Genomic DNA, 144,179 nt, shown 5'->3' with positions numbered 1-144,179 from the left:
CATTAAACATATGGAACTAGACTTACCAGAACTGGTCGAGCTGGAGGCATGCGGAATTACCATACCAGTGCGAGGAACACTCATCAATGTCATATCGGCATACGCCAGACCTAAAAGCCTTAACACACAAGTCATTGAAACGGTACTAAGCCTAAATCGAAACACGATCCTAGGAGGAGACCTAAATTCGAAACACGCCAGCTGGGGCTGCCTCAGACTTAACTCAGAAGGCACAAAGCTGTACAACCACATGCTATCCCAGGACTATGTGGTAACAGCCCCCAGTGAACCCACGTTCCTAGCGCTAAACGAACAGGTCGATGACATACTAGACATAGCCCTACTGCGACATATTCCTCAAAGACACAGCATAAAAGATATAAACGACCTAGGGTCGAGGTATCAACCAGTGATATTTACACTGGAAGCGAACCCAGAGGAATATGAGAATAACCCTAAGCGCCGACTCAACTATAAAGCAGCCAAATGGGGTAAATTCGAAAGAAAACTCGATTCACTCCTACGAGGGACCGAGGACATACAAATAGTAAACCCAGCCCAAACGGATGAATCGTTAAAAACACTCATAAATGCGATCCAGGCAGCCACAACAGCGAGCATCCCGGTAGACAAACCTAAACAATACACTAACATCGAAATACCGGCCCACATTAAAGACCTAATACGCAGACGCAACCAACACAAGCGCAACTGGGCCCGATACCACCGCGATGAAGACAGGATACGTAAAAACGAACTCAGAACTGAAATCGAAACCGAACTAATGGAATACAGGTCGCGGATCTGGAATAACAAACTGAATACGTTCGACACAAATACCAGACCGGTGTGGAACTTAGCGAGCTATTTCACGCGAGAACCACACGTGATCCCAACAATTAACGGACCTAACGGACCAGTATACGAAAACCGAGATAAAGCCGAGGTGATAGCTGACTCACTGAAAACGGCCGTTACGCCCAATGAAGAACCGTCAGATCCCGCCTTCATTAGACAAACAGAGGCCAAGGTAGCGGAATTCCTAGCAAACGCACCTAAGCCCGAGGTTTAGAAGACTAATATCCACGAAATTAAATGGATAATAGATCACCTTAACCCGAAGAAGGCACCCGCCCCAGATGAGATTCAGAACATAATACTCAAAAAGCTAACTCCGAAAGCCCTCGCACTACTCACTAAAATATACAATGCAATGTTACAATTGCAGTATTATCTGGAACAGTGGAAAAAGGCGAGAATCCTTGTATTCGGCAAACCAGGCAAGGACAAATCTAACCCTAATAATTACAGGCTCATCAGCCTCCTGGACGCCCTGAGCAAAGTATTCGAGAAAATACTGCTGAAAAGGTTAATAGCACATATTAAGGAAAAAGGCATCATTCGAAATGAACAATTCGGTTTTAGGAACGGCCACTCCGCCCCGCAACTGCTTACCCGGGTCATAGAACAAGCGACCATCGGACTAAACAAGCGGAGGGACATAGGCACGGTATTCCTTGATATCCAGAAGGCATTCGATAAAGTCTGGCACAAAGGACTTTTAGCGAAATTAATAGACCTCGAATTCCACCCAGGGTACATAAGATTAATTAAATCATACCTGGAAGGCCGAGAGTTCCAAGTAGATATTCACAAACACACTGTCAAGCACGCGACCGATCAGGGCGGGCGTAGCCCAGGGGTCACTATTAGGCCCAATCCTGTTCATCCTATTTACGAATGACATGCCGACAGCGGAACTCACTACCACGCACCTCTATGCGGATGACACTGCTATCACAGTACAGCACCCTCAGGTAGCATGCACCCGAAAGAGACTACAAGTAGCACTGCGAACCCTCGAGCCCTGGCTAACCAAATGGCAAATGTCAAGCTGTGCTGTTCACTAGGAAGAACGGACGCACACATAGGCCAGCCAATATCAAACCGCTCAAACTATTTAATCAAGATATAGCATGGCACGACAAGGTCAAATATCTAGGAGTAGTACTAGAGAGAAAACTAACCATGCTATATTACATTAGAGACATCCAGCGGAAAACACACGCACGACTGTCACAGCTCTATCCTATACTGAATAAAAGATCCAGTATTAACAAGAGAGTAGCAATCAACATGTACAAGGCCCTAATTAGGCCAATATTAACGTACGCAGCCCCCGCCTGGGTCTACACTGCTATGACGAACCTGGATAAGCTGGAACTAATACAAAACAAATGCATTCGAGCAGCGGCTAGACTCCCGTATGACACACCAAGACGCCACCTGCAAAAGTCAGCTCGATAAGGAAATACATACGAAAACAATCACTCCGAATGTACACGAAATCATGGGGTAATAAGATCAACCCACTAGTCAGTGGAATAGGACGCTACGACGTCAATCTATACAGCAAATACACCACGCCGAAGCACATTATGTTCAGCCACAGGGTAAGGAGGCCGGGAGTCCAAAAACGCCCCCGTCTCCTAAGCTGACACCAACTCACTAAACCGCTCCACTTAATACTACGCACGCACACCACACTGCAAACACCTGTATATATGTACATGCCTATCTATGTCTCCTATCTTATGTTACAGGGAATCAAGCGAGGGAGGATTGAGGGAAGAAATACAGCCTTAATAAGAGACGACCCAATCCACCTCCGCCTCCCGCCAGTGACAAGGGAGTGGACAGAAAACCACCCTGCAGCTAATACTTAATGATAATTTACTAAATTTACAGGGCATGAGAGCGGAAGAGCGGCCCGCACTCTACCGAGAAACGTGTAAATGCATATATGATAATGATGTATGTATGTGTGTATATATGTATGTATATATGTATATATATAGTTGCAGAGACAAGTGTGTGCCACCAACACCGCAAAGAAGGGACGTCAACAGACGAGAAGAAGAAGCCCCTTACCCCAAGTAAGGCTTGGCTATACTCCCCTTCTCCTTAAAGGAGACTTGGTAGCAGGGACCGCTGGCTGCTGGACCAAGGGACTAACCTGTGGCCCAAAGCCCAGACGCCAGCGGACCCGAGCCGCACCAGGCAGTGACAAGAAGGACTGATTCACCATAATAACTGACAAAAGCTAGGAAAATGGTTATGATTGCATGACACATACTACTAACTAACACAACCTCTGGACTTTTCCAGCCCACATCCTTGCATGTGCTATCAAAAGATGTCAGGTTTTACATGTAGGCTCTTTCTCTTTTCTGCCTATGTGGTTTTTCCCTGACCCTTCAATACTGTTGGGAGATCAGAAGAATGCACATGCCCGGTGAGGCATGGGGCGAAGGGGTTTTCACCAGCAGAGCCAGTGACGCAGTGGTTACCATAGCAACTCCACTACTATCCAGGCGACATTATATTATCTTCTACTGGCAACTCTTCGTTTTTGTCAGTTGTAATCCAGCGAACTGCAAAGTGTGAGTCAATATTTTCGTGTAGCAGATACGAGCAGATAAGAGCAGACCTGTCTGGGCAGAACAGGAAGTTCGTGCTTGCAGGTCACATTCCTCATTCTTGCATTCTTCTCATCTCTACACAGTACCACACCTAACACCACCCAACCTATACAAACTCGTCTGGTAACATGTCTAACATGGAAACAGGCAGATACTCCTTGTATCATTTCCCACTCTTCCCAACTATCTCTTTCTACTTAGAACTAATAGCATGTCGGAGGCAATGTAGATTGAGTCGATTGCCACGACGGGGGAGCGGGCTACGAGGGCCCCCCGTATTAAAAAAAAAATAGTGGACACGGGGACCTGACGCGCACGATAGTAGGTTCTGGTGCTCGTGTTTAGTTTAGTTTCGTACTTTGACCTAACGCTAACGAAGTGGCTGCGTCACCTTCTCCGGTCTCTACACTCCAAAAACATCAATTTGCCTATTGTCTTTGGAGATGAACCTGACACCTAGAAACTCATGTTTGTCATCTTCAACTTTTCAGTAGCTTACAAATTCCTGATCAGAGCCCCAACCCTACCCATCTCATTTGATTCGACTCAATATGAAGAATGTGTACCTTTTCATTGTGATTTGACTCTCAGCAATGTGTATCTCACAAATCATCAAGACAACTCAACAGGCGTGTGTAATACGGTTGAACGTTCTCTCCATAGCAACTCAAGCAATAATGCCCCTTCTCAACATTACTGATAATGACGAACAAAGAGACGACTATAAAACCAGTTAAAGAAATAGAAGACTCGACATTTTCCTTTATGAGTGGTGGTGGTGATTATTGTTTTAAGAGGAAATACAACTAGGCAATCATCCTCTATTAACACTAATCAGAGGGGGAACTTGCAAACTGAAGGTATCGCCCAAAGAAAAAGAAAGGCCACGAAGGACGTGAAAATGAAATGCTGTAATACCGTCGGGGTCGGAAAAGAACAAGATTTGACCTAGGGTGGTCGGATAGGATAGTTGAAAGTGAGGAGCGTGGTACAAGTAAGTGGAAGCAATGATAGGACACAGCTAAGGGCCCTGTGGTCTCGAACCCACGCTCCAAATTTCAGAGCTCCTGCAGCCCCGATTAGTCGCCTCTTATGACATGCAGGGGATACAGAGGATGTTCTTCTACCGCCTCCACCCACAATGGGGGGGGGGGGGCGGATAGAACCTTTTAGAAAGGAATAAATGAATAAATAGATACTTCAAAATTTACGATGGCATTGTAACCACTAAAGGAGAACAATAAAACTTTGATTTCCACCTATTCAATACATTAGAAGCAATTATAAAATTAGGATCTCATCCTTAATTTATTGCTTAATTGTTAAAATATAGGACATGTTTCGTTCATATTTTGAACATCTTCAGCTATAAATATTTTTACAAGGTTAAACGGTAACATTATACTATTCTAGAACTTACACTTATGGTTTGCCGTTAACAAACTTATCCATAATAAACTTTTTTAAAAACCTCTTAAATATAAAGCATTTATATATTACGTCGTCTTATTAAAAACAATATGACTATTTGTTGAGTTTGAAACTTTAAAACCTTATCCTAATACTTAAAATACAATGCCATTAGTTAGTTTCTGTATAAATACATTTACACTCTGTTAAAATTGCTGAATGTCTTAAAATTATTTTGATAGTCTCTTGAAATGCACAGTAACCACTTTCCGTCCGGCTCTATGGCTCAATGGTTAATGTGCTGGCCTTTGGTCCAAAGGGTCCCGGGTACGATCTTCGGTCGGGTCGGGGATTTATCTTTCATTAGTTAATCCCTATGGTTCGGGGGCTGGGTGTTTGTGTCATCTTAAGTGGGCCCCCCTTCCTCGTAGAGGTGCAGGTTGCCTACAGGGTGTCAACTCGAGACCTCTCCGCATGTCACACGCCCCTTTCTGACCTACAAAGGGGTGATGAAATATTGGTGGTGGTGGTGGAAAGTACGACTGGATAGCAAGACTCTCTTAATTCTAATCGAAACAGAAAGTGTTCCAACTTCGACCCTTGGGGAATAAGGGTATCAGCCGAGGGAGGAGGCCGAGTAAGTTAGCTGTGCGGTTAGGGTTGCGCAGTTGTAAGCTTGCATTCAGGAGACACTGGGTTCGAATTCCACCGTCTGCAGCCCTCAAGATGGTTTTCTGTGGTTTCCCATTTTCACACCAGGCAAATGCTCGGGCTGTACCTTAAGTAATGCCACGACAGCTACCTTCCCAGTCCTATCTCTCTCCCATCCTTCCGTCACCGGAAACCTGCGAACTGTTAGTGCGACCTTAAACAAGTAGCAAAAAATATGAGAGAGAAAGAAACAAAGTTCACCAGAGAAGTTAAAAACAGTCTATGGCCCCAATGATGAGATCAGCCACATTCTCCTCTAAGGTCAGAGAAATCCAAGCACTCAGTAAAGATCCAGAAATGGGATCCACAGGAACACACTGGGTGGTCTTCTCTCCTTAGGTAAAAGGGCGTAAGAGGGCGTAGAATTTTCCAACAACAATCCTCAACTTGCATTAAAATAAGGCCTACCTACGTGAAAAACGTAAAGCGATCTTCACTTGTGGGGGATTCAGACTCCAGGATTGTACAGCACTCATATCCCTAGTACCGTGCACACATCAACATAACTACTTGGTAATGAAGCTACCTCTTTCGTAATCTGGTCAGCTAATTCATCCCCTCCTGTGCCACGTGGTTAAAAGCCATGTGTAGGTAGTCATCATTATCATACAATCTGGCTAGGAGGCTGTGGATCGGTTGCACCAACGGGTACTGGACAAACGCCAGAAAACTCAAAAAGTCGGCACCCTCGAGAAACTGATGTCGTTCGCGAACTTGTGCAAAGAGTGGCTCGACTGGACAGTCCATGACTGGAAATGAGTGATTTGGAGTAATGAATCACGCTATACCCTGTGCAATCCGATGGAAGAGTTTGGGTAGTGTTATGCTGTGGGGACGTTTCTCGTGCTTAGGGTGTTGTCCCCTTATTGTGCTTAAGAAACAACTTTAAATGCGGAAGGATATGAACACGTTTTAAACCATTGTGTAGAGGAGCATTTCGCGGGCGATGATTGTTCACATCAGCATGGCAATGCACCTGTCATAAAGCTGCATCTGTGAGGCAAAGGTTTGTGGACAATAACATTCCTCTAATGGACTGACCTGCCCAGAGTCCCGACCTGAGGCCAATGGAACATCTTAGGAATGACTTCGCTCCAGGCCCCAGCGTCCAACATCACGACCTTCTACGGTTTCGGCTCTTGTGGACGGACGGGCTGCCATTCCTCCACAGTGATTCAGACACCGCGGCAGAGTTAAGACGCAGGGTGGACGCGCCACATATAGGGAACGTGGCATGGGTAAAGTCTAAAGAGGTGTCCTGATACTTTTATGTGTACCTCCATTAAAGTACAATGATGGAAAAACTCGAACTACCATTGAAATTAAACGTGACTGCAAGGTTGGTCAAAACTGTGAGTTGTTATACAATAGCTTAAAAGAGGGAATGCAAATTAAAAAAGTAACACGTGCCGATCAATATAACGTGAGTTACATCATAAAATAACGAAACTAGAGATGTAATAATGTGTGTAAGAGGTCACTTCATTCTTCAGTTCACTGGAGATCTCTGGAATAATCCGTACTTCCAAGGACTGAAGTGGTTAAATGAAGGAAAATTACAGTGCCTTGTTTTTTAGAGAAAAAAAGACGACGGAACTTGGAGAAAAACTGTAATTTTAATGAGTTATTTAAATGAGGCTTTCAAAAGAAGATGAAGTACAGGAATTAAAAACATCACTTTTAATTGTTGAACTTTGAACTTAATTATTCGAACATGCTAAAGGACAATATGTAATGAAAATAAGATATTCTTAGTAACTTAAGAGACTTGATGCAATCAGGACTTGTTTAAGAAATTAAAAATGGAAAGGGAATTATAAACTAATTGGTACCGCAAGCATGGGCATTTTCTTTGTCGGAACGATCAATCAATCAATCAATCAATCAATCAATACTGATCTGCATTTAGGGCAGTCGCCCAGGTGGCAGATTCCCTATCTGTTGCTTTCCTAGCCTAAATGATTTCAAAGAAATTGGAAATTTATTGAACATCTCCCTTGGTAAGTTATTCCAATCCCTAACTTCCCTTCCTATAAATGAATATTTGCCCCAGTTTGTCCTCTTGAATTCCAACTTTGACTTCATATTGTGATCTTTCCTACTTTTATAAACGCCTTTCAAACTTATTCGTCTACTAATGTCATTCCACGCCATCTCTCCGCTGACAGCTCGGAACATATCACTTAGTCGAGCAGCTCTTCTTCTTTCTCTCAATTCTTCCCAACGCAAACATTGCAACATTTTTGTAACGCTACTCTTTTGTCGGAAATCACCCAGAACAAATCGAGCTGCTTTTCATTGGATTTTTTCCAGTTCTTGAATCAGGTAATCTTGGTGAGGGTCCCATACACTGGAACCATACTCTAGTTGGGGTCTTACCACAGACTTATATGCACTCTCCTTTACATCCTTACTACAACCCCTAAACACCCTCATAACCATGTGCAGAGATCTGTACCCTTTATCTACAATCCCATTTATGTGATTACCCCAATGAATATCCTTCCTTATATTAACACCTAGATACTTACAATGATCCCCAAAAGGAACTTTCACCCCATCAACGCAGTAATTAAAACTGAGAGGACTTTTCCTATTTGTGAAACTCACAACCTGACTTTTAACCCCGTTTATCAGCATACCATTGCCTGCTGTCCATCTCACAACATTTTCGAGGTCACGTTGCAGTTGCTCACAATCTTGTAACATTTATCACTCTATAGAGAATAACATCATCCGCAAAAAGCCTTATCTCTGATTCTACTTCTTTGCACATATCATTGATATATATAAGAAAACATAAATGTCCAATAATACTGCCTTGAGGAATTCCCCTCTTAATTATTACAGGGTCAGATAAAGCTTCGCCTACTCTAATTCTCTGAGATCTATTTTCTAGAAATATAGCAACCCATTCAGTCACTCTTTTGTCTAGTCCAATTGCACTCATTTTTGCCAGTAGTCTCCCATGATCCACCCTATCAAATGCTTTAGACAGGTCGATCGCGATACAGTCCATTTGACCTCCTGAATCCAAGATATCTGCTATATCTTGCTGGAATCCTACAAGTTGAGCTTCAGTGGAATAACCTTTCCTAAAACCGAACTGCCTTCTATCGAACCAGTTATTAATTTCACAAACATGTCTAATATAATCAGAAAGAATGCCTTCACAAAGCTTACATACAATGCATGTCAAACTTACTGGCCTGTAATTTTCAGCTTTATGTCTATCACCCTTTCCTTTATACACAGGGGCTACTATAGCAACTCTCCATTCATCTGGTATAGCTCCTCCGACCAAACAATAATCATATAAGTACTTCAGAAATGGTACTATATCCCAACCCATTGTCTTTAGTATATCCCCAGAAATCTGATCAATTCCAGCCGCTTTTCTAGTTTTCAACTTTTGTATCTTATTGTAAATGTCATTGTTATCATATGTAAATTTTATTACTTCTTTGGCCTTAGTCTCCTCCTCTATCTCGACATCATCCTTGTAACCAACAATTTTTACATACTGCTGGCTGAATACTTCTGCCTTTTGAAGATCCTCACATACACACTCCCCTTGTTCATTAATTATTCCTAGAATGTCCTTCTTGGAACCTGTTTCTGTCTTAAAATACCGATACATACCCTTCCATTTGTCGCTAAAATTTGTATGACTGCCTGTTATGCTTGCCATCATGTTATCCTTAGCTGCCTTCTTTGCTAGATTCAATTTTCTAGTAAGTTCCTTCAATTTCTCCTTACTTCCACAACCATTCCTATTTCTTTCCAGTCTACACCTCCTTCTTAGTCTCTTTATTTCTCTATTATAATAAGGTGGGTCTTTACCATTCCTTACCACCCTTAAAGATACAAACCTGTTTTCGCATTCCTCATCAATTTCTTTAAACCCATCCCAGGGTCTGTTTACATTTTTATTTACCGTTTTCCACCGATCATAGTTACTTTTTAGAAACTGCCTCATGCCTGCTTTATCACCCATATGGTACTGCCTAACAGTCCTACTTTTAAGATCTTCCTTTCTATCACATTTATTTTTGACTACGACAAAAACAGCTTCATGATCACTAATACCATCTATTACTTCAGTTTCCCTATAGAGCTCATCTGGTTTTATCAGCACGACATCCAGGATATTTTCCCTCTGGTTGGTTCCATCACTTTCTGAATTAGCTGTCCTTCCCATATTAACTTATTTGCCATTTGTTGGTCATGCTTCCTGTCGTTCGCATTTCCTTCCCAATTGACATCTGTCAAATTCAGATCTCCCGCTACAATCACATTTCTTTCCATGTCGTTTCCCACATAGCTGACTACCCTATCAAATAATTCCGAATCCGCGTCAGTGCTACCCTTTCCCGATCTGTACACTCCAAATATATCAAGTTGCCTATTATCTTTAGAAATGAGCCTTACACCAAGAATTTCATGTGTCTCATTTTTAACTTTTTCGTAGCTTACAAATTCTTCTTTCACCAGAATGAACACTCCCCCTCCCACCATTCCTATCCTATCTCTACGATACACACTCCAGTGCCTTGAGAAAATTTCTGCATCCATTATATCATTTCCCAGCCACGATTCAACTCCTATTACAATATCTGGTAAATATATATCTATTAAATTAATTCTATTCCTTTCTTTACAATACTTCTACAGTTCAACACTAACAATTTTATGTCATCCCTACTTGATTTCCGGTTCCCTGTTCCCTTATCACCGCTCCCTAGGCCATCCCGTTTCCCTGAATGTACCTCCCTATTACCCTTCCAAACAAATTTCCTAACTTTCTCTTTGTATCTTTCTTGTCAACGCCCCAATGGGCCGGTGCAGCGCGGCAGTGCTGAGAGCTAAGCTCTCGGAAAGACACTAAGGCATCGGACTCCCCTGAACTGTGAAGACTTTTCATTGGTCATGTATGTTGTGTAGTACAGAAATGAAACCACACTTATATGAATGGTGAACAAGTAATTAAATATAGAGCAATGCAGTTGTTTAGAAATGTAATAACCTTCGAAAAACAGGCTAATGGCAAAACTTGAGTTAACTTTACTCCTACGTACTACGTACACGCCGTACTATAAGTAGCGCGCCAAGCCCATCAGCTGATGGATTATGGCGACTAAACGAATGTTATGAGTTGTATTTAATGAATGTAATACACAGTAATTGTGAGAGTTCTATGGATAATATTGTGACTGTTGAAAGACAGACCTTTATTGCTAAGTATATTGCATGATTCTTCTCTAAATTTATCACATCCGGATTTACATAAACATTTCTTACTGAGATACGTAATGAGACATAGTTTAGGTTAGGTATGTTATTTTCGTGTGGTGAGTAATGTAAATCAAGGAACGTAATGCTTCCTGTGGAATTTGTTCATTGAATCGATGCTGTATTGTACATCTTTGTGGGAATAAATTTTCTCAATATTAAAAAAGTTGTGTGCATCACGACGAATATCCAATTATACAAGTGACCATACACACTATACACCAATTTCCTCATTTCTTTTGAAAGAGTACAGGAGAAACTTATGAAAGACGAAAATCTTAACCGAAAATGTAACTATTATGAAGAATACAGGAGTATGTTTCACTCATTTTTCCGAGCTGAGGGTGAGTTCTACTTTTGACTTTCTTCTCGTTATGTAGATTTATGGCAGTGTGTTTTATTGTTGATGAAGTACAATCCTAAAAGCAACATAGATGATCAGTAACTAAGTGAGCCTACATTTGTGTTATTTATTTGGTTAGGTAATATTGAGAACGTGCAATAAAAGCGGAATCTAGTCCAAAATGTAGAATTAAATGCAGTTTATAAAACCCAATCTTCTACTAAATGAGTTTGGTAGTGTTATATATACACTTTAAATAATTTAAATTAAACTGTTGCTAGTAGACAATATTTAGGTATTACAAGCAATGCAATTCCCTGAAGGATAGTGCCAGGAGTTCGAAGGAAAGGAACCAGGAAAGTATTTATGATTATTTAGAGGTATTGTGGCAAAGCCTTATTTTTTTATTGTGTACGTTCGTTGTCTCCATATTTGTGTTAATGCACAATCATTAGGATTTGTTGGGTACATGGACGAGTAATGCAATCCTTATGATTTGACCACTTTGATCACATTTTAAGTCTACTTCTCCTAAAATTGCATCAAATGATTACAGTAATAACTGATCTCACCTTTTCTATTAATACAACATTTGAGAATATTTCTTAAGTACAAGGCACTTGCATTGCGCGGATCGGACGGAGGAAACAGTAGGCCTCTTTGCGTGACGCACGGCCAACTCGAAGTTCTATCAAGATGGCCGTGCGTGACGTCATCCGAGCTACAGTACTGCCTGTACATCACGAAGGCAGTGCTCCCTAAGGAGTGCTCTTACTCTTACACGCCTTTTATTCTTTGAAAAGTGGGTCTATATTCATAGACTTGTAGCAAATGGCCATGATTACGTCTGTCAACACATGTTCAATGATAGAAACACCTCCAGCATCACTGGTATGTTAAAATATTCTGACAACACAACATTTAAACTTCCTGGACTGCTTGTAAAATGACACACACACTAAGAGTATATGGCACTACATCGACTATCTCTTTTCAAGTTTGTATCAGAATAAGAAATTACCTCGGTAGATGAGTTGAACACCACACCTCCACTCCAGATAGGAGACATATTACTTGTGATATGTTTTATGACCGATCCTTCATTAGTCATTGTGGTAAACGGGACAGATCGCTAATTGAAATCTGCAACATGTAACTCAAAATGTGACGTTATGCAGCTCCATATTCAGTATTTCAACCCCTCAGTGAAATGGCCATTACCATAGAAATAAACATACTTATTGTTGGTTTGTGATTGTTCTCTATAACGCTTGTTGATCGTCAGTAGGCTATGCACATTTTTCGTTTTAGGCAGATAACAATACAGCTTTCAGAGCCTCTGTGAAAGAAGATAGCTCCGTGATCTCTCACCTAGAAAGCGTTAACGACTCGGCCGTGAGCTTCATTTGGCGGTAGTTTTTTTTTTTTTTTTGCTACGGGCTTTACGTCGCACCGACACAGATAGGTCTTATGGCGACGATGGGATAGGAAAGGCCTAGGAGTTGGAAGGAAGCGGCCGTGGCCTTAATTAAGGTACAGCCCCAGCATTTGCCTGGTGTGAAAATGGGAAACCACGGAAAACCATTTTCAGGGCTGCCGATAGTGGGATTCGAACCTACTATCTCCCGGATGCAAGCTCACAGCCGCGCGCCTCTACACGCACGGCCAACTCGCCCGGTGGCGGTAGTTTTAAGAGCAAGTACAACTGGGTGATCTTCCTCTGTTAACGCTAAATGAGGAGAAAATGGGACATGAAAGGCGTGAAAAAAAAACGACTGCTAATCAACGAAGGCTACAAACTGGTGGGAAGTTCGGACAGGCTATGTTGAACGTGAGGAGTCTGATGTGAGTGAGTCACCCATGATCATGGCAGCCAGGTGGCTGATAATAATAATAATAGTAATAATAATAATAATAATAATATTGGTTATACGTCCCACTAACTACTGTTTTGGTTTTTCGGAGACGCCGGAATTTTTTCCCGCAGGAATTCTTTTACGTGCCAGTAAATCTACCGACACGAGGCTGACGTATTTGAGCACCTTCAAATACCACCGGTCTGAACCAGGATCGAACCTGCCACGTTGGGGTCAGAAGGCCAGCGCTTCAACCGTCTGAGCCACTCAGTCCGGAATAAATAATAATAATAATAATAATAATAATAATAATAATAATAATCTGGTCAATACTGACTGTTTATATACCAGCTAATACCCTTCGATGAGCTACATTCTGGAGAAACTGGAGGTCATAGAAAAGAGAAGTCTTAGGAAAACCATGGACACAGTCCAGACTGAAGACGGCTGAAAACTTCGGAGCAACAAAGAAGTCTGCCAGAATGCCCTCGGAGACCGTGAGGAAAAGGGGGTCAACATTTCTGGCACCTATACAGATCGGACAAAACAGACGTTGGCTTTGACAAAGAAGATCGGATAAACATTGAAAGGTCCAACATCCTGGAGATCCAAATGTTGGCAAGGAGTGCGTTTTGGAGAAGACTACAAAATATGGAAGTGTTTCAAGTCGAATAAATTACAATGTTATTCAGATCAGAACCTCTTCATATAAGAGCCACCAAATAATACACTATTTTAATCATCATCTAACTTATCGCACCTTCCTTCGCACCATGACAGTGACACCCAAAATATTTCCTGAAACTAGAGCGAGGATCAGCCGTTGTTTTACGTACGGTACAAACAACTTCAAAACTTACGCCGAAATGTTAAATTGACGTAGCGACAAAGAATCTACTAGCAAGGCTCAGTGGGGCCGTACATAATTCTCCATATTTGCACTGCTTGAACGGACGGAAAACACTTAGGATTGTGATGCGCGGGGATATTTCCCTGTAGAGGCCTCAGTATTGGGAATATAACCTGTGTTGACAAATGTCAAGAGATGAGGAAAAGGGTATTTCGCAAGGGGTTTGTTCAATAGGGGGCAGGAACGTGATAACCGAGATAACAGGGGCCACGGCGAGAAACAGTTGCAAGCTTACAACATCGTATCAGCTTTTGCACATCGGTTCCAGGAAACAACTATATCCTAGGAAACCTGGGGTTGTACCGTGGTTGAGAGATGTGCTGTGTTTAAGTTGCAGTGTTGGGAAGACTGTGACAGGATTGTGAGCTGCACGTTAGTTCCGCATTTTGTGCCATATAAGTAACTTTTTTTTAAAGATGGACCGTTTCATCATATCATCATCATCGTCATCATCATCATCATCTCCTTCTTCCTTCATACTTACTACATCTTCTGTTTCAGTACATCCACCCATATGTGTCCTCTCTCTTCCACATCTGATCTTACAGTCTTTATCCAGCGTTTTCTTGGTCTTCCCTACTTTCGAACCTAAAACAAGTTTTATCATAAATAAACCAAAACTATGTGCATACTCCGTAAGTTATGAAGAAAGTTTTTATTATTCTAACAGTAGCAAGACAGATCGCGGATGTGTGACTAAGTAGGTAGGCCTATATACACCAGTGTACAAAAGCTAAGCATAAGTTACAAGAAAGCAGGGCAACAGGAAATAGATCGCAAATCACACGACATATGCACCCACCAACCTTACGTGTTCGCTCTGTATAGGAAAGGAGTGTTTCCTGCTTTGACTAGCGGCGTAACCGCAAGGTAAACACATCCAATGCCTGTGCCCCATATTCCCTCAGTCGTGTTTGCCCTGTTATAGTGTGCGGAGTGTAGCCTCGTGGTGAACGTGACAATATAATGGCACAATGACGCCATTCGGAGCCCGTTTTACTCGGTAGAATACTCGGACGCCTGGAAGCAGGGCAGACACAAACCGAAGTCGCCGTATCCTTGAATGTGCCACAAAGTGTCATTTCCAGGCTTTGGAGACGAGAGATATTAGTCGTAGGCCAGTACCACGTCGACCAAGGGTAACCACCTCACAGCAGTACCGATATCTGGCCTTAACAGCCCGACGAAATTGGACTGCACCTGCAAGACAATTGTCGGCAGAGTTTGCAACCGTCTCAGGAGGTGCCGTTTCCCGGCAAACTGTATACCGGAGGCTCAGAACAGCAGGGCTGTTTGCTCGACGTCCAGCGGTGTGCGTCCCACTCACTCCAGCACAGAGACGGGCTCGTTTACTGTGGAGCCGTCAACATCGAAACTGGACCATGAATGAATGGAGGCATGTGTTCTTCACAAATGAATCCCGCTTCAGTTTGTAGAACGATTTCCGTCGCACATTAATCTGGAGAGAACCGGGTAGCCGATACAACCACAGGATCATCGTGCAACGGGACCAGTATGGTGGTGGTGGCGTCATGGTGTGGAGCGGCATCATGTTGAATGTCCGTACGGACTTGCACACCTTCATGGGTGGTCTGAAGAACACTGTTAACGGTCGGAGATACAGGGATGAGGTACTGAGACCACATGTTCGACTCTTCGAAGGTACGGTTGGTCCAGACTTCATCTTAATGGACGATAATGCCCGACCGCACTGCGCTTCTCTGGTGGATCCATTTCTGGCTGGGGAAGACTTTCATCGCATGGACTGGCCAGCGAGGTCTGCGGATCTGAATCCTATAGAACATGCGTGGGATTCATTGGGGAGCCTCTGCCAAGGAGCCTCCAAGACCCAATTGCCATTTCGGAGGAATCGGATCGACTGCCACAAGAGACCATCTGACAGAGAGCATGCCACGTCGCTGCGAAGCATGTGTGGCCGTTAGGGGTAACCATACACACTATTAACAGCATATTTTGTTATGGAGGACATTGCCAAGTTTTGTTAGTTGTTGTCAAAGGTGTACCTTAACTATCAGAACCTTTCTGACAATGGTGGTTTTTTTTGCTTTTTTTTTTTTTTTTTTTTTTGTGAAGTTGTGTGACATATGGTATGTGAGTCAGCTTCCGTGTGTTCAGCAATCCGTCTGACATTCCTATCAGGTGGTATGGCCTCGTTTAGTGATTATGCTTAACTTTTGGACACTAGTGTATTTTGTCAAATGCCCGGGGACTGATTGGAACCTCAAATGGCACCATCAAAATTGCGGGTAACTATTTTGTTATTATCGGGCGTGATAACTCAGTTCCAATGGTTCTATATTCTCATCAAGATGGAAGAGGCTTGAATTGCAGTCGATACATCAAACATTTTTAAAATGGGAAGTTACGTTCTATTGTTCGGATTCTACTTAAAACACTAGATCCCGTCCCTTGTCTTTCTTTAGTACTTTTGAGCCATAACCGCATCATTTCTGGTGGTGTATTTTGAGTATCCAATCATTCATCGGACTTACCTTGTTCGTTAAATGGTGAGTGGATGCAGTGGCGTACCCACAAAATAATTTCAGTGGGTGGAGTATACTGTAAGTCCAGGCCAGTAGCGTGGATACAACTTTTCCTTGGAAGGGGCTGTGAAAATAATTTTTGATTTAGTATTTGCTTTACGTCGCACCGCACGTCTTATGGCGACGATGGGAAAGGAAAAGACTAGGAGTGGGAAGGAGGCGGCCATAGCCTTAATTAAAGTACAGCCCCAACAAATGCTTGCTGTGAAAATGGAAAACTACGGAAAACTATCTTTAGGGCTGCCAACAGTGGGGTTCAAACCCACTTTCTCCCGGATGCAAGCTCACAGCTGTGCGCCCCTAACCGCCAATCAATCAATCAATCAATCAATCAATCAATCAATCAATCAATCAATCAATCAATTAATCAATCAATAATTATCTGCATTTAGGGCAGTCGCCCAGGTGGCAGATTCCCTATCTGTTGCTTTCCTAGCCTAAATGATTTCAAAGAAATTGGAAATTTATTGAACATCTCCCTTGGTAAGTTATTCCAATCCCTAACTCCCCTTCCTATAAATGAATATTTGCCCCAGTTTGTCCTCTTGAATTCCAACTTTATCTTCTTATTGTGATCTTTCCTACTTTTATAAACGCCACTCAAACTTATTCGTCTACTAATGTCATTCAACGCCACCTCTCCACTGACAGCTCGGAACATACCACTTAGTCGAGCAGCTCTTCTTCTTTCTCTCAATTCTTCCCAACGCAAACATTGCAACATTTTTGTAACGCTACTCTTTTGTCGGAAATCACCCAGAACAAATCGAGCTGCTTTTCTTTGGATTTTTTCCAGTTCTTGAATCAGGTAATCCTGGTGAGGGTCCCATACACTGGAACCATACTCTAGTTGGGGTCTTACCAGAGACTTATATGCACTCTCCTTTACATCCTTACTACAACCCCTAAACACCCTCATAACCATGTGCAGAGATCTGTACCCTTTTTTTACAATCCCATTTATGTGATTACCCCAATGAAGATCTTTCCTTATATTAACACCTAGATACTTACAATGATCCCCAAAAGGAACTTTCACCCCATCAACGCAGTAATTAAAACTGAGAGGACTTTTCCTATTTGTGAAACTCACAACCTGACTTTTAACCCCGTTTATCAACATACCATTGCCTGCTGTCCATCTCACAACATTTTCGAGGTCACGTTGCAGTTGCTCACAATCTTGTAACTTATTTATCACTCTATAGAGAATAACATCATTCGCAAGTGCATATGAAAAAAAAGCCGGTCGTACAGAGTGCGGTGACGGATCTTCAGCAGATTTTGCTGGTTTTCATTGTTAGCATGCAATTATATCCAACAATTGAGATCATAGCTTCCGTACTCTTAACATAAATCTGCTGCATTATTGAAATTGTTCGTAAAATTGATAATATCTTTCTTTGTTTGTGGGGAAGTTGAATCTTCATTTAATTTGTCTTCTTAAGAAAAGGAACCACTTTTGTACTACGCCCCGTGAAGGTGCCTGACTACCTTCCAGGTCGTGGATATTTCGATTACGGGAGACTCGAGGCCAACTCCACTGCACCCACAAACTGGGCGGTATCTTCCCCATCCCATGCCTTTCTTAACTCTGTCAGTGCCGGGAATCGAATGCAGCTTCCCTTAGGTCAAATTCTAAAATAAGGAGGCCTAAAAGTAAACAGCCGGCCCCGCGGTGTAGGGGTAGCGTGCCTGCCTCCTACCGGAGGCCCCGGGTTCCATTCCCGGCCAGGTCAGAGATTTTTACCTCGATCTGAGGGCTGGTTCGAGGTACACTCAGCCCACGTGCTTATAACTGAGGAGCTGTCTGACGGTGAGATGGCAGCCCCGGTCTAGAAAGCCAAGAATAACTGCGGAGAGGCTTCCTCGTGTTGACCACACGACACCTCGTAATCTGCAGTCCTTCGGGCTGAACAGCGGTCGCTAGGCAGGCGATGGCCCCTCAGGGCTGTAATACCATGGAGTTTAGTTTGGAAAAGTAAACAGAGAAGGAAGCAACATTCTTGCAAGGCTCTTTACCTTCCAGCTAGTTCTTCCGTCTGGTCTCGTGCATTTAGGACAGTTGGAAAACATACGCTTTAATAATAATGTTCCTCATAGAATATAAAATACTAAATGCATTTATTTATAACAATAATCACAAACGCCTCCTTTCCATGTGACTCAGTTGGTTGAGTCGCTGTCCTTCTGAGTCCGAGTTCGCAGGTTCAAATCCCGGCTTGGGTCGGTAGTCCTTAAACGGTGATGAAATGGCAACAGCTACATGTCGCTGGTTTCTGGCGGGTTAATAAAAGTTATGAATATTAGCGTCACAAAAATGTAACTTTATACCACTATATTCTGTATCCCAGGCTTGCGAGGGAAACTAATAGGACAAGGTAACCCTGCCTAGCATAAATGTTGTGACGTGTATTTTTCTTTACCAACTAACAAAATATCTATGACAATACCCCTTACATTCTATATAGATGTTGTGTTTTTCTATCACCGCATTATTTGTATCAAAATGTCACTTCTTTATATCTTATCACATGAGCATTATTATAATAAAATTACCGCATTTATTGTCCGACTCGTTGGCTGAATTGTCAGCTAATTGGCCTTCGATTCAGAGGGTCCCGAGTTCGATTCCCGGTCAGGTTGGGGATTTTAACCTTCATAGGTTAATTCCAATAGCCCGGGGGCTGTGTATTTGTGCTGTCCCCAACATTTCTGCAAAACACACACCACACATAACGCTATCTCCACCACAATAACACGCAGTTACCTACACATGGCACATGCCACCCACCCTCATCGGAGTGTTTACCTTACAAGGGCTGCACTCGGCTAGAAATAGCCACACGAAATGATTATTACAGTATTAATTCTAAACCACAATATTGCATCTTTACTCAAACTGTTTATTCTTGCATTCATTTCTCTTGTACTCTGAATATATCAAACGCTGCAGTTATGTTGGGATGGGAATAACAGAGGTTGGCGGTGGAGGGGGGATTCCAAGGAGTCCAGACACCCAAGGAGTTTTAACTAATGTTTTATAAAGGCTTTTATAAATAATGTATGTTATTAGGTATTAGCTTCCGGATCCGCACAAATTCATCACTCTTACTTGGATCCAAGGACACTCATTTCCTTTTTAGGTATTCTAGGCCACCTAAACTCTGGAAGTTTGGACACCTATCAAAATAAAATTCTGGACCAATAACTACCTTAATGCTTAATCCTGGCTGCGCTACTGCAGTGATTGCTGTATGAGGTCAGGAGTGCTCAACTTAATTTGCGGGCGAGCCACATTATTCCCTCCCCCTCCTCCTCGTCCTTCCCAAACACACATAGATCTAGACACCAAGGACGCCCATAAGATAGTTTGTAGGGGGGAGGGGAAGACCTTGGGGTATGTAGTATTTTTAATATTTTGGAAGATGAATGGCGACTTATATTCCACAGTAGAATACCACCCAAAGTATCTCTTACCATTTCTGCGTAACACCGACTTTTAAATCATGTTCTTGAAGGAAAAACACCAGACTACATTCGATTTTTTCTTTCACACAGAGCTAGGAGGGGGGGGGGGAGGGCGTCCCCCGGGCATGGGCGCTCTTGTGCACGTATACTTATTTCGCTAATAGAGTGTACACGTATCATTCACGTAAATCTCTGGTAAAACATAAAACCATTTTTGTTTAAAGGAGGTGATTGTACGCACCGAAGCGGTAAGGAGACGCAGAGCGTGTACGATTACCCCTCTAGACACCTTCACACCTGTCTTGCCATGTTATAACCGATGAAGGCAAAATGGAAATCATGTGTGTATAACAGAATATTGCATTTCGCATTCAGAAACCTGAAGACTTTCGAGAAAAAAATGGACAGTTTAGTACGTACAGTACCTTAATATAAATTCAACTCTTTTGATGTAAGATGATGTTAAAAAACGAATATTTCTGCACAGCACGTGAAACATAACGCAACTCAGGCTGACACTCGGCTCGCATAAACGTTATGGTGACTCCCCATTAGTTTGAAGCAGATTACAGAATGCTTGTTGCCAGGGGAGCGAATTTGTAGGGGAACGGTCCATTACCCGACACGTCCCATTGCTCCTCTCTCCCCTAAAGGTAGTTAGCGGGGCGTAAAGCCAATTACATTATTATTATTATTATTATTATTATTATTATTATTATTATTATTATTATTATTATTATTATTATTATTATTATTATTATTATTATTATTATTATTATTATTATTATTCTCAGAAAGACTGGCCTTGTGGTTTCCCTAACTGAAGTAAACAAAGGCCATTAGAAAATCGTCAGTAGGGAAGTAGCGATTAAAAGCAATGTTATCATATGAAATACTCGATCAAATGAAACATGGAGTTTGCAACGCATTCTTTCGTAAATCTAGCTAAAGAAGTGTGAAATATTCCCGCAACTGTCAAAGACCCACCTTGAAAAGTCAATCGTTGTGGGTAATCCAGCGGTGTTAGTTCTTGCACCAACTGATACAGATAAGGGTGCAACAATTGTTGGTCCTTCCACACCCTCCACATCTTCATATGAGAAGCGCCAGCATTCCTCGCGGCAGACCTCGTACATGTTGATGGATTTTCTTTATTATTTCTTCTAAAGCAGCCTCTTCAAACCCTGAGTTCCGTACCTATGGCGCTCTGCCAGTGTCGAGGATCTGAGGCACGTAGTTGCCTGTCAATGGAAACCAAGGTTGAATTATGAGATTGGCGGTGATTAGGGTGCCGGACGCCATGAATCCGAGCGGCTTCTCTCCTGCTGTCATTTGTTGCCCCATAGGCTAGCTGCATATCAACAATTTCATCGTTGGCTTACCGAAACGGAGCCATTCTCACTAATTTCTGCCGCAGACTTAGTAGCCATTGTGTGCAGAAGGACAAAAAAAAAAAAAACCGCTGCCTACTGGGGCTGGGAAGCTACTGAGCGAAATGAACGAGGAACTTCTGCATTCGCAATGAGCATTACCTCTGTCTCCGTCTATCATACACCTCACTTCCCCTTCCTTCCCTTACCTCCTCTGAAGCATAGCAGCGGGCAGCAGCTTGCGCTCTGGCACAGAAAATGCAACGAGTTCATCAATTTGAATCGCGCCCGAAAGTAACAAAGCAACTTAATTTTCTCGAAACGAACAATTTTCTCTGCCAATCTGACTGAGCCATCGTTCTTTACTTTAAATGAAGAAATCCTCGAGGTTTTTGTCGGTGTATTTAAGTTACCCTCTATGTAAATATTCGCCACTCTTAAAAATGTATCGTATCCAAGAAAAGAACACGTTGAAAGAAATTATCATGATTTTAAATCATGAGGGGAATAACTCTGCAGCAGTAACTTCTCCTGCAGAGAGAGCAATGAAAGGAATGATAAGCTTAAGAAACATAGGCTACTTGCCCAAATTGTTTCTGTGAGGTTATCTTACCTGAATGTAATTTACTATAAATAATCTTGCAATCGATTGCTTGTGAAGTTATCTTCCCTTGATATAATTTACCATAAATAAACCTTGCAGTGTTTGGTTAGTAAGATTGTCGATTCCAGTGCACGCTTTTGATGCTTTTTGATAGATGTAAGAAGTCGAGCACCTTCCTTAGATTTCATTATCCAATAATGAATGCATGTCGTAATAACATGCAAAGGCACATATATAATATAAACATTTTCCATAAATAAGTAACAATGCAGTACGGGCAGAATGCAAACAGTACCATCGTGAAGTCAAGAATAACATTTGAGCAATATGGTACTGTTAGGTCAGGTTAATCATGAAAGTAAAAATAATGATGAAATTTCGCCTAATTTATAGCATGTTAGAAACTTGTTATCACTTACCACATAAACAATAATAAAATAATTTACCCCACCAATTTAGCAACTCTTGTGACGATTGCTGCTATACGTCTTCCTATATTTTCAGTCCCTCGTTCATGCTAATGATTGTTTCCTGAAATAAGCTTTGTAGAGGAAATTACTTTCGTTTTTCGAGGCATTCTTAATATTTTTTCTTGTTTCTTGGACACCTTAAAGAAAGTTTAAGTACAAACTTTACGAAATAATAATACTAACGGCGTGTGGCCTCCCAAGAGGCCTGGTGCAGGTCTTTCGAACTGACGCCGTATCGGCGACCTGCGCGTCTGTGAGGATGGGGCCCTACCTATGATGAATTCTGTAATGAAGACAGCACATGCACCCAACCCCCGAGCCATCGGAATTAACCAATGAAGGTTAAAATACCCAACCCGGCCGAGAATCAAACGCGGGACCCTCTGGACCAAAGGAAAGCACGCTAACAATTTAGCCATAATAATAATAATAATAATAATAATAATAATAACACCAAGATACGTCACTATGAAACAGTTCTGAAGCCAGTAGTTCTATATGCAGCCGAAACCCTGTCTCTAAATTCCAACAAAGGGCTCCTTGAAGAACTGGAGAAAAGAGAACGCAAAATTGTGAGAGGAATCTTGGGATCAAAGTACAGAAATGGAATCCATCAAAAGAGATCCAACAAGGAAGTCTACAGCAAAATAGAGAAAATTACCGACACAATCGAAAAAGACGGGCACGATTTTACGGTCATCTGAAAAGAATGGACGGAAGAAAGTTAATTAAAGAAATCTTTCACTTTTTGATTCAAACCCCAAAACCACAATTCCCTGGTTTAGAAATACCAAAGACGACCTGCAAATGCTACATATCTCAGCTGAAGACGCCCTTAACAGAGATCTCTTCCGCAAGAAAATATTGACGAACGGGCTAAACCGAGACGAGCAACCGAAGAGAAGACACGGTGCCCCTTGGACAGAGGAGCGTAAGCAGGCCCACTCACAAAGAATGAGGGAAATTTGGGCTCTAAAGAAGGCCAAGTTCAGTGTCAAATGCAACAAGACTTAACGTGGTCCTTGATAGCCCCAGGGAATTATATAATAATAATAATAATAATAATAATAATAATAATAATAATAATAATAATAATAATAATAATAATAATAATAATAATAAACGCATGGCCTCAGCTACCGTGTGCAGACATTTCAATTTGACGCTATCTGGCTGTGTGCTCGTCAATTTAGACGTTCCGTTTTACTCTAGACCCACTAGATGGCAGACCGAGTAAACCGAAACTCTCTTGGGCGTCTATGGCTGAGATTTAATTAATTTTATGGATAAATACCAAATATGTCACCAGAGATCTTTTACATGCCGACATCGAACGACATGGAGTGTCGAATGGACTTTTTTCCGCCCTTGAAAAATCCGACTACCTCTGCCGGGTTTGAACCCGCTATCTTGGGATCCAGAGGCCGTCACTCTACCACTGATCCACAGAGGCAGTTAATTTAGCCATGGTGCCGGACGACGAAATAATAACACCACTGCTTCCTAAAAGTAATTCTTCACCCTACTCGACCTAGATTAATACATTATTCGAACATGTCTCGATTCTTTTTATCTAGTGTTATCCTAACATCCCCCGGAAGCCCGGGTTCGATTCCCGGCTCTGCCACGAAATTTAAAAAATGGTACGAGGGCTGGAACGGGGTCCACTTAGCCTCGGGAGGTCAATTGAGCAGAGGGGGTTCAATTCCCGCCTCGACCATCCTCAAAGTGGTTTTCCGTGGTTTCCCACTTCTCCTCCAGGCAAATGCCAGGATGGTACGTAACTTAAAGTCACGGACGCATTTCCCTCTTCCTTGCCTATCCCTTCCAGTCTTCCCATGCCCCCACAAGGCCACTGTTCAACATAGCAGGTGAGCCCGCCTGGGCGAGGTACTGGTCCTTCTCTCCAGTTGTATCACCCGGCCCAAAGTCTCACGCTTCAGGACACTGACCTTGAGGCGGTAGACGTTGGATCCATCGCAGTGGACCGAGGAAAAAACGAACGGTGTAGGGTAAACGGATTAAGAAGAAGATTATCCTGACATATTTACACTCTTGAAGAAAAATAAAATATTAAACAATGTACCATTCTGTTAATTATGAGAATGGATATTTAACGCTGATATAATATTGCGCACAGGACGCTAACTGCAAAGGCGTGATGCTATACTAAACGCGGGAACTGAAGGTGATTCCCGAGGCAAGGCATGGTCATGTGTGACGGAGAAGGAATCTATGAGGAAGAAAGAAAGAGAGATGGGATTCTGTCTGGGGGAGAGACCTGCCATCTTAACAGAGATTTTCAGCGCGAGCAGACAGGCTCACCACATTACGGAAATTGAGTCGTAATTCCTATATTTGAAGGTTTCCCAGGAAAATAAAAGGATGTAAATAATTGCCAGAATTTTATGAAGCCATAGGTACATCAAAGTCTATTAATATATAATCGAACAAATAACTACGTGGGAGGCCGACTACCGTGAGAAAATATTTTGAGGCCACATGCCAATCTCAAGTTGTCTCCCGGGACTTCCCAGGGCGTCGCGTGGGTTCCTGCATTCTATAAGAGCTGAGAAAGGTGGAAGGAGGTATTCAGTCCATGATAAGATCGCTGTCCGTGTGCGTCGCGGCTCTGCTGATATTTGTGCCAGAAACCTTTGTCTAAGACAAAGATTGTGACTAATAAGTGTTGTGGCGATAACTTGATTCAGTAGATTCGAGATTTATAAACTTCCCGGTAGCAATTTAAGTGTATGACAATATGTAGACGTTTGCAGTGAGACCGCGAGTGTTTAATTATTTGACGCAAAGAGTGCTGCATGTGTAGACTTTCATTATAAGGCGATGAGAGGGAAGTGGCGACGAGCGAAAGAAGTACCAATAACAATAAGCTAGGATAGTTGGTATTATTCCGGTCAGACGTAGAAGACTAGATTAATGGAGCAGGAATAGTAAAGTCAGTTTCAAGATTACAGATATCCCATACTGATTCCCATGTCAAAAGGGAATAAATAGATCGGGAGGTGGTGTGCTGTGAATAAACTAGATATTTCATCTGAGTGAAGAGCGGTGAGGTGTGCAGGAGACGGGTGTTACGAACTGCCGTCCACTACCCCCAAGAAGACGACCAACGGGCCACCCAGACGGAAGGAGACGTCATGAACGTGATACACCGGAAGACTGGACCTAGGGGATCGATCCGGGACAACTCTGCCGCCATAACTGCTTAAGCAATCGCAGTCAGCCCGGACGGAGAGGAAGAGGTCTCCAAGATGATAGATAAGTGGACCATAACTAATATATATGTGTGTAGGGTCGGGGGTTGTTATGCAGAAATACGGTGATTAATTTGTAAATATAGTAGGGAATATGATTACGGCCCATTAGGCCATTTTTTGAGGTATTTTCTTTATATATTCTAGGGTAAGGCATATACATTTTATTTTATTTTATAGAAAGCAAGGATTAAGGTAGCTTAGGTGATAGTGTTGCTGTGTACATAGTCGTAGGGAAGCTTAATTACGAGCTTAGATCATTGTTTCTTAGTGCCTGGCATCAGACGATATCTGCTTGTAATTATGGGTTATTTATGATAGTGTACTATTTCTCTATATTGGGAAGGGAATCTGTCTGCATAATGTAGAGCACGCATGCTGCCTGGATTTAATTGTTTACTTCATGTATGTATTGAGTTTGATCAACTGTGAGTGTAATGAAGCTACACCGTAGGCTATGTCACGAATATCTGCGACCCCTCACACTCTGCCAAGTAAGGGTCTGAACCCTAGACTTGAGGGTTAGCAGGAACACGTCGCATGGGCTGACGGCGAGGTTGATGTGAATAACGGAATGTTATACTTCATTTGTTATAATCGAGACCCACGGCCGTTTGTCACGAGTGTTGGACAGTTAAAAAAATGTATGTGATTCCTCACTCATTATATGGCTATTTTCGTCATGTGTAGAAGAGGGTAGGAGCCGTGGCGAAGGGCTCTGCCTGCTTGGAAACTAAGCTATGTTTTTATTTTTTTTTGTGGTGAGGGTGTGTTTCACGGACGAGTCTTGGAGGTCATTTCCCCCAGCCTGCACGGCAGGGAGGCTCGCCGCCATTTTTAAAGAGTGGTGTGAGGAATTCTTTCTTGCGGGCGAGACAAGCTGCGACGGCAGCTGCGAGACCTTTCTTTCTTTCTTTCTTTCTTTCTTTCTTTCTTTCTTTCTTTCTTTATTTATTTTTTTGTTAATTGAGGTGTCTTAGGTAGGAACTGGGCACTAAGGAAACTAGCTTAATCAGTACATTTTGTAAATATAACGTTTGTTTAATGGACCTAGGTTCGCATCCATAAAATATATTTCATGCGAGATTGGTAAAGATATGCCTGTAGTCGTAGATTCAAACTTGCTATTTTGTTGTGTGCATTTCCCAAATATGTGTGGGGACCTTTTAGTGGCTTTATTTCTGCAGGACAATTTCTCACCCTGGCATCATATATTTCATTGATAGGTACAGCGATGCTGTTTGTTTCTTTGGTTCACTCATCGTCTCCCGCACGACATCAACCAGCTATTGTATATTTTTTTAATGTTTATCTTTGGATTTATAGATGTGAGCCTTTGGGGCATTCATTTTAGCACTATTAGTGCAATCAATTGTAAAAAAAAAAGGAAAAAGAAAAAATATTGATTTAAGAATACACAACTTACGCTCAAAATGTTAGTAAATGCGTTTGTGTTCCTCATTTCGTAAGCATACGTATAGTACATTTTTTATCTCCTTACTCTCGTCACAAGAACCCAGTAAACGACCTTTCCTGCCGACTGCAGTTGAGCTAGCGCATTCATCAAATAACAGGTAAGAAGGTAAGATAGATTATGCAGTGTGGTTTATGCCCTATAGGGTATAACAGTTCCATTGCGATTTGCACCAGTAGTGACTTCCACGTACAACATAAAAGTAGGCAGTGATTTTTCAACGCAACTCACGGAAGGTGATGCCAACATGCAAGCTGAAATTTAAGTACTAGATGTTGTATTGCAAGCAGGATTCTTACACTGCATGGTTGGCGACGCAGAACAACTCACAATTAGAAAAACAAAAATCTTAAACCAAACCTATAAATCACTACCCTTGGTATCAATAGGGGAGAAAGAGTTGTGTTGCTTCCTTAGTGACCACGGTTACATAGCACCTATCCTATAAAAGGGGAATGCCTCAAGGTGTGAAATAGCAGGTGCATGCGTTTCCGGTTTCACTAAGAGATGGCGCCAGCGAATAGTACGCAGCGTATGAATTTGACACGTACGTCAGTTTGCTCGGCTGACATTAACCTACCAACACACGTAAGTTGAGTCCGCCAAACACTAGCGTCTGTGTTGTATCGTTCAGTGATCATGTCGACGTTTGTGTCTGAAAAAGAACATTCGCGGCACGCATTGCTTTTCTTATTTAATCACAAGAAAAAAGCTGTGGAAAGTCATCGTTTGCTGGTAGAAACATATCGTGAACACGCTCCATCGATTAGAACATGTGAGACATGGTTTCGACAATTTAAATGTGGTGATTTCAATGTGAAAGACAACGAGCGCTCTGTAAACCACAAACGTGTGAAGACGAGTAATTGCAGGCGTTACTGGATGATGATCCAACTCAAACTCAACAGCAGTTGGCACAAGCATTAATTGTGTCACAAGAAACAATCAGCAGACGTCTACTAGTTATGGGGAAGATTAGAAGACATGACAAAGTGATTTTGTTACACGACAAGTCTCACACAGCAAAACCAATTAAAGATACATTGAAATCGCTTGGATGGGACATCCTTCCGCACCCGTCGTACTGGCGCCATCTGACTATCACCTCTTCGCATCAATGGGGCACGCGCTCGCAGAGTAGCACTTCAGCAATGTCGAGGAAGTTGGAAAATGGCTCGACGAATTGTTTGCCGCAAACAAAAACAAAAAAACAAAAAAACAAAAAAACAAGTAGTTTTTCCAGCATGGCATTCATAACTTACCTGAAAGATGGGTGAAGTGTGTAACAACCGATGGCCAATATTTTGAATAAACAAAAAATGAACTTCCCTCGAAAATTACGTGTTTTCTTCACCACAAAAATCGGTAAAAACTTAAGCATACACCGGGTGATACCGCGTAGTTAAAATTAGGAGATACTCCGCCGAGTTCTTCTGTGATTAAGCAGTCCAATCTGGTATCGGTATGTTCGCATGTGCTTGGTGAATCCTCGAGCTCCTAGCTGTTAGCTCACAGCTGTAGGTCTGTAGTGTGCTTTGTGCATCACGCGTTCGTTCGGTAAGGAGTGTGTGATTGGTGCTGTAGTTGAGTCATGGAATGCCACCTACAAAATCATCTCAGTCAGCATTGGAACGCAAATACTAAAAGGAGTTTGGTAGTAATATTTTCAGTGAGGACGGCAAAGTCTTATTTTGTCTGGCGTGTGAAGATGTTTTTGTAAAAAAAAAAAAAAAAGATATTGTGATACAACACGGTATAAGTAGAGTGTTAAGAATAATTTTAAATCACCAATTAATTACACGTGATGTAGGTGAATAATTGAGTTCAAGTGGTACATTTTTCAAAACATTCTGTTTAGCATTAGAGAGTTCCGACATTCCATTGTGGAAATTAAATAAAGGGCAGCTTCTGCATTTTCTAGAAACATACGCAAACAGAAGGGTGCCGGACGAATGCACATTGGGCAAACTTTTTCACAGTGTATTTTTAAATATTCGGGAAGAAGTGAAGCACGAAAACATATGGGTTTCTATTGATGAAATCCATCCAGACAGATGAAGCACTGGAATCAAGTAACAACTTCGAAAATAAGATCTATTTCTCATATATCCTTCATACAACATAATATCACTTAAGAAATATAATCAAAATACAAGTTATAATACCAATTACGCACTGTAATACGGAAAATAATTCAGTTCTAATGTAACGTTATTTACTATAGTATAACACAGTATACTCCTATTAATTGTGTATGTTCGACTATTAACATATTTATTATTTCACTGTAAGAACAACAAATTCTTACTGCTGCCCCCCTCATTCTCAGTATTGGCATAGCAATATGGCAACCGGGGTACAAAACGAAAGTTGCTTTTCACTCGCATCACCTGCTGACAGGCTATTGCCCAATACTCTACACCGAGGGTGAATATTCCTTTGACCGTACCCTACCGCTGTCTGATGATGGATGAAAGAACTGCAGAACAGACAGATGATGCATGCTTTTTTTTGCTATTTGCTTTACGTCGCACCGACACAGATAGTCTTATGGCGACGATGGGATAGGAAAGGCCTACGAATGGGAAGGAAGCGGCCCAGTACACGCCACTGGTGAAACCACAGATGCGTCAGGAAAGTGCACGTGTAGTGCTCTATTTCTTTTTCATATACAAATGACCGAGCTCGATAGCTGTAGTCTCTTAAGTGCGGCCAGTATCCAGTATTCGGGAGATAGTAGGTTCGAACCCCACTGTCGGCAGCCCTGAAAATGGTTTTTCCGTGGTTTCCCAGTTTCACACCAGACAAATGCTGGGGATGCGCCTTAATTAAGGCCGCGGCCGCTTCCTTTCCAGTCCTATCCCTTTCCTAAACCCATCGTCGCCATAAGACCTATCTGTGTTGGTGCGACGTAAAGCAACTAATAAAAAATGCAAGTGCTTTGCTGGCGAGACCTAAGTGCACTATGACGTCTGGTGTGGGCTAGAGCACATTTGTTACTTTCGTTGACCTGTCTCAGTCTTATCCTTGACTTTGACGATATGAAAGTGACTGCGGTATGAGCGATGCTATAGATCATTCCGTGTTAAGCAAACAGTATTGTTCTTATGGACCTACAGGGAGTGAACACACGCCCTCTTAGACTCTCATAATTCATCGTGATCAAGGAATATTATAATGTACTTTATATTGTATTATGAAAGAATTAAAATGGATGAGGCACGTGTTTGCCCATGAGTTGGTAAAATAACTACGTAGGTCAAGTCATAAGTCATGGCAACTATTTTTTCCCCCTTGCAAACAGGAGATAGCACGGAAAATCTAAGATATGCATTTGGAAACGTACGGTATGTACTTGCGTATGATGCCACTAGATGGTGTATGTAAACAACAGTGTGGGTCTAAGCATGCCCCCAAGTTCAGTGTGTGAGTGAGAGCGTCACAAAATGGAAGTCAACAAGCAGGAGCAACGATCGTATATCAAAATAGCAGTTCTCCGCGGCAGAAATGCACGCCAATGCCATGCTAGTCAAGAAGCCATTACGTGGACAACGACTTGCTAACAAAGAGGACATCGTAACAGCATTTCGGAGAGAGGTGTAACACGTTAGCGATACACATGCAGCGAATGATATTCAGCGCCTGCCCCACCGCTGGCAACGCACAGTGGAAACCTTGGGTGATTATTTCGAAGGTCTGTAACCAGTGGAGACCTGTCCTTTGTACGTAGTCTTGCGTATTCGCTGTCTGTACCATAATAAAACAATGTTTACCGATGGCCTGTGTTCTGTCACTTTCCTACGAGAATCTGGTGAAGTCAGAATTTGTCTTCAGGCACTATGCATAAGTACATGCCCTCTATTTCCAAATGCATATCTTAGATTTTCCGTGTTGTCTCCTGTTCGCGAGAGAAAAAAATAGTTGCCATGACTTATGACTCGATCCTCGTACTTAACATTCTCTAGTTCATAAATACATTCTCAGGGAGGAAGCACAGTGGCGAAAACAACCATCGCTTTGTTTCCTTCCTTCATTTTCCTTCTGTGTTGCTCTGGTATATGTTACACGTAATCCGTTACGCTATGAATCGCCGGCAGCGTTTCACTGTTGAAGAGAAGTCATCTATTTATTTGTGTGTGTGTTCTAATATTCGTGTACTGTACAGCAGTTGTTACTGAAGATTTTGATGCTGTGGTGTGCAGCGATACTTCACGGCAGGACGTGTACTGATACAGAAATTCGCTGTGAATTGTATATGTGCTTGGTTTTGTTATTTCGGCATTTAGCTTTTGTTTCTTAAGCAGATTTTACTTTGGCCACATTTTTACCACTTCTTCACAAGCGCATTTCATTGTTACCATTCTTTTCGTGGGGCGATATGACGGCACAGTAGTACCCGGAGATTCCTGGACAAATTTATTAAATGCAATTAACTACATCCCCCCCACTCCGAGCCTATAAAATTATCTGTCTATTTTCTCCCAGTTTGCATTGAACTTCAATACTGAGGTTTTGTATGTGCATTAGTTTACCCTTGTTGCTGGAAAAACCTAAATAAGCTCCCCCTCCCCCGCCCTACAACCCCCGTAGCCTAGATTTCAAAAAAATAATTTGCGGCTTTCTTTCTACCTCCTTTTATTTTGAAAATTAACTGCCGTACTGAATTTCACCAATATATATGCCACAGTTTTCTCGTGATGCTGTTGATCAGAGCTGTTCGATATGGCAACACCGTTATCACAAGATAAGATTAACATTAACATTGAATAGTCTATAGTAATAGCATTCCTTATGCGGTCAGTTCCTGCTATGAATGATGTGAAAATGTCACTCATAGGGTTGGTTGGTGCATGCAGTTCAGTGGGCTTGGCAGAAGGATACGTAACAGCAGCTTCTGGCTCAATGAGGAAAGGAATGGGAAACTATCTCTCACTCCTCATTTCCCTAGTACGCCTCTTCAGTGACGCCTAGGTCATCTATGGCAGCTGATGGTGGAGCTGTTGAGGATCAAACCAGCCTTAGGGCTGAGGACTAAAACATACATACATACATACATACATACATACATACATACATACATACATACATACATACATACATACATACATACATACATACATACATACATACACAAATACTTGACCGAATAAATCATTCCACTGTTGTACATTTTTTTTTTTCTATGACTTGTTGCATTTCTTATGGCTAGAAGAAGTATGGTATATTACAATGCATTGTTATTTTCCACTTATGCTGCTTCCTAATATTGTTAAAGAAAGAGCTGATTTAAAAGTTATTTTCTCTAATTTAGTTCACCTGGTCTTCCTTGCTATTTTTTTGCTATTTGTTTTACGTCGCACCGACACAGATAGGTCTTATGGCGACGAAGAGATAGGAAAGGCCTAAGAGTGGGAAGGAAGCGGCCGTGGGCTTAATTAAGGTACAGCCCCAGCATTTGCCTGGTGTGAAAATGTGAAACCACGGAACACAATTTTCAGGGCTGCAGACAGTGAGGTTCGAACCCACTATCTCCCGGATGCAAGCTCACAGCCGCGCGCCCCTAACCACACGACCAACTCGCCGGTGGTCTTCCTTGCTCACGGTTTACATCGTGTCGCTGAAACTGTTAAAAGTCAATATAAAGACGTGGATTTTCTTGTCTCCAGCATGAGAATGTATTTGTAAAGGTACCGAATGGAATTCAAACATTTCTTTAACCAATCAATCATACTGATCTGCATTTAGGGCAGTCGCCCAAGTGGCAGATTCCTTATCTGTTGTTTTCCTAGCCTTTTTCTTAAATGATTGCAAAGAAACTGGAAATTCGTTGAACATCTCCCTTGGTAAGTTATTCCAAATCCCTAACTTCCCTTCCTATAAACGAATTCCAAATTTATCTTCATATTGTGATTTTTCCTACAACCACTCAAACTTATTCGTCTACTAATGTCATTCCACGCCATCTCTCCACTGACAGCTCGGAATATAACTTAGCCTTGCAGCTCGTCTCCTTTCTCCAAAGTCTTCCCCGCCCAAACCTTTGCAACATTTTTGTAACGCTACTCTTTTGTCGGAAATCACTCAGAACAAATCGAGCTATTTTTCTTTGGATTTTTTCTTTAATCAAGTAATTCTGGTGAGGGTCCCATGCACTGGAACTATACTATAGTTGGGGTCTTACCAGAGACTTATATGCCCTCTCCTTTACATCCTTACTACAAAATACCCTCATAACCATGTGCATAAATCTGTATCCTTTATTTACAACCCCATTTATGTGATTACTCCAATGAAGATATTTCCTTATACCTAGGTATTAACACCTAGGTACTTACAATGATCCCCGAAAGGAACTTTCACTCCATCAATGCAGCAGTCCTTCTAAAATTGTATTTACCTCTTCAGCCAGTATTTACTCAGTGGAGTTCGTGGTTATAGGCTCTGTCATAATACGCGGAAACATTTCAGTCAAGTGAAAACATTTTTGTATTTCTTAAATACAGAAGAATCAGCCAGCATTGCCACAGCCTAGGAATGTTTTGCCATAGTCGGGTACTTGGAACATTCACTTTCTCTGATAGACAAACTATCAGCAACATTGTCTTCAGAGACACATAGTGCAGCTAAAATTGCGTTCGGCAACCTCAGTAAGATATTATCGAAAAAAATCTGTTATATAACAATGTGTCAAAATTCTAAAATTTTTGTGAAGAAAGAAGAAACAGATATTAAAGAGGAATTCACCGAAGAAAATTCTCAGAATGACCTTCCTTGTGTACTGTAACAGCAATCACAAAAGCATTGCAGTCTAATGTCATTATTGACTACAATGACTGGTAGAGTAGAAAATTCTCTTAGATAAATTTACGGTTTACCGCCTTCAACCTCAGCCACGCAACCGCAACAATGACTTTTCTCAAGGAAAGTATTCAATGAAACATAATTTAGCAGATTTTCGTGTATTTCTTATTCGTTATTTTGGTGATTCTTTTCCCCATTTTTGTGCATATTTGCTTTCTTATTTTATTGTTTGATTGTGCTTAGAAATCCTGGTTTTACTTATCAGTATACAAGAAAATACTCACAGCTGTGAGGTTGCATTCGGGAGACAGTGGGTTCTAAGCGCACAGTCGGCAGCCCTGAAGATGGTTTCCGTAGTTTCCCATTTTCAGACCAGGCAAATGTTCGGGCTGTACCTTAATTAAGGCCATGGCCGCTTCCTTCCTACTCCTATACCATCGTCACCATAATACCGATCTATGTCGGTACGATGTAAAAATAAGCAAACTTTATTGTTATGCGGTACGAGGAGCATTCCTGCAATATTGCATTTAATGCCATTATTGACGAATCACCATCGGTAGCCCGGAAAATAATTTTCAGTGCGTTGCATTTTTAAGTGTGAAAAATGTCACGATCGTTACCTTTCCATTCCTACATCTTCTCTATCCCAGCGTCATGGAAACTCTTCTGTAGTCTATTAGTGTGATAGTATACAGAAAATAAGAAATATATCATAACAACAAATCGTTACCGAGTGGAAAAAAGACAGCCTCAACAAAAGATCTGAAATCGTCTTGCGGAAGGCACTTACAATAGATGAAAGCATAGAAATATTAAGTTCTATAAAATAACGTGTGCAGTTTTACATAAAACATAAGAGAACGTGATTGTTTTGGTTCTTTTTCGATTTAGCGGACTGAGATATCACAGTCAACATCCCTGTGTACATTACCAGTATGTATCCAATAACACGTTGAATTGTAGTGTTTGTTATTTTGTAACCGACTGAGACGAACACAGCCGTGATCTCAAGATTTAAATAAATTTCCATTTAAACATCTACCAGGAAATGCAATGGAAAACATTTTCAAGGGTGCCGGCGGTGGGATTCGAACCTGTCTCTTGAGTACTTACCCACCACAAAAGTGTTCTGTCTAAGGCTACACTGGAGAAAGCGTTATTTGTAAATACTGTCAAGACAAAGACAAAGACACCTCTGTACAGGCCGTGAAGGCCCTTGGAGGGCCATTGTTAACCGCGGCACGTGATGGGGTAGAGTGGTTAGCTCTACGCCCCCAGGTATTAACCTGGTACTCATTTCTGGTGTAGGCTGAGTGCACCTCCGGAAGTGGAAATCTCGTCTCTTAAATTTTACGACTTCCTGACGGGGATTCGAATCCACGTCCTTCCGGGCGAACCGAGCACGCCTTTACCGCCTCGGCCAGGCAGCCCCTTGTTAATACTGTACAAGAGTAAATTCTAATGTAATTTTCACTCATGGTAACACTCTTGAGTATATTTAGTAATATACTTCTTTAATTTTCTCAGTTTAGTGGGATTGGCACTTGAAGTTATTTGGCACAGTTTTACTACTGGATGCCTTTCTTGATGCCAACTCTCTGTGGAGGGATGCATTGCGTGTTTCTGTGGTGGTTGGTAGGGTGTTGTGTTTTACGTGCCGTAGATGTAGAGAAGTGTATTAAGACGGACACAATAATCCAGTCTCCGAGCCAGAGAAGTTAATTAAACCGTACGCAGTTAAAATTCTTGACCCGGTCGCGAATTGAACCCGAGGCCCTCTGAACGAAAGGCCAGTACGATGAACATTCGGTCAATTTAGTACCATATTCAGTAACAATTAATTAAAGGTGTCCGGCTCCATGGCTAAATGGTTAGCGTGCTGGCCTTAGGTCACAGGGGTCCCGGGTTCGATTCCCGGCAGGGTCGCGAATTTTAACCATAACTGGTTAATTCCCCTGGCACAGGGACTGAGTGTATGTGTGGTCTTCATCATCATTGTATCCCCATCACGACGCGCAGGTCCTACGGAAGTCACATCAAAAGACCTGCACCTGGCGAGTCGAAGTCCTCGGATACATCCCGGCACTAAAAGCCGTACGCCATTTCATTTCATTTCATTTCATTTCATTTCACCAACTACTTATACGGTTTTCGGAGACGCTGAGCTGCCGCATATTCCCGCAAGGGTTCTTTTACGTACCAGTAAATCTAATGACGCGCGGTTGACGTAAGTTATTCGAGCACCTTGAAATACCACCGGGTCCGCCCCTGTGGTGTAGTGGTTAGTGTGATTAGCTGCCACCCCCGGAGGCCCGAGTTCGATTCCCGGCTCTGCCACGAAATTTGAAAAGTGGTACGAGGGCTGGAACGGGGTTCACTCAGCCTCGGGAGGCCAACTGAGTAGAGGTGGGTTCGATTCCCACCTCAGCCATCCTGGAAGTGTTTTTCCGTGGTTTCCCACTTCTCCTCCAGGCAAATGTCGGGATGGTACCTAACTTAAGGCCACGGCCGCTTCCTTCCCTCTTCCTTGTCTATCCCTTTCAATCTTCCCATCCCCACAAGGCCCCTGTTCAGCATAGCAGGTGAGGCCACCTGGGTGTGGTACTGGTCATCCTCCCCAGTTGTATCCCCCGACCCAGAGTTTGAAACTTACCCTCCAGGGTTGGCGTATCCCTCGGACTCAGCGAGGGATCCCACCTCTACCGCATCAAGGGCAGTGTCCTGGAGCGTGAGACCTCGGGTCGGGGATACAATTGGGAGGAGGACCAGTACATCGCCCAGGCGCGCTCACCTGCTATGCTGAACAGGGGTCTTTTGGTGGTGTGGGAAGATGGGATAGGCAGGGAAGAAAGTGGTACCATCTCAGCATTTGCTTGGATTAGAAGTGGGGGGAAACCACGGAAGAAATACTTCGAGGATGGCTGAGGTGGGAATCGAACACCCTCTACTCAGTTGACCTCGTATCACGTTTCGAATTTCGTGGCAGAGCCAGGAATCGAACCCGGGCCTCCAGGGGTGGCAGCTAATCACACTAACCAGTACATCGCAGAGGCGGACGTGTATTATTTTCGGGTAACATTTACTTTTCTCAAACACAGATGTCTGCAAGGAGTTGTTTCATTGGACTAATTGAGAAGGAAATTCACGTGTACACACAAATACAGTATACGGACAAGCAGCTCCCAGTCAGCTAGTGCTCTTTACAGACCACGCGGATCGGCTGATGTACTTCGTACACTTTCAAAACAAGAACGTCTTTTTAGTTCTACCGAAGGCCGCCAGAGTTCCTATTATCGAATTGTCTCCGCACGGACTGCGCCAGCCGCTTGTTCCAATCGCTTCAGTTGCTTGTTTGGTTCTCTCAGCGTTGGGTGTTGGGATGTTCTTATTATTTTGTATAACATTTAATGTTTGTTCGGTTTTTGAAGTGAAGTTGTGATTATTTTTAAGGTTTATGTCTGCGTAACATTTAGTTTTGTGTAATTTCTTATTGGTAAGTATGACACTAATGTTTGTTTCTCATACTATCAAGTCGAGTGTTTGACAGAACTGTCTTGTGAACACAAATGCTGAGCGTTCCCTTTTGAGCTGTCAGTTTAGGATGTTTTTAACGAAATCATGTATGAAAAGTTCGAGGGATTGAAGGTAACTAGGTAACTATGAGTTTAGTCTTTATGGAGGAACAAATTATTTTGACTTTCATTGCGTATAAATTAATATTCTGTGCTATTGGTTATGTCTTGTAAAATTAAGCACATTATTTCGTTCTTGGAGGTCTTTGCACATAATTATTTCCTTTTGCCTATCATATTGAGCCCCAAGGTTTCATGAAAAATATACTAGAATATAGTGTTCCTCTTTTCCTAAATCCACTAAATTGGTTAATAAATATTTATGGTGTCTTTACGGAAATTCTTAATTTCCTATTCAAAGAACGGTAGGATTCTGCCCATTTCGGCCAGCATGATTAAATGGAACAATAAATCTCACAATTCAGTGCTTTTAAATTTAAAGAATGCTCAGAAGTATTTGTTTAGTTTCCCTTCATGAAGAATTTTAAATTTATATGAAAAAATGCTAATAGGCATAAGCCTAGTAGTTTTTCTGCTTTTAGTATCATACAACATCTAGGCTTGTTTCTGTTATCAGCATGCCTGATAATTTGTTACAATATAAAGCAGGGAAAAGGTTTTTTGTAACAATTTACACTTTCTATTGTTATTATTGTCTAATTGGTGAAAATTTCTTAAATCTTATGGATGTTGCTGATGGTTATGCCAGGTCGTTGCCTGAATACTATTGAAGGTTGACTCTTCTATATATTAAACCTTAGAGATGCTAGTTAAGATTTATCCAGTTATATTTTTTAAATTGTATTTCCTACAAGCCAAATAATTTCTATCCTTGGAGAGCTGTGTATTGAAACCTATTCATTGTGTCAGTCATCGATGTGAAGTATTAATTCGACTGCTGTTGTTTTGTCTTGATCTAATAAAAATCCACAGCAGTTTTGAAATTACATGTTCCACTTCATAAGGTCTCTTTGTTGACACATGCATCTCTGATTATTAATCATCTGAGCTTTAGGCTACATGTTGTCATTTCATTGCTGCATCAGTCATAATTAATTTATGTTTAAGATATATGTGCAATACCATGGAAAATAAGTCATTTTATCATATCTGCTCCTTTGACAGTTGTCAGGTTGCAGATTTAATGTCATGTTCCATGATCATACAGGATTAGACTCACAAGAGAAGCCTGTCATAGCTATGGCAGCTAGGTCTACCTGACATTTTTTAAAATTTACTGGGCTGCGTTTAGTACATATCTTGAAATTATTTCTCTTCGTTGCTGCACACTGTAGCCTGTTGTGATTTTTTACCAGTTCTGGTTTTATGACTATACTCTGTTTATTTTTTCACGAAAGTCTATAATATTTTTACTTTTGACTGAAAAGTGTTAGGTGCATTTCTCCTTTTGTAGAATTTTAATTGTGATTATTGTAAGTGTATGGGTCATATGGTTATATAAGTAACAATTTATGAATGTTGACATCTTACCCATCATAACTAGTTTGCTGAGGAGGAATACAGGAGATGAAAACTTTGTTTTTTAAGATCAATTTAATACTAAATGGTCCTCATTTGTTTTTGTTTTTTTTCCTATTCTCACCCTTTATACCATATAATATTTAATTTTATTTGGCTTTCTCAGTTAAAATTCATTTTACACACAATTAAATCAGTACTTTGGTACTTTGAGTGGTAGCTAATAAAAGGTTTAAAATTTATTTTCTTCATGAAAGTACTGTATATAGACATAACTTTAAACTATTACTAGTCTGAGTGGAAGGTTCTAAAGTTTCTGCTCTGTATCCTGTAAGCATAAAATATAGGCTACTGTATAATCATTAGGGTTAATGTGCCCAGATATTTAGGCCTAGATACTTTATGTTTATATATTTAATTATCCATACAATAAATTCTCCTTTTAAGGCATGTTTTTGTTTGTTTCAGGTTGTGCTCATGGATAGGCCTATATGTGATTAAGAGATTGATTACTTTTGTGCCAAATACATTCTGTAAAGATTTTTTGAAGATGTTGGAAGTGTTAGTAGTGGTTTATAAAGTCTATCCCAATATATAGAAATTTTAACAGACATGCATTTTATATCTGCTTTGTTTGTCAAGTGAATGTTGTGTTTGGAAAGAAAAGTTTCCCAGGTGTGTGTGCGTGTGAAAAAACTCAATGTCATTGGTGAGTGCCTTGACTGCTGCACTGGTGGATGGTGACAATGCTGGGACCTCGTGGCCTGCCGTCGTCATGGATAACTACTCAACAACAGTGACAGCACCTGCTCAGGTCGCCAGCGAAGATGATCCGGGCAGGATGCATGGCCATTCAGATGATTGGCCCAATGGAACCTCTCACAATGTGTCCTTACTCTCATCTGTGTTTGGAGTATCATACTGCAGTCAGTGGGGTCCTGTGAACCATGTGTACTTCCAACTGGCCAACACTTTCTTCTTCTTATCATACTTAGCCCCCAATGGCATGTATGGAATTCTGTACCTGCGGTGCACACTTCTTGTGGGCTGTGCATTCTTTGCTCTTTGGGGTTGGACTGTCTTGTGCTCCTTTGATGCCTTTCTGTGGAATGCTGCCTTTGTAGGCATCAACTTTATCCATGTGTGCGTTCTTCTCTACTACTTGCGGCCTGTCAAGTTCACAAGAGAGGTGGAAGAGGTGAGTAGAGTTTTCAGTCAACATGTAGCAATGATTCTTCTGCACTAAGAAATTAACATACTAATATTTTCCTATCGAGTTATTAAAAAATGTTGATATACTGTCACATGTGCATGAATAATGAAAACCCGTCAGTATGAGAAATATACCACGAGGCATTGGAACTACATGTCAGAGAGCTGTTAGGTTTGAGTTGCATGTGCAGTCTTTATAGGCTATTAGTGGCAGAACAGTTAATTGATAATAAATTTTTTAAATGTTCTAAAATTGTGTGTTAGGCTACATCTTATTGATGTAGAGACAGGTTTGGTCTTGACATAGGCCTATGTAGTAGGGTCTGCTGGAGTAATTTGACCATCGGCTATTTCCGCCCATCTCCCTTTTCATCCTTACTAAGTCTATCAATAATTTTAAGTTAAGTATTCCTGCAACATAGAACATAACAAGATCCATACAAAAAACATTTTGTTTATATCTTATACATTTTAAGGGTAAAAGCAAGATATTTGTGATGTCCATAATAGTGTGGGAACTGTAATTATTTAAATCTGACATTACAGAAGTGTCAGCATAAGGTGCTGGTCAAGTATTTGCCTGGAGTGAATGTCAGTGATATTTAAAATTGCCTTTGGAACAGGTTTCATTTTTTTCCACTCCTGTCAGCATCTCTCATCAAAGGCAGAACATTAGCAAGGAACCTAGGATCACACACAAAGATTAAAACAATACACTAATATAGACAGATAAGTTAAAAGACAAAGGGCCGTTTGTATCCTCGTATAATTAATAGGTCATGAATGCTAACACAAACAGGTGGAAGAGCAGAAAAGAGACACTAGGACACAGAGGAAAGTACAAAAAAATGGGAATGAGCTCCTCAATTTCACACACTGTTTTGTTTTTATAGCTAGGCTCTCATAATCAGTCCTAGTTCTTCCATACAAGCTCTCTTCTTTTTGTGACTTTCTCATTATCCTATACTTCCCATATCGAGGGTAAATAATTAATTCGTATGAGTGACTCGCTTCAACAAGTATGGAAGTACACCACACTGATGAAGCTGGGAAACAGAAATGAGTTTATTTGGGAGAACTGGGATTTATGCAATTACAGTATGGTTACCCAATATTTGAATGTTAGGTCAGATTTAGAGAAAGGTTTTCTTCACATACAACTAAGTTTTGGAAAAAATGCATATTGGTGATAGTTTCAAGTTAATTTTCACAATGTCCAATTGGCTTCAAATACTTGGTGCTGGGAGGTGTTGAAGGATATATGAAAGTGTCCATAGTCTGAAAATGGATTTATTAACTTATGTTATTTCTAATTAATGGTCTAGATGGCAATTGTAATCAGGGAAAGTTCTTACAAGGTATCCTGTTCATCAACAAATTTCAGATATAGAACATTCACAATTATACCTTCCTAGGTATGCCATGCCGTTCTCAATTTGATCAATGCACTCTAATATAAAAGTAACAGTAGAATAATGTGGAGTAGCATCAGTACTTTGTTCACTTATCCTTTTATCATCATTTTCCCTTTGTCCAGCTTGAGTCAGATTGAGGCAGTGATAGTACTTTCCACATTTCTCTCATTCCACCATTCTTCTGTAATTCTGTTCCATTCCCAGGCTCCTTCTTCATCTTATACTGTTCTTGACCAATTCTATCTTGCTCTCTTTTCCTTAAACTGACCTCCATCATCCTTAATTCGCTGTACATCTCCAAAACATCTCATTCTATCTCCTCAATTCTACCATTTTCTACTCCGGTTTCCTTCCTGGCATCTTTATTTTACTAGTGGTTTAAGATTGCACCGACACATTGAAGGATTTTGGTGAAGCCCAGTAACACTCCTAAACCATTCTGTTCTAATTTGAGTCTGGACACAGCTAAAGCATTTACCATACCAGTAGAATTTCAATAGTTTGTTGAACCCCACTGTCGTCAGCCCTGAAGATTGTTTTCCGTGGTTTCCCATTTTCACACCAGGCAAATGCTGGGGCTGTATCTTAATTAAAGTCGCGGCTGCTTCCTTCCTGGACTCCTAGCCCTTTCCTATCGCATCATTGCTAGAAGACCTATCTGTGTTGGTGCAATGTAAAAAGTCTATGGTTTGTTTGGCAACTCCCTTTCTTATTATTGAATCAATCATTCAGTCATTCATTACTGATCTGCATTTAGGGCTGTTGCCCAGGTGGCACATTCTGTATCAATTTTTTATACCTACTTTTTCTTAAATCATTTCAAATAAGCTGGAAACTTCTTGAACATCTCCCTTGGTAAATTATTCCAATCCGTAATTCCTCTTCCTGGAAATGAATATTTACCTCAGTTTGTCCTTTTGAATTCCAACTTTATATTATGATCTTTCCTACTTTAAAAAACTCTATTCAGGTTTATGTAAGTTATCTATTAATGCTATTCCATGCCATCTCTCCACTGATAGCTCAGAGCATACCTCTTAGCCATTAGCAGCTCATCTGCTTACTTCCAGGAGTTTCCAGCAAAAAAAAGAAAGAAAAAAAACAACAGTTTGAACACTGTTGTACAATTAAACTGACGTGTAATAGTTTTATTCTTAAACACTTCAAAATCTAGGTCTACTTCAACATTTAATTTCTGATGTATGATTATTTAATTAAAAGTATCTGTTTTTGTTTCTTCTATTATCCCTAGAAGATTGGAATATTGAATTTTGGTGCAACCTGTAGTTCTTCTGTAAGAAAATAATGCAGCAGGTTTAGGCATGTAACTGATAAAGTATTTCATTTTTATTAATTCAACTTAAATACTCTGTTATTAATAATAATAATAATAATATTGGTTTACATCCCTCTAACTACTTTTATGGTTTTCAGGGATAAATACTACTGTTAAACCCTTATATTTATGAAGCTGAAGGGTTTATTGTAGATAATTATTGGTCAGAATATTCATTTCCTATTCTGGAGTTTAGACATTAGAGATCTTGCTTGCCCAGAACTTCTGGTGAGATAGAGCATTTATAGTGTGCTATGTCTTGGTATGGGCTAGAACAAGTGTTTTATGTTTATTGACTTGTCAGTCTCATCCTTGGCTTTGACACTATGAAGGAGACTAGCAATACTATTCCTTCCTTCAGACGGTTGAGGCACTTGTCTTCTGACCCCAACTTGGCAGGTTCAGTCCTGGCTCAGTTTGTTGGTATTTAAAAGTGTTAAAGTACATCAGCCTCGTGTTGGTAGATTTATTGACACGTAAAAGAACTCCTGCGGGATTCAATTCTAGCACCTCGGCGTCTCTATAAACCTTTAAAAAAGTAGTTAGTGGGACGTAAAAACAATTACAATTAAAATTTTATACTATTCCTTATGCACCCAATGCCTAAATGGTATGATGGTGTCACATGCGTTTAATTAGTATGTATATCTCGGTAGCCTTGGCAAACTGTGTGACAGCTCCTTCTGACTCAGGTGGTGGTGGTGGTGGTGGTGGTAGTGGTGGTAGTAGTAGTGATTCTTGTTTCAAGGTAACCATCCCCTTCTCCTTCTGACTCAGAAAAGCTACATGAAACTACGGTACCTTTTTTCCCTAGTAGCTCTATTTATGATGCATAAGCTACCTGTGACAGCTGATGTTTGAGTTATGGATGACTCAACCAGCTTTTACCAGGCGAGTTGGTGGGTTTGCTGGCAGTCCTACAGATGGTTTTCTGTGGTTTCCCATTTTCACACTAAGCAACTGTTGGGGCTGTACCTTAATCAAGGCCATGTTTGTTTCTTTCCCAGTCATAGCCCTTTCCTGCCCAGCCATCACCAAGAAACCTATACGAGTTGGTGCTATGTAAACCACACCAGCAAAGAAACAAAACTCGACCAGGTTATGGGTTGACGACTCAACATAAATAAATAGGCTATATGTATGTATGTATGTATGTTTAGTCCTCAGCCCGAAGGCTGGTTGGATCCTCAACAGCTCCACCATCAGCTGTCATAGATGGCCTAGGCGTCACTGAAGAGGTGTACTAGGGAAATGAGTGATGTAGTTTCCCGTTGCTTTCCTCACCGAGCCAGAATTTGCTATTACATATGAGTCTGCCAAGCCCACTGAAATGCATGCACCAACCAACCCTATGAGCAATATTTTCACAACATTCATAGCAGGGACTGGCTGCAGAAGAAATGGCATTAATAGCATCACTCACACCTCAGTCACTTTCATTTTGTCAAACATACATGTTATCGGCACACTTTATCTTGGTGCATTTGTGTACGGGGGTGAGGAGTAAGGAGGGAGCTGTCCCCATTCCGATAGTGCTGCCAACTGAATGAAAATGAAATCTGAATTGAATCGAGAATATGATCGATCGATATGAAGTTGCTAAACCATTATTATCTTAAGCCAACAACTATGTCACATACACATTATATAACATTTCTCGATGCGAATCGTGTTCCTAGCATGAATTCTATAGTTTGGCTTTGCTGTGTAAACAACAACAGTATTAGTACGTACAGTGTACGCCAGATGTCGCACAACGATACTTAAGCGATTCATAGTTTGTGTTTCAAAGGTTGCCAGTACGAATCTCGAAGATTGCCGAGGTCGACCGATTCAGCACTAGGGTGTAAATGCACCAAGATAAAGTGTGCCGATAATACATACATTATCATTATAAACTGTTATGCCTTTCAGCGTTCAGTCTGCAAGCCTCTGTGAATGTACTAAAGGTCGCCACAATCCTCTTATCTTTAAATCGTTAGAAACTGAGTCTAACCATCGTCGCCTTGGTCTACCTCTACTTCTCGTACCCTCCATAACAGAGTCCATTATTCTCCTAGGTAACCTATCCTCCATTCGCCGCGCATGACCCCACCACCGAAGCCAGTTTATGCGTACAGCTTCATCCATCGAGTTCATTCCTAAATTAGCCTTTATCTCCTCATTCCGAGTACTCTCCTGCCATTGTTCCCACCTGTTTGTACCAGCAATCATTCTCGCTACTTTCATGTCTGTTACTTCTAACTTATGAATAAGATAACCTGAGTCCATCCAGCTTTCGCTCCCGTAAAGCAAAGTTAGTCTCAAAACGGACCGATGTAAAGATAGTTTCGTCTGGGAGCTGACCTCCTCCTTACAGAATACTGTTGATCGCAACTGCGAGCTCACTGCATTAGCTTTACTACACCTTGGTTCAATCTCACTTACTAAATTACCATCCTGGGAGAACACACAACCTGAATACTTGATATTATCGACCTGTTCTAGTTTTGTATCAAATCTGACATTCAATTATTTTGGCTTTTCCTATCCCATCGTCGCCATAAGACCTGTCTGTGTCGGTGCGGCGTAAAGCCACTAGCAAAAAACAAAACGCTTGTGGAATTGCTACAATGAGACAGGCCAGTTTACAAGGAGGGTTAGACAAGGTCGTGGACGCATGACAACCCCACAGGATGACCGATATCTGACCATCTGTGCGTTGCGGCGTCGTTCAGCAACTGCCAGAAAACTGCAACAAGACCTCAGGAGGGCCACTGGAGTCACGGTGTCTGACCAGACAGTAAGGAAATGGTTGAGAGGAGTGTCCTTAGACCCAGACGTCCTGTTTGAGTGCCCCGTTTACGCAGCAGTTCGCCTTCTGTTTGCCCATACCCACGTCAACTGGCGACTTCGCCAATGGAGACCTGTGTTGTTCACAGACGAGTCCAGGTGCCCCCTGACACAGCGTGATGGACGTCAACGTATATGGAGATGCCGTAAGCAGTATATGCCAAATGTTGTCCAGGAAGGCGACCGATTCGGGCAAGGTTCTTTGATGGTATGGGGTGGCATCATTATTGATGGCCGTACGGATCTTGTCCGTGGTAATCTTAGCGTTGCGGGGTACATCGAACGAATACTGCTACAGCATGTGTTGGTTGCTGCATACAGTGTTGGCCCTAAATTCGTACTCTGCACGACAATGCCAAGGCTCATGTAGCGCGCATCACCAGAGCTGTCTTGCGAGAACTGGACATTCAAGATATGGAATGGCCAGCAGTGAGTTCCGACTTTAATCTCATCGAGCGTGTGTGGGCGTCCTGTTCCACCACAGACTCTCCAAGACCTCGACCAGGCTCTCATTGAAGATTTGGACCTGATACCGCAACGTGACCTCCGTCGACTTATACGGAGCATGCCACGTAGGTGCCAAGCTGTGATAAATGTTCTTGAATGGTATGCACCATACTGAAGCTCTCCAACTGGGATAAAATTCCCCCCTGGAGGACTGTTATCACTTTGTTTTCGTCCCTACTTGGACATTTCAGTGTGTGTTCTGAAAATGAACGCGAATCCATCGATGTCTTTTTGTATACTTCATCGGTAAAGAATGAAGGTTTAAATAGTAGTTAGTATACCTGGGTGTGAGGTATTGTTTTGTGGAGCATGGCATACGTTCAAAAAAATGTTCCCCTAATTTTTTGAACCGTGTGTTTTCAAGGAATGTGGGAGCTTGTACGTTACGGTAGAGAAATTGATCGGCAATATTAAAGGGAAGTAAGTTAGGCCTTACGTTCGGAATGGAAAGATATTCACGACAGTGAGTTCGTGTGCAGCCGTTATTTGTACAGATCGCTATCAGAAGGGATTTTGTATTTCTTTTCACATGTGAGTAGATCACTGTTATAAAATGACTTTCAATTACCATAATCGTGAACTAGTTATGTTATATGGAGGTTGATTCAGAGAACGTATGAATATCAAATATAGAATGTTTAGGCTTCTTCTTCTTTGCCATGTTCCAATTCATCGTAGTTAACTGTTAAGAACTTTTTTTTTTTTTTTGCTATTTGCTTTACGTCACACCGACACAGATAGGTCTTACGGCGTCGATGGGATAGGAAAGGCCTAGGAGAAGGAAGGAAGCTGCCGTGACAGGTACAGCCCCAGCATTTGCCTGGTGTGAAAATGGGAATCCGTGTGTAAACATAAATACACTGTAAAGTGAGAATTTTAAACCCAGAATTTCATGAAGAAAGTAAACGGCGATCTGTTGGGTAGAGAGGAGATCATGTGTTATTTTCAGTAGGGAAGTAAGCAGATGACTTCCTAAAATGTGTAAGAAGGTTTTCTAGTCTGCTTAAGATATTTCTTAGTTCTCACTTTGCCTCCAATAACGTTTTATTGCTAGGTTGAGGCCATCAAGTAGGCTGAGGGTATATTTTTCTAAACATTAGTTTCGTGGAACTCATTTTATAACATAAGAAAATCGAAATATTCCAGACCTTTGCAGCGCTCGTTTCTTCACCTTTGGCAAATGGATATTATATGTTTGAAATGGAAATAAAACATTAATGAAACGGAGGGAAAGGTTTTTAAATTCCTTAATTTTCGAAATATGCCTTTTCACGTTAGTGTTACTATCTTCACGTGTTCGTTTCGTACTCTTCATGCCTCTTACTGGATGTCTGCCCCTCTCTCTCTCTCTCTCTCTTCAGGAACCTTCGTTTAGTGCTGCAAATTCTGGGCTGGTAAGGAAAAAGTTCATATTTTGTATTGGCTATAGCTGCTTTTCCGGACTAAAGTGCACCCACAAGTTATCTTGGTCAGATGCTATCAGATTAGGGTGTAGCAGTGCGAGGTTCGAATGTATGTGCTGGTAACTGTCATCCTGAAAGCGATGCATCCTGATTCTGTAAATTCACGGGAGTATAATGAACGGATCACAGTGCACTATTATTATTATTATTATTTTATTAGCGTATGGTAACGTACACAAAACATTACAAAGATTAAATATACACTTAAATATTAAATATGCACTTAATGCCAGTGACAGTCGGAAAATCGAATAATACCTCATTGTCCAGAACATATTTAACATAACAGTGTAGAACACTCTGATACCAATTTTAAACTGAGTGACATTTTCTTTTGACACATTGGTCATTTAAAGATTTTTGAGGGAGTTTGTGAGGTGGTTCAGTTTTTAAGCTTCTTGAATTAATACAATTCTTAAACCAAGACTGACTCACACGATGATGCGTTATAATGATCTCTTGATACATTCCTTGGCACTCCGAAAGAAACGTACGGTATTCAGTATGTAAGTATTCACTCAATATAGATAGTTAATATAATAAATATTTTGTTCCAAGAGAGTTGTATAAAATATTTAGTTAAGAAATATGTACCGTTTCCTTCCCACTTTGTCCAGCTTGTCGTTTCCTAGTATCATGTTCTGAAATTAGGCGTTGAAATACACTTGTAAACTCCACTTCCCTCAAGCATTTTCTTCAATAGAGACTTTTTTGAAGCATGTTGTGGATTGAATACCAACACAGCCCCTTGAAGATGTGTTATTCACTCAGGATTTTTTTCTAAAAACTAAAAGTCATGGCCAACTTGTTGAAACTTAAGAATGGAGATTGCTGCCAAGTGGGTCAGAAGTGGTGTGGTAAGGTTTGAAAAGGATAGTGGAAATCAGCAACAGGATGAGCGTACGAGTCAGATGACAAACAAGGACATAGCTCCTTAAAAAGTAGCAGACTGCTGTTTATGGACACTGTTAGCTTTCCGTATATCCCCTATAGTCACATTTGAAATTAGGATATATACTCCGGCAGCTGTAGCGTGTGAACTCCTTTTTTGTGTGTGTTAACATGAGACGTCGGATTTGTTAGTCTGCCAAATCTCAGAAGTTCCTTACTTTAATCATGACTCATTCCCTTTGTAGTTGAAGCATGCTGTACGTTAGGAATGAAAAGCCTATGTTGGACGGTTCAGTCGAAGGTCAGAGCAACTTTATGCAGCTATCGTTAGTGGTGAATTAATCTGCTTGTTCCTAACGAATAACGAATGAAAATATGTGCTAAGTATGGGTAAAGAATGCCATCAAAGACTCCTTTGATCTAACAAACTGTATACTTTCGTTATTAAGAAGCTAACAAGGAGTGATCAGGAGAGGTCGTATAAGAAATGTAAGACGCAGGAGCTTGGGGCAAGGAGACTCTAGCCTGTAAAATTGATGAGCTAATTTGATTTGAAATTGAACAATGAATTTAGTCGGTATTTTTTTCAAAATTTTGCGACATTTTCGCATACTATAGAGATCATATTAAATTTATAAGTATCCGCCGCCATGGTCTAGACTTTAGGTAATAGATTCTCATTTAGTCCACTAGGTTCGATTCCCGACTCTGCTACAGATATAGGTAACAGGTATAGAATTTCATTTGTGGCCATCCTGCTGAAGTTTCTCCCTCTAAATTTTCAGATAAATACTTGTATGTATGTGTAGACACCATATGAATCGTGTGTAGTAATGATTATTTCGCATTTATGTATGTTGGATTTCGCGAAACGGGACCTACTTCTCGCGTTTTTTAAAAAGTAGAACGTGCCCTATCGCGTGAATTTTGTTTTAATAATTTTTACAAAATTATTCGTAAAAAGGTTCATTAGTGTGATTTGTGAATTATCTGTGAAAAGTGGATGTATAAGTAGCAACAATACGGTAATCATTCAGTATAGATCATTATAGTCCTAATTAACGTTAGTAGATTTTATGATAAATTAGGTTATAATTACGATTACGCCCTTGTATTCATTCTTTGTGAATGATAACATAGCACATGTTAACAATAGAACTCTCTTTCTCTAGTCGTCTCCGGTCATTGTAATCAAATTGTACTTTGAAAGAAAGACCCGCTGTACGTCAACGGATAAACATGGAACGCAAACGGATTTTAACACAGCATTTCGTCGTTGCCTCTCGAAATATCGTTGTGTGACAGTGTGGGGAGAAATACTGACCCCCAGTACATGTATCACTGAAAACAAAAAGTCGTTGATATCGTCCAAGCAGTACAGAACCGTAGATGACAGAACCTTTCTGGTGAGAGTTCTAAGCTCTCAGAGATGACGATGCTTTTTCAACTAACTGAAAGTGATGTTGTCTATGTAAACAGCTGATGTCTTAAAGCAGACATAGATCCCTTCAAAGTAGACAGGACTACAGTCTGTGTTGAGGACGAGTGTAGCTCGGACCGTTGACAGAAAAGGACGAATCTTTTCTGGTGCCGTTCCCCTGGCTTCAGTCACCTCGTTCACTGGACGTACGACTGGTGTTCACAGGTGGCGCTAAGATTGCAGAGAATTTTAGATGCTCGTTCGTTTTTGATGTTGTCAGCTCACTATCCAGTGTCCTCCTACCTACTCTGTGAACCATGCTACCTTGCAGCAGTGGGGCAGTGAAGCAGGTAGCCGACCCGTAGCTGCAACTACGGCGGATGAGTACTTGTCGAGAAATCATACTAACGAATATTGTTTATCAGAAGGGAGGTAGCAGCCTTTCAGAAGTTGCAAAGGTGGTAGTCTGGATGATTGACTGAGGTGGCATTGTAATAATACTCAACATGGCTTAGCTGTGTTGATACTGCTACACGGCTGAAAGCAATGGCGAACTATAGACGTAACTAATTCTCGAGGACTTGCAGCCCTCTCTGAATGAATGAATGATGTACTGATGGTGGCTTCCTTCCGGGTAGAATATTCCGGAGGTAAAATAGTTACCCATTCAGATCTCATCACACGGGAGGAGGCCATAATCAGAAAGATGAATGACATGGAATGTAGAAGTGTGAATCTTTGTGGTAGGTTAGAGAACCTGAAAAGGGAAATGAATAGACTAAAGTTAGATATAGTTGTATAAGTGAAGTACTTTGGCATGAAGAGCGGGATATTTGGTCAGGCGACTACAGAATTATCAACACAAAATTACACAGGGGAAATGCAGGAGTTGGTTTAATAATGCATAAGAATATAGGGCAGCGAGTAAGCTGTTATGACCAGCATAGTGACAGGATTATTGTTGTCAAGATAGACACAAAGCCAATACCCGTCACAATAGTACAGGCCTGTATGCCTGGTAGTTCAGCGAATGATGAAGAAATCAAAAGCATATGTGAAAAGAGAGCAGATTTAAGACAATGTGTAAAAGGAGATGAGAATCTACTTGTGATGCGAGACCTGGAATGCCAAGGCGGAGAAGGTAATGTAGTAGGAGAATTCGGACTGGGACAAAGGAATGAAAAATGAAGTCGGCTGGTAGAATTCTGCATTGATCATAATTTAGTCCTATACTTGGTTCAAACACCATACACGACGCCTGTATACGTGGAGACACTGGGAGACAGTTCAGAATCACTGATGTTTTTCAATTGCAAGACCTGTCCATGAGCAGACATGAACTCTGACCACAACTTGGTCATGAAGTACCATCTGAAGCTGAAGAAATTGAAGAAAGGAAGGAATGCAGTGAAGATGGAATGTAGACACGTTGAAGGAAAAGGGAGGGATTATTTCAAGTAGCATATTGCACGAGGTTTAAATGAAAAGAGTGAAGGAAACAATAGATGAAGAGTGGGCAGTCGTCAAGAATGAGATCAAGAGGGCTGCTGAAGAAAGGTTAGGAAGTAGGACAAGATCACGTTAGAATCAGTGGATAACTCAGGAGATACCAGACCTGATTGACGAGTGACTAAATGAAGCGGGCTGAAAAGAATACAGGCGATTAAAGTATGAGGTAGATACAAAGTGCAGGACAGCTAAGGAACGATGGCTGAAAATTGTATGGTTGTAGGAAAGGTAGATTCTGCATATAAAAATCCAAGGAAATCTTTGGAGAAAAGAAAGCTAGTTGTATGAATGTTACAGGCTCAGATGGAAAACTACGATTACTATTAGGGAAAGACGACATGGCAGGAACATATTCAACAATTGTATCAAGGGAAAGAAATAGATGATACCATTGTAGAACAAGAACTGGTTGTTATTGCCGATGAAATGGGAGACCCACTTCTGAAGTCACAATTTTACAGAGCTTTGAGATACCTAAAGAGGAACAAAGCATCTGTAATTGATGACATATCCTCAGAATGACTGACTGCCTCAGGAGAAACCGGCAAGGCCAAGTTATTCCATTTAGTGTGTAAGATGTATGATACTGAGGAAATGCCATCTGACGACATAGAATGTTATGCCTATTCCCAAGAAAGCGGGTGCTGACAAGTATGATAACTTTCGCACGATTAGTATCTCACTCCTGCAAAATTTTAACTCGTATTATTTCAGAAGGTCCGCCTCTGTGGTGTAGTGGTTAGCGTGATTAGCTGCCACCCCCGGAGGTCTGGGTTCGATTCCCGGCTCTGCCACAAAATTTGAAAAGTGGTACGAGGGCTGGAACGAGGTCCACTCAGCCTCGGGAGGTCAATTGAGTAGAGGTGGGTTCGATTCCCACCTCAGCCATCCTGGAAGTGGTTTTCCGTGGTTTCCCACTTCTCCTCCAGGCGAATGCCGGGATGGTACCTAACTTAAGGCCACGGCCGCTTCCTTCCCTCTTCCTTGCCTATCCCTTCCAATCTTCCCATCCCTCCACAAGGCCCCTGTTCAGCATAGCAGGTGAGGCCGCCTGGGCGAGGTACTGGTCATTCTCCGCAGTTGTATCCCCCGACCAAGAGTCTGAAGCTCCAGGACACTGCCCTTGAGGCGGTAGAGGTGGGATCCCTCGCTGAGTCCGAGGGAAAAGCCGAACCTGGAGGGTAAACTGATGATGATGATTATTTCAGAAGAATGGAAAGACAAGATGAACCTGAGTTGGGAGAAGATCAGTTTGGCTTCAGAAAGAACACGCGAAAAATTCTGACTTTGGGCCCGATGTACTAGGAGATTTGCTGATATTATATTAGTCTGCAAAAAATCTGGAGGAACTACTGAATGTTATGGACACTCTTGGAGAAGAAGTACACGATGGAAATAACATCCATAACAGATGTAATGGAGTGTAATCGAACGAAGTGATGCATGGAATATTAGATTAGTAAATTAAGTCATGAAAGAAGTAGATGGATATTGTTACTTGGGTAGTAGAATGAGCAATGATGGCAGAAGTAAGGACGACATAAAGTGCAGACTGGCACCATTGGACGAGAACAAAAGATGGTGTGATAGGGCACATCTTGAGACACCCAGGACTTGTTCAGTTAGTTTTGGAAGGAAGAACGGAAGGGATATACCAAGCATGAATATGACGAACAGATTAGAGTTGATGTAGGATGCAGTCTTCACATAGAAATGAAAAGTTTAGCACATGGTAGGGTGGCATGGAAGCTGCATCAAACAAGTCTATTGACTGATGACCCAAACCAGAACACAATCACCTAGTGTCCGTAGCGTACAGGCAGGGGAGCTTTTCACCGTACTTAACATTTTGTGTTGAGACACGAAGGAGACCACTTTCTCATGTGCATCAACTCCTTAAGCTCTTTTCAGTCTGTAGTACATCATGTCTGCAACCCTCGCCGGTACTACAGATCCATGACATACTAGACATGTTACGTGACGCTGGGAACGAACTAGCAGATCAGACTGCAAAAGGGGGCAGATGCCCTTCGATGTTAGGCCCCTTAAAACAACAATCATCATCATCATCAGACTGCAAAATAACGGGTATGACTACCACCAGATCCGTGAGCGTACCTGCTTACTAGGATGTAATTGCTCTCGGGTACGCCGAGTAATCCTGGCGTCGTGGGAGTCCGAAAGACTAGCTGTCCGAACTCCCAACAAGCTGAGGGCAATTACAAAATGCAATGTGACACTTCTCTTTCCGATCTTAATGAGGGCTGTAGTTTTATGCAAGTTGAGGATGGGTCGTGGAAAGTGTACGCACTTGTACCTGCTTAAGAGGGAAGACCCCTGAAGTTTCATGCGGAGCCTTTTTCCACCGTGGTCCATGTTCTGAATACGTGAATATCGCTGTCTTGCGTCGAAACCGTAACCAGCCGGAAACACTCGATCTCATAATAGCTGATGACGAGAGTACTGTCCGGCTCCATGGCTAAATGGTTAGCGTGCTGGCCTTTGGTCACATGAGTCCCGGGTTCGATTCCCGGTAGGGTCGGAAATTTTAACCACCATTGGTTAATTTCTCTGGCACCGGGACTGGTGTATGTGTCGATTTCATCCTCATCATGACGCGCAGGTCGCCTATGGGAGTCAAATCGAAAGACATGCACCTAGCGAGCTGAACATGTCCTCGTACACTCCCGGCACTAAAAGCCATACGCCATTTCATTTACGAGAGTACTGCTGATCTCGTCATTTGCTTCACGGGTGAGAGGAGGGCCGTCAAGTTCTTCTAGATGTGATGTGTGCTGTATTCAATGAAACGCTTTCCCTTTTGATTATTTTTGTTGCTGTTTAAAATTAATGTAATTTTGTTTATTTTCTTAATATTCATTAAATGCATATCTCATGTTTATTTTTCTTTACGTTAAGTTTAAGAGAGGCTGTTAAATACATTGTCTTTTCCTTAAAACAACAATTGCTACTACAGGTATTCTTCAGTATTCTCCAATCTACCGGACGAGTTGGCCGTGCGGTTAGGGTCACGCTACTGTGAGCTTGCATCCGCGAGATAGAAGCCCTACTGTCGGCAGCCCTGAAGATGGTATTCCGTGGTTTCCAATTGTCACAACAGGCAAATGCTGGAACTGTACCTTAATGCCACGGCCGCTTCCTTCTCACTTCTAGACCTTTCCTATCGCACCGTCGCCATAAAACCTATGTGTTGGTGCGACATACAGCCAATTATTTAAAAAAATCCCCGATCCATACTCCCGATGGTAGAAGAGGGTGGTTGGCCCATGAATCTTCTGATTATCGTAATTGACGTCACTCGGTTGTTTGGGTCTGGATTTGAACCTGATTTTTTTCCTTCACAACGTTGTGCCCAACTAAGCCTCTACTCCAGGCCCTGATTATTATTATTATTATTATTATTATTATTATTATTATTATTATTATTATTTTTGCTAGTTGCTTTACGTCGCACCGACACAGATAGGTCTTATGGCGACGATGGGACAGGGAAGGGCTAGGAGTGGGAAGGAAGCGGCCGTGGCCTTAATTAAGGATCAGCCCCAGCATTTGCCTGGTGTGAAAATGGGAAACCACGGAAAACCATTTTCAGGGCTGCCGACAGTGGGGATTCGTACCTACTATCTCCCGAATACTGGATACTGGCCGCACTTAAGCGACTGCAGCTATCGAGCTCATTATTATTATTATTATTATTATTATTATTATTATTATTATTATTATTATTGTACGTTTTCTGGAATTTATGCTATTGCTTTGTTGGGATTTGATAGCCCCAGGTGTAGTAATAAGTGCGATGATGAACATAGTTGGAAGAAGACTGCTACTTACTGTTGGGTATTGACGAATAAAGAATGAATAGGTTACATTCGAGTTAGCATGAAGATTAATTTCGTGACTGCATATTCTCCCAAACATTTATATTACAACACTAGCAAGATACCCGTGCTTCGCTACGGTAATATACTGAAATTTATAATTGAATGCTTATCGTTTTATATACAACCCGCCGATATTCGTGATCTGACTCGTTTACTGAGAGATTACGGCAATGTTCCTCCCATTTTTCAATCTTTCTTTCCAGCAATCGATTTCGTATTTCCCGGGCTAGGTCCAGGTATTCCACCCGGTCAGTTGGGTTCCTAAATCTTAGCCATGCTTTCCTATAAGCATTTTTAATGTGGATCAAATCCTTGAGGAGATCCGGCGTGGTGTCCTCTTATTTGCCTTGGCGGTACTCAACCGGCGGCCGGACTGCAATCGTAGTCATTACCCGTCCAGGACCCGTTTCCAGCACGGTCCGCACATGTTGACGACGGTCCAGAATATTATTATTATTATTATTATTATTATTATTATTAGGGTGGTTGAAATTAATTGAATTTAGGTATTATTATTATTATTATTATTATTATTATTATTATTATTATTATTATTATTATTATTATTATTGATGTTCTGGACCCCACAGCAATATGCAAGACCACTACTTGGCGGTAAAATACATCTGCTGCCATTGTCATTGCTAACAATGTGACCAGCACCATTGTTGCGCGTAGGCAAGTGTGCGGAATTTCTGGCGATACGAATGACATACCTCCATGTATTATTGACCTTATTATAGAGGTGAACAATTTGACGGCCAATCTCATTCCTATCGTTTATTTCAAATGTGTTTAAATTTTTATTTATATGCCAGAAGAACCTACTCTAATCTAAGAACGTTCTACGAAGGAAAATTTGGCTGTTGAAAAATAACCCAGGAAAGATTAAAAATGATCGGTTTATGATCAGAATAAGTACATCGCAAGTCTACAGCCTGTTTCCTATCATTCGACAGGATCAGTGATGGAATGAATAAAGCCCCATCTAGCGGCGACAATAGGAATTGTGCCGGCTGCCGAAGCTCCCCTCTGCAGCAATGATCGATGTGACAAATGAAATTAAATATTGGACAGTGTTGCTTGAATGAATGATGACAGGGAAAGCCGGAGTATCCGGAGAAAAACCTGTCCCGCCTCCATTTTGTCCAGCACGAATGTCACATGGAGTGACCGGGATTTGAAACACGGAACCCAGCTGTGAGAGGCCGGCGCGCTGCCGCCTGAGCAACGGAGGCTCCTTATAAGTACATTACGAACAGTAAAATCAATTGCTCTCACCTCCTTTTACACCCCACCGCCGTTAAGTTTATTTACCCCCACCCTCCAAAAAATTAAAAGAAGGCGTGTTTCTTTACGTTTAAAGGAGATTCCAAATACCAATGTTCACGGTTATTACCTTCAGTTTTGAGATATAAGTATCCCCTTAAAAATAATTCACGTTTTAAAATTCCTTCCACACTCCCCCCCCCCCACTCCGTCACAAAGTGATATTAAAGCAAAAAATACTTGTTACTTTAATAGTAAAGGATCTTCTAAATACCAATTATCACCACTCTAACCTCTTCAGTTTTTGATTTATGTGTCCTCATGAAAGGAATTCAACTCCTTTTCACTCCCGCCCCCCCCCCAAGATTGTTTTCCCCCCAAGACGCGCTTTTCTTTGTTTTTAAAGGAGATCAAAATACCAATTTTCACGTCTGTAACAACTTTAGTTTTTATTAGATGTATGTATTCTCATACAATTAAGTCAATTTTTTCTATCCTTTAACACTCCAAATCCCCTTCATTGGATTTTCCGAGAATACGTGTTTGTTTACTTTGAAAGCAGATTCCAAAAATAAAATTTCACGTGTGTAACATATTCATTTTTGAGATATCAGTAGCCTAATTAAAAGAATTCAACACCATTTTCAGTCACTTGTACCCCCAACCCCACCCCCCACTACCCAACTTGTATTTGCGAAAACTAAAAATACACTTTTATTTATTTTTAATAGGATAAAAAATGACCATTTTTCACTTCTGTACATGTTAAGTTTTTTGAGATATACTGTAGAAATTCTCATTTTAAAATTTCACCCCATTTTAGTTCCCCTTAAGTGGAGTTTCAAAAGACAAATCACCTATGTTTCTTTACACTTACAGGAGATTCCAAATACCCATTATTTACGTCTGTAACATTTTACGCTTCTCAGATATTCTTTAGATATGGTCTTTCAAAAAATTCACCCCAATTTGCCACTCCTGTTTAACCGCCATTAATTGAATTTTCCAAAAGCAAAAATATACGTGTTTCTATATTTTTAAAGTAGATCCCAAATACCAATTTTCAGGTCTGTAATATCTTCAGGTTCTGAAATATAAGTAGCCTCATTAAAGGCATTCAACCTATTTTTCACCCTTTTTCACCCTTCCTATTAGGATTTTCCGAAAACAAAAAAGTACGTGTTTCTTTATTTTTAAAGGAGATTTCTAAATACCAAATTTTACATCTATAAACTTTAAACGTTTTGAGATATAGATACACTCATTTTAAAAATTGAATCTCCCTTTTCACGCCCCATTATTTGGATTTTCCCAAAGCGAAAAAATACCTGTTTCTTTATTTTTAAAGTAGATCCCAAATACCAATTTTCAGGTCTGTAATATATTCAGTTTCTAAGATATAAGTATTCTCTTTAAAGGCATTCAACCCATTTTTCACCCCTTTTCACCCCTCCTATTGGGATTTTTCGAAAACAAAAAAATACGTATTCCTTTATTTTTAATGAAGATTCTAAATACCAATTTTTACATCTCTAAACTTTAAAACTTTTGAGATATAGATGCACTCATTTTAAAAATTCACCCCCCTTTTCACCCTCGCATTAATTGGATTTTCCAAAAACAAAAAAATATGTGTTTCTTTATTTTTGAAAGCGATCAAAAGTACCAATTTTGAGGACTGTGATATCTTCAGTTTCTGAGATATATGTATTCTCTTTAAAGGCATTCAACATATTTTTCACCCCTCTTCACCCCTTCTATTGGGATTTTCCGAAAACAAAAAAAATACGTGTTCCTTTATTTTTAATGAAGATTCTAAATGTCAATTTTTACATCTCTAAACTTTAAAACTTTTGAGATATAGATGCACTCATTTTAAAAATTCACCCCCCCTTTCACCCTCCCATTAATTGGATTTTCCAAAAAGAAAAAAATATGTGTTTCTTTATTTTTCACAGCGATCAAAAGTACCAATTTTGAGGTCTGTAATATCTTCAGTTTCTGAGATATAAGTAGCGTATCCGGATTAAAGGCATTCAACCCCTTTTTCACCCTTTTTCACCCCTCCTATTGGGATTATCTGAAAACAAAAAAATACATGTTTCCTTATTTTTAAAGAAGATTCTAAATACCAATTTTCACATCTGTAAACTTTTAAAGTGTTGAGATATAGACACACTCTTTTTTAAATTTCACCCCCCTTTTCACCCCCTTAGCGACGGAATATCCAAAAATCCTCTCTTAGCGAGCACCTACATCTTAATATGAATATATCCCCAAAATTTCATTTCTTTATGTCCAGTAGTTTTGGCTCGGCGATGATGAATCAGTCAGTCAGTCAGTCAGTCAGGACAAGCTACTTTATATATATAGATTTAATTAAATTCTCCCCGATATGTATGAAGTACTGTGATAGTACACGAACAGCGGAGGGATTAATTATTCATTTAGTACAATGTGCGGAGGTATAATAAAATTATCAAGTGTTTTACACAATTACGAATCAGCAGAGGCATGTTTAACGTACTGTTTCCGTTTAAATAACGGTAAATGTAACTATTGGCCAATTATCCCTGCTGTTTAATTATTTTTGTGATAATTGCTGGTACTTGACACTTTGGTCATCATAGTTTTCGAGCTATTCGATCTGTACTTGGAGGCGCTAATGGTAATTTGGAGTTCGCAGCCGCTAATAAAGTTATCTTTCTTAATTTGTCTGAACCACCTTAATTGCCGACCTGTCGAATACAGGTTCAGTAGTTCATAATAAATTACGCGGGATTTATCTCGTCCTTGGTGACTTCACACAAGATTTTATTAGGGTATGTATGGTGATTCCATTGAAATCTGCTACGGGTTACTCATCGTTGAAGGTCGTTCTTCTATCGGTGTTTCCATAACACTGGGCTTCTCTGCGAGAGAGATGAAGCTCATGTCCACGACCACAATTCTGGGCGCCGCTTGTTAACCTAGTAATGAAATAATAATGCTATTGCTTTTACGTCTCACTAACTACTTTTACGGTTTTGGGGGTCGCTGGGGTGCCGGAATTTTGTCTCTTGCAGGAGATGATTATTTGCCGGTAAATCTACCGCAAGAGGCTGGCGTATTTGAACACCTTCAAATGCCACCTGACTGAGCCTGAATCGAACTCGCCAATTTAGGGTCAGAAGACCAGGTGTTTTCTGTTTGAGCCACTCAGAACGTAATACTATGTCTGGGAAACTGACAGATTTGTCTCTACTCAAATAAGTGTTATGGGATCCAGCTTCGTGTTTATGTGATTCCTGGGCAATATAAGTATATTGAACTGAAGGGCAGCGTATGTTATGAGACATGTAATTATGAAAGTTGTAGACAGGCGACTAGGGATTTAATTAGTGAAGCTCGAATACGTTCTGCGCCTCTATTAATCCCAGTATGAACGTTCTTGTTTAGCAGGACATGCATATTCATACATATATTATTATTCCTCTTGTTCACTGAGCTTGCAGATCTCTAACTGAAATGATTTAAGCTATTTACCCGGGCCCGAGTTCGAAGATTTCTAAAAATGTGTGCATTGGGAAGAAGCATTACATAACTGTTAGTGACTTCGCCGATCATGATATTGTTTGTAATCTCTACTTAAGGTGAACTCTCAGTCGCTAGCACTCTGGTTCTGTTTCACTGGTTCTCGGGATTTGTATGCATTTTCAGTCTACATTTTGCTAGCAGTTTTTCACTAATGACAGAACAAATAGAAACTGATAATGTGACAACTCGCTGAATCACATGTTAACAGGCAGGATGTGAATGTATTTGTTTCCAGTATATACAATACCTGTTCCTGGTCTGTGTATGCACCTCCTGTTGTAAGGTACATATTCTTCGTACCTGTGCTCGTTTTACGGGTTCATTCGGGGTACTCACAATGAATTTATAGTGGCGCTCACGATTCGTACTGTCTTCTAGCCCGTAAATACATATCTCGTTATATTACTTCGGGTTAGGGAGAGGGACCGATGTATAACAGAATTGTACTAAACGCGGCGGGTTGCATAAAACAAAGTCGCAAGGTGCCGGTGAACCACCCGGAATATTAGAGTAAACGCTACCAGTTGTGTGTTCATTTACAGTACATACTCACCTACACGTTACAGTATTGTCATTTAAGTCAGAAGCCATGAGCATGAAAGTACCAGAGTACTGAATGAACTTATCTACCCTTTCTTAAAAAAATAATTCTAGTTTCGGAATTTATACGATGAATTAATTTTCCTGAACAACCCTTGCTTCTGTTTTTTTTCTCTCTATACTGTACACCACTTATTTAAATACACGGACAATCATTCTGCGACAGATAAGGTGACTATCACTAAATCACAGACCAACTGACCAATTTATGATCCACGAACCTGCTACGCAGGCGTAGTAGGGGGAGAGGCGATACTCCCACGTGGCGCGTCCCAGGTGGCGGATAGGGGGGTCCTAACCGGCTTGCCGGCGGACTTGAGGGAAATAAAATACCTCTCGCGGACCAAACACACACCCCCTGTGGGTGGGGGAGGCTGACGAATAATACACCCACGGTATCCCCTGCCTGTCGTGAGAGGCGACTAAAAGGGGCGACCAAGGGTTGATTGTATTAGAACCATGAAACTACTTGTGATTAGTACCACCACGCGGAGAACACCAAAGGTTGGTTTTACTTGTGCGTAGTACCATTGCATTGGGTACGAAATTGGTTTGTGATTAGTAGCACACAGGAGCACCGTGCGGTCGGCTTTTGCAGTACCTGTGATTAGTACCACCATATGAGCAGGACCATGGGATGATAGCTACCATGGTTCTGCCTTGCCTATGATTAGTACCCACTATATGAGGAACACCACGGGATAGGAAGAGGTCCCTGTGGTTATTACTCCTATGTGATGAACACCATAGGTTTGCGTTGCCTGTAAATGGCGCCGCAAAGTGAGAAAAACATAGGTCTGTATTCTATGTCGCATTTCATAAGCTCTGAGTAGTACAATAGTGTGTGGAATACCGCAAGTCTCTGCTACTTTTGATTAGTACCGCAACAGAACAAATACCATGGTTCTAATTTGCTAGCGATCAGTACTGTTATGAGGGGCCGATAACTTCGATTTAGGACGCCCTGTTGACTGCACGCATAATCGATTGTGTTATGCTATAGCAGTAGTCCCTTGGTCAGTAATACTATTTTGTCACGTCAGTTTATGTGAATGTGAGACCTTGCGGGTCGCATCCACTGATTGTTTTAAATTCGTGTCCATCCATTCATTCTTCGTTCTCACGCATTTGAATTCTGGTCAGTGGAGAATTTTAGACTTTTAATATGTCATTCCATTTCGTCTCATTTCGTACCATTAGGGGCCGATGACCTAGATGTTAGGCCCCTTTAAACAACAATCATCATCATCAATTTATGATCACTCAGCATGTACAAGTGCAAAACTAGAAATAGCATCTTTGAGCTATTTACATCAAATAGAATGGTAGGAGAAGTTGACAAGTTTGCTTTCTTGCAGATGTTAGATACTCAAAGCTTGTCCCAGAAACACTCAACTCTTTTCTCTACGCATTCACCAACAGAATATCCGCAGATCGGACTTGACATTCGCGACTGTTGGCCGCATACACCAAATGAAGTGTGTTCAGTCGGTAACATCAATACCTGATCACTTGGTAGGAAAATAAAACTTGGGTTAATAACGTTTTATAGGCAAATAGGTTCCATAATGTCCAAAGATAGGAAATGATAATCTACAAAAGGAAATTACACTTTTAAACGTATTGTATTTTTGACCAATTTACTTATGCTTGACAACATCATTTCGTGACTGTTTCTTGGCAGATAAAAGTGTTAAGTAGCGAAATCGAATTTAAAAAGATGTTTGCTTCTCTTACGACGACATTAGCGAAAGTTTCGTAGCCCTTTCGAGCACAAATGCCGCCGCTAAATTCTAACAGCTGTCCCACACATTTTCCCAAAATCTAAAATATTTATCCTGAAACATGGTTGTAAAAAATCTCTATCAACGCCAGTCAACCAGATCAAATGTTATTTCCAGTCATGATTATCGATACTACGTTGTAGCGATGGTGATATTTATGTGGTAGCCTGTAGAGTGTTACTACCTTTATTGTTAAATATTGCGCAGCCTATAAACTTAACGTCTCGTTTTTAGATTGTACCTAAATCATTGCAACTGAATTTGATATGCAGTAAGTTTCGTACTTAATTATTTGAAACATCATTTAGTTCAACTAGTCACATAAACGTGTAGGTTATTGATAAAGATACTGATGGATCAGTTTCTGAAGTTAATACTAATTGTAAAATATTTCGTACGCATTTTCACCGATTTCTTTCGCAACAAAGAGCATTGTATCTTATTTTTTATCACATACACATCGTAAATTAATGCAGTATATAATCCTGAAATGCCTTTGCTGGCAGGACCTAGTGTTTACAGTGCACTATGTCTTCTGGTATGGGCTAGAACAATCTTGTTACTTTCATTGATCTGTCTCAGCTTTATCCTTGGCTTTGACAAAATGAAAGTGACTGAGGTATGAGTGATGCTGGTAATGCCATTCCTTCTGCAGCCAGTCCCTGCTATGAATGGTGTGAAAATATTGCTCATAGGGTCGGCTGGTGCATGCATTTCAGTGGGCTTGGCAGACTGATATGTAACAGCAACTTCTGGCTCAGTGAGGAAAGCAACGGGAAACTACCTCACTCCTCATTTCCCTAGTACGCCTCTTCAGTGATGCCTAGGCCATCTATGACAGCTGATGGCGGAGCTGTTGAGGATCCAACTAGCCTTCGGGCTGAGGACTAAACATACATACATACATACATAATCCTGAAATAGCACACTAATGAATACTCTGTTTTAAACATGAAATTTCGAATTAAATAACTTCACATCTTATTTAAAGAAACGTGTACACAGCCAGCTGTGCCCCAGTTAGCTACATTAGAGCGGCATAGTGAGGGAACCCAAATTATTAACCACCACTAGTCTTCACACTACTATTTATTTATTTATTTATTTATTTACTTAGCATATGGCGTTTAGTGCCGAGGTTGTCCGAGGACATGTTCAGCTCGCCTGGTGCAGGTAGTCCTGTTTGTCGCCTATGGGCAACCTGAGCGTCTGGGTGTAAGATTATGTCGCTATTTAATTTTTATTCATCCTGCAGTGTATATTTTAACCATGATGAAGTTGACGCGAGAGCATTAAATCATGATAAACCTGAAAATGCTATATGTCTCACTGGTTAGAACGGCAATAATTTAGTTGCAGTCCTTGATAATAGCTTTATTATAGTCTGTCTTAAACAGTTCTTCAGTATTAACCGAAGAAGTCTGTTTTGCTTTAAGAAAATAAGTTATTTCTTTCTCTAACACATGGGTTACGTACTGATGTACAGTATATTTTAAATTTCATATTTTTATCTGTAGCCTATTTCATCAAGTTATCTCCCTGTGAAATGATTACAGGACACACTCATCTTTGACCTGGGTGTTCGAATATTGGTTACTCCGTCGGTGTGAGCTCAAGAGTGTGTCCGATGCCAAAGTTATCCCATCAGACAGCATCGCGCCTTAGCACAGACTTCTAGTCTTGGATCGTCGCCTTAACCTTATGCCGACACCACGACCGAAAACAACAGGACCATGTATCAAATGGTGGAAACTACCTAACCACAAGGAAGATCTAGCAGATACCCTTCTCATTGCACCATATTCAGATACAGGCCAGCCAGTTAATGTTTTGGGAAGACATCACCGAACGTATACGTGGTGCAGCATCTAATATCCTGGGGTCAACAAAAGCAGGCAAACCGTACGTAGATAGACATGGTGGCGGGATGACGAGGTGCAGGCTATGATAAGAGAGAAGCATGGCTACAAAATTTGGCGGTACACTGGCGTTGATGGCGACCTCAAATAGTAACTTATAGGAGAGTGAAGATTGAGGGCAAGAAAGCTGCAGCTATAGCTAAAGCTGCTCATTTTAAGGATCTGTATGAGCGTGTGGATACGCAAGAATGAGAAAAAGGTATTTACCGACTGGCTAGATCACGTCATCGCCTACGCCAAGATTTTGGCCATGCAATGTATATCAAGGATGAAGCGAACAACGCACTCCGGAAACCTAATGCATTTCTGGAACGCAGGAACGGGCAGTTGTCCAAGATCTGCAAGGAAGAATTCCCGCATCCTTCAATACACAGAGCAACATCAATCTCATGAGCTGTCCCTCTTATGACTTCTTTGGAAGTTCAGGAGGTCATGCAGAAAATGAAGCCTAGCAAGGCCACTGGACCTGACTATATTCAAGCTGAAACATGGAAAATGCTTGGACAACAAGGTGCTGAGTTCATTGCAACCTTGTTCAACCAGTTTATCATAGAAGTGCTACCGTCGTCCGGGTCAACAAGCATTACTGTGCCTGTTAGAAGGGGGCAAGGGTGACGTCAATGATTGTGCAAATCATAGGCCTATTCACCTACTGTCACGCCATGAAGCTCTTCGAACGCATAATGGATCAGCGCCTACGGAGTATTTTGTCAGCGTCACTTCGAACTAGTGTGGATTTGTGAAAAGGCTGTGGAAAGGTTGATTCCAGTCATTCAGCTCGGTTGCGTATGGAAAGACCCCGGGAAAAGACAAACAGGGCACTCCACATTGCCTTCCTGGATCTGGAAAATTCCTTTGACCGCGTTCCTTATGAAGTGATTTGGCATGGACGGAGATCACACGGCGTCCCTGAAGAGTATATCTTTTGTATACATTTGCTCTCTAAAAGCTCTACCAGCGCCGTCCGATGCTCTGCCATTCTCCATTCGGGTAGGTGTCCACCAGGGATCGGCCCTGTCACCTCTTCTCTTCATTTTGTGTATGGATACAGTCACCTTCGATTTACAATCATCGGGCGAGTTGGCCGTGTATTTAGGGGTGCGCAGGACTGGTGTGAGCTTGCATCGGGAGATAGTGAGTTTGATCCCCGCTGTCGGCAGCCCTGGAAAAGGTTTTCCGTGGTTTCCAATTTTCACATCAGGCAAATTCTGGGGCTGTACCTTAGGGCCACGGCTGCTTCCTTTCCACTCCTAGGCCTTTCATATATCGTCGCCATATGGCCTATCTGTGTCGGTGCGACGACGTAAAGCAAATTGTAATAAAAGCATACAGTTTCACCGCCGTGGTCACTCCTGTATACTGACTGTCCTGCTGGTTGCTGAGGAGCGTCAGCAGATTCAAGAGTAGGTTCAGAAATGGTGTAGAAGACTAACAGCACACGGGACTTCGACTGAACACCAAGAAAACTTGAGTACTTGGAGTGCGCTCCGCACGCGAATGGAACCATTCCGATAGATGGCCAAGATCTCAATAAAGTAGAACAGTTTAAGTATCTTGGTTCTTTGGTCAACTCTGAGTGTGACACTATTCCAGACGCCCGTGCACGAGTAAATGCGGCCTGGGTGAAGTGGCGGCAAACTACTGGTGGTCTCTGCGATCGTGGGTTACCAATCCACCTGAAGTCCAAGGTTTACAGGCATGTTGTTCGCCCCGTCGCTCTGTATGGCTCTGAATACTGGCCAGCAACTGTCAAGCACGAACAAGCACTTCATGTCATGGAGATGCGCATGCTTCGCTGGTCACTTGGCCTGGCCCAGCTAGATCAAATCACAAACATCGAAATCCGGAAAATCATTGGTGTTGATACGTGAGACTCGACTTCGGTGATAATGGCCACGCAGTGCGTAGAAAAGATACATCTATTGTACAGACGGCACTTCGCATCACGCCATCTGGAAATAGGTTACGTGGTCGGCCCAAAAAATCCTGGCTTGATCACCTTCAAGAAGACATGCGCTATGTCCAATCTTGTTCCAAACGAAGCGCTTAATAGAACCAAATGGAGGTTAGCTTGCAAAACAGCGAACCCTGCTCCATTGCGGGACAAACCCTAAGATGATCTTGCACCTGGGTGTAATATGACGTCTCACTTTTCATAGTGATAACAAATATCTAAAGGAATCCGGTCCCAAGCTGCGCTTTGCCTGTACAATTAAGGTAAGATGCTGCGTTGAATATGTGAGATCTATCTATTCTTTGAATTACAACTGTTTTTTAGAAGTTTCTCATGTATCTTCATTGGACACCATGTTGGCCATCATGTTGCAGAGGTGTACTACGTCTTAAACATCGTGCATACTTTCGGAAAGTGAACTAGCGGAGATTTCACTGACGATCAAACTTACACTCGCCCGTATTTACCTGCAGACTAGCTTGGAGACGAGGCGGCATTCGGTGAGATACTAGTGTAAGGAGTACCATTATTTTATTTTTTCAATCATTGAGCGTGGTACATATTTGTGTTACTGAGGAGAGCAGAACTTGGTTCCATGTTTGCTATAATAAATCACATGAAACTTGAGACCGTAGTATCAAAGATGCTAAGGCAGCAATGCCTATTGTCTGTAGTGTCTCAGAGCCGATGCTGAAACTCGGATATTCTCTTCGTAACATGTTCTCTCTTACTTCTTTATGTAATTATACAAGTAATATATTTGTTGGTTATAACATTCAAGGAACCGTTAAAAAGTTTGGCACGAGCGAATAAAATAATCTTAACGATCTCGAAAGACGTAAGAATATGAGAAGCAGCAAACGATAATGGAGCTACTCAGTTTCGCAATTCTTCATTGCCTATTTTTCTCATTTATTCTGTAAAGATTTTTCTTTTTGTAGACATAAGTTTTTGGGCTTTTGCCGTATCAGAAAACACGCGGCAAAGTTCTCTGCTTAATGTAAATAATTTCACGTTGTTTTCTGACACGGCAAAAGCTTATCGTCATGCCTACAGTTACGAGCGTGCAAGCATCTATCTAAATATGCATTTTCTCTCTCGGTGAATGTCAAATAGGAAATGAGAATGAAAAAGAAGAGCTACTTGCACTTTGAATTGAACACAATTAGGGTGGAAGTAATGTCGTTATTACAATTTACCGAAACTGACACCCTTCAAGGCGGAACACTTTTTTTTTTTTCAAATCTCAGATTAATCTTTTGTGTAAATCATACTGGCCAAAGAACTTCCACCTTTCCAGGAATACGCACTGTTATAGCTCCTTCACTTCTACTGTAAGAGATAAAGGGAAAAAGAGAGAGAGAGAGATCTTTCTGTTCTGGGAAGCGGTGGATTTTCACTGGGTATCTTGAAATACCCGTAAAAGTATAAATTGCGAGAACCGCTCGAAATAATGCGTTCCATTAATCGTATTTTCAATTTATATAGGCCTGTAGTTGGTGTGCTATTTGATTTAACGTGTAGTTCATACTTGATACCTACTTTAGTAGATTTCACTAGTCTTAGTTTAGATACTATGAAATAGCTATCTTACCTATCTTCGACAAATCGGCAATTTAGGCTAATTCGAACTCAAATAACGTAATGGCGTTAATATTCTCATATGAATGCAACGAGGCTGTTTCCAACTAAAATAAGGCAATGATGTCACCATTCTTGTTGGAATATAATTAACCAAGTCTAATGTGGCGATTAAATGTAATACTGTCGTATGAAATGATCGACCAAATGAAAATTGACAAAGATTCACGATTTTCATGGAGAGTTCGGTACTGCGTTTGCGATCTGCCAATGCTAAGTTCCAGTGCTGAAAAGACCTAGCCATAGCCACGGTTAAGGTTGCTATGCGGACTTAAATATTTCCATTCTTATTTATCATTGGACTAATCGCATAGTGCGTGTAAGATCGCAGCGTTTATTGATAGGTCCGGTACTACCGGAGATATTTGAGAATTAATTTTTAGACCTCCCTCTAAATTAAGTTTTCAACCGACGTGAATGTAGTACTGTATTTATATTGTAATGCCTTCTCCCCTTAACCGTGAATATCGATTTTCATTAAATCCTTTTGAGCCATTTGCTCGTGATGCGCATGTAGTATTTTTTAATGCTATTTGTTCGGGGTGTCGACCTATAGAGATCTTTTGCCCCTACTTGCACCATATGATATGAACCTGCGTGTAATTGGAATTGCGGAAGTTTAGTGTGTTGAATGCGAGGAAAGGAACTTAAGGACGACACAAACAGCCAGTCCCCAGGCCAGGGATATTAATCGTTTACAATTTAAAAAACCCTGACCTGACCGGGAATCGAACCCGGGGCCGCCGGGTGACAGGCGGACGCGGTGCACCCGACACCGCGGGGTCGGACAGCATGTAGTATTACTTTCTCTAATGGAGCATGCTGTTAATAAATTATTTTTTAAAATACATACACGCATACATGACGGAAATCTAAAAACTGCACTTCCTTCTTACTCTGGATATGACTGACACACAAGTGTCAAGCGTCTAAAAATTCTGACCAAAGTTACTGGCACAACTCTTACGTTATTCTTATGGATAATTTGGATGGCGATTTTGAGTGAGAGAGGCCTCTTGACTTTACAAAACGAACACCAATTAAATGAACACGGTGCCTCGCGAGAGACAGTTTAAAATTCTTTTTTGAATATACTATAATTCCCTTTTAATCAGCGCAAACAACATGCGGAGCTCGTCTACTGATTTCTGAATGGCGATAGTGGGTGTTTAATTGCGTTGTTCTTTTTGAACTGGCGTACACTTCTGATTAATGACCTTCTAGTGAGCTGAATGGTGAAGTAAGGTTTGGCGGAATTAGCTGGAACTGTTCCAGATTGTGATTGGTTACTACAAAGTCACTGCTAGCCATATGCTTCCTGTAATCCGAAGGGTCTTTATTTGCAGGATTTTACAAAATACAGTCTGTCTGTTCGTTGGTCACCTAATGGTGTCAGTTTTATCGTCTAATATTTCGAAATGGATAGCTCTTTCTGACATGGCCGATGACATGAAAATAGCAGTCTGAGACTGCAGACTCGCACTACTTATAATATCGTCCTTATACTAAGAATAAATTAATAACTTAAGACAATGAGAAGCATATTACTGTACGAGATCTTTTATATGTTGGTTTCATTATTCTCCTCGTCGGCATCTTGAAATTTTTAATAAGAGGTTTAATACGTCATCTCCCCCTATTTCTTTGCCCAAGTCCACCTATTGAAGTTTTTTCAGCGAGTTATACTCATGTCTTTCCAGCCTTTCTGCGTCACATTTACCTAAAGCCCAAAACGGCATTATATTTCACATAGATGAATTTGAATATTTGTATTAAAATTTAGTTTTCAAAAAAAGGAATTTTTGTAGGGCTGAGAATTTATCTCTATAATAGAACTGTCTTGCGCACATTGTCCTTGTCATTCACATTGGTAATCTTTCTTTGACTCCCAGAAGATACTGGAACATTGTTGGAAACTGATTGGCCTCATTGCATATACGGAACAGAGTGTGTGTCCGTCCAAGCTTCAAATGTAAATCTTTCACATGCCGTAAAGTCAAGCGTCTGTGTTCTTTATACGGCAGAATAATAAACACAAAAAATTGTTGTGGAGCTTGACTTCGCAATATTTGGCCTTTCGAAATACCACTAGCACTAGTTAACAAAGGACGCTGCGTAGAAGAGGCAGAATCTATATGCATTCTCTATCGCTTTTATTTAATTTTAGGGGTCTCTTATTGCTTTCTCTTCTTGTTCAGGTATTTCTGCTAAACTCTCAACTCATGGGGATTATTCCATTTATTTTAAGTGGTATTTTTGTTCCACTTTTCTCTTCGTATTCATGAACTATTGAATTAAAGATAATCTACCTAGCTAGTAGGATGTAGCAACCCCTTTCGCATTGATGACGGCTGCGATGCGGCTTGGCATGAACTCTACAAGACACCGGAAGCGATGGGGAGCCATACTGTTCCATGATCGCTGCACAGCCTCCCATAATCCACGAAGATTTGTTGGAGCATCCTAGATGTGCTCAACGGGATTGAGATCGGGGCTCCTCGTGGGCCAGACAAGCATCTTTTTATCCACGGAGTACTCGTCGAACCTGCCAGCCACAATTCGGGAGCGATGGCTGGAGCATTGTTTTGCTGTAGATACAGGCCGCCTGCAGGGTGCTGGAGGCAAACAAAGGGGTGAACATGATCTGCCAGCAGGTTCCTAGAACGTTCGCCGGTGAGGGGCGTTGTCAGATTACCAGGGATCCCGTTTCAACCCATGTGATCAGTCCCTATACGAGAATACCACCACCACCGGCCTGGACTATACTCTGGTGACAAGAGGGATCCATTGCCTTGTATTGTTGACGCACTTGTACCTGCCATCGGCGTGTACCAGCTGGTACCTCGACTTATCTGCCCACTGGACCGACCTGTTTCGATGTTTCAAGCATCCAGTGGCGGTTTTCCTTCGCCCGTATGAGTCATCGTGCCTGGTGACGGGTGTTGAGCAGAGGTGCCGTCGTGGGACGCGTGCTTCAGTGGACCTACCTCATGGCGAGAAGATGGTTCTGGATTGTGTGGCTGCTCACACCTCATTGTCTAACATTAAATTGACTAGTGATCTGTTACATTAGCCCGTTTCTCCGTTCTTACGATCCGAATTAGCTGACGGCGACCCGTGTCATCGTGTCGCACACCACGACATTTGACCCTGGCGGTGGTGATTTTCCCGAATCTACGGACTAGAGGTACACTCTTGATAAGGTGGCCCTTGGAAAGCCCAGTGCCTACACGACTTCAGAGGAGTGGCCAGTATGTCTGGGGCCGACAATCTGGCCGCGATCACATGCTCTGAGGCTTCGTGTCTTACCCATCCTGACAACTGCGACCTGTCCCTCATACAGCCCGTATGAGGTTTTTAATTTTGTGTGTGTACGAGTTGTTTTGCATCGCACCGACACAGATACAGTAGGTCTTATGGCGACGATGGGATAGGAAGGGCTATGAGTGGGAAAGAAGCGGCCGTGGCGTTAATTAAGGTACTGCCCAGAATTTGCCTGGTGTGAAAATGGGAAACCATGGAAAACTCAACTTCCGAATGCAAGATCACAGCTGCGCGCCCCTAACCGCACGGCCAACTCGCTCGGTCGTACGATGTCGGATGTCCTCGCTGTTTCAAGCCATGCCTTCTTATTATATTCGCCGGACCGAGCACAGCGCCATTTCTCCACTACGGTAGATATCTCCAGTGCAGTTGCCCATGATTGTACTGCCTTTATCTTTTCGAAGATGAGGCGAATAATGCGAGAGAAACCTGCCTGACAAAGATAGCGACTGTAGATGTGTTTAGGGTCAAATAGGCTTCTGATATGGGTTACATAGAATAAACGTGCCAGCAATACGAATATGGTGTTACACAATAATACACGGAGACATTTGAAAGGTTTTTCATTGAAAGCTATTTATTATAATTATGCTATTCGGTCGTATATTCACGCATGGTATTGTATAAATTCCTCGCGGGTATACTTTTCTCAGAAATAATTGAACCTATAGATATGTTTGTTGTGGCTATCCACAGGGTTTGTATATACATGGGAAACATGAATTATGTTTTGATAATAAAGCTGGAAAAAAGTATTAAATCCACATCTATTGTTTTTTCGTACAGCAGCTTAGGGCAATTAATTTCAAATACCAATACGCGAGTGATACCTATTCTAGTAGCACTTTTTCAGCGCATTGACTACGGCAGCATGCATAACCGGCATGATACAAGCCGTGGCGAGCACCAGTGCTGTGCAGATTTGCTAAGGACAAACGACTACTCATTTGGAAGCTACTGATTTCTTCATCTTTAGGTGCCGATGACCTAGATGTTAAACCCCTTTTAACAGCAAGCATCATCGTCGTTATCCTTAGAATCCTAATTATTGCTATTTATGAGTAAACTTCGTCCCACAGCAGCGTACGCAGGGTTTTGTTTGGGGGAGGGTCGTTATTAACAAAATTATTTACAGTTGACGTCACCGGTATTTTAAATGCTGTGTATTATTATTATTATTATTATTATTATTATTACCGTATATCATTTTAGTACATTTATTTTAGTTCGAATAGAACATATTTATAAATACCAGAATAAAATCATCTAAATGTATTATTTCACAACCTTGGGCTACAATTTTTAAACAGATTTTAATATTGTTTCATTTTGTATAAGAAAAATTCTTGTGCCATTGCCACATGGCATTATTACGTTTAACTTCACACTATAATACTATATAGGCTAAGTTAGTCAACGACTATTTGTATACGATAGTATGGTTGATGACGCTTTCATACCTAACATCGGCGTGTTCCAACTGGTACCTTGACTCATCTGTCCAGTCGACTTTTCTCCATTCCTTTACATAATAGGAAATCCATGGAAGCTAGAAAATATATTTAAATAAATGTAATTAACTTCTACACAATATGTTACTACGAAACTTACCAAGGTTGAAGAATGAAACTGGCATGAGATTCCACACACTATGAAGTTTCTATTTTAAATATGAACTGCCAAATGCGCAGAACGTTAAACGAACGTTCCACGACAACATCTGAACTCGGATCAATTGGTGAATACCGCAAGACAATGTACACTATTTCACACCTGCTCTGCAGAACTGTCAAAACAATGTTTCGCAACAAGTAAATTTGTATGATATCGGCCTTATTTTATTAAAAGTTCGGCATTATTATTGTACATTCTAAAGTGGGAATGCCGTTTCTGGCGAGACCTAGTGTTTACAGTGCACTATGTTTTCTGGTGTGGGCTAGAACAAATTTCTTACTTTCATTCATCTGTCTCATCCTTGGCTTTGACAACATGAATGTGACCGAGATATGAGCGATGCTAGTAATATCATTTCTTCTGAAACCAGTCCCTGTCATGAACGGTGTGAAAATGTTGCTCATCGGGTCGATTGGTGTGGGCATTTCAGTTGGCTTGGCAGACTGAGATGTAATAGCAACTTCTGACTCAGTGAGGAAAGCAGCGGGAAACTACCTCACCCGTCATTTCCCTACTATGCCTCTTCTCTGACGCCTGGGCCAACTATGACGGCTGATGGCGGAGCTGTTGAGGTCCAAACCAGCCTCCGGGCTGAGCACTCAACATACATTTTTTTTTTTTTTTTTTTTGCTAGTTGCTTTACGTCGCACCGACACAGATACGTATTATGGCGACGATGGGACAGGAAAGGGCTAGGAATGGGAAGGAAGCGGCCGTGGCCTTCCTCTCCTAGCCCTTTCCTGTCCCATCGTCGCCATAATACGTATCGGTGTCGGGGCGTCGTAAAGCAACTTGTAAAAGAACCGAAAAGAACTGAAAATAGAGAAGAAAAAGGTTAATTTTCAGGAGATTCCAGTCACAAGAGGACAGTTTGAACAAGGGAAACGATGGTTCACAAGTGCTTCCTTTTAAAATACCTATGTTATTACAGCCAATTCTGACACCTGCATTTATTCTCAAAGGAACCATGAAAGTACATAATTCAGAAAATAATTAAGTTAATGAAACATCCTACGGTACAATGAAACGGCATTACCCTAAACTTTACATTCTAGGATACGATGGTATCTCCGTCGGCCACTAGATGTTTCTAGGCGTTGCATGATGTTCACGTTGTAGTAGCCTACCGTATGATTGCCCCAGCTGCCTTAAGCCAGGTGCGAACCTCAGCTGATGATCAGAACAAGACAGTTTTGTAGGCACCTGCGAACACTTTTTATTATAATAGACTTGCCGCTGATTGGGCGCAGAGAAAACAGTGGTTGCAACCCTAAGCAGAGAAGTCTAAGGGGAGTCAACTCCTAACCGTTACAACCCTTTTGGGAAAAAGGTTCCAACTCAGGCTTCTAGGCGACAACCCCAAACAGAAAAGAGATACGTACAGGTAGGCTACAGAACTGCTAACTTGGAGTCCAACGTTTCGCCACAAAATGTACTAATGCCAGATGGTTAAAGTGTTGCCTAACTCCAGGGAGAGACCCTCTTAACGTCACAATAATACATATAATTATTAATTATCAATAATTATTATTAATTGGTTCATAAATCAATGTCTGGACGTAAAGATATTAAAGTGAAGTCAAATTGTTGATCACTAATTTGTTTAGAATCAAACCTTCATAAATGGTGGTTTAAATGAGCAAAAACGCGAATCCTTAATGCACTTATTGTCCACCAACTCTCACCTTGATGTCTGGGGTTCGATTGTGTTGGGTACCTTGTTAGTGCGAAGGAGTGTGTTGGGAAGGATCGCGTGACTCAGGCGAGGAGAGGGTTGAACCTCTAGTATCTGACTGTCTTTGGTTCGGGTAATTTTGAATTAATTGCTGTATTTAATTCTGAATTTAGTGATCATTTTGCAAACTGTGATATTTACATTGCACGAAATAAATTGTATTTTGTAAGGTACTCTCTTGATATTAAATATTCAGATATTTGGCTCTTCCAAATTAAGATATTCTTCCCCTCCCATCCTTAAAACTATTCACCACTAGCTGCTGATAATTTTGAACATAACTTAATAATTGAATGTACTTTTTGCCCACCAACTCTCATTTCTGTGTCTGGGGGGTCGTTTGGGTATGGTGCCTTGTTAATGCGAAGGCGTGTGTTCGAAGGAATCACGTGACTCAGGCGAGGAGAGGGTTGAACAGAACGGGGACTCCTGCATCTTACTGTCTTTGGTTGGCTTCGGGTTATTTTGAATTAATAATCTGTATTTAATTGATTTTTGGTAAATCTTGGTGTGTGATAGCTGTCATTGTATATTTATTGTATGTTAGCTTTTCTGGAGTAGAATTCGAACTCCTGTGGACGGGAATTATGACTCAATACTCATGGTTCGGCAGTGGTTTAGTTTTAAGTGCGGTGGACTATCATGGGAGCTTGAATAATTCTAGCCTTCGTTGGGAATTCTTTTTCTTTCAAGTAATGTTTTCTGAAACTTGTTTTACAATATCAAGGACGTTAATCACATCATTATTCGGTACCCTTTCTTGGGATTATGAATGAAAATTAAAATAGACCTAAGTGTGAGTCCAGTATCGGAGCTTTTACCATAGTTCTGTTCTATTTCAGTTCAATCCCTCCAGCCGTTTATGCACGAATCTATTGCAATGAAACATCACAGACAGGTGACAGACTGCAGTTTTATTTTAATAGATTAACGCTTGGCTTGCGAGTTCAGGCTGACGCGTTTCGTTTTAGGGGGATGATTATGGAACAAAATCTCGATGCAGGAGGTTAGCTTTTTGAAGTGCCACGTGCATGCTAAATAATCCACTTTTCAGGGCAAAATCCAGAACTCGCATCTTCTCTCTGTAGTATGTCCAGGACTTTAAGTACATAATCATTCGACGGCCATGTTGTGAATAATCTTCGTAAAAAAAAAAAAATAAAAAAAAAAAAAAAAAGTAGGCCCTATGTATTAAATATAGCTCTTTCTCCCTGTTAAAGCTTACAGCCTCTTAAAAAAAATACAATGTATATATTATTTGAAATATTGTCATTAAGTAAATTCTTCTGCTACGTTTGGTATTGAGGTTAATCCTAGGATATACTGTATTAACATGGCCTGCGCTCTGGCTGTGATTAATCTGTATTCATCCTCTGCTTTATGTATTCATAGCACATACATTTGAGTTCAGCTATTCAACGAAAATGCGTTTTGTAAATCCTTTCTCTTCCTTCTCCACTACTGGAGGAGACCGACCAGACGCAGTTGTGTTCTATTTTCCTATTTGGTAGGAAATAACTACGTTTCAAACTCCATTCAGAACTTTCTCTCTACGTGGACTGTTGTCAGGTTGGTTATTAGATGGTTTATCTTTGCTCGTCAGCCGTGGCATAAATAATAAATGGCGCAGTGTTAGAGGGTGTACATTTTACGACACCTGTTATTAAGTTGATTAGTCAGGTGGGAGGATAGGCCTACGTAGATTTCGATCGTTGTCGGAAATATAATGGAAATTAAATACAATTGCTGGAAATAGATTCTCAAGAAATTAGTATTTTGTAATGTATAGTTCTTATTTATAGAGTCTGATATACGTATAAAAATAATTTTTTTAAAAACCAGAATTAATTGGTTAACGTGGAAGATTTTTCTTGGACATTTATGTTGTGTTCGTAGTATTTTTAATGATAAAAATACGTTCAAATATCAGAGTACCACAATTACTGTGTCGTGCGTCGTGAAGGCAATGTTAAAAAAATGGAATGCCCATTGACTATAGCAATTTTCGAATTGTCATATGTACTAATTGAAACACAGTCCAAAAATTAAATTATTCTACTCCTGGATTCTACAGCTAGTGTAGGACCTTGGCCCCCGTATAATTTCAGAGCAATCATGTATTCTGTAGCTCTTGTACACCCGTACTATCCAGGTCCTGTTCAATGTCATCCTGTCACCTTATTCTCGGTCTTTCCCTCGAACGGCGCCGTCCTTGTTTTTCATTGAAGATCTACACAGTTCTTTCTTCTGACATCTTCACATGGTGAAGCTGTCTGTTACTCTCGATCACCATTCAGCTCTGCACGAGTCCTATTTCTTAAATTACACCATTCTATTGAGCGAAGTTCTCAACATCTTCCTGTCTCATCTCCTTAGAACCCCATACGGGCGGGGGACGCAGACGAAGAATACACCTACGGTATCCTCTGCCTGTCGTAAGAAGCAACTAAAAGGGGCGGCCAAGGGATGATTGATTTAGAACCATGAAACCACTTGTGTGATTAGTACCATGATGCGGGGGACATCATGGGTCGCCTTTACTTGCGAGTAGTACCACTATGTTAGGTACACGATAGGTTTGTGATCAGTAGCAGCAGAGAGTGGTTCACTGTGGGTTTACAGTACATGTGATTAGTACCACTATATGCGGAACACCACGGGCTTACGTTGCGTGTGATTAGTGCCATGATGTGAGAAGCACCACAGGTCTGGTCGTTGCCTATATGAGTGACATCGTAGTCCGACTCGTTGGCTGAACGGTCAGCGTACCGGCCTTCGGTTCAGAGGGTCCCGGGTTAGATTCCCGGTCGGGTCGGGGATTTTATCCTTAATTGGTTAATTCCTACGCCACGGGGGCTGGGTGTATGTGTTGTCTTGATCATCATTTCATCCTCATCACGACGCGCAGATCGCCTACGGGCGTCAAATAGAAAGACCTGCACCTGGCGAGCCGAACCCGTTCTGGGATATCCCGGCACTAAAAGCCATACGACATTTCATTTTTCAGTGACATCGTAGGTTTGCGTTGCCTGTGATTACTACCCACTATGTGAGGGACACCTTGGATTTGCGTTGCCTATGAGTGGCGCCGTTACCTGTGCGACGTACAATACTTGCGGGTAGTACCATAATGTGTGGAACACCGGGAGTTTACGCTGCTTTTGATTAGTACCGTAACGTGGGAAATACCATAGTTCTACTTTATTAGCGATACGTACCATTATGTGGGGCCGTTGATCTGGATTTTGTACCACTTTAGGCAACACGCATCGTCGATTCAGGATTATGCTTTGGAAGCAGTCCCCTGGTCAGTAATACTGTTGTTTTTTGATAGTTTCTGGGAAGTGTGGGGCATTGCGGGTTGGATCCACTGATTGTTTTAAGTTCATAATCATTGTTCATCGTCGTCTTTTTGAATTCTAGTCAGTGGATCGATTTTGGAATGATTTTTAATTTTCAGTATTGTGAGTTGGATCCGCTGGTTATTTAAAATTCATATTCATCCATCCATTCTTCATCATCACGTTTTGAATTCTGGCCAGTGGTTGAATTTTGGACTTTTAAATTGTCATTACATTTCGTCTCATTTCGTACCATTAGCGGCCGATGCCCTAGATATTAGGCTCCTTTAAACAAGAAGCATCATCATTATCATCATATATTTAATTGTCTAGGCTCCAGAACCGGTTTCTACTGGTCCCACTACTGTACGATTACTTTTCATATTTCTACTGAATTTACGTGATTTGAATACTTCCTGCAAAGCAAGGTAACTTCCATTATCTGCAGTTATTCTCGTATTAATCTCTTCTCATTTTGGTTTCACTAGCTGTTACTGAGCCATGTTCCCCTGTTGTTGTAAAAGTATAGTTTTGTTGCCTTCGTGATGAAAGTATGTGATCAGCATTGTCCGATTCTGCATTATTCCATTGAGGACTATTTCATCATATTTGCTGTTATCCAAGGCCGTACCCAGAAATATGTATTTTTTGGTGGGGTAGGATTTTTCGATGGCGGGGGAGAGGGGCTCCAAAAACGAAAGCTATAGGAGCAATAAAATACTCTGTGGATGTGGGTGTTTGAATGGATCCGCGGTGTTCTCCGCCTGTCGTAACAGGTGACTGAAAGGGGGACCTGGGTGGTCTCAATTTGGGAGTGTGGACTGGCAACCAATGCTCCCGTAGCTGAGTCTGGCGTTGCTTCCATTAGCTCCAGGCTTCTCACTTTCATCGTTCGTGTCCGATCACCCTTGGTCAACACTAATTGTTCCCCTTTCGACTCCGACGTTCGTAGGTTTGCAAGGCCCTCTGCATCGACCTTACTTTTCTTTTGCCGATGCCTTCATTCTTTGAAGTTCGGGCATCTTTCACATTACTTCTGGTTAGTGTTAATAGAGGCTGGTTTGCATAATGATGATGATGATGATAATAATAAAAATAATAATGATGATGTGTATGGACTCCGGAGAGGTATGGTGTGCAGATTTTTCAAGATGACGCCTTGTATGCGACCTACGTATCTGTGGGGATGGGTCCCTACCTAAGATCAATTCTAATGATGAAGATGGCACAAAAACCCAATCCCCGAACCAGAAGAATAAACCAGTGAGGGTTAAAATTCCCGATCCATGGAAATGGACAAAACTACTGTCCTCGTCCAGAGGTGGTAGAGCTCTTTTCAGACACAGTTCGAAGGGAGGCGAACTCACATGTGTCATTAACCTCATACCAGCACTTCTGCCATTCTTAAATCTCTGGTAGTACCGGGCCTCTGATGACGGCAGCTAGTAGCACTAACACTGACGCTACGAAGGCGAACGTTGCTCAGTTGAATTTCCTCTTAAAGCAATAAACACAACTATCAGCAAATAAAAACGCTATATTTTTGTTATGAAATAGATTAGATCTAATTAAAATGTTCAAACATGTTTTAGAGTAGTACCGTTTACAGCTCAACGGATTAAGGGGATAGGCTGGAGATAAACTGATATTTTTACCTAATGCGTGGATTTTCACGAAACTTTGTGGTAATGTCATTTAAATAAACGTAGGGATATCAAGAATATTTATTTCATATATAATAAATAGTTTTCAAGAAAACGCCCATTTCTGCTGTGTGCAGACTGTCGAACAAAACATTATTGCAGTGATAAATTGTTTGAATATCACGGAATAACTTCGTGACAAGAATGAAGAAACTCACTTCTTTCAATTTCAGCCAAAATTTTTATCTCCAGACTGTTCTCTTAAGTGAAAAAAAAAGTCACAGTGGTCTAGATAAAGGGATCTGTCATATGTTTAAAAATGAAGGAAACGGATTTTTATACACTGAAATTATTATAAAACACGTTTACAGGTTGGATACATTTTTAAAAATCTTATAGCGGCTCGATGACTTCAAAGTTTATTAAAATGCTCGATAACATGAAAATATTTCTGTATGTTTATTCAAAATGCTACCCATGTATCAAATTTAATAGTTCGTTGTTGTTTATATATTGTACGTAAGTTTCACTAATTTAAAACTTGCACTTACATAATTGTTTTTAACACGCTACATAAAAAATATTTTGTCTATAATTTTCGTAATATTTTGAATTTGCAAAGTTACATAGAGCTAAAATATATTTCATTTAGTACTGTTAAAGTATATATTTTGTTATCATTTGGGTAATGTCGGCGAAATAGAGGACCAATTCACATAGTTTGACTCATTTATATAATCATTTTCACATCATTCTTAAAGTCTGTCAGTAATTATTTTTTCAAAAAATGTGTAGGTAAGGACATTTTTTCCCATAAGTACCAAATTATATTTTTCGACATAATGTTGTAAGCAAAAATTTGTTCATACTAATTGCTTGAGATTTTTTTATTTTATTCACTAATACGCATTCTCTGAATAGGAAAGCTTATACTTTCTGTTCGTATAGAAGAATTTTGAGTAAGAAAAGCTTATTTCATCAATCGTGAACGCAAAAAAAAAAAAAAAATGTATGCATACTGCATTATTAGGCAGCAAATGTACAGAGGTGGCCAAATTATTATAGTGCAGCTGAAACAATACAACATTTTTTAATTCTAAATTTTATGGGCATGTTCATGTGATTAGACAATGTAAAATTGTTTTGAGGGCAATTTGGGATGTCTGAACGTAAGTTTGAGCATTGTCAGAGAATATTGAATTGTGTGGGTTGTTTACAATGACTTGAGTGGTTGTCTGCCTGGCTGCACAATCGCCACTTGAAAGTTAGGCCATGCAGACGAGTTACTGCAGTCTACACATTAGAGCAGAGAGTTATGGCTCCTTGTCCAACATTTAGATAATCGGCGTGGTGGTGGTGGTATTGGTGGTGGCTGCAGGTACTCTTTTTGGAGGCCGGTTCAGTTCACATGTTTTCGTTTTCTAGGAAACAATATTTCTGACTAGGCCAAACGCCGTGTGAGTACAGGAAATAACTATTCCGCTATGACGCTTAATCTAATTTCTTCACGAGGAAGTCACAATTTGCAGCACATGTGTAGCGAGTTCAGGGTCTCTGCTGAATCTGGCATATCTTCTACGTAATTGTTCGAGTTTTTTATTTATTTGTGTGACCTGCCTTTGTCATTTCTTGTTATCTTTCTACCCTGTTCGGTATTTTTGTGTCAGAAGACCAAGGAAGGCTTTCATTTTGATCGTTTTACCTTTTACTTTTACTTTAAATTTCAACATGTAGATATCAGTTTTATCTGGGTGCCTGTAACTACATTTGTTCAAAGTCGGATAGGTTTCTTTTCATTCATTATTGATACCTAGCTTGTCCTGCCGTTTTAAAATTCTATTATTCAATCTTTGTCTCAAAGCAGAATGTACCTCTTGCAGTTGGCGAGTGGGTTTTAAAAGGCCCTTTACTGCTATAACGTCGTTCTATGCTCTGACCTAATTGGTGATAGAAGTTTACAGAACTGCAGCAATCCACATTAGAAAATCAGCAGAGAGCTACTGTGTATGCCGTTCCTCGTGGGTCAGTGTGTTGGTAGGTATTGATTTGACCGAGTTGCCGTCGCATCAGCTGGCCCGGGACGCGCCGCGCCACTCTGTAGCGAGAGTAAACTTCGACGAGCTCTCCCTTAGGGAGTAAATTGAAATGCTCTATCTTTGGATATTTATAAGGAATTTCCTTCTCAAATATTTCGTTAAATCTCGCAGAAAAACAGTAAACCTGACTGAACGACTTCTTTTTTGTGCGAACCTGGTTGCTTGCATGTTGTCTTTTCAGCAAGTGTGCAAAATGTAGATACACACGATCACACATTCGTTTTTAGTCTGTCTCTTATCTTGTACCATGATTCATTTGTATTCTGTTCTGACCGTAGTATCCAGCGAGTTTGATGGCATTTGGAGGTGTTTAAATGCGACGAATCCGTATTGGTGGCTTGCAGCTCATTTGTAGGACAAAATTCAGAATCTCTGGCGCCTTAAGATGTATGACAATTGAGAGGGCGTTAAACAAACGAAATTCGGAAGATATTCATGGAAGTGAAGAACAACAAAGCTGCAGGGGATGATTCAATCACAGCGGAGATACTGAAAAGCGGTGGAGAAATAACTATCCAGGCATTAGACCATGAATTGGTAATTTGGGAGACTGAAAAGATCCCCGATGAATGGAAAATGGCACTGATTCACCAATTATAAAAGATGATGGGAAACAGATGTCAAATATTATCGCGGCATCTCTATTTTACCTATACGATAATTATAAGGTACTCTCAACAGCTTTTCAGACCAGACTAGTGGAGCAAATAGATCACCAACTTGGTGAATACCAAGGTGGTATCAGGTAAGGAAGATCATGCATTGAGCAGGTGAGGAGTTTGAAAAGAGTCATGGAAAATTACACCTCGAAAGATCTGGTAGTCGTCCTTGTAAATTTCCAGAAAGCGTACGATTCAGTCGACCGCGAAGTGTTAATTGGCATCTTGAGTGAATTTGGAGTGGATGACAAAGCGAGAGAAGTGATCAAGCAGACCGTAACTCTCACCCGCTCTGAAGTAAAATTCATGGGTGAATTTTCCAAGAAGTTTGAAATTAAAACAGGAGTAAGGCAGAGCGATGGACTGTCACAGACACTCTTTAATTGCGTGTTGGATACGGTTGTGCGTGAATGGGAAAAATAACTTAACAAGAAAGGTGTGCTGAACCAAGTATACGTTGGAGGTTCGAAAAACTGTGTCCAGAACAACGATCGAGCTTTAGCTGATGATTTAGCGATCCTTTCTAGAAACACAGATGCAACTGTAGCAGATATACCTTTCGGAACAACACGCAGAAAAGTCTGGACTTAGGATCTCCTTTGAAAAAACATACTTGACTAACAGCTCCCAACATCTAAAGACAAGGTATGATAAGATTGAAAGAGTTAACAGCTTCAAATATCTCAGTGAGATTGATGCTTGTTGTTTTAAGGGGCCTAACATCGAAGGTCATCGGCCCCAGTGAGATTGTGCAGATGGCATCTATACTGCTAATAATAAGAGATGGCTTGTGACATTTCGTAGAGGGAGGTCCGTTTACTGCCTGCCGAGGCGGGATAAAGGGAGTGGCTGTGTGGTTGCCATGGAAACAAGGGTGGGGCGACTGCGGTTGCCATGGAGATAAAACTTCTGGGAGGCTCGTCTTGCCGGGAGTTGCCAAACCTCTCACTTCACTTGTGAGCTAGATCTTGTTGCAAGCAGTTCAGTGTGAGTGGCCGTTAGTATGTTTCTAATTGTATTTTAAATACTATTTACGTACGTACGCACGTGCAATCATTGTATTTATATTTTGAGTACGATGAATTCTCCTCGAGGGAGAGGGAGGCCCAGGACTCGTCCACCTCGTGAAAAAAATACCGCCGGCCATGGTGTGACAATTCATCACCAAGGAAGAGAAATGATATGTGCTGCAAGAGAATTCTTTGAAGAGGAGGCTACGAGTTTATCGGAAAGGAATGTTCCCTTAATTCCATTCCAGAGCAAAATTTGTTCTATTTGCGACCAGTTCCATTACAGTGGAAAACAATAATGTGAAGAAAGACCAGTTCTTGTCTCATTTGCGATCACTGTAAAATTTTCAGCAGCCTGTCAGGGTTTCCCAACTTTAACGCAGCAAGGGGACTGCTAATTAAGGCGTAGCTTTATATAATGGATACTCTTACAGAAATTTACGGAAAAGTGAGGATGTTTGGTAACAAGGGTTTCTTTTACCGCTGGATTTACGTCGCAGCGACACAGATAGGTCTTACGGCGACAATGGAATAGGAAAGGCCTTGGAGTGGGAAGGAAACGACCCTGGCTTGTTGTGTTTGTTGTGAAAATAGGAAACCACGGAAAACCATCTACAGGGCTACCGACAATGGGATTCGAACCCACTATTTTCCGAACGCAATATATTCTCTTCGCGCTATCATTATAGAATCGTCATTTTTTCAACTTATTGTAATCTAAACATTTTCTTAACATTAAGTTCTGGAATCTTGTACATCTAATCGAAGCGTACAGACAAAAATTATAATTTTATTTATATAGATGAAAGTAGACCGAGTAGCCGCGCGTTTTAACGCTCTGTGGCTATGGAGCCAAGCTCTGCATTCGGGAAACGCGTGGGTTCGAATCCCACCGTCGGCTCTTCTCAGAATAGTTTTCTGTGGCTTAATATCTACACTTCCAGGCAAATGCCGGTACAGTTCCTATCCATAGGCACCCCTTACCCAATTTTATTCACCATAACACATTTCGTCTTCATTAGCTCCTCAACTGAGGTTGGTGCCAGGAAGGGCATCCGGCAGTAGAAACATGCTGTGTAAATTAATTGGGAAACCACGGAAAACCATCTTCAGGGCTGCCGACAGTGGGGTTCAAACCCACTATCTCCCGAATACTGAATACTGGCCGCACTTAAGCGACTGCAGCTATCCAGCTCGGTACATAAAAGGTTTATTTGAGTCCTGTTTATTCCCTGTCAATCCCGATATAAACGCATCAGTCTCAAACGGTAAATATAAGTAATTTAATGACTTTCAACATACGATTCGTAAGATTCCCAGTTTCGCCAGTTACTTGAGGGATGTCTTCCTGTACTAATCCTTCAGTAAGGATTTCCCTCACAGCAACCTAACTGTTTGTATGTCACTGATAAGAACCTGATTGTATAAGAGTGATCGCAAATGGGACGACACCGCCTGGCCAGGCAGTCTACAACAGATCACAGTGGTCCGAATGACCGAGAGAACAAGTGAGCCGGAAGCGAGGGGTAAGAGCATGTACAGAAAGGAATGCTGGAATGTGGCAACATCGTGAAATGCCACGTGCAGTGCTCCTCCCTCCAACCTTACCTGTCAGACGCCATCTCTTCTTATTAGCAGTATAATGAAAGAGAAGCTAACAGCAGTAGGCGAGAGAGGATGGCCGCAGCATTTCGCAGAATACGGTACATAACCTGTACAAGAGAAAGGCAATTTCAATGAGAGATAAACTCAAGCATTACAACACGGTTATTAACCCCGACTGTGTCTATTGAAGTGAATGCCTCGAGTTACTGGAAAAGCTGGTCTTAGAGAAGCTTAGAAGTTTGAGAAGAAGATCCTTCTAAAGATAATGTGCCCAAAGATCGTGGCTGGACAATACAGGTTGCGAGGACGAGAGGAACCATGTCAGAAAACCGAACGACTGGTGGAATCCATCAAGAAGCAACGACTCAGGTTCTGTGGCCACCTATTTAGAATGGATGACAAGCGGTTGACTAAGAAATTTTTTACCATACTCGATAGTAGACATAACACATGTGATAATTGGTTCAGGGAGGTCAGGAAGGATCTGAAAACATTGGGGTAAATCGTGAAGACATTGTTAACAGAACCAAGTACCGACACCAAATCAATAACTTCAAGGGCTTTCGTGAAGAAGAACAGAGGGTAGACAGCGGAAAGGGGACAGGCTACCAGAGAGAAAATGCAACGATACTGGACTGCAATGAAGGCTTTCAGAAATGTGTAAATATTGCTCATTATGATCTCTAATAGCCGTAAACGCCTAAAAAGATGAATAATAATAATAAAATTTGCAAACTGCCCTCTCTCTGCTGAGGAATTCACAGCTGGAGTGCTGGAATTGTCTACCGTCAGCCCAAATAAGTGTTTTATTACCTCTATTACCTTATGACATGCTCCTCACTTTAATATTACTTATCTGACTTCCCCTGGTCGACTCCTCTTGATTTCCAAACACGACAATATTAAATTTACGAGAACTAGAGAGCTCTTATCATTTTTCCTCCCGTCATGGCCCAGTCATTCTTTAACCGATATAAACATTCTTCGAGGGATTAGAACTATTCCTTCTGCCATCAACTAATTTTACGAGGTGATGATCATCGTATTTTATTTCCCTTTTAAACAGTAGTCACCTTTATTCACCACAATTATGGGCCTTTGAGTGAGGTATTTCATGTCCATTTACTTCAAACGCCCTCATAATCAAAGACTGTGCTTATTATGCTGTGCATTAGGCATGTGATCTTAGCGTGTTGATGTTGGACTATAATTTTTTTCAAACAGTTTTGTGTACAGTACTTTAACTTGCTGACATGAGATATTTTCACAAGTGGTGAGGTACTAATGGCTTCTACTGGGGTCATATTTTGTTCTGTTCCAATATACTGCTATTGGGATATATGACTGCTGTGTTACCTGGCTTGTCATGACTCTTCTTCGTCCTAGCCAATAGTATTCCTTCGGAAAGTCGGGGTTCTTCATTCTTTTGAAGTATAATGACTAGGGCTCGGAAGTTTAGAAAAATCTTTTTTTTTTTTTCTCGAGTGTCCTATTTCTTCCACTTCACAATAAATCATAACACGTTCTGAACATAAAGCGTACGCGTACAACAGTTCGCATCGAAAGGGAGGTACAGGGCATATGGGTTGTGCAACATAGTTCGACGTTGACTGGTTCTCGCTTATATCTTAGGAGTTTGGAGGGGTAGAAGGTTTCGAGATCAAATTCTTCCTTGTTTCTGCTGATGGAAATTTCCCTAGAACTATTTCTGGTGACTTCTTAGAATTCCCATTTTTGTTCGTGGGATAAACAGATATTGAGAAAAGAGAAGATAATTCTGTCGAGCACACTAGCTACAATATATTGCACTGGAAGAAAATCGGCTTTTTTAAAATACAGTCAAAATGCATCAAATAGGAAATTATACTCCAAATAGACACAAACCCCTGAAATAGGCATTTATAGGCACAATAAAACCAATGGCATATGGCTAAAAAGACCCTAAAACGGATTTAAATCTCAAAAGCCTACGTTTCTGAACAGAGGAATAAAATAGGCAAATAGAAAAATTCCCGTCTCTAGTTATGATAGTTATGTCTTTCGCGAGAAAGAAGAAGTAACCTGACTGCTGTTCAGCCCGAAGGCCTGCAGTCCTCTCGGCCGTTATTCTTGGCTTTCTAGACCGGGGCCGCTATCTCACCGTCAGACAGTTCCTCAATTATAATCACGTAGTCTGAGTGGACCTCGAACCAGCCCTCAGATCCAGGTAAAAATCCTTGACCTGGCCGGGAATCGGAATAATAATAATAATAATAATAATAATAATAATAATAATAATAATAATAATAATAATAATAATAATAATACCGATAATAATAATAGTACCGGTAATAATAATAGTACTTGCTTTATGTTCCACTAACTACTTTTACGGTTTTCGGCGACACTGAGGTGCCGGAATATAGTCCCGCATTTCTTTTACGTGCCACTAAATCTACCGACACGAGGCTGACGTATTTGAGCACATTCAAATACCACCGGACTGAGCCAGGATGTAACCTGCCACGTTGGGGTCAGAAGGCCAGTGCCTCAATCGTCTGAGACACTCAGCCGGCGGCCGGGAATCGAACCCGGCGCCTCCGGGTAAGAGGCAGGCACGCTACTCCTACACCACGGGGCCGGCTTAGAAAGAAGAAATGATCATTATTTGTCTATGAGAAGTATACATCTGTTAATGATTAGTCCACTAGTTGGTTGTACAATCTGCTTCTCTCGTTTGGACATTAAATCAAATAATGTATTATTAGCATCCTCAGGAATGGTCATCCACTCATCATTCACATCTTTCACTCATGCCGAAATCAAATCTTTTGTAGTACCTAAACGAGTGTAATGCTGTACCCGTCGTTTGATTATATCCATAAGTATCTGTGAAACTACAGTTCCGTCATCTACAGAACAGAAATTCCATTGGATTAAAGCTAATCCTGTGGTCCGTAAACTTTTCATGCGTCCGGCCCGATGAACTTTGCTGTTGTCGTCTTGAAAAATCGGGGTATCAATAACATACTCATAATGCAGATATTGACTCAAAGGCAACACTTGATCATCCAAAATGTATAAATAAATATGCTGGTCACCTCAGTGAGTGGGCCCAATCCATGATACGAAAAACACCCCCAAAACATCACAGACCCACCTGCGGCTTGAACCTGACCCTGCACTCATTCAGAATGAAATGCTTCATTTAGCCTTCGGTGCACTGGACGACGTGCGTCATTGGAATACAGGCAAAAAAACATGATTCGTCAGACCACATCACGTTTCGCTTGTCAGCTACTGTCAACGTTCAATGATGTCTAGCCCATTGAAGACGTGCTGCTTTATGTGCCTGTGTGAGCAATGGCCTCTTCCTAGGCGTCCGACTCCAAATGTCCATTGCATGCAGTTTTCATCGCAATGTCCTTTCGCTAACAGGTTGGGATGGACTATCGTTCACTAACTGCAGCAATTCCTGTGAGGTTTGGAAGCGTTTTTGATTCACAGGCCGAGAAACGCGTCTTCGGTCCCTCTCAGCCAGGATATTTTTCCGACCACAATTCTGACGCCCGTGTTTCGTGGCCACGTGCAGTACACCACTGCTTATAGACACATCGAACAGTCCGCTGCAAAACACCAACAAATCCAGCTACTTCAACAACTTCACGCACCGTATGGGCATGGCCAAACACGATTACCCCTTTGCCACTCCTGTCAGATCCTCACATCTACCCATGTTCACATACACTGTCCGCTTGAAACATCAATTTCTCACTCTTATTGCTCACGTAGAGGCAGTGCTTGTGCGGTTGTGCTCGGGACTTGTTCGCGGTGCCATCTGTACAGGCTTAACGATCCACATGTGCATGCGCACTAGGGTAACTAATATTTTGTCCGGTAAGCTTATGTCTAACGCCTGGACTGCGAGAAATTTGTAGTGTAACAAAGAGCATGCATGTCCAGTCATTAGGCCGCGTTATTGATATGTTCATTTACAGTAATAGTGTTGTAATGAAAGGAACATACGGCTTGAAATCTCCTTATAAGACTGTAATAAACATAACATTTTCAGTCGAACTTCTTAAGAATGTAGTATTGTATCTCGAGACTCCGAATATCATGTTTTAGTGGCTGCCAGTTTATGTTGGCCTACTTGTATTTAAGGGTTTTGGGGTATTTTGTATACGTAAGGAAAATGTATGGTAACCTGCGCGTGATGGTGTATGTACCTGTAAGAGGTATCGGAAGCCGCAGTTGAATGTTTCAAATACGAGCTTCGGCGACTTTCTATGGTCATCTTTCGTGTGGTTGTATTTCAGTATTCGTTTCTAATTATCTTTGATGTTGTCTGGCTCCATGAATAAATGGCTAGTATGCTGGCCTTTGGTCACAGGGGTCCCAGGTTCGATTGCCGGCAGGGTCGGGAATTTTAAGCATCATTGGTTAATTTCCCTTTCACGGGAGCTGGGTGTATGTATTGTGTAAATCGTCACTTCAGGCTCATCATGACGCGCAGGTCGCCTGCGGGAGTCAGATCAAAAGACCTGCACCTCGCAAGCCGAACATGTCCTCGGACACTCACGACACTAAAAGACGTCGCCATAAGACCTATCTGTGTCGGTGCGACGTAAAGCCCCTATAAAAAAAAAAAAAAAAAAAAGACACTAAAAGCCATACGCCATTTAATTTTTATTTTACCTTTGATGTTTACATTTCTGCTACCTTCTTGTGACAACGGATTAGTTCTTGGCATATCAATAACTTCAATTTTTATGTATCAGATAACCAGATCCGAATAATGATGGTCACAGGGAATAATTCTAACATGTCGCTCACCGAATATTGTAAACATTATATGAGAGCTTATTGGGTTGACCCAACAAAAGAAGAGCTGTGGTCTTCAATCTAGGAACAGTCTGTTGAAGGAAATGGAACGATTTCCTTGACTTTTTTCGTAATTACGTATTGATCTCATCCGTGGGAACATGGTTAGGAATAGGCTACAGATCCATGAGTTTCTTCTCTACAGACTGCAAATACTGTGGTTAGTTCTCTGAGTGGTGTGAATGTGAAGGTAAACTTGCAGCTGGCGGTAATATACTACGCGGTGGTTATTTGCAATTGTAATGTTTTAATGCGTGCTCAGTGTCCACTTGCGACAAGAGTATGGCGTGACTCGGCATAAAGTAATTAACATTCTTCATCAAGCTAGATCGTCGTTACTTTCTAGAAAATCGTATCATAAAAACACATTTTTTTGGAGGCACAGTGACCCCTGCAGTGGTATACGTTGTAATTTGTGCATCTTGCGAAGATCCAGGAGACATACATACTTGAGGTGTGAATCCATATCATGGTGTACGTCCTTAGCGTATTTTTCTCTCGATGTTTTATTCTAGTACATTAACACTAATCGAAGAAGAAGAGTTCGACCTCCACTCCGAAGAATCGGGTGAAAAAAGGGGAATAATCATGTAAGGCAAGAAGAGGTCTCATTAACGAGAAGCCTATCCCACTTAGAGGACAGGAAAGCACAATTATTTTTCTGATACCGTTAGAAGCGCCACACAACTTCTTAATTGACATGTGCAATATCAGCTATTAATTAATTTCCATTAGTAGTTAAAAATTGTGCTCGCACCCGTGCATGACAGACTCTTTGCATGAATGGCCACACACAGCGTTCTGATACCTAACAGGCGATAGCCATGGTGCCTAGGTGATTCAGTTCGTAAAGTGAGATGAAAGCTTGTCGGCGACATGGTGTGGTGATGAAAGGTCTTAGCTCATTGGACGATGTATCACATGCAAGTTCTTTGTAGGTTTCTGAAATTTGGACTTTCTGCAATCGGAGCGCCGAGTTGGTGTTCATGCCATCGCGAAGCTCATCATCGTCTGACTGGGATTTTGCCAAGGCGTATACATTCAGTGCGTTGTTGGAACTTCCAGCAACACGAGAAATGGCGTCCTCTACCACGTTAAATTTGCCTTCATTGCGCTGGATGTCTGTCTTAAATTGCGCAGTGAGCGATAGTTGACTTAGTTGTAGATATGGGAGTGTGTCACAGCTGTGCTGAGACGTATACGTCAATAGTTTGTGATCTGCTTAGATAGTGCACAGTTGAACTTCCAAGCTGTACCGGGAGTGGTGAACGGTATCATGAATTGTAAGCAATTCGTGATAGTATGCTGGTCACTCGGTTTTCTTCGACTACAGTTTCGTAGAAAAGAAGGCCAGGGGCTGCTACGTGTCCTCGACGTAAGCTGTAGGCTAGTTCGTTTTGCTAGATTCGAATCCTAATGGCGCCTGGGGCTCAGGATGTACCAAAGTATGGCCATAGCTAAGCTGGCTTTACAGGCACTAAATACAGTTTCTAATTCTGGTGTTCAGGGTGGCGGTTGACAACCACGTGTACTGGTTGCATTATGGAGTGGAGCCTGGTGCGCTGATGCAGAAGGAAGAAAGTCTGTAGGAATTAACCATTTCCAAGAGACGTCGCAGATCACATGCTGTCTTCGGAAGATGAACATACTGAAGAACGGTGATGCTGCGGTCCATTAGGGGGGTCGCAAGCCCGTCGCTGAAACTTCATATGCCAGAAAGTTGACTGTGTGAGGAGGTTAAAATTATCTTGCTAGCGTTTACGGGGTTGCTGTACTCAGTCGTTGGAAAAGGGATCGCAGATGGTGCCCGTGTTCTTCAGGGGTCGTGGCGAGCACGAGTATGTCGCCGACCTTAGTAGAGGTAATGTCCAGACTAGCTCGCGCTTCATTGATGAATCACTGGGAAGTCTGCGCAGTGCGAAAGTCACGAAGAGAAATCGAATAAGCCAAACGGAGTGATTATTGCTGTCTTAGGGATGTCACTTGGGTTCTCTGGAATTTGGCTTTGAAAAGGCCAATGATGGAGTAAATGGTGCATCCAGTTGATGATTGAAGTAGTTAAGATGGCGGCGAAGATATCCATCGAGAATAGTCCGCATGTTCTGTCACCCTCCCCCCACCCCCGTTTGATTACTCGGTTACTCAAAACCCGACATTACCAAACAGCAGAGATAACACGGAGAAAAACGCAGGTAAGATCGCGATAATACAAGGCGATACATTATAAGATATCAGAGTCTAGTACGCACAGAGGCAATGTGTTGGAAAAGTATTCAGGCAAAGAAGAAAATTAAAAAAATGCGTTGCATGTGGACGAATGTCAAATGAAAGGAAAAAAAGGTAAAGTTTCGCGCAGGAAAATAAAATGGCTATCTCCCAAAGAGCCCAAAAGTAAAAGTATAAGGTTACTGCTAGGTCGCACAATGGCAAGACACAAATGGCATGTAAGGGCGAGTCAGTAAAATAAATCTTTCTCCTCATTGTGTACCAAAATACGATCCATTCCACTCAACCGCACGACAAACATACAAAATCGGTCACCTTACAGATTCTTAGTGCCATGTAGGAATGCACCAAAGTGCAAAATCACTCAGTATAATAAATACTGGGATAATACCTCGTAGGTTGGTCCAAATTACCAGACTAGTTATGTACAAAATCATGACGTACATAACCACCACAATGTCTCAAGAAAACAGCCTGATGATAAATGCCACATAGGCATTTACCAAGCAGACTTGGTGACCTTAAGACGGTCCAAGCATAAAATATCGATGAAATCCCCGACAAGAGATCCAAAACACTAGGCATGTATAAACGGAGATGTCAGTCACACCAACAATATTGGAATAGACCGTATCGTGCCACAACATTGAAGTGATACATATAAATAAGTTGAGAATTAAGGTTAGAAAAACATATATAATGTGGCGAGACGTCGAAAATAGGCAAAAATCCAAGCAAAGGGAGAAATAATATGGCAATACCTGCAAAGAATAATGTTCAGTCGAACGATAACCAAAGTGCGACCAATAACGCAGAGTAAAAAGGGCACAACATAGTCACAAGTTACCAAGTTAGTAAAGATACACTCAGTTCACTGATTTTTATCACCGTTGCAGTCTGCTACGTCCACGTAACATGCAAGTAGGGTTACCAACTGAAAATTTGCAAATGCAGGACATTGCTTTAGCAAAAAGCAGGACATTTAAGAAAAATGCCTGACAATTTCAATCGGTAACAAAATTACACATAACTTTTTACAAAAGGAAATACCTTACTTAATGATCAGTCCTTGCTGCAGTTCATTTCCTTGAAGCGGTATTTTTCAACAGAACCTACTTTTGAAAGAAGACGCGAGTTATTTTCTTGAAGTACATATTTATAAAATTCTTCACACGACACATCTTTGAAATTGAACTTCACAAGTAACATTCCTTTCAATGATTCTACCAACAAACGGTTCCTTTTCTTTGTCCATTGAGCATTTATGAATGAAAACACACGTTCAGTGGAGGCATTGCTGCCTGGTATGGCAAAGAAAAACTGGCAAATGTTCAAAAGTTCAGAAAATACCTCAATGTTCTGACACTTATTAAAAAAAAAACACACCATTGTTGGTCTAGTGTTGTATCTTTATCCAAAGTTGAAGTTTTAGAATAAGCCCTTACGTTGCAGAACTGGTCGAATAATTTTGAATCATCTATTTCTACACCTTTTGACTGTAAGTACTGAATACATGGTACAATATCGTCAAAGCTGAGGTCTTTAATGTTTTGAAGTTTCAACCATTTGAAACACGTGAATTCCTCTATAGGATGCATCCATTTATCCAAGTACTCAGTGCAGGTTTCATAGAAACAAGATACATTCTCCATAAACACTTCGCATTCTTTATCCAAACCATCTTCTGAAAATGTTTTTAACATCTGTCTGACTTTAAGGGGGATGAATTGACCTTCAAGTCTGCCTGATTGGACAGATTCTAATAGTTCAAGCACTTCTACAACTGAATTATGTTCTTTCTCAAGTGACAAAATTTTATAATGAAAAATGTGCATGGTTGAGGAAAGAAGCAAAAGATAGAGCTCTGAAAAGTCATTTTCAAGGAAGTTTCTAATTGATGAAGGCACTGACTTCGTACTCTGAGAAAGAAAGTAGGATTTCAGAGCTGGGAACAATTGCAGGATTCTTTCAACTGCTGGATACAATGTTAACCACCTAGTCTTAGAATGATTTAAAAGCTGCAGATAATTTAAATCAACAGATTCACAAAAGTCTTTCAGTTCCTGAGTGCGCACTGCATATATATGAAAGAAGTTGAAAAATTTTCATCACCACAGACTCAATATCAACAGGAAGAGCATCAGCTCCATGTTGCAAACAGTTATGTAGAATGTGAGCAGGACATCCAACACCTATGTTTTCATTCAAGTCTTTTTTGAGAGCAGAGAATACATTCTTCCCTTCCCTGCGTGCAAGGCCCCCAAAATCAACATTGGCATTGTCTCCAGAAAATGCAATTCATCTAGAAGTAATTTTATGCTTTTTGAGTGTATCTGAAATATAGGAGGAAATACATTCAGAACTTTCATTTGGACATACTTGTAAATCAAGAACTTCTATCTGAATGCCATTATTTTTGTAATCAAAGAATTGGATGACAATTGGAAACAACTTTAGTGCACCATGATTGCTTGCATCTGTTCCTAGGCCAAAAAATGGAACTTTATTGTTAAGAGTTTCAATAATATCTGTCGAGTGAGGAACAATAACATTATTTATTATGGCTTCTGTTTTAGTTCTTGTACAGGTCAGTTTCTGTGCTACTTCAGAACCTAAGAACATACTCTTATTCAATTTAGCTGTGCAGTCCATTGATTTGTACAACTGGTGATGGAAAACTGTATGAAATGACATTGTAGCTTCTGCGGCTTGAACTTTTTTGTCATCTGGTGAATATTTGGGAGTGACAAACGATAACATTGAACATGATATTGACCTAGTTCTGACAGTCTTTTTGTGTTTTTCACTGTTAACGTGTCTTTCCAAGTCACCAACACCTTTATATCCGACATTAACATAACTATCACACACTGCACATTTCGCTTCACTTTCACTGCGTCTGTGAGTAAAGCAAGGATACTTATGTTTTAGTTTATGCGAAAATTTACACTGTCTTTTTTTTTTAGATTCACTCCTTTCAGGTTGCAAAGATGACATACCGGTATGTAATAGGACGTTATGAGATTAATATTTCACTCCACTCTCTGCATACTCGCACTATAATTTACGGCGACAACCAGATAACCAAACACGATAGCTGCAAATCATATGGCAAGCACATGTAAACTGTAGCTCTCGACACTTCTGGTTTCTCTCAACATAAACGTGGAAATGAAGCGCGTTGATTGGTTGATCGATGCCTGGACTTAGAGTTCAATATATCTAATATTAGTATTACTTATTTCCACCCTCGGAAGCAGCGCCCTGAGCACATGGAGTTGATGTACGATACAATAACATGCTGTCTTCAGCCTAAAACCTAAGTGAGCAATCGTGTAACGAAAAATGCCGGACAATGTCGATAAATTAGAAATGCCGGCCGGACATAACCAAAATGATTGAAAAGCAGGACATGTCCGGCAAAAGCCGGACTGTTGGTAACCCTACATGCAAGTTCACTGCCAAGTTCTTTATTTCCTTACGCTCCACATGGGACTAGGAAAATGTTGTAAGGCTTCATACTTATGCAATTGCTTATACAAGAATAACGTTGGAAGGCGACCTTAGGGCCTTGGAGCTGAGCGACCGCATAGCGGTAAAAGGACACTAAAGAGATATAGCGCTAAAGGGCACTGAAAGACAAAAGGACTAAAGGGATGAAAGCTCAAACGGCTAAAGAGCTAAATTGCAAAAGGTCTGAAGGCCTGAACGGCTAAACGGCAAAAGGGTTAAAGGTCTAATCGGCTAAAGGGGAACCAAAGGGTAGAGGGGATAAAGGGAACTACAGGGCTAAAGGACACAATAACTAAAGGACTAAAAGACAAAAGGCCTAAGCCGTTCAGACCTTTAGTATTTTAGCACTTTAGTGTTCATTTTACTTCAATTATTGTCTTTTAACCTCCCTGCCCTATAGCCTTTTAGCCCTTTTGCAATTTAGTCCTTTAGCCGTTTAAGCTTTCAGCCCTTTAGTCCTTTTGCCCTTTAATGCTCTATACCCCTTTAGTACCCTTTAGCCCTTTAGAACCCTTTTGCGCTTTATCCCTTTACATGGTCGCTCAGCTCCAAGACATTAAGGTCGCCTTCCATCATCATTCTTGTATAAGCAATGCATACGTTTTTTAAGCCTTATACTATCTCCCTAGTTCCATGAGTACGATGTCTAGCCGCCATCTTGTTTATACCTCCAAGTTCAACTCCAAGAAGCTGAGGTTGCCTTCCAACGTTACGCTCGTATGAGTAAAGGTCCGAGTCCCTGAAATGCCCTTCCAACGTTACGCCCTTATGAATAAACCATATATATTAATCCTTACACCATCTCCATAGACCCTTTAGTACAATGTGTTGCCGCCATCTTGTTCAAGATTCCGAGTTCAGCTCCAAAGCCCTCAAGTTGCCCTGTACCATGTCTCACAACAACAATGTATTATCGCCATCTTGTCTAATTAGGTTTAGCCTGGGATCGAATCTCAAACTTGAGTCTGTAACCTTAAAGCCCTTGTGAGGTTAAGCCTGGAGTCGAATCCGTGCCTGGTAGATTAAACTTGCACTTTTGTCGATGATGACGTTGCTGTAAGGTTAAGCTTGGACTCTTGGGCATCGAACTTGTCTGTTGTTAACGCGCTTAAAATGTTAAGCCTAGGCTCGAACCCGGGGGCCTGTAAGGTTAAGCCTGAACTCGTAGCCAGTGAGATTAAGAGTGCACTCTTTGCCAGCAGTCCGCATTTCAAATCGCCCGCGCTGTGACGTCACCCAGCGGAAGGCGGAGGCTGCCGAACTGTCCAATCTACCCTGTTTATATTATTAGTATTTTGAAACATTAATTATTTACGGCCACGTTGAAGTTTAGGTTTCGTTTGCAATAATGTTATAGCTAATTACGCTTCAGGTCTGTTGAAATTAAACTATAATTCATCCCTATACCATCTATATAAGCTTCTTCTAATTGACATACTCAACGTAATTGCAGAAATTTGTAGGTCCAATATTTTCTGTGCCTTAGAATTTCAGCATTTCTCGCTGGATATTACAGCTGCTGGACGGACGGTGAAAGGTGATTTCTATGTGATCCAGCCATCAGTACTATACTCTGTAGAGTTACACATAGGCCTATAATCTTGTTTAGTTCGGATGTGACGTTCGGGATTTGAAGTTGTGAAGTGATGAAATTTCTCCCGCTCTGTAACTATGATTGAGGATGCTACAGGAAACGACTCTCCTAAAGGTGTGATAAAATGTAATTTGGCTTGAAATAGTGGCATTTTTATCCATTATATTGCAGACGTAACCTTCTTCATTTATCATACTCGCTTGTGCAACGGAAGGACTACGATAGACTCATCCTGTCACTTTTAACGATTGGGAATGCTTTTTATTTTCGACCGTAGTTGTACTGCAAAACTAGAAGCTCTTTTCTTTGAGAACGTACAATGTGCGCTTAATGAACATTATTGCTTTGGCTCCCCTTGTTTCAGGACTTTTTATTCTGTATATTTCAGCCAGCGTGATTCTTAAACTGTTCACGCGTAGCCCGCTTGCTCTGAGATATCGAAAATTTTCACCCAACTTTCCATTATGACCAGACATATAATTTTTCCATCACTTTTGTTGAATATACCTATCAACTGATAAATTTGTATTGGAATAATTATATGTAAGTAAATTTCAATGAAAAAAACTAATCTGTTTCGTGTTGGAGCCTGGTTGTGTTTTGTTGAGATGATTCGCTACTAGAAAGTAACTCGATCTTTACATCATAGCTATTGACTATAGAATAGAATTTATAGTTCGCTTGGCAAACTTGTATTCGTAAATTTTCAGATAGCGTAGGTTTTTTTTATTACAACTCGAAGCAAATACTTAAATATTCCATATGACCACATACTGTACATTTTGACAAAATGTATACAATATCAAATTTGGGTATGCGTTAGGCATTCATGAATAGAGTTTCTTGAAATACGGTGGTTCGTTGAACTTTTAGTTTTAAGGTGAGATATAGCCTTCTGCACTTGTCAGTACTTTAATAAACCGAACTCCTCAAGAATAGAAATAAGTTGCGGAATCCACCCATCTACTGTCCGAGGATTTTCAGATTTCCGATGCGCTTAGTATGTGAAACATTGTTCATATATCCTCTGTACAATTTATTTTCCCTAAAAATCTTGAAAGTTCAAAAATATTGACAGAAGTTTCCCAAGATTTCAAACTCTTCAGAGATACTCCGATGTTTGAAGGGCAGAAGAAATCTCCATTCGACACTCCATGTCGTACGATGTCGGCATGCAAAAGGCCTCACATTTGATATTCACCCGACAAAATTAAATCTCGGCTATAGACGCCAGGGAGAGATTCGGTTTACTCTGCCATTTGCTAGGATTCAGGCTATGTGGAGTACAGGCTGGTAACGAAGAGGAAGGCTCTTACAGCGGTAGGTTTAACATGAAAGGCATGACGGCCACGCATGCTACTTACTTGACAGCCGTTCAGTACAGTGAACGCAGGAATTTCTACTACTTACTACTGTGTCTTAAGAAATGGAAAAATCACTAAACATAAACGATGCACTACAAATAATACGATATGGCTTACCTTCATATTTATTCATCTGGCAGTTCATTTCTTTCAGCAACCGTGTGTGTATGATACGCCTTAGTGCCCACCCCCACCCAGCTGTGAATGTATCATAAATACCAAGACGTCGCTTCCTCTGATCGATAGTTCTCTTCTTTCTGGAAGTGATTACTTTGCCGTAATTTTTATCACCTTTAGTACGAATGAACGTGGTGACTTACAACCTGTGAATCTCGTGGTTTCTGCAAGGTTCGATCTGACGGACCTGCCACTATGTTCTTCACCATTCGACAAAGGCTTTCCTTTCTTTTCCTCATGAAGGATTCTGGTGAACTTGTGTTGGTTGAATGCCGATCAGAGGACTAAGTAATTAGCTAACAAACGCACTGAATAAATAAATAATAAATAATGCATAAATGAATAGACTCCTATGAAACCCTGAAACAAATAAACACACTACTACGTTTGTAACGGCGAACTGAACATCTGGCAGCTGGCTTCGTTGTTCGAGGAACTAATGTTGCAATGTCTTACCGTACAACCTTCCCCTGTTACCCGCTTTTTATCTGCCGACCAAGCCTAGCCGACAATATCCGAGTGGCAACATCACATTTAGTGACCCACAGCACCTCAACTTCCCCTGGCCTACCCCGCTGCTTCCGGCCTGTACTTAACATAGCCAGAACCATTGAATAACAGACCTAGAGTAAGTTTTAAGAATGAAATCGCGTACCGCTTAATCTGGTTCGGCGGACCGTGGACCACCGAATTGTGTTTTTAATATGAGAGACTTACAGTTTGAAGAAACAGTAGGACATCAATACACACAGTGGGAAGAAGAATATTGTAGACACGATTAATGTCTAGTTTTGATAAAAATACACCGAACACATTAACTTATTTTACGAGAAAATGGCCTATTAAATTTAATTTCTCACGAAGGAGGTTGTGATTCGAGTCTTGTACAAAGTAGGCCTATGAGTTTCTTGAACGCTGTATATAGTACCATTTCCATTTAGCTGTACACTCGTGATTTGCGATAAAATAAATATATAAAACACCGTGACAGTGACGTTCATCAAACTGACTTGAAAGCATATCAGGGCAGAACTAACGAGCCGAAATTGAGTAGTTTGATTCCTGGCCAAGCCCTGTGTGCGGGCGCCATATAGGTGTCTTATTTCGGAATCGTTGGACGTAGTCCTAGCTCAAAATATTTGTAGTTTCACGCTTCTGGTAGACTACTTCTTATTCCTCTTCCTCTTTTCCCAAATCTGTGGTGTGGATTTGGCCCTGTTTTGCTGCCGGATCCCCTTCTTGACTTCAATCCTATATGGAAGGATGTAATCACTATTGCGTGTTTCCGTGGTGGTTGACAAAGGACAAACACAAACGCCCGGTCGCCGAGCCGAAGAATGAATCAGACGCGATTAAAATCCCCGACCCGACCGCGAATCGAACTCGACCCTCTGGTCTGAAATGGAAATCGTGTATGGCTGCCGGGAGTGTCCGAGGACAAGTTCGGCTCGACAGGTGTAGGTTTTTGAATTGACTCCCGTAGGTGACCTGCGTGTCGTGTTGAGGGCGAAGTGATGATGAAGACGACACATACACCCAGCGCCCTTGCCAACGAAATTAATCAATTATGGTTAAAATCCCCGGCCCTGCTTGGAATCGAACCCGGCACCCCTATGACCAAAGGCCAGCACGCTAACCATTTAGCCATATAGCCGGACTACCCTTGGAACTGAAGGAGTCGGACACGTCTGGTCAGACTGACGTTTAATACATGTGCATTTTCAATAACTTTCTCTCCGGAGCTATTTCCCCCTTCTTCATCAGCATTAAGATTTTCAAGAAGAGCTTTCATAGAAAACCACATTTCTTGTTTAAGGAAATACTTCGGACCACTACGATAACATCTCTTCGATTAACTGTAATAACGTTTTTCAGTACATAAATGATTTAGGACAATCTACTGAGAGTTCATTCTGTGCATTCGATTATGATAGGCATTTGTTCGTCAAACGAATATAAATATGTCTTTTGGAAAATAAATTGCCTTCTCAAGTGGTTAATTAGTCCAATTTGAAACCCACAGACTATTATTATAGTGATAGCACACTCTAGTTGTAGCAGCAGAGGATCGTAGGAGAGCAGCATTCTTCGTTCTTGCTCTTTCCTGCAATTCCCTCTTTCAGATTCTGATCTTCTATCCTGTTCAAAATTGTTTACTCCATCATATACGACTTGGCGCCATTTTACTTTCATTGGCAATAGTTTATCGGTTGACGGTGTCAATTTGGCATTTCTTTAGATTACATTTTAAATATCCTTAAAACTTTCAGCTGCCCTTCATGGTTGCTCAGGCCATTCCTTAGTGGTTTGTTTTGGGTGGCGAGTTTATGGCAGGCGAACGATATATCTAGACCAGCGTAGCTGATTCTTAATTATCTTTGCCTCCATGCTTCTAGTCTTGGATTCCTCGAGGATACTGACGTTCGTCCGATTATCTTTCCATTTAATTTTCAGTACCGTATCCTCCGCAAGCATCGTTGATGGTACCTTTCCAGGCATTTTAGGTTTCTTCTGTTGGTAGTCCAAGTCTCGCAGCCGTAGATGTGTTGTAATTATAACAGCATTGTAGACTTAGAGTTTTGTTCTAACACTTACATCATGATTATCAAATACTCTTTTTAGAAGACCGCCGAAATCGGTACTAGCGCATATTAAACAATACAGAATTTCTGAATCAGTGTTTGCACATGTTGAAAGATTGCTACCGAGATAAGTAAAATTATGTATATTCTTCAAAGTCTGATCATTGATCGTTATATTTGGAGTATTCTTTTTAGAATTTGGCGCAGGCTGGTAAAGGAACCGTGTCTTATCAATATTAATTTCTAGATCAATACTTGATTAAAAGCATTTAGAATAGTTTGCAGATCCTTCTCTGAGTTAGCTAAGATAACATTGTCATCTGCATTTTGAAGCTGTACAACTGACACTGAAGACACTTTGGACTTAGTTCGCAGTCTGCTAATATTAAAACAGATTTCGGGCAGTTTTGTACACAAGTTCTACACCCGATGGCAGTTTATCATTTACAAGGTGTTGTATAGTTCCTACAAATACTGAGAATAATGTTGGGGGAAATTACACAGTCCTGCTTGACTCCAGTTGTGATGCGGGAAGGATCCCCAGGAATATTACTGGAAAGGATAGTAGCAAACATGCCATCATGCAAGTGTCTCGGTATCTGAATGAATTTGTCTGGACATCCAATCAGAGCTTCAACTTTCCAAAGAGCTTCTCAATTAACAGAGTCAAAAGCCTTAACAAGATCTTTAAAAGCCGTATACAACGGTTGATTTTTTTCTCTAGATTTTTCTTACATTTGTTTTGCGCTGAAGATCATATCCATTGTGCCTCGACTGGGCCTAAATCCATACTGTGTTTCTGGCAGATATATTTCAGCCAAACGCTGTAGACGATTGGACAGTACTCTAACAAGGTTTTTTCCCTTATGACAGAGAGCAAGGATATTCCTCGATAATTGCCACACTGAGTTCTGGTGATAATGGAAGCGACCCGTACTTCAGCAGGGATTGTTCTCGTGTACCAAATTTTAGTAATCAACATGTATGTATTAGAGGTGTACAAACGACCCAGTTCGTTCGCTCACGCTCATTCGAACCTCATACGGTCGGTATCTCCATCGACTTTGAGCGAGTTGGCTAGCAGCATGTAGTTTGTGGTAAGGCGGCTGATGCGCTTACGGACAATATCAACGACGTTACGACGAACAAACGTAACAGGAGCGAGGAAAGGAGAGTGGCTGGCTAGAATGTTGGACACCATGCAAACATTTTAACGAAATATGCATTGAAGTAATGTAATTACCAACTTATTATAAACACTGTGAAATCAACTTTTCACGTTAGTAGACACGGGATATTAACTTGTACTGTCTTTCACATCGTCACAAACATTACTCATTATTGTGTTGTCTGTTTAGAATGAATCAAGTGAGCGTCGTCATTTACTATATCTTGGTTAAGCGAGCTCCTTTGGCACTAACAAAGTTACCAGCTAAATTGAAATTTCTTACACGTGCCGTACTGGAGCTTTGAATATGCAGTATTTTTTCTTCGCTAGCAGGGCAAGTCTTGGATATTCCTGTGCTGTTAGTTTTTCCACTATGCAGGGGATCGTCATCAGAAAGGCGATCTTTTAATAAATAAATTGTTGTAGTAAGAACATCGGCAATTCGTCCATAATCTGCGCCAACATTAACTAGTTTTAAAAATAGATCGAGGGACCTTTTCTTGAAACAACCGTAAAGGGACATATTTTGACGCACTTCTTTGTATTTTGTATTATGTGAGATGGTAGATGCAAACGTTAATAAGGAAGTACACCATTTACATGGCACATACCCTCCATGTTGACCATTCGCAGTTGTTACTGGTAAGAAGTATTCTCACATTTCGCTCTTCATCCTTTCTTAATCTAGTAATCCATATTGCTCTCTCTCTCTCTCTCTCTCTCTCTCTCTCTCTCAGGTTTTGCTTTAACCCTGTCTTCGGATTCCCGTTCCATGTTCACAACGAATGTCATAGTGACTGCGAATGTGAATCAGTCTGACCGAATGTCTGTACTTTTAAGTACGCAGTACGAGCATTGTCAGGAAGCACTTCTCAGTGCTAGCTCTTTTTCAGGTTTAATTTCAGGAAGACAAGGATGGAGCAGCTATCCATCCCAGCGAGACCGGACGACTACGACTTCAGGGCGGCGACGGAGGATCTCCAAGCGAGGCTGGTCTCGGAGCACCTCCCCCCCCGACCGTTGACTCCCGGCGCTAATGGTGTACAACCGGTGGGGGAAGCACACCCACAAGGAGACGATTGTCATAATCGATTTCCTTATAGCAATTGCGGTGCACTTCGGAGAGGAGACGATTACCCAGGTCGTCCACGAGGTGATCCCTGGCTGAACGGTCATTATCCGCCTTAGGGACCCATGCCGTCTCCGCGCCTACGTGAGCCTGGTGTCCCAACACTTCCAGGTTGTCTGGCTAACAGGACTCAGAGCAGCCGGACTACGAAGGCAGACAGGAGGCAGAGGAACAAACAGGTGGGAACGGACCCACGCTTCTTGGCTCCGTTCGATATGGCAACACTGTCATAAGAACAATACTGTTTTCTTAGTATGGAATGAACTTATAGTGTGTAGGTTCTAGTAGTATAAGGCCTCCTGCTTTGAAGAGCTCGGCTGGGATCTCATCCAGTCCAGATACCTTATTATTCTTCAGCTGTTGAATGGCCTTCGTGATTTCTTGGAGAGCGGGAACTTCACCTAAATGAACTTGAGTTGGTTTTTGTGGGATACAATCAAATACATTTTACTTTAACATGCGAATTCCGGTTTAGGTCTTGAAAATGTTCTTTCCTACGCGAAGCTATCGAGTCAGGACCTTAGTACCATCCTTGGATTTTGTACAGTTAAGACCTTTGGTACAGGGACTATAAGTAGTTGTAGTGGCGCTCAAGAAGGCACTGGTGTTGTTGGATACGATTAAATTCTCCATTTCCAATGATTTGGATACCCACCATTCATTTCTAAGGATCCTACATCTCTGGTTTTCCGTTTTGGCTTATTGATATTTCTCTTTCTTGAGAAGTGAATTTGGATAATTTTGCCAAGTGCTAATAGGCTTTTCGTCAGTTCAGTCTCTGATTCCTGTGCCACTGTCGTCAATCCAGTCCTGATGTTTCCTTTTAACAATACCAACCGATTCCTTGCCAGCTGCGATAATAGCTTATTTTAAAAATGGCCCATACTGCTCAGTATCATCGGGATATATATTTGGGAGGAACTGTCAGAGCCATTATACAGTGAACTAACCGGTGGTAGATCCAGCAGTAATCAGCACCGGTCATAACTTTTGTTATCACTCTGATCTCTAGCTCGGAAAATTATGTAGTCAATAATGTGCCAGTGTTTTGACCTGGGGTGTTGCCATGTTTTACAGCTATCCGTTTGCCGAAAGAACATGTTCGTAATGACAAGATCATGTTTTGAGTATTTAGTGAGTAGGAGGATTCCATAGGCTCCGTGCGTATAGCATTGTGCTGCTGCGGGTGGATACTACGAGAACTACTTACAGGAATGTTCATAAAAAAATGACCTGATGAGCTGGAGTACGTGCGATGTTTACCTGCCTTTATTCAATCATTTTGTAGTGCTGTCCTTAGGTTATTATTTTTTTAATACCATAACGTTCCGGCAAAACTGTAGTCTTACTTTTGGCTGCATTAATAGATACTGTAATACAGAGCTTTCTTTCACGATCTAGCGAAATTGATTTAAAAAGACGGTGTATCTTAGCCGTAAATCGTAAGAAGTAACTCGGCTTAAATATTTCAGTTAATACTAAATAACTCTTTACGAAACTTTTTTTTTTAAAAAAAAGTTAACAGTTGTAAACACATTATTATAGCAATGTTATATTTGCAAAGTAAGCTGCAATAGGCCATCCTTTTAAAGCACACTGTAGACACTCTGTTGTAGTTTGCGAGATGCCTATGCCTTCTGGTATGGGCCAGAATAAATTTGTTACTTTCATTGACCTGTCTTTCTCATCCTTGGCTTTGACAATATGAAAGTGACAGTGGTATGAGGGGTGCTAGTAATACCATTCCTTATGCAGCCGGTCCCTCGTATGAATGGTACGAAAATATCGCTCGTAGGGTTGGTTGGTGCAGGCATTTCAGTGGGCTTGACAGACTGATCAGTAATAGGAACTTTTGGCTCGGTGAGAAAAACAACGAGAAACTACCTCATTCATTTCCCTAGTATGCCTCTTCATTGACACCTGGGCTATCTATGACAGCTGTTGGTGGAGCTGTGGAGGATCAAAGCAGCCTTCGGGCTGAATACCCAGCATTCAACATACAACCGTAGTCTTAATGATAGGCAGTATAATAATAATAATAATAATAATAATAATAATAATAATAATAATAATAATAATAATAATAATACTGTATTTTATTATTAATAATATAATCTGTCTAATATATCATGTTTCAGTACAGAGCAACGTGCGAATTGTTACAGTATTCAGTCACGGCAGCACATAATTGATGTCAAAATGTAGTTTATAGAAATATCATTCCAGAAATAGGCCTACATTACACAATACCTATAGCTCACAGAAATACCTTATTTTACAAATGCGTAATCATACGTAAATTCGTGTCCTCATCCCGAGGTGGTGCAACTCTTTTCAGACACAGCCCTAGTGGAAATAAGCTGCATATACCCTACCGTTTAACCATACAACAGCCCTAAAGTCAATCTTGCATTTCTGGCAGTATCGGGAATCAAACCGGGAACCCGAGGACGGTGGCTATTAGCGCTTACCATTACGCTACGGACGTGGACTTCATCATTGGTGCTATAAATGCAGAAATATAACGTAGATAGTCGTTCATTGGCAACTTTGAGTGATTTTGATTTTCCTAATGCTAAGTTTTTTTAATAATGGGCATGTGATTTTAAAATCAGGAATTTCAGTTGGTCCAACATCAAGGCTCTGCCTTTTTATCTGAAAAAGTTCTTCTAATCTCCTCTCTTTTCCCGCGTTTGAAATGCGAGGGCAAGACCATTCACGGGGTTGTAACTTAAAAGTGTTCCAGTCTGTCGAACATACGAGTTCAATATAAGGTATTATATTATAACATAACTGTAAGAAAACACTATTGACAAGGAATAAAATACACACCCTAGCAGCATTTACCTTCGCTCACATAATAATAATGGCGTATGGCCTCCGGAGAGACCTGGCGCAGGTCTTTTTCTAGTAGACGGCCTATTAGGCAACCTGCATGTCTGTGAAGATGAGGGCTCTACCTAGGATGATTTCTAATGTTGAATACTGTGACCTTATTGGTCATGTACATATTTATTTATTAATTATTTGGCAGTGAAAAACCTTCGTAAAGCTCCCTCGTACTTGTTACAAAAAGTTGCATTAGGTTGCACCTGCTTACACAACCTTTGTAGCCTGCTAAACACCACTCCGTCTTAACTTAAAGAATACACAGATCGAGAGAGAGAGAGAGAGAGAGAGAGAGAGAGAGAGAGAGAGAAGAAAATGTCAAGCCAGAAAAATCGATAATGATACCTTCACCCGTTGAAAAAATGGCCGAACACGATGTTGCCAGCTCGCGAGTTGCATTTGTATGATGAGATTTCGAGACATGCATAATATTTAATATGAAAAACCTCGGGATGTTATATGATTTCATTATAGACATCTGCCAAAATTCCAATTCTTTATAATATATTAACGTGTGGAAGAATACGCAATCGTTGCATTATATAACACGCTAAGCGTCCTTTGTACGCAGCACCCTCATGGAGGACATTGTAGGGGCATTATTTTGATAATTAATTTTAAATAAATGGCCGAACAATTCAGGTTCCGCACATAACCAGACTACTTAAGAATCTGAGTCACACGCTTGAGTGTATTACCGATGTCATACGACACGTGGAACTATTAATGTAAAAAAAGTAGTGGGGATTAGCCACTGTCTCTTGCAAGAGTGGGGAAAAGTTTATAAAAGGAATAGCGGTGATGACAACAGTATCCACTTCACGCGAAGGATCCAAAGCAGAACCACAGTTTGATGGTGTTCTGATCTATTTAGTGTTTCAGACTGTAAATATACAGTTTATATCTTCGAGAATATTGTAATTGTCTACAAACAATAGTATTTAAAAAAAGGTTGAAGTTATGTGATCGCAAGAACGGTATAATTGTAATTTTTTAAGTGATGCAACAAGTGTTAATTTCATTAAAGTGTAATAATTGTATTTTTTGTGTTAAAGTGACGCAACAAGTGTTAATCTCATAAAAACTGTTATAAGTGTAGAAGATAACCATTGGATTATGAACGTGCTCAGCGGGAGTAGCAACGGACATGATCCCGTGACCAACGTCAACACCATGGAAGCTTAAAAAGGAAAATGAGGGTCTTACCCGGGACCCGAACCTTGGATTGTTACGACATGATGATAAGTACTAAAATGAATTTTTTTTTATAAATGCGCGGTTATTCATTACGCAGATCACGTAAATTAGGTTAGACATGTAAATTGCATGTATTTTTTTAATTAGAGAGAGAACTTGTGAGTGGTCTTCATATTCATTTATATTCATTTCATGGAATTAATAGTGTACTCCATGGGATTAAATATATATATATAAGTTACGTAATGCATGCATTTGACGTGATGATAAAATATTAGTTAGTCTGAGAGTGCTTAGATTAGGTAAAAGTAATAGAATGTAGATTTGTTTTGGCACTGAGCCAAACCGTAATTTTGTATAATTTATTTACGTGATATCCAAGCTTATTATGATAATGCATGGTGATTATGCTTGTAAAATGGATTATCGACTGTTAACATCAGGATAGCAAGGCGCTTTTATTTTCACGTAATTTGCATGATCATATTTGTAGATAGCTGTATTAATTATATGCGTAACTTGTGACATGCCTAGACATCGAACAGACGCCCTCCTATTGAGATTAGCGTTTTCCTTTAATGTCGAATATTTTCCCTTGCTATATATGAGAATAACATTATGGATATGTTTAAAATCCATATTTGATTTTATTGATTTGAGTTTAAAATGTAGGAAAAACCTAGGCTGTATTCTGTAATCGGATGGAATCGAAGCCGGTCATTCTAAGTTGAAGGATGTGAATATGAGAAAATGAACAGTGGCTTGATATTGTTTTATAGAATTGTGGCAGGACAGTGAATTTATAAGCCAGTGGAGCTTTGGAAGTATGATATGAGAATATGTACTGAAATGAGATTATTTAACAAATATGTGTTCCAAGGGAAACGATTTTGTTTCGCCTTGAAATGTTGAAAAGATATTTCTGCCACAACAGGCCATTATTTGCTAGGGCTTTGACGTCCAGATATTTACGACCCCAGGGGACGGAAGAGGGCTTGCCCCTTGTAGAGGATTACTGTATGCTGTATTGTTCGAGCTATTCCACTTAGAATGAAGGCAGTGCGACACCGATTATTGTTTAAAGGATTCTTTTACTTTTCCATGTAAGATTTTATAATAATATTTAACTAACTGGAACGCCAGTATTATTATTTATTTGTTGGCCCTATGATTAATTAAGAAAGGGAGTTTCTTTAGTCCCGTTTGTCGATGCCATCTTGGATATCATCGGTTCGAGTTCTGAGGCAACCATGGATTTTTGTTGTCACGTAATTTTTTTTCCAGCCAATTGCATGTGTATATTGTTTATTGTTTCTTTTCATATTATGTGTACATATTTTCTTTTTTTATACTTTTAGTCGTGTTTCACTCTATGTGGATGACAAATCGAGTTTTATTTTCGTAATTTTTGTCAATGGATTCATTGGGATGTGGGTTCGATTTCTGGACCCGACATCAGTCATTTTATTTTGATTAGGATTTTATCGACTAGCATTCACTTATTCTTTGTTTATTTTTGTAATATAATTATTTAGCTAGGTGACCACTTCAAGTTATCTTCAATTTATTTTGTTGTATAAATAATTGCTTCTTCTGATAGTGAAGAAAGTTCTTAATGATAACCGTCGCATTTATAAGGATATTTCTGATTTAAAAAGAAGTATATTATACAAATTATAATGTAATATTTATCATCATGTCGGGAAGAAGAAAGAAGTAAAGGAGAAATAAAATTTTTGACACTTTACAATTTGTATTTAGTCCATTGGACATTGCATATTCAACATTGATATACTATAAATATTCAGGATCAACCTTTAATTAATTTGATTTATCAAGGCTCAATAAATAGGTATTTAAACTTTTGTCTGCCTGTCATTTTGGCGAATAACATTGTATCCCAGGTTTCCTTCCGTTCATTTATGCCTTTAAGCTAGTTATGTGTTATTTTCTTTGATCTTCTGCCGCGAACGCACCATGGCCTTGGGAGGTCGGTGGTTTGATTCTATGGAACGGAAAGTTGCAGTAGACCCTTGCACGGTCGGAAGAGCATTTGCTCACCCATCATTCTGAAAATTTTTCTTTTTCGTTCCTTCCTGATGAGGTGGCATTTGACTCTAGACTAAAAAGGTCCCTTTCCATCAGGCGCCTTGGCGTATGGTGCTATATGGCGGTGTCCCGACTTTTTAGGGTTTATGATGTAGTCATTTGGTTCTATGCGGCAAATGGCGTGGGGTGGAAATGTTGCATATGGCGCCCAGCGTTTTGGCATTTTTAGGCATTTACAATATTAGGTATTTTCGGAATTTTTGAATTTTTCGGCATTTTCAGAATTTTTCGATGTTTTCGATAGAGATTATTTCAAATGATAACTTTTGCGAAAATGGGCGTTAGGCATGGTAATGCCATATTTAGGAATATAGGACTGACCAATTATTATATGAAGGAACACGATGGTTGTTCAATTTATGGGATGCTGATAATTGGATCAGTATGAGAAGTGAATGACAGATTAAAATTAATGTGATATTTATGGCAAAATGAAAACATAGTCGTGGTTATAGTCTAAGTGACGATAAGCAGGAGAGTCATTCATAGTAATTGAGGTACCCAAAATCATGTAGGCATTTAATTAAATCCCGGGAAACAATAAAATGGTTTTCCCAAATCTGAGGAAAAATGAATATCGATACCCTTCAGGTAATCGTATTTATGGGTACTTGTCAGGAGGTACTGGTTGTAACAGGCCTCATTACTCATAGTGAATCATTTATTAAATTTGTGTTAGTGTTTCGCGGTAGGTAAAGGTGACCTCAGGCCTTTAGAGTCTGTTGTTAAATGACAGTAAGTTAGAATTCATGTGGAAAGTTTGGGACGGTATTACCCATTGTATGAGGTGTATCTGCCTCAATACTGGAAGGATGGCCTAATTTATTGGCATATACCACCTGTGTTGGTATTTAACTTGCGATATTATTATACGAACTTATTCAAAATTAATAATAATAATAATAATAATAATAATAAATATAATAATGATAGGCTACATATTTAAAATATTGTGATGAAAGGTACCCTTGATAAATTATACTGTTGAATAATTTTGAGATAGCTGTATTCAGGCCATAAATTTAATTCAAATTACTTTGTTGTGAAAATTTTATGATTTTGGATTGAGGTAACCCCGAATTGATTTCATTTTCAAGTTGATTTCTCCTTATCCGAGGTTCGAGTTAAGGGGGGCCCACTTTATTGAAATATTGTGTAAAATGGATATGGAAGCCATGAGGGCTATGATAGAGGAAGTTAAAAATATGATAGGTCAGAATAGTGAAGACGTTAAAGTGAGTAGGGAAAAAGTTAAGGACATGATTGATCAGAAAATAGATCAGAGTAATGAAACAGTTAAGGACATGATTGATCAGAAAATAGATCAGAGTAATGAAACAGTTAAGGACATGATTGATCAGAAAATAGATCAGAGTAATGAACATATGGAGATAATACAGATGGAGTGTAATGAAGGGAGAGATGAAATTAATAAACAGATGGGGGACTTTAACGTACGGTTGGAGGAAACAATTGAACGTTATGATGAACTGGTAGGACAGATAACGGGGTACCAGATACAATGTGAAAGGAACACAGCACAGTTAGAAAAACGACCGGATAATATGCACGAAAAACAGGAACGGCTAGAAAACTCGTTAGACACGGTAATTGAGCGCGTCGAACGTGTTGAGGCTCAGACATTAAATATGGCGGAACAAATCGTTGTTCATATTCAAATGGTGACAGATCACCAGGAAAGTACAGATAGGATAATAGAAGATGTTACGAAGGAGGTCCATCAGACTCAGGTCGATATGCATGACATTCGGAACCAAACCAATGCGTTGAAACAGGAAATTGTTACCAACGTGGATAAGCGAATATCTGAGGTCAGAAAACAGGCATTCGATGGAATAGTCACGATCCAAGAGGAGGTACGGAAGAATGAGGATAGGACGTCAGATAGGATCGAGGAATGGTCGCATAAGATGCAAAAGACGAAGATAAAAGTAAATATACATTATGACCTTGTACATGAATTGAAAGAAAAGATTGAGAAATTGGAATTACAAGAGGTATCAGAGAATAAGCAGTATCGACCATCCGAAGAATTGAACTGGGAACCACCAGAAAAGAAGATGAAGACCAGTCACGAATACCTAAACATGGAAGTGAATGTTGCTTCAAAGAATGAGGCAAAACAGTCTATATCATCGAGGAAATCGGGCATAAGAAAGAAGACGCATAGTACCACGAAAGGTTCGAATTGGAGATTGCAGCCTAGAAGACAGAAGAATGGATCGTCAGGCCAACAGAAAGGACGGTATCGTATCAAACGGTACTGTTACAAGTACGGACATTGTACTAGTCCGAGAAGATGGTATTCAAGGAGGAGAAGTCGACGCAAAAGAGGTTCGAAGCCACAACCCGTGAAGTGGAAAGAAAAAGTAGATGGGCTAATTTTGAATCCCAGACGATACGTGGAGCAGCGGGAACGTAATCGACAGAACAGATGGAAGATAGCCGTGTTGCCGCAAGCTACTGAACATGGAGGTCCAGAGTTGCAAACTCAAGGAGACATAAGTAGGGATCTTAAATGGAAGTCTCTAGTGATGACATACGATCCAGAAGCATCGACATCATTAGGACATTCTGGCAGGAAAAGAGAGAAGAAAGATTAAAGTGTCAAACTCTATCTTCAGAGTAGTAGTATAAGGGACATTAAAGTAAATCCTTATATTTCAGATTGTGATCCCAGATTGAAGGAAACTGTACTTGATACAATAAAATAAAAAATTATATTATCCACCAGGAAGCATTAGAGCAAATTTGGACCAGCCAGACCAGAACTCCGAGGAGGAAGGAGAGGATCAAGATGAAGATGATGACAACATTCCACAGGATGAAGAAGATGAGAATCTTGAGGAAGCTGAAGTCCAGATGACAAGGACTGAAAACCAGGAAGACGAGGATATCCCATGGTGTCAAAATTGTGAAGAATTAGAACAACGTCGAGAAATTTTGGGTCAACTTGCTTTTATACTCGAACGGGATAACCAAAGGTTTAGGGTTGTAAACCGAGAGCTCATGAGAACAATACACTGCCGAAGAGAAAACAATTAATAATGTGAATGAGAGTCCCTTTAGTAAATTGAAATCAGTCAAGAAATTTGTAACCCTTTCCAAATTTCTTGAGTCCGACGGAAAGGCAGATGTGACCTTATTGGTCATGTACATATTTATTTATTTATTATTTGGCAGTGAAAAACCTTTGTAAAGCTCCCTCGTACTTGTTACAAAAAGTTGCACTTGGTTGCACCTGCTTACACAACCTTTGTAGCCTGCTAAACACCACTCCGTCTTAACTAAAAGAATACACAGATAGAGAGAGAGAGAGAGAGAGAGAAGAAAATGTCAAGCCAGAAAAATCGATAATGATACCTTCACCCGTTGAAAAAATGGCCGAACACGATGTTGCCAGCTCGCGAGTTGCATTTGTATGATGAGATTTCGAGACATGCATAATATTTAATATGAAAAACCTCGGGATGTTATGATTTCATTATAGACATCTGCCAAAATTCCAATTCTTTATAATATATTAACGTGTGGAAGAATACGCAATCGTTGCATTATATAACACGCTAAGCGTCCTTTGTACGCAGCACCCTCATGGAGGACATTGTAGGGGCATTATTTTGATAATTAATTTTAAATAAATGGCCGAACAATTCAGGTTCCGCACATAACCAGGCTACTTAAGAATCTGAGTCACACGTTTGAGTGTATTACCGATGTCATACGACACGTGGAACTATTAATGTAAAAAAGTAGTGGGGATTAGCCACTGTCTCTTGCAAGAGTGGGGAAAAGTTTATAAAAGGAATAGCGGTGATGACAACAGTATCCACTTCACGCGAAGGATCCAAAGCAGAACCACATTTGATGGTGTTCTGATCTATTTAGTGTTTCAGACTGTAAATATACAGTTTATATCTTCGAGAATATTGTAATTGTCTACAAACAATAGTATTTAAAAGAAGGTTGAAGTTATGTGATCGCAAGAACGGTATAATTGTAATTTTTTAAGTGATGCAACAAGTGTTAATTTCATTAAAGTGTAGTAATTGTATTTTTGTGTTAAAGTGACGCAACAAGTGTTAATCTCATAAAAACTGTTATAAGTGTAGAAGATAACCATTGGATTATGAACGTGCTCAGCGGGAGTAGCAACGGACATGATCCCGTGACCAACGTCAACACCATGGAAGCTTAAAAAGGAAAATGAGGGTCTTACCCGGGACCCGAACCTTGGATTGTTACGACATGATAATAAGTACTAAAATGAAATTTTTTTTTATAAATGCGCGGTTATTCATTACGCAGATCACGTAAATTAGGTTAGACATGTAAATTGCATGTATTTTTTTTAATTAGAGAGAGAACTTGTGAGTGGTCTTCATATTCATTTATATTCATTTCATGGAATTAATAGTCTACTCCATGGGATTAAATATATATATATAATTTACGTAATGCATGCATTTGACGTGATGATAAAATATTAGTTAGTCTGAGAGTGCTTAGATTAGGTAAAAGTAATAGAATGTAGATTTGTTTTGGCACTGAGCCAAACCATAATTTTGTATAATTTATTTACGTGATATCCAAGCTTATTATGATAATGCATGGTGATTATGCTTGTAAAATGGATTATCGACTGTTAACATCAGGATAGCAAGGCGCTTTTATTTTCACGTAATTTGCATGATCATATTTGTAGATAGCTGTATTAATTATATGCGTAACTTGTGACATGCCTAGACATCGAACAGACGCCCTCCTATTGAGATTAGCGTTTTCCTTTAATGTCGAATATTTTCCCTTGCTATATATGAGAATAACATTATGGATATGTTTAAAATCCATATTTGATTTTATTGATTTGAGTTTAAAATGTAGGAAAAACCTAGGCTGTATTCTGTAATCGGATGGAATCGAAGCCGGTCATTCTAAGTTGAAGGATGTGAATATGAGAAAATGAACAGTGGCTTGATATTGTTTTATAGAATTGTGGCAGGACAGTGAATTTATAAGCCAGTGGAGCTTTGGAAGTATGATATGAGAATATGTACTGAAATGAGATTATTTAACAAATATGTGTTCCAAGGGAAACGATTTGGTTTCGCCTTGAAATGATGAAAAGATATTTCTGCCACAACAGGCCATTATTTGCTAGGGCTTTGACGTCCAGATATTTACGACCCCAGGGGACGGAAGAGGGCTTGCCCCTTGTAGAGGATTACTGTATGCTGTATTGTTCGAGCTATTCCACTTAGAATGAAGGCAGTGCGACACCGATTATTGTTTAAAGGATTCTTTTACTTTTCCATGTAAGATTTTATAATAATATTTAATTAACCGGAACGCCAGTATTATTATTTATTTGTTGACCCTATGATTAATTAAGAAAGGGAGTGTTTTTAGTCCTGTTTGTCGATGCCATCTTGGATATCATCGGTTCGAGTTCTGAGGCAACCATGGATTTTTGTTGTCACATAATTTTTTTTCAGCCAATTGCATGTGTATATTGTTTATTGTTTCTTTTCATATTATGTGTATATATTTTCTTTTTTTTATACTTTCTTTTAGTCGTGTTTCACTCTTTATGTGGATGACAAATCGAGTTTTATTTTCGTAATTTTTGTCAATGGATTCATTGGGATGTGGGTTCGATTTCTGGACCCGACATCAGTCATTTTATTTTGATTAGGATTTTATCGACTAGCATTCACTTATTCTTTGTTTATTTTTGTAATATAATTGTTTAGCTAGGTGACCACTTCAAGTTACCTTCAATTTATTTTGTTGTATAAATAATTGCTTCTTCTGATAGTGAAGAAAGTTCTTAATGATAACCGTCGCATTTATAAGGATATTTCTGATGTAAAAAGAAGTATGTTATACAAATTATAATGTAATATTTATCATCATGTCGGGAAGAAGAAAGAAGTAAAGGAGAAATAAATTTTTTGACACTCTACAATTTGTATTTAGTCCATTGGACATTGCATATTCAACATTGATATACTATAAATATTCAGGATCAACCTTTAATTAATTTGATTTATCAAGGCTCAATAAATAGGTATTTAAACTTTTGTCTGCCTGTCATTTTGGCGAATAACATTGTATCCCAGGTTTCCTTCTGTTCATTTATGCCTTTAAGCTAGTTATGTGTTATTTTCTTTGATCTTCTGCCGCGAACGCACCATGGCCTTGGGAGGTCGGTGGTTTAATTCTATGGAACGGAAGGGTGCAGAAGACCCTTGCACGGTCGGAAGAGCATTTGCTCACCCATCATTCTGAAAATTTTTCTTTTTCGTTCCTTCCTGATGAGGTGGCATTTGACTCTAGACTAAAAAGGTCCCTTTCCATCAGGCGCCTTGGCGTATGGTGCTATATGGCGGTATCCCGACTTTTTAGCGATTATCATGCAGTCATTTGTTTCTGTGCAGCAAATGGCGTGGGGTGGAAAGGTTGCAATACGCCACACACACCCAGCCCCCGAACCATTGGAATCAAGGTTAAAATCAAGATTAAAATCCCCTACCCGGCCGGGAATCGAACCCGGGACCCTCTAAACCAAAGGCCAGTACGCTGGCCATTCAGCCAACGAGTCGGACTCCGCTCACATGATATCGTATTAGAAATAGGTCAAAACTATTTTTTCTGAAGACAGCAATGTTGAATGTGTACATGAACATTAATATCATTATCACCACTACTAATACATCACTACGTTGCCTCTATCGTGAAATGGTAGGGCAGCTACTGAACTGATGTTTCTCTTATCACTTTAGCAATTATTACCCTATCGCTATTTCCTGCAAACTTGTTTCTTGTAAATGTGGTCACTTTTTGCAAGATTGGAAGAATTAGGCTGATATATGTCATATAAAACACTCTCAAATCCCATTGTTATTATTTAGTCGGCCATTGCAGCAAGCGGTGAGACTACAGCAGATTGCGCGGCGACACACGATAACTTACAACGTTCGTCACACGCAGCGCAGCGATGTATTTCTCCCATTATAGGAGTTCTCTTGCGTACACCCTCTTTTCCAGTAGTGCCAGTCCACTTGTCAGAATTGCTCTACAATCAATAAAAGGTTTTCACTCTAGGTGAAATAAGTTGTATCTACCAACCCTAGTATTAAAATCTCCTAGCAAAATAATTTTATCTGAGTTAGCTATATTTGATAGGAGACGATCAAGCTGGTTATAGAACACTTCCTTTTGGTCATCGTGAGATTTCCGAGTTGGAGCATATACGCTGATTATTGTAGGTAGCGCTCTGGTTGTTCTTGAGCCTCAACTGGAGTATCATGAGTCTTTCATTTATTCCAGATGGAAGCTCATAAAGATGAGGAATACTTACATTCTTTATCGCAAAACATACCCCATGAGTTTTGAGTTCATCTTCACCTTTCCCATGTTCCATACTCTAACCGTATCCAGCATGCCTGGTTTCATTTAGATACTGCTAGGCTAAAGAAACTAAATAAGTACCATCGTTTCTAGGAAATCACAGTTCACCAGAAGAAGAATTACACTTACATTGAATAATTAATCAGCTGTGCTTTACGCGCTGGGTTCGATATCTGCTTCAAGCATTTATGTCGAACTGTTCATAATAACTGTTCTAACACGGCATTGATTGATGGCTCCTTTAATATTAAACTGTAGAATTTCACTTCACTGGCAAGGGTTTTGTCTATTGTATCACTGACAATATTGTAAACTTGCCAAAATTGCTCTACAATCAATAAAAGGTTTTCACTCTAGGTGAAAGAATTTGTATGCAACTCTAGTGACTTTCCGGCCATTCAGTCCAATTGTCTTCTTCACGAGCTTTTTAATTACGAATATATATAGGCAATGTGGGAAATGAACCGATGTCCATGTGGGTTGAATATGACGACAACCTTATCAGTCTGTTGTTTTTGAAGAGATCACAGAATGTAAATGCTTTTAAACACTCATCACTGTGACAGCAGAATGTGATACGCCTACACACTTGGCAGCATTTTAATTACCTCGAACCACAGTACAAAAGGGAATGGTTTAATGCAAGAGACAAGTAATATTCCGAGCAGCAATGATTTTCAATGAACGTAGATTTTAGAAATAAAATATTAAAGGGAGTTCCTTACAGAGAGGAAATCTGTTAATCAGTTCACATGTGAGTAGTGTTTTGTGATCAAAACAGTTATCCGCGACCCGCTTCGAATATGAAGAGAAGTGGAACGATCAAATTAAGGGCTGTTATGAACACGTTTCAGTGGCTTTGTTCATATATAAGCCGTTACCAGCTGTTCATCGGACTCGTCCGAGGTTAATTAATTATAGACTTATGTTAGTAACTAACATAAGTAAAACCGTGATTTCCTCTCTGTATTATTCTTATCGTTGCAGAGGACATTTGTTTTACACTCAGATTTCTATACCGGTAACACGCATTGTTGATTAGGTAACTAGGTTTTCTTAACTGGAGTGTAAATTGTTTGAACTAAAACAATATTCTGTCAAAAGCTACGCTTAAATGGACGGTTATGGGGAATACTAGGGAAGTAAGGAATGTTTTATGTAAAAGCCTGTCACCACCTATTGTTGCTATCTTCATATATTTGTCTCCTGATGCAAGTTAGAGCTGAAGCTCATTTCGATCGACATTTTTCCCTCTACTTGTATCAGCTGATTATCATCATCAAGCCTAACAGGAGGAGTGTGTAGTGAGCGTGTAGTGTTACGGACACCGATTTAAGTCGAGCTTTCGTGAGGTTAATCTATGTGGGGCACCGAGCGAGTTGGCCGTGCGGTTAGGGGCGCGCAGCTATGAGCTTGTATTCGGGAGATAATGGGTTCGAACCCCGCTGTCGGCAGTCCTGGCAATGGTTTTCCGTGGTTTTCCATTTTCACACCAGGCAAATGCTGGGGCTGTACTTTAATTAAGGCCACGGTCGCTTCCTTCCCACTTCTAGCCCTTTCCTATCCCGTCGTCGCCATGAGACCTATCTTTGTCAGTGCGACGTTAAGCCAATTATAAAAACAAATCTATATGGGTTCATTATCATGCAAATATCGTAGTAATGTGGTCAAGGCGCTCGCTCCGGAATACTGTTTTTAAGATACGCAGGTTCGAGTCTCAACTATGCAGTCCTTTTTTATTATTTAAATTCAATGCTATTTTGGTTCCTTGCCGTTGTTTTTAAGTCTGTCTTTTAAATGCTACCACATACATTTACTGCCTTAGAGCATTCTGATTGAAGAAATTCTGTTATGTGAAGTGAGGTAAAATGTGGCATACAGTTGTTAGCTAAATACTTTAATATTAGTTAAGGATTTAGACATTGCTTCTCTGGGATCCATCTTATTGACTCTAACATTGTAACTACCCTATGCATTGAATCCAATAAAATGTTTGTCTAGTACACATTTTAAGATGTTCTTTTGAATGATGGTGAGGGATATGAGATAAAACCTACAACCTGTTATCCAGTCATTGACCGGGTCAGAGATGGAATGAATGAAGCCCCTATCTTGCGGCGAGGATAGGAATTGTGCCTGCTGCCGAGGCCTGTCGCACTCCTCTGGGGCAATGATTAATGACTGACAGATGAAATGAAATGGTAATGGAGAGTGTTGCTGGAATGAAAGATGACAGGGAAAACCGGAGTACCCGGAGAAAAACCTGTCCCGCCTCCGCTTTGTCCAGCACAAATCTCGCATGGAGTGACCGGGATTTGATCCACGGAACCCAGCGGTGAGAGGCCAACGCGCTGCCGCCTGAGCTACGGAGGCTTAATGATGATGAGGGGTTCAAGATAATTACTAAATGGCGTAGATGATCATTACGTTTTAGTTCCCTTGCTCTAAATTTTCAGTAAGACTACTACTTATTTTTTGTTCAGAAATGGTTCTGGAATCTTAAAAATACTCCTGAGAAAATCAGTGATATATATTCCTACACACTTGAAAGAAGAAATGTAAGTTGAAGAGTATATTGATTTGAACATATGTGATTTGTCATTTTGTTGGTAGTTGCTCAGTAGCCAGTTTAAGTTGTTCCGATATTTGTTCGCGATTTATCTTTGTTACTGGTTTCGGAAGATAGTGGATTCGAACCCAACTGTCGGCAGCCCTGAATATAGTTTTCCGTAGTTTCCAACTTCCGCACCAGGCAGATGCTGGGGCTGTACCATAATTAAGGCCACTGTCGCTGCCTTACGAGTCCTAGCTCTGTTTTATCCTATCGTCGCCATTAGACCTGTCTATGTCGGTGCGACGTAAAACAGATGACAAAGAAAAACCATCAGGTGTTATGTTTCTTTTGTGAACACATGTATCAGGTAGCCTGCGATTACATCATGGACAGAAAGGTAGAACAGCGAACCAGCGTGAAATTTCGCGTTAAACTGGACAATTCGGCCACAGAGGGGTCAGCAAGCAGGAGATAATGTTAGGATTGTCTGAACTGGCCCGTTCGTCACACCAACACGTCCTAGGATGATCGTCTCGCACAAGTTCCCGAATTCATTGCAAACTTTGTGGGGAGATGCTCGTGGTAGGTCTTCCAGATCATTCCTTGTCTTGGATGTTCTTCCACCTGTGAAGCGCGTGTTCCATTTGAAACATCGTGTACGACCCATTGCCTCATCGTTGTATGCTTACCGAAGTACAGTCACTCCCATAAATATTCGGCCACTGATAAAATCCGCGAAAAAGTGATGACACTAACGCACCCATGAGCCGAATATGAAACCAAATGTGTCCAAGTTATGAAACTACATTTGGTTGCTTAGGCCGAAGAGGAATCACGGAACATTGATGTACAGTATGCTGTAAAAGAAAGGACATAGTGGACATGGGTGAAATAACACGCCTCAAATATATTCGGTCACCCGGAAAGGCCGGAATTGCCGTTGTGTTTATTGACAGAGACGGGGCAGATAGCGTTGCAAAACCTTCAGTTCAGGAGTGCGGTGCCGCGAGACACGTCGTGCAGAAATCATTTGCTGCAGTGTTGCGGAATGGTATCAAATGGGGTGCAAAAGACAACACAATACCACTTTTGAAGAACGCCAGCTCGTGATATTCCATCGTGCTCGAGGTAAATCGCATAGAAAGATATCGCAGATGCTTAACATAACCAGAACAACAATTGGAGAGGTAATGAGACGATGCAAAAATGAAGACAGAATTGATTCAATTCCCCAGACAGGCAGACCAAGAATGCTGACACAACGAGAGGAGCGGTTGTGCTTCAGAATGGAAAATGAAATCCGAAAATTAGTGCTCCAAAACTGGCAGCAGCTGTTTTAGAGGAGTGTGGAAAGAAGGTGGGTACTGATACCGTGCGAAGAGCACTGCGAAGGAATGAGTTCTTTCGGAGAAGAGCAAGGTGGAAACCATACATTAGTGCAGTAAATAAAAACAAGCGGCTAGAGTTCGCAAAAGCCTTCGTACGCAAACCCAGTGCTTGGTGGGAGGATGCGTTATTTGTTGATGAGTCAAAGTTCAACGTCTTCGGGTCCGATGGAAAGCAATTTGTGTGGTGGAAACGTCACGAGGAACTGAGAACAAGCAATTTACAAACAACGGTAAAACATTGTGGAGAAAGAGCAATCGTGTAGGGATGTGTAGCATCGAACGGGGTTGGTGCACTGAGTTTCATTGAAGATACTTTGACAAAAAAGGGGGTATTTGGCTATCCTCAAAAACAATTTGCGACAATTTGCGGAAGAACTTGGTATACAGTATACTTTCAAGTTCTACCAAGACATCGACCTCAAGCACAAGTCGTAACTTGTCAGGGAGTGGCTGTTGTACAACTGCCCGAAGGTCTTGAAATTCCACCACAATCACCCGACCTGACCCCCATCGAGAAGGTATGGAGTCGAATGAAGGTAGCTCTGCAATTGCGGCGGCCAATTTCCTTCAGATAATTGAAGAGGAGACTGCTACAATAATGGGCGGCATTAAGCCCTGATTATATCAAGAAAGTTATCGCCAGTACACCGAATCGACTGGAATAGGTCCTAAAACATCAAGGTGGACATACAAAGTACTGAATGTGTAACATTGTTGTGAATTATGCGAGTTTATGTTGCTTTTTGTATAGTGGCCGAATATTTTTGAGGTGGCACTGGAATTGTTGCTTTTATTTAATGTACGACAGAGGGCGTACTGATGACTGTCAGAAGATTTTGAATTACATCACAATGTTCGTAGAACGTGTTACTATGTTGCTATACATGTTTCGTTGTATTAAACTTTATCGCTATAGTGTAAGAATAACTACCCAATAAAAGTGTGTGAAAAATCAGACTGACCGAATATTTATGGGAGTAACTGTATGTTCATTACAAATGATAGTCCAATAGTCGTATAGAACGATTACTCTCAGAAATCTTTTATCTGTGAGTACCCGCTAAAACCCCTGTGGGTGGGGGACGCAGAGGAAGAATTCACCCACGGTATCCCCTGCCTGTCGTAAGAGGCGACTAAAAAGGCCGACCAAGGGATGATCCAATTAGAACCATGAGACTACTTGTAATTAGTACCATCACGCAGGGAACACCATGAGTCGCATTTACTTGCGCGTACTACCACTATGTTAGGTACGCAATAGGTTTGTGATTACTGATTAGTAGCTACAGCGTGTGAATCAGGAGGTGGGTCCTACAGTACCTGTGATTCGTACCCCTATATGAGCGACACCATGGTTCTGCCTTACCTGTGCTCAGTTCCCACTATGTGAGGAATTCCACGGGTTAGTTCGAGTCCCTGTGGTTAGTCCACTTACTTGAGGAACGCCATAGGTTTGCGTTGCCCTTATAGGTTTGCGTTGCCTGTAAATAGCGCCGCAATGTGCGAAACGCCATAGGTCTGTTACATGTGCGCATTACACTACGTGTGAATAGTACACATAATGTGTGGAATACCGCGAGACTCTGCTACTTTTGATTAGTACCGCAACATTACACATAGCATAGTTCTACTTTCCTAGTGATAAATACCATTATGAGGGGCCAATGACCTGGATTTTGGACCCGATTCGACTATAAGCATAATCGATTCAGCATCGTGCTATAGAAGCAGTCCCTTGGTCAGTAATACTATTATTTTGTGCCAGCTTCTGTGCGTGTGAGGCACTGTGGGTTGGATCCACTAATCGTTTTAAATTAATATCTGTCCATCCATTCATTCTTCGTCCTCACGCTTTGAATTCTGGTTAGTGGAGGATTTTGAACTTTTAAGTTGTCACTTCATTTCGTCTAATTTCGTACCATTAGGGGCCGATGACCTCGATGTTAGGCCCCTTTAAGCAATAAACATCAATCAGTCAATATTATTTTACATGGTCCTTTACGATGTCTACCTCCTTTGCTGAATGGTCAGAGTAGCGGCCTGCGGTATAGAGAGCCTTTATTCGATTCACTGCCTGGTTATTTCTTCGGACTCGGATACTAGATGTTTGTGTCCGTTTTCATACATACACTGTACAACCAACCACCATAGGGACACACAATAGTGATCACATCGCTCTACATAAGAGTGCGTCAGGGAAGGCATCCGGCCGTAAAACTGGAATTAATCCATAGGTGGTGTCCACTGCTAATAAATGTGCAGAAATCAGGGAAGAAGTATAGTAAATGTGATATCGAGCGATGTCTATCACCGCCCTAGAGACACTCTGCATTTTAGAACTGCCATGTAACATTAGGGTAGTGTTTTTGTCCTTGTCATGGGTAGGGTTGAGTTCTGTGATCTAAAAGCTCTTGAAATACGCGAGCATTTATGCCCTAAATTTACCAAAAATATGACCTATGTTATATTATTACTCGTACAGTATATTCTATACAGTACATTATGTTTGAACAACCGGGCGAGTTGGCCGTGCGATTAGGGGCGCGCAGCTGTGAGCTTGCATCCGGGAGATAGTGGGTTCGCATCCCACTGTCGGCAGCCCTGAAGATGGTTTTCCGTGGTTTCCTATTTTCACACCAGGCAAATGCTGGAGCTGTAAACTTACCTTAATTAAGTCCACGGCCGCTTCCTGACAACTCCTAAGTCTTTCCTATCCCATCGTCGCCATAAGACCTATCTGTGTCGGTGCGACGTAAAACCGCTAGAAAAAAAAAAGAAAGATGACGATGTAAAGAAAGTTAGATCTTCCTTTGAAATCACGAGCAGCGGTATTCCGTAAGGTACTATTTTGGAACCTTTTCTCTATCTCCTGTATGTTAATGAAATGCCAGAAATTGTGAACTCCACCAATGTATCCTGTGCAGCTGAAACATGTATTGTTACTTGCGGAAAAGATAAGGGGTCAATGGTAAAAAATCTTAATGCATCCTTAAGACATATCAACAGATTTTTCACTTCCAAGTTCCGTATGGTGAATCCTAACAAAACTAATGTGGTGAGCTTTGATTTTAAAAGGGACTGCAATGATGATATGAGCATTCAACTAAATGGCACATACCTTAAAACAAACAGATTTTACTAAATTCTAAGGCATTGTTCTAGATAGTCATATGTCTTTGAAGAATCATGTTAACTATGTCTGTAAAAAATGAACCTCTGCAATATTTCTATTACGTAGGCTATCAAAAATTGTAAATTCAGATGTATTATTTTTTAACAATGTGCTTTACGTCGCACCGACACAGATAGGTCTTATGGCAACGATGGGACAGGAAAGGCCTAGGAATGGGAAGAAAGCGGCCGTAGCCTTAATTAAGGTACAGTGTGAAAATTGGAAACCACGGAAAACCATCTGCAGGGCTGCCGACAGTGGGGTTCGAACCCACTATCTCCCGAATACTGGATACTGGCCGCACTTTAGCGACTGCAGCTATCTAGCTCGGTACTATGTATTATCAAAAGTGTACTGTTGAATAATGCACCCTCACTTGAGCTATGGGGTTGTTGTCTGGCGTTGTGTGGCAAATGAATATTTTGAACGACTATTTATTCTGCAAAAGAAAAGGCTAAGGATCATCTTTCGCATTCCGAATCGAAATTCTTGCAAACACTTTCATAACACATAATATTATGACACTTTCTTCCATTCCAGTATTCGGGAGATAGTAGGTTCGAACCCCACTGTCGGCAGCCCTGAAAATGGCTTTCCGTGGTTTCCCATTTTCACACCAGGCAAATGCTGGGGCTGTACCTTAATTAAGGCCACGGCCGCTTCCTTCCCACTCCTAGCCCTTTCCTGTCCCCATCGTCGCCATAAGACCTATCTGTGTCGGTGCGACGTAAAACAACTAGCAAAAAAAAAAAAAAAAAAAAAAAACTTCCATATATATTTCTATAAATCTATTCTGTTTATTAATCACAGCAAAACATTGACTATAAGCAACAGTGAAGTCCACAATTATAACACAAGAATTAGGAATGATTACCACATAATTTTCCACGCCACTAAATAGATAGTCCATAGCCCGTATGTGAAGGGTATGTTATTCTATAACTCACGCCTTTTCAATGATGCCTAGGCCATCTATGACAGCTGATGGCAGAGCTATTGAGGATCCAACCAGCCTTAGGGCTGAAGACTGAACATACATACTGCTTAAGGATATTAAAACTTTGGTTGGTAAAAAATTTAAAAAGTCATTAAAAGATGTCTTAATTCACAGGTGCCTGTATTCCATAAATGAACTATAAATAAGGGTGTGCGTTTTCATTTTATATAAATTAGAATATATTTTTTTGTAAGGTTGACGTTGTCTGACAACTATAAAGTTCTATTGACGATACATAAAAACTGAATTGAATGACTTCATTTTCTACAAAGCGAGTTGGCCAAGCCGCGTAGCTGTGAGCTTTTTTTCGGGAGGTGGTGAGTTCGAATCCCATCGTCGACAGCCCTGAAGATTGCTTTGCGTGGTTTCCTGTTTTCACATCAGGCAAATGGGCTGTACCTTAATTAAAGCCACGGCCGCTACCTTCCCAGTCCTAGCTTTCCCCCATGCTTGCGTCGCCTATAACCTTCAGTGTGTTAGTGCGACGTTAAACCACTAGGAAAAAAAAAAAACCTTTTGTTTTGGATTTTTCATGTTGAACTAAACCTCCAAGACCGTGTACATACCATTGAACAATTTCTTCAGATATTCTGCAAGTTCGGATAAAATGACAGTTTTTCTCGCTAATCTTCGAGTTTCGTTTTACTCTTCCGCTTGTTTTGTATAAACTAAAAAAAATCGGCGGAGCGGGAACTGTATCCAAACATTACGCCATTCTGGATTGCTGCTTTTTTTTTCCATAGCTTTTGGTTACTATCACTGCAGGCTGATTCTCATACAGATTGTAGATAAACTTTTTTTCTCATCGTTTGATCCTAGATACCTTCAGAATTTAAAGTATTCGGTTTCCGGCTCCTTAAATTTGCGATCTGTACTACTTAGTATAAATGTGAACTCTACAGCTCCATTCTTGTAATTGTACTACACATCTCGATTCATTTCCACCATCTTTAGCAATGAATTTGCGGTTTTTTATTAAATTACGTATTTGTTATGGTTGCGTTTTTCTCGTACGCTCAGGGTGCTGTTGCTCCTAGGATAGGATGTAGTGTGTTACACTCTATTTGAATTTTGATTGCTATCAAGGTGATTAGATGTTTTACTGACAAGGAGGTAATACCCACCTCCATTGGTGATTGATGATAGCGGGAGCTCGTTAATTTTTCTCTTTCCACTAAATCTGACGGCACTGGAACTGATATGTAATTTATAGATTGTGTGGGTTTTCTTTGTCCATTAACGTTGGTGCTGATAGGCTCTGAAACCTGGGTTGGTTGGTGAGCGGTTAACGAGCTAACTTTCGTCGTCCCCAAGATCGCAGGTTCGATCTCAATGGATTTTTGAAAGCATTAAAATCGTTAGCGTACCATGTCGTTTATTTGCTCATGCACAAGTTACGGCAAATCCAAACGCCACCAGAACGCATACAGTGCAAATGTAAAAGTTCAGGCAGATGCAATAGCAGCAGGTTCAGCGATTAGAGACAAGTCATTAGCAGTACAGGAAATACGGTTTACGTTGGTTTCCTTTTTCTTGGATTGTGATTCCGTTTCCAAATTCCTCTTTCATTTCATTTACCACATGCTCAGTATAAACACTGTAAAGGAGAGGGGACAAACTGCAGCCTTGCCTTAATCCTTTCTGGATTGCTGCTACTTTTTCATAGTCTTCGATTCTTATCACCGAAGACTGATCTTTGTACAGATTGTAGATACTTCTTTCCCGGTATCTAATCCCTATCACCTTCAGAATCTCAAATAACTTGCACTGCACGGCGCAAAGTGCAGGAGACGACTTCACTAGGTTGACTAGAATGCAAACCCCCACTCCACTTCCCCTACACCTGTCTCACCCGTTCGGCCTGTCTTCGCCTTCTCCACCTTCCCCGCTTATTTTCCCCTCACTGCGAAATGTTTATGTGCGGTGAGCGGTGACACTGTTGTATGGGACAATGTTAAGAGTGTTAAAACACTCTTCTTTCAATTTCGTTTGAGCAGACAATTTATCTTCTCTAGCTCTTCTTTTCTTTTATCTTTGCAATGATACCAGTTATGCCCGGAACAAGGGACCGGCTGACAACAATTCTGAGAGCCTTCTTTAAATTACAATCAGAAATAAGCCTACTCGCACGCAATCTAGTTTTCGTACAAGTCAAAACAGGAAAAAATACCTTTCACATATGCATGTGGAACCAAACGTAGAAATAATCTTAGCTGCTTTTCGATGCAGCTTAGGAAAATCTTCCTTCGGCAAAATCTCGTAGAATTTGAGCAAAGCCTTTGTATTGGAAAATAGATCTTTTTGATTAACTTATCACATAGTTATTGTCCCACGGATTTAGCATTTGGCTTTATCGTCACGACTGAAAAAAATACGAAAGTTCACAGTTCGATTGAAAAGGACTTTCGGAAGTCTTTGCTTCCTTCGAAACTGGTTGCTCGATTATTATATTGTTGTCTTGCGCTTATCTATTTCGCTGATAAACAAGCTGGCTACCACCTAACGCTTCGTCGTTCTCAGCACCCTTCACCACCCGAGTCAAGCCGAGTTGGACCGATGCACAGTGCACGGAGTCTCTGCGCCTCGATTTACACGCGTGAGATTTTGGGTGTTTGAGTGGCCTTGCTCTAAGGAATGATGTAACGTCTGGATTGCTGCACGTGTTCCTACATTTCTTCTGAAGCCAAAATGATAGTCTCCCAAGTCACTTTCAACTTGTCTTCCCATTCTTATGTAAATACTACATGTTAAAATGCTGCAAGCGTGAGATACTGAACTAATAGTGTGGTAGTTTTTCAGACTTGTTAGCACGTGCAGTTTGGGCATTGGTATAACAACATTCCGTCTTAAATCAGATGGTACTTCTCTAGTGCCATATATTTTACACGCTAATTGGAATAACCTCGCCACACCGGTTTTTCCTAAGGCAGTCGGTAATTCTGAGGATATGTCATCAATTTTAGGTGCCTTGTTCCTATTTAGGTCTCCCAAAGCTCTGTCGAATTCTGACCTCCCATTTCTTCAGCATCGCCGAGCTCGATAGCTGCAGTCGCTTAAGTGCGGCCAGTATCCAGTATTCGGGAGATAGTAGGTTCGAACCCCACTGTCGGCAGCCCTGAAGATGGTTTTCCGTGGTTTCCCATTTTCACACCAGGCAAATGCTGGGGCTGTACCTTAAAGCCACGGCCGCTTCCTTCCCACTCCTAGCCTTTCCCTGTCCCATCGTCAGCCTAAGACCTATCTATGTCGGTGCGACGTAAAGCAATTAGAAAAAAAAAATCTTCAGCATCAACAGCCTCTTCTTGTTCCACAACCTTATGTACTTCCTACACTTATTCAATTGTTGATATGTTACTGCCACCGATCTGCCTTGTCTTCTTTCCTAGATTTGGTTTTAATTTGAGTTATTAATATTCATAATTTTTACTTTCTCCAAAGGTTTCCTTGATTTTCCTATGTGCAGCATCTACCTTTCTTACACCATACAAGCTCAAACATCCTTGCACTTCGCTTTTAGCCATTCTTCCGTAGCTGTCCTGCATTTTCTATCTTCTTCATTCTTTCATCGCCTGCATTATTTTCTGCCATCTTCATGTTTTCGTTTTCTTTTACTTTCGCCGTTCGTCAATCAAGTCTAGTATATCCCGAATTATCCACTGATTCTTAATTGATATACCTTTCGTCCTAGCCTTTCTTCAGCAGCCCTAATGGTCTCATTCTTCATAACTGTCCAGTCTTCATTTATTGTGTTTACTTCATCCTTTTCATTTAGTCTTTGTGCAACATATTCCTGAAAACAATCCCTCATACACTTTTCTTTGAATTTATCTAAATCCTATCTTCTTGCATTCCATTTTTCTTCAATTTCTTCAACTTCAGATGGCATTTCTTGACCAAGTTCTACTCAGAATCCACGTCTGCTCCTGTGAAACTCGTGCAGTCCAACACCTGGTTTCTGAACCTTTGCCTAATAATAAAATGTATTTGATATCCTCTAGTGTCTCAAAGCCTCGTCCACGTATTCAGCCATCGTTCGTGGAGTTTGAACCAAGTTTGTTTGGGGGGCATTACTTCGCATCGACACAGATAGGTCTTACGGCGACGATGGGACAGCGAAGGATTAGGAGTGGGAAGGAAGCGGCCGTGGCCTTAATTAAGGTACAGCCCCAGCATTTGCCTGGTGTGAAAATGGGAAACCACGGAAAACCATCTTCAGGGCTGCCGACAGTGGGGTTCGAACCTACTATCTCCCGAATACTGGATACTGGCCGCACTTAAGCGACTGCAGAACCAAGTATTAGCAAGGACTAAATTATGATCGTTGCAGAATTCAACCAGCCGATTTCTTCTTTCACTCCTCTGTCCCAATCCGAATTCTCTTGTTTCATTACCTTCTCTTCGTTGGTCTACAACTGCATTTCAGTCTTCCATCACAATTACATTCTTGCCTTCTTTTCTACATTGTATTAAATATTTCATCTCTTAATATAGTATTTCGATTACTTCATCGTCCGCTGAATTAGTAGGCATTATTGTGGTGGGCATTGGTTTGGTGTCAATTTTAGCAATAATCCTGTCGCTATTCTGGTCGTAGTACTCGTAGCTTACCGCTGTCGTATTTTCTTATTCATTATTAAACCAATTCCTACATTTCCCCTGTTTAATCTTGTGTTGATAATTCTGTAGTTGTCTGATCAAAAGTTGTGCTCTTCCTGCCAACTTACCTCACTTATACTAACTACGTATAACTTTAGTCTATCCATTTCCCTTTCCAGATTATCTAACCTACCACAACGATTCAAACGCTCTGACTCGCAGAATGCCAGTATTCATCTTCCGGGTGATTACCTCCTCTCATGTAATCTCCACCCGGATATCCGAATGGAGGACTGTTTAACCTCCGGAATATTCTACCCTGGAGGTAGCTATCATCAGTGCAGCATTCATTCATTCATTCATTCATTCATTCATTCATTCATTCATTCATTCATTCATTCAGGGAGAGTTGCATGGCTGCATGTTCTCGGGAGTTAGTTATGGCTGTTTTCCGGTTTTCAGTTCTTGTAGCAGTATCAACATAGCTGAAGCATGTTACATATTATTACAAGCCCACATCAGTCAACCATCCAGATTGTCCGCCTTTGCAGCTTCCGAAAGCCTGCTGCCCCTCTTTCGATGAACCATTCCTTAAGTCTGGTCTCTGGACATATCCGCTGTAGTTGCACCTGGGGCTCCGCTATCTGCCTCATTAGAACGGACTAGACTTCCACCTTTGCAAGGTCATGTGCTTCACGGGGGAGGTATTTGGCATTATAAACACAAAATGGTTTATTATTCACCTGTTCTTTGTTTTCCAGTGCCATAAGATGACCTTCGAGAATTTCCTTCGCACAGTTCACTATTGGAACGGGATTTGTAAAGTTCTGTGTTCACTGACGGTAAGCAAATCACTGGCCAGTCGGGAGGGCCACTCCCGAATTCTAGGCATCCGAGCTCAAAATTACCCGCGTAGCAGTGTTGCGTAATGATTCCGGCGTTTGGAGTATGAATCTAGCTCATACGTAGGATCAGCTTGTGCTTTTGGGTTAAGACTCCCGCACCGTTGCTAGTGCACACATTAGGTTTGCGCATGGCATTCAAATCCGTCTATACAGTACACTCGGTTTCGCCATTTAGGGCACTGACTGTAACATCTGCTGTGGTGGAGTGACCTATCGTTGAGAAAGGAACTTAAATTAACCCACAAGTCAATTCAGACTTGCAATTGGCAGCGGAGGCTGTGTAATGATATCAGTTCAGAGGCTTCTTAAAGAATAAAAACCAGGCGAGTTGGTCATGTCGTTAGGGGTGCACAGCCATGAGCGTGCATCCGGGAGATAGTGGGTTCGAACCCCACTGTCGGCAGCCCTGAAGATGGTTTTCCGTGGTTTCCCATTTTCACATCAGGGAAATGCTGGGGCTGTATCTTAAGACCACGGCTACTTCCTTCCTACTCCTAGCCCTTTCCTATCCCATCGTCGCCATAAGACCTACAGTATGTGTTGGTGCATCGTAAAGCAAAATTGAAAAATCAAAACGCATCAGCGTTAAGTTATACGGCTAAGGTAGTCCTAAATTGGATTTGCGGAGCCAGGAAATGAATGAAAGAATGAGCTATTCATTTTTCCTTCATCGTATACAGTAATGCTTAACAGTGGAGCATCCTTCCTCTTATGAAATGTTTACTGCAATTGGTTATTATTCCTCTCACGTACGATCTCAAGTGGCTGGCAAACTGCCTGTATGTATAAACGGGCACCTCAGTCCGGTGAGGCTCGGATCATCATAATCCTCGCAGATATCCCAGTGACGTCTAAAAGGGTTCTAGGCATCCACTTCCATGTGTTACACCTTGGATAACAATGGACGTGTATCGTATTCATAGAGAAATATGTATATATATATATATATATATATATATATATATATATATATATATATATATATAAGTACTTCAATTATCGCTGGTATGAGCAGGTAAAAAAGTGACAAGAGGTTATACGTAAGGGAGAAATGGCAAGTTAGGAATTAATATGTTGTATGACTGTGCGTATGATTGGAAAATTAAAAGGCCGCTGGTAGTCTACTGTAATGTTTCAACTTATAAGTGATACATGAAGCAGGAGACTACTTAGGAAATAATCATTGGTCGAGTCAGTTATTTCAAGAAACGTAGATAAGAATACCACTGTTCAACAGTATCACGGATGAGCATAGTCCTTTCACTAATGATCGCTGCCTAAACGTTCTAAGTATGTACATCGCTGGACAAAGATAGTTAATACACCGCTGGACAAAGAAAGTTAAGTACCCAGAAAACAATATGCCCGGGATAAAATATGCTGCTCAAAGGTAGACCCCGAGCAAAAATTCCGCACATATCACGTTACTTTTAAGGATACTAACATGACTTTCATCCACGAAGACTGCCCGAAGTTAATGGAGGCGGACTACAGTAACGGCGTCCTCTGCGCAAATCACAATTGGCAACTGTTTATCGTAAAGCACATCTTCTGTGGTGTCGAGAACAGGAGCATTGGAGGCACGAATGGTGTCGGATTGCTTTGCAACGATGGACACAGTGCCGTCCCAGAGGTCGGCGGAGCCTTTTAGCGCTAATATACAACGACATAGGGGTCCTGCACCTGGAGTGTTGGCAGCCAGTAGTTAGGACTGTAGATCTTATCTGTTTTTGCAAGGTTCACTGACAGTTCATTGATGTGTCCACGGAATCCTCTAGTCCCATTTTCTGCCACTTCTCTAGCCTATGCCGAATAGTATTCTGCGAGACGACAGCGCTCTACCACATACCGCAGACATAGTTCGACATACTCTACAGGGTACTGATACCCTCCGTGGCCGGCGATGTCTCCAGATCTGTCGGCAACTGAACACTTGTAGGACTAGCTGGGAGAGTACCTGCTGCGACGCCCGCAACTTGCAACGGCCATGCCGAACACATCATGCAGTTCGAGGAGGATTGAAGACATTTACTTCGGGATGACATGGCATACTCATGTACATCATCCCTCGACGAGTGACTATCTGTCTGAACGCTATTGGGGGAAGGTGGGGGCACATAATCTATTGAACCGTTCGAGGACCGCAATCATTTTGTGTATGTCCCTCTCTATCTAGTGTTGGTGCGTGGTTTGCCGACCACTATATTTTGATAATGCTTGTGTCCGCAGACACAGATTTCATACAGTTTTATCGCTTTCAGAATGTGCTACTTTCTCTGTCCGGTAATGCATGTATTCATTTACGAATGTAAGCATTATTATGAGAATGTAGACTTACACGTTGAACATGGAGGAATTACGAATTGTGGCTCGAGACACATCATTCCAAGCCTGGAGGTCAACCAACTCACCATTCCGCTCTCCACCCCTCGTCCGTGGATGTTGTCACGCTATTCCATCGCACCTTCAGTCGCCTACTTGATCTAGATGCGAGAACGTGCAATTGCTTGACAGCAGTGATCTTATTAAGATTGTTTGTTGCTATGTGTAATTCTGACAATGATAATGAGGGTGTTCCTCGTACGCCACCGCCGGGAAGGCCAGGAAAACGACTCGGCAAGACAGACTTCAATAAACAGTGGAAATGTATTGTTACTAGAGCCCGGATTATATGTAATATAAAAAAGTGAAATATGTACATAAATATGTAGCTAAAATTGACGAAATATGCAGTTAAATATCTAATAAATAAAAATATATAACTTAATATGTAAGCATTATTTGATGTATTCTTGTACATAGAAAAGGAACAAAATACGAAAAAGTTATAAGTGCAGATGTTATTCAACCTGTAATTTTTATTTGGAGGTGCAATTAATAACTAAATATTTTTCCAAATTTTCTTCGGTCATCGAAATGCCTTGTGCGATGTTCTTATTTATAGAAAAATACCTTTCAACTTCACATGAAGTCACTGGCGCGTTTTTCAAATTGCCCGGCAAATATATATATAATTGTAAACTTGCTCAAGCAAGGAAGGTCCTTATTAAGAGAGAAGAAATCTGATCTCATGAAACACAGACATGCTTATTAGAAAAATGTTTCTGAAGACTTTTGTATGAAGTGTAGGCCTTTATAGATATGAATCATGGGCAATAACCGAAGATGAAAGGAAAGAAAGAAAGAAAGAAAGAAAGAAAGAAAGAAAGAAAGAAAGAAAGAAGAAAAGGCGCTTTTGACATGTGACATTAAACCGAGGAATGGCGAATGGATCATAAAAGAAGTCACTAAATCTGAGAGAACAATATGGCAAAGTTTGTTCAAGGGAAGATTGATAGACACAGCTCGAGATACCCAAGACTTGCACCGTCGATATAGGTAGGGGATGTGATTCTTTGACAGAATACCTCATTTTAAATTATTAAATTATTTTAAATGTTAGAGACGTACAGGATTTATACTATTTTCAAATGTTTAATTAAAAAAGTAAATCGATGTAAAAGTAGTGAAAGAATTGTGTTTTCTTTCAAATGCGCAACATCCTTCAAAATGTTTAGAATATCTAATATTTATCAAAATATTTATTATGTATCGAAATATGTAAAAATATGTAAGTTAAAACTCCTGGAATAATGGTCCTTTTAGTGTGATTCGCCGACATTTTAGCTTTCCTTATAGCTACATATATGTGAACAGAATATGTAATTGCATATAATCCGGGCTCTAATTATTACACATGCGTACAGATTTTTTCAGACTTTGGCTGATAATCCAGACATTTTAAATACTGTAAATTTCAAGCCAATTCAAAAACCAACTGATGATGCATGTGGAGTAAGTAGGTGGCTCAACTGTTCAAAACAAATTAAAAGGGCTGTACGCAGGGGCGTAGCCAAGGAGAGGTTACTGGTGGTTGGAACACCCTCTCGTGGATTTTTTTACAATATAAAAATAAACACAAACTAACAATAAAAACTGAACTATAATAAACATTCTAAGACATAATTGTAGATCCAACAAATCTGTTGACTCTATTTTCAAGAAGCCTCGAAAGTTGGATGTTAGATTGTAAAACTGAACATACCATTCGCTGTAAAACTGTTGTCCTTGATTGTATTGTTCTTGTTCTGTATTTTAATGTAAGATTTTGTAGTGCACTGCAATTTGAATACGAACATAATTCATTTGTATCAGTGTCCTTTATAATGAAAAGTCACGCATGCGCACATAACACAAGCACCTTCATTGTGTTCTATAATCATTTTATAACTATAACACTCCCCTACCAGTTGGCCGATCGTGGCTACGTTACTGGGCTGTAGACAATGCTGGAGGAAACGAGCTTCACTTTAATAAGCCGCGGAAGCACTATTAAAAGAGAAAAGAAAGTAAACAGATTAGACGATTTCGATAAGGAAGAAGTGCGTAAATCTCTCTTCTGTCTTCAGTTTTTATGATCGTGGAGAGTATCCAAAATCCGAAAAGGTTAGACTCGATTTAGTTGAAAAATTAAATTTCATGGTTCAAAGAAGTCCGCGCTACGTTGCTTGAGAAGTGTGGGTTTTAGTACAATGACAGACTAAGTTTTTTGATTATTTTTTTTTGCTAGTTGCTTTACGTCGCACCGTCACAAATAGGTCTTATGGCGACGATGGGACAGGAAAGGCCTAGGAATGGGAAGGAAACGGCCGTGGCCTTAATTAAGGTACAGCCCCAGCATTTGCCTGGTGTGAAAATGGGAAACCACGGAAAACTATCTTCAGAGCTGCCGACATTGGTATTTGAACCCACTATCTCCCGGATGCGAGCTCACACCTGCGCACTCCTAACCGCACGGCTAATTCGCCCGGTAGTTTTTTTATTGAAAGAAGAGATATAGCTTGTGCACGCGCAATATTACCGCGTAAAATGATTGTTGTGAAGAATTACGCTCTTGGTAAACCTATATAATATATTTTACAACTTGCTTTACGTCGCACCGACAAGGGTAGGTCTTATGGTAACGATGCGATAGGAAAGGCTAGTAGTAGGAAGGAAATGCCCATGGCGTTGATTAAAGTGCAACTCCAGCATTTGTTTGGTGTGAAAATGGGGAAAATATGGAAAGCCATCTTCACAGGTGCCGACAGAGGGGTTCGAACCCACTATCTACCGAATACAAGCTCACAACTACGTGACCTAAACCGCGTAGCCACCTCCAAGGTACCTGTATTTTATTTAGATGAAACGGTGTCCGGACATTTCGTACCACGGACATTCCGTACCACTTGATTTTTGAAGACATTTCGTACCACCTAGGTCGTTATCTACCTGCCAACGGTTTTCCCGTATTCCCCAGATATTTACGCCAGGACAATCCGTACTACTTGATGTCAAAATGGAATTCAATTTCCGCGCCAGCGGGCTTAATAAGCCTGACACACACACTTTAGAAATCAGAAACTAAATAATTTGCAACATTTGCTGAACCGTTTGTGGCCCATCTTCCCTTTATGGAGGTTGACTAACACCTATCGCCCTCCTTTCATTTCCATTGTATGCCTAATTTTAGTTTGAAGTAGAGTATAAATAATGAAGCAGTTTTATAATTTTAGACAATTTTCCTACCATATATAAAAACAAACAAAGCACTCTTAAATAAAATAGAAAAATATTAAAATGTAGATTTTTTTACAGATTTTTATGAACAAAGAAGTGAAATAATTAACTAAGATCATTGACGTAGCCTACATTTAAAAAACAGGAGTATATGTTTTCATTTTTAAATTGGAATCTGGAAAAATTGAGAAAGTTAACAGTTAAATTTGAAAAAGTAAATGAAAGTTTGAAAACGTTATTTTTGTTTTATTTTATCTTTTCAATGGCTGCCTTGTGCTTGGTGGATTTGAGTTGAAGCTTGAATATCCGGCTTTATGTTCAAGTTCAGGTGCAAGTCTCCTTTGAGGCAAATGTCTGACTTATTTCTTAGTTTTGTGAGAAGCTGGACAACAGAAATAAATTCTTTTTCAGCTAAGAATGTTGACGGGAACGAGATGAGAAGTGGTCCAATTTTCCCCACAGTTGTGGATAAGTGTCTATAAGCTTCACCCAGGCTAACACGTAACCACTCTGCTTGAAAATGATTTTCGTCTCACGGTCATACTTCAGATCGAGAAACTCCGTCTGAAAAGAGTTGTCAAGCTTATCCAAACCTTCAAACGAGAATGGATCTAGAATCCAATCCGGAATTTGTAACTTGGTCAAATCTTCATATCTTGATTCCATGTCAGTTTTTAACTGGTTATGGTGATCAGTAAAAGTTAGGATTTTGTCTTCTGAGAGTTCAGGAGTCTCGTTATCTGACACTGAGCACCTTCTAAGGGTCAGAAATTGAATCAAACTTGGCGATGAGTGATGAAATAATTCCTTTGAGCTTGATAAGTTTCATCTTGTTTCCTTGAAGCCTTATATTAACTTCGTTCATTTTTTTCAAAAACGTATGTAAAGTACGCAAGTTCCAACTTGAGTTGCTTCACATTCTCGCCTAAAACAAGATCAGACGTATCGAGAAACTCAGTAACCGTGTCAAACAATTCGAAGAAAAAGCGCAAACCGTTTCCTTTGGAAAGCCACCTCACGGCCGTATGTAGAAGCAAGCGTTCGAATTCCTCGTCATTTTCACGGTAAAGTTGTCGGAGCAGACGGTCACTGAGAGAATTAGCTTTGATACTGTTTGACACCAGTAATAACCAGTTGCAGGGCTTCATACAGGACATCACTCAATTTTTTTCACAGATAAGTGTTGACAGTGAATCACACAGTGAATAGTGATGACCTCTGGCACTTCTCCCGTAAGGTGGGCTAGAAACCAAGCATGGCAACCTGACATGGCAGGAGCACCGTCTGTTGCTCAAGCGCTCACGTTTGTTAGGGGAATCTCTTTTTCCTCAAAATAATCTTGCACCACTTCAAATATCAGCGATCTCTTCGTATCAGTGATCAAAGTTCAAGCAAACAACATTTCCTTGGTAATTTCCGTTTGTTCATTGATAAACCTCACGTAAGATAATTAAATACAATTGCTTTGTTATCATTCACAGTTGATTCATCAATATGCAGTGAAATTTTTTTTCAACAAACTGGCGAGTTTGGATTCAACGTCCGTGGTCATTTCGTCAATTCGTCTGGAAACAGTATTGTTGCGCAGAGGAACCGATTGAATTATAACTAGGGTCCTCGTCTAGCATCATTTCAACATTTTTTTTTTTTTTGTAGCCGGTAAAACAAGAGTTTCACCAATTGTGTGAAGTTTACCACATTTAGCGATCAATAAAGACACCTCGTAAGAAGCAAGAAGACCTTTGTCATGGTCGGTTGCTCGTTTTTTAAAATAATTTACTCACATGGGCTGTTTATTAGCTTTAGCTTTGAGGTGTTGAAAATAAGTAAGTTCTTTACTCACTTTATCACTGTGTATTCTTGATAAATGATCTTTCATTCGCAAATACCTCATGGCTTCATTACTATTAAATATTTTATCGCACAAAATACAATGTAGAAAGTGCACATTTTGCGGTGACGCGATAAAACCGAATTTTAAATACTCAGCTGGGTATTGACGACACTTCTTTTTTGAATCCATTGTGCATGAACTTCTACACTTCAAAACAAACGCACAAAAACAGAAAAGACACGCACAAAAACTGATGGTGAGGCGCACAAAGGCTAGTTAAGACTGAAGCAGGGGGGTGACACTTCGTAGGGAGCGCCCGAAGCAGTTCTGAGATGGGCCAATCGATCTCCGCCAACTAATGAAAACTGAAATTCTCTTTTAGAGGGTTAATTTAGAAGGCAGAGGTTGGCATTACACATTCAGTTGCGTGGTACAGCAAATTCAAAACACAACACCGTTATCGTTGCGCGCGAAGGGACTTTGATCGTACGGTATATAATAGTACTTTTTAGACGAAAATTTGTTGAGATTCTTTCGCATTGGACGAGATTTTTGATCCAGTTTTTTGAGAGTATGGTGTTAAATTATAATTATGCGCGTTCTTAGTGTGAAGAAATAGTATTATGATTATGAACGTACTTCACATTGAACTACCTAGCTGTTGCGAGTAAACGTCTGTGTGATTGTGCTTCTTACCTGCTGTTTGGAATAAATAAATTCAAAATATAAACTTTGTGCATTATGCTGTGTTTTACTTTCATCCTTTCCTTCTCGTGTTTTCCATTCCCATACATAAAAGTCGTGGGAAGGTTTCAACGAACGAACGAAAGAATGAGGTTATGTTAGATCGTGATTTAGGCAAGTATGGGCGTTTTGGGGTTTTATATGAATTGCATTAACATTTTCAGTAATCAATGTTGCATTTACCACTTAATAGATGTAAATTTACATTAAAATGCGAACGGTGAAACAACGATACAAGCTAGCGTTATAACAGTATTGCCAACATACAAATACGGTATGTGCAATTTACTTTTCAAGTAAAAGACACGAGAGAAGCTTTAGATACAACTTTCCTACCGAAATACAATCATTATCTCTATCACAATTAAAATTTTAACAAAGTAACAACTATCATCATCGTGTTTACTACGAGGTACTATCGTGGGATTTATTTCCTTATGTTGGCAGAGAGAAAGTGGCCACTGTAGCTTCCATGACCTGTTTTCTCAGCCAACTTTATTATACAGGAGTGACGGATCTATTTATCTTATATGATCCTTGGACTGAAGACGAATGTAGATGAATGGCAAGTGTGTTGTGATGACAGGAAGTGGGGGGCGGGCGGGGGGTTGAGTCACCAGTCAGCCGCACTTAGCACTAACAGGTGGGGGCTGTGGAGAGGGGTGAGTTCAGTGAACTCGCCGGCTGAGAACAGGCAGTGACTCGTGCTACCCGGCAACTTCTACAGTACAGTACTATTTTAATTTTCCCCTTTTCGAATACTCATCGCCCCCCAATCGCCCCCACTTATTTATTGCCCCCCCTGATAAGCCAAATCGCCCACTTGGGGGCGATCGCCCCCAGGTTGGAAACCACTGGTCTATATTATTTTAATAATTGTCCTTTAAACTATACTTATCCTTATCACTTACGTTTATATAAAAATTATAAGAAAGTCGTTATTTAGAAGCATAAATCTTGAAACAAAACAATACAATAGAAATATACATCGTGTTTGGGCGCAATGTGCCTGACGAGCATAAGGTTGGATAATACTATTACTATTATTGTGAATATTGTGCATTATTTCTTTGTCAAGTAAGTCAAATAAAATATTCTGATGAACTGACCGATATGGGCTGGAAGGTCACGCGGAAACAGGAAATCAGTGAAAGGTGGAAGTAGCTAGGTCCCCGCGAATGACGAATGTGAGAAACGAGATAAGAATTAACAAGTTTGTCAATCAGATCAGTTGCGCCTGACGGAAGGTTAAGGGCCCTTTCACACGAGGCGACTAGTGGCGGCCACCGGTGGCGGCAACTTACAGCGCAGCATTATTTTAAATGAGAGCTTTCATACGTGGCGACTGCAGTTGCGGAAGCTGAAAACAGTCGCCTACAGTCGCTCACTCGCGCAGCTAGCGGCCGCCACTTGGAGTCGTCGCCACTCGAGGAAAAGCATTGTTTTAAATGAGATCTTTCACACTGTGCCACTAGTAGCCGCTACTTCTCACTGTCCACTCCAGTTTGATCCAGTTAATGTAATTTAGGAAGTCCTGAATAACAAGCGTACTGCGTTCATTGTCTGATATGAGTGCAAACGTGGAAAGAAGTAGCCTTATTAGAATAACAGTCCGACTCATTGGCTAAATGGTCAGCATACTGGCCTTCGGTTCAGAGGATCCCGGGTTCGATTCCAGGCCGGGTCGGGGATTTTTACCTTAATTGGTTAATTCCAATGGCTCGGGGGGCTGGGCGTGTGTAGCGTATTCAGCATTAGAAATCATCCTAGGTAGGGCCCTCATCTTCACAGATATGCAGGTCGCCTAATAGATCATCTAGTAGAAAAAGACCTGCACTAGGCCTCTCCGGAGGCCATACGCCATTAATTAATTAGATTAACAGATGAACAAGTGAAACGGAAGACCTGACATATGAAGTTGAAAAATATCCCACGATTTGGAACGCTTCAGTCGATGAGTATGGAAAAGTGAACGAAGAAACGCATGGCGTAGCATTATTTTGAGGTGCTTCGCGAGTTTCGTGACAAAACACCAGCAGAGAGAAACGAGATAAGAAGCGTTTTCCTTATATTTTACGTACCACCTTTTGTTAATTTGTTACAAGAAAACTCAATTTAGCAAAACAATTCTGTAAATTACGGAGTATATTCAGAAAAGAGTATTTCATTCATTATTTGCTTAAATTATTTTTATTGTAGTGAAAAGTTTCAATCATGAAGGAAATTTACACGGTAAATAAGATAGCAATAGAATGAAAGATAAACGATCATCTCTACTTAACTAATGTTATTAAAAAGAGCCCGTTGGCAAATTGAAAATTAGTAAACGCATGTAAAGTACAATCGTGTTTTTGGTGTCCATCTATGATCTGTATAGTACTCTAGACACAATACTTATGTCTCTAAATACGATCCATTTGCCATGAAACTGCACCCTTCTCACTGATAAAGTAGTTGGCAAACTTGTCTCGTAAATTTCTGGCAAGCCTTGATGTAGGTCCTGAAGCAAGGCCCATTTCAAACAATCCATCCACTGTCAAAGTATCTTCGATTTGAACACCATACCTCTCTCGTACAAAATTATGCAAAACACAACCCACTTTCACAACGTCCTCTGTTAGTGTGGTGTCAACATCCAATGGTCTATGGAAAATACGTCATTTGTTTGCAAGTATTCCGAAGGTACATTCAATGTACCTGCGTGCCGTTGAAAGTCTGTAATTAAAAGACGCGTTTCTTTACACTCAGAAAAGTGCCATATGTGGTCGCAGTATATGACGGGAAAGACCAAATCCCTCATCAGCTACAAAGGGCATTGACTCATCAAATCCTGTGTGCGACCTCTATGGTGGAGGATGCACCTTCATTGCTCTTACCTTGCTTTTATTTATCTTTTTCTTTTGGATTAGCAAAGCAAGCAGAAGCAGTTCCTCACTCATAAATACCATTTTAGAAATGGGGAGTAGACCAGTTTTCCGTACAGGCGATCGGCTGCCGCCACCGATCGCCGCCACTAGTTGCCTCGTTTGAAAGGGGCCTAACATCAGCAGTGGTCACGCCGTGCGTAGGATTCTGCGCCACTAGTGGACAATGGTTTTACAAATGAATACATGAATTAGGATATCGCTTTCTTTACTTGCCAATACTTTCATATCTTTCAACTGGCACGGAATGTCTTCTACATATTTTAAATACCGGGCGAGTTGGCCGTGCGGTTAGGAGCGCGCAGCTGTGAGCTGGCATCCGTGTGATAGTTGGTTCGAACCCCACTGTCAGCAGCCCTGAAGATGGTTTTCCGTGGTTTCCCATTTAAACACAAGGCAAATGCTGGGGCTGTACCTTAAGGCCACGGCCGCTTCCTTCCCATTCCTAGGCCTTTCCTATCCCATAGTTGCCATAAGACTTATCTGTGTCGGTGCGACGTAAAGCAAATAGCAAATATATATATTAAAGTCGGTAGCTGACACTTCGCAGGTAATCAGTCGGTCAAGTGGTACGAAATGTCCGGTGGTACGAAATAACCGGTGAAATACTGCTGCATGACGCCATTGTGATAGTGATTACAGAGGACTGGCTGAAATGCAGAAATGCGTGTTCGTGATGTGGCCATTGATCCAATTGTGATGCATCTGACAATATAGTTCCGATGACTCATACTCCCGTGACGAGTGAAGGATGTCTTGCTTCTCTGTTGAACCATCAGTGTGTTCGATTCAGTGAATGTTTTATATTCTGTTTTTAATCGTTGACACTTTCTGTTATCATGCTATATATACTTAACCGAATCGAAATTGACTTACACTATTGTATTTTATATTACCGTTTAAAAACGTAATATACGCTGACCTAATTTTGGTAATTTAAATTTTTATGATTTTTCTGTACAGAACAGAATCATTTTTTCGTCCAGTTGCGGGGTAACTGGGAAGAGGACACTCGTTAATTAGCCTAAGTACTTTTTATGACAAGACACTCTAGTAAATAATGTAGCATAATCGTGTTTTGACGAAATATCACCATACATACATTATTTCAAAGTAATTTTGACTTTTCTTTTACAGATGTAAGTTATCCTCATGCATTTTAAGTGTGAAGTTATGCATTATAAATCAGCCCTTCAGTCCACCCTGGTGTACAAATGCCAGGTAATCACTTGCCTCAGGATTGCCGACTGTGTGGTTCGAACCCACCGTTCGCGAGTCTGGGAGTAGCTTGAACACATTAACGCCCGTAGCTAAACACGTCGGGTCCTACGAACAACGCTTTTTTTTTCAAGCAGCTCCATTTCCGCGCGACCATTAATTTAAGAAGTTACATGTAGATATATCACCTCTTAATAGGAACAGTCTTGGAAACTTTTAAGCGCTTTATTGTAGTTCAGAGCGAGAGAAAGAGAAGGAACTTCAACTCAATTGGACAATGCAGCACTGACTACATGTGACCTTGAGACCTGCAATGTTGTGTCCCGAGCTATAGGAATGGGAAGGAAGCGGTCGTGGCCTTAAGCTACAGTCCCAGCATTTGCCTGGTGTAAAAATGGGAAACCACGGAAAAACACCTTCAGGGCTTCCGACAGTGGAGTTCGAATCCACTATCTCCCGAATGCAAGCTCACGCCTGCGCGTCCCTAACCGCACGGCCAACTCGCTTGGTTCTGGTTAATTCTTCTGATTCGAGGACGGAGTGTTTATACACCACATTACCAACCACCGCAGACACCGTAGTAGTTTACATCACACCATG

The 144,179-nt window shown here is 40.8% G+C and overlaps 1 protein-coding gene across 1 annotated transcript; it reads left to right on the top strand.

The window, feature by feature from the left end:
• The first annotated feature begins 37,397 nt into the window (after nt 1–37,397).
• Nucleotides 37,398–108,087, top strand: LOC136862803 (blood vessel epicardial substance-A). The gene is made up of 3 exons (XM_068229283.1): nt 37,398–37,529; nt 39,556–40,285; nt 107,965–108,087. The coding sequence occupies exons 2-3, from the start codon at nt 39,788–39,790 to the stop codon at nt 107,965–107,967; spliced, it is 501 nt and encodes a 166-aa protein (XP_068085384.1). The 5' UTR covers nt 37,398–37,529; nt 39,556–39,787; the 3' UTR covers nt 107,968–108,087.
• The last annotated feature ends 36,092 nt before the right edge of the window (nt 108,088–144,179 follow it).

This window comes from Anabrus simplex, chromosome 1, assembly GCF_040414725.1.
Source record: "Anabrus simplex isolate iqAnaSimp1 chromosome 1, ASM4041472v1, whole genome shotgun sequence".
Lineage (NCBI taxonomy): Eukaryota > Metazoa > Arthropoda > Insecta > Orthoptera > Tettigoniidae > Anabrus > Anabrus simplex.
The sequence above is the reverse complement of the archived record's forward strand: the minus strand, read 5'-3'. Positions and strand labels throughout refer to the sequence as shown.

Bases quoted from the DNA above. Each gene is read 5' to 3' on its own strand.
- LOC136862803 (XM_068229283.1), top strand. From the start codon at position 39,788: ATGTCATTGGTGAGTGCCTTGACTGCTGCACTGGTGGATGGTGACAAT.